We start from the raw sequence: 144,179 nt of genomic DNA, 5'->3' as shown, positions 1-144,179 counted from the left end.
GGGAGGATTTATGGAAAGGATGGGAATGGTTGACCCATGGAGGTTTAGGAAACGGGGGAGAGGGGGTATTCCTTCTTCTCGCACATGTACAAGGTATACTCCAGAATTGATTTTTTTTTTGTGGAGAGCCGAGAGGTGTTGGTGGGGGTGTAGGGGGCAGAGTATGTGGGAATCGTGATTTCTGATCATGCACCGCATTGGCTGGAGGTTAGACTTAACTCAAGGCAGGAACAGGGGCCAGGATGGAGATTAGACTCAGGGCTTTTAGTGGACAAGGTGCAGTCGGTGATTAAGGACGATGTGGAGCTGAACCAGAATGGGGACGTATCGGCGGCTACATTCTGCGAGGCATTGAAGACGGTAGCATGGGGGGAGATTATCTCTTTCAAGGTGCACAAAGAGGGAGACGTATGGATGGTTATTGGATGAGCTAGTCCAGGGAATATTTGAGGGTCCCCACCAAGGAGGGATTGGTGAAGAGAAAGCAGTCACAGGGCAGTTCGACAGGCTGACGATGGGAACAACTGTTGGGCAGCTACAGAGGGCGAGGGGGGTGCAGTACGAATATGGAGAGAAGGTGAGCTGCATGCTAGTCCATCAGCTACAGAGGCAGGCCACATCTAGAGAAATCTTGAGTGCGGACAGGGAAGGGTGAGTTCGTGTCGGAGCCAGGGAAGATAAATGAGGTGCTCAGGGATCACTATGAGAAATTTTACAGGGCCGATCTGGGGGCGAGGAAGGGGGCATGGGGCAGCTTTTGGACAGGCTGAAATTCCCATGGCTGGATGAGGAGAGGAGGCAGACGCTGGAGGAGCCCTTAGAGTTGAGTGAGGTGATGGAAAGCATAAAAGGGATGAATGCTGGGGAAGGCTTTGGGGCTGGACGGAACCCGGGGGAGTTCTAAAAGGAGTTGCGATGGAGTTGGCACCACATTTATTGGGAATATTTAGCGAGGCACTGGAGAAGGGGTCCAGCCCGAGTGCCATGGCGACGGCAGCACTGAGGATATATACTGAGAGCCCGGTCGTACAGTGCATGATTATGGTGTGGATCCAGCTGAGGAGACAGTTTAGGATAGAGGGGATATCAGTGTTAACACCACTGGGTGAGAACCATGGGTTTAAGCCAGGGGAGACGGATGGCATGTACAGGAGGTGGAGAGAGGTGGGGCTGGTGAGGGTGAGGCATTTGTATCTGGAGGAGAGGTTTGCAAGTCTGGAAGAGCTGCGGGAGAGGGTAGAGCGCCTCAAGGGAAAGTAATTCAGGTATATACAAGTGCGGGACTTTGCACGGAAGGCATGGAAAGGGTTTCCCAAGCTGCCGAAATATACCTTACTGGAATGGTTGCTGCTCGCGGACGTGGAAGGGGAGGATAGGATGAGGGACATATATAGGTGGCTGGGAGAACAGTGGGGAGCACAGGTGGTAACGATTAAGGAGAAATGGGAGGAGGAGTTGGGGGGGGGGGAGATAGGATAAGGAGTGTGGAGTGAGGCAATGCGCAGGCTGAATTCGACCACCTCATATGCGAGGATGAGTTTGATACAGTTTAAGGTAGTATACAGGGTGCACATGACTCGGCAAGGATGAGTGGATTGGTGTTAGATGAGTGTGAGAATTGTGGACGATGACCAGTGTGGTAGTATGCATTAGGGGTCATGTGGGACTGTGAAGCCGTGATGTCATTGGCTGACAGATCCCGGGTCCTGGTTGGCTGTTGACCTCTAGCTCCGCCCTGAAGGCGGAGTATAAGAACCTGGAGTTCTCCCCCGCAGGCCAGTCAGCTACTGAACTGCGGGGAACAAGTCACGCTTAATAAAGCCTCATCGACTTCATCTCTATTCGTCTCTCGTGAGTCTTTGTGCGCTACAATTTATTAAGCGTGCTTAAAAGAACTATGGAGCTCAGGATCATCCCGGAATGCCTGAGGATCAGCCCCAACGCAGTGAACTCAGCAGCAGTTTTCAAACACTGGCAGACTTGTTTCGAGGCCTACCTCAGAACGGCCCCCGGCCGGGTCACAGAAGACCAGAAACTACAGGTCCTGCACTCGAGGGTAAGCCCGGAAATTTTCCCTCTCATCGAAGACGCAGAGGATTACCAGACGGCGTTCGCAGCACTAAAAAGCATCTATGTTCGCCCAGTGAACCAGATCTACGCACGCTACCAACTCGCAATGAGACGGCAAAGTCCCGGAGAATCGATAGATGATTTCTACGCCGCGCTACTAATTTTGGGACGGGCCTGCAGCTGCCCGCCGATAAACGCGATGGAACACACGGACATGTTGATGCGTGATGCTTTTGTGGCTGGTATGAACTCTTCCCAAATCCGCCAAAGACTTTTAGAAAAAGAGTCGCTAGGACTCTCAGAGGCACGGGCCCTTGCAGCCTCACTAGATGTGGCCGCGCGAAACGCCCGCGCCTATGGCCCCGACCGCGCGGCAGCCCCTTGGGCTCCGTGGACCCCCGTCACGACAAACCCCCCCCTCCCCCCCACCCCACAGGCTTGCGCGGTTCAGACGCCAAGTCGTCCCGGAGGAGCCCTCTGCTATTTCTGCGGCCAGGCGAAACAACCCCGGCAGCGTGGCACGGCCCGCGCAGCGACTTGTAAGAGCTGCGGGAAAAAGGGCCATTTCGTGGCTGTGTGCCGGTCCCGGGAGGTCGCCGCGGTCCCCGGCGAACAAGGATTCCTGCGCGCTTCTAACGCTCCCCAACCCACCCAGCGCCCCATGTACGACCCGCAGGCGCAACCAGTTTGGGTCCCGGCCACCGCTGTCCAGCGCCCCATGTACGACCCGCAGGCACAACCAGTTTGGGTCCCGACTACCGCTGTCCCCAGAGAACAAGGCTATCTGCGCGTTTCTGACGCTCCCCAACCCCCCCAGCGCCCCATGTGCGACCCGCAGACGCCGCCATTTTGGGTCCCGGCCACCACGAGGGGAGGAAGGGCGCCGCCATCTTGGACCACCCCAGACCTGTACGACGCGTGGGGGCGGCCATTTTGTCCACCCCCGCCGCCATCTTGTGACCCCCCAGCCATGTGCGATGTATGGGGGCAGCCATTTTGTTCATCTCCGACGCCATCTTGGACGGCAACAACGGACCCCAGTGTCGACGGCTCCACGGGGTTCGAGGAAGACGCTCAAACACTACGATCACGTCTGGCCTCAATGACACTGGACCAAGCACGGCCCCGGACGCTCCAGACGACGACAACAACGGTGCTGATAAACGGGCACGAGACACCATGCCTGGTCGACTCCGGGAGCACGGAAAGCTTCATCCACCCCGACACGGTAAGACACTGTTTTTTGACCACCCGTCCCAGTGTGCAAAAGATTTCCCTAGCTGCAGGATCCCACTCCGTACAGATTAAAGGCTTCTGCATAGTGACCCTAACGGTGCAAGGGAGGGAGTTTAAAAACTACAGGCTCTACGTCCTTCCCCAACTCTGCACGCCCACATTACTGGGATTAGATTTCCAGTGCAACCTGCAGAGCCTAACGTTTCAATTCGGCGGCCCAATACCCCCACTCACTATCTGCGGCCTCGCAACCCTCAAGGTTGAGCCCCCATCCTTGTTTGCAAACCTCACCCCGGATTGCAAACCCGTCGCCACGAGGAGCAGACGGTACAGCGCCCAGGACCGGACATTCATTCGGTCCGAAGTCCAGCGGCTACTGAAGGAAGGCATAATCCAGGCCAGCAACAGTCCCTGGAGAGCACAAGTGGTAGTAGTAAAGACAGGGGAGAAGCAAAGGATGGTCATAGACTATAGCCAGACCATCAACAGGTACACACAACTAGATGCGTACCCTCTCCCCCGCATATCCGACATGGTCAATCGGATTGCCCAATATAAGGTCTTCTCCACCGTGGACCTCAAGTCCGCCTACCATCAGCTCCCCATCTGCCCAAGTGACCGCAAGTACACAGCCTTCGAGGCAGACGGGCGATTATACCATTTCCTAAGGGTCCCATTTGGCGTCACAAACGGGGTCTCGGTCTTCCAACGAGAGATGGGCCGAATGGTTGATCAACACGGGTTGCAGGCCACGTTCCCGTACCTCGACAACGTGACCATCTGCGGCCACGATCAGCAGGACCACGACGCCAACCTCCAAAAATTCCTCCAGACCGCTAAAGCCTTGAACCTCACATACAACGAGGACAAGTGCGTGTTTAGCACAAACCGGCCAGCCATCTTGGGATATGTAGTGCGCAATGGGATAATAGGCCCCGACCCCGAACACATGCGCCCCCTCATGGAATTTCCCCTCCCGCACTGCTCAAAAGCCCTAAAACGCTGCCTGGGTTTTTTTTCATATTACGCCCAGTGGGTCCCCCAGTACGCAGACAAGGCCCGCCCCCTAATATAGACCACGACCTTCCCTCTGTCGACAGAGGCTTGCCAGGCCTTCAGCCGCATCAAAGCGGATATCGCAAAGGCCACGATGCGCGCCATCGACGAGTCCCTCCCCTTGCAGGTCGAGAGCGACGCCTCCGATGTAGCTCTAGTGGCCACCCTTAACCAAGCGGGCAGGCCGTGGCCTTTTTCTCCCGAACCCTCCACGCTTCAGAAATCCGCCACTCCTCAGTGGAAAAGGAAGCCCAAGCCATAGTGGAAGCTGTGCGACATTGGAGGCATTACCTGGCCGGCAGGAGATTCACTCTCCTCACGGACCAACGGTCGGTAGCCTTCATGTTCGATAATGCACAGCGGGGCAAAATTAAGAACGACAAGATCTGAAGGTGGAGGATCGAGCTCTCCACCTTCAACTATGAGATCATGTACCGTCCCGGTAAGCTGAACGAGCCGTCCGACGCCTTATCCCGCGGCACATGTGCCACCGCACAAATTAACCGCCTCCAAACCCTCCACGAGGACCTCTGCCACCCGGGGGTCACTCGGTTCTACCACTTTATAAAGTCCCGCAACCTCCCCTACTCTGTGGAGGAGGTCCGTACAGTCACAAGGAACTGCCACATCTGCGCAGAGTGCAAACCGCACTTTTTCAGGCCGGATGGTGCGCACCTGATCAAGGCTTCCCGTCCCTTTGAACGCCTTTGTCTGGATTTCAAAGGGCCCCTCCCCTCCACCGACCGCAACATATACTTCCTGAACGTGGTGGATGAGTACTCCCGTTTCCCCTTCCCGCCATCCCCTGCCCTGACATGACAGCGGCCACAGTCATTAAAGCCCTTAACACCATATTCACACTGTTCGGTTGCCCCGCATACGTCCACAGCGACAGGGGGTCCACCTTTATGAGTGACGAGCTGCGCCAGTTCCTGCTCAGCAACGGTATAGCCTCGAGCAGGACGACCAGCTACAACCCCCGGGGGAACGGGCAAGAAGAGAGGGAGAACGGCACGGTCTGGAAGACCGTCCTACTGGCCCTACGGTCCAGGGACCTCCCAGTTTCACGGTGGCAGGAGGTCCTCCCGGACGCTCTCCACTCCATCCGGTCGCTACTGTGTACTAGCACTAACCAAACGCCTCATGAGCGCCTCCTTGTCTTCCCCAGGAAGTCCTCCTCTGGAACGTCGCTGCCGACCTGGCTGGCGGTCCCAGGACCCATCCTGCTCCGAAAACATGTGCGGGCGCACAAGTCGGACCCGTTGGTCGAGAGGGTTCGCCTCCTCCACGCGAACCCGCAGTACGCTTACGTGGAGTACCCCGACGGCCGACAGGACACGGTCTCCCTGCGAGATCTGGCGCCTGCCGGCAACACGCACACCCCCCCAACACCAATCACCCCCTCCCTGCCACCGGCGCATCCTGCGAGCGCTCCCTTCCCCGGGGGACCGGTCCTCCTCCCAGGTCCGACCAGAAGTGAAGCTGAAGCAGAAACCGTAAGGCTCCCGGAGACGACAACACGGGAACAAGCACCACCACCGGGGCCGAGGCGATCGACGAGGACGACCAGACCGCCCGACCGACTTGTGGCATCAATGTAACACTACTATATTGTGGACTGTAACGAGAACGTTTTCCCTTTCCCCCTTTTACTGTAAATAATTCAAAACAAAAAAAAAACCTCTGTACATGCTGTGATGACATGCAAAAGTTTTCCTCGCAGGACCAGCCTTGTAAACCCTTACCACCATACGAAGCACCACCCCGCCGGGTTCATTTGTAACAAGGGGTGAATGTGGTAGTATGCATTAGGGGTCATGTGGGACTGTGAAGCCGTGATGTCATTGGCTGACAGATCCCGGCTCCTGGTTGGCTGTTGACCTCTAGCTCCGCCCTGAAGGCGGAGTATAAGAACCTGGAGTTCTCCCCCGCAGGCCAGTCAGCTACTGAACTGCGGGGAACAAGTCACGCTTAATAAAGCCTCATCGACTTCATCTCTATTCGTCTCTCGTGAGTCTTTGTGCGCTACAACCAGCAAACCACACACATTTGTTTTGGGGCTGTGAGAAGTTGGCGAGGTACTGCGATTTCGGCGGCGTGAGAGCAGCTGGTTAGTCAGTTTCAGCGGGAGCATTGCGGAAGGAGGGTGCTGGGAGGTAAGTCAACCTTTAAAAGCACTTCTCTTTGCAGGGGCAGCCCAGTCGATTTCGGCGGCGTGAGAGCAGCTGGTTAGTCAGTTTCAGCGGGAGCATTGCGGAAGGAGGGTGCTGGGCGGTAAGTCAACCTTTAAAAGCACTTCTCTTTGCAGGGGCAGGCCAGTCGATTTCGGCGGCGTGAGAGCAGCTGGTTAGTCAGTTTCAGAGGGAGCATTGCGGAAGGAGGGTGCTGGGAGGTAAGTCAACCTTTAAAAGCACTTCTCTTTGCAGGGGCAGGCTAGTCGATTTCGGCGGCGTGAGAGCAGCTGGTTAGTCAGTTTCAGCGGGAGCACTGCGGAAGGAGGGTGCTGGGAGGTAAGTCAACCTTTAAAAGCACTTCTCTTTGCAGGGGCAGCCCAGTCGATTTCGGCGGCGTGAGAGCAGCTGGTTAGTCAGTTTCAGCGGGAGCATTGCGGAAGGAGGGTGCTGGGCGGTAAGTCAACCTTTAAAAGCACTTCTCTTTGCAGGGGCAGGCCAGTCGATTTCGGCGGCGTGAGAGCAGCTGGTTAGTCAGTTTCAGAGGGAGCATTGCGGAAGGAGGGTGCTGGGAGGTAAGTCAACCTTTAAAAGCACTTCTCTTTGCAGGGGCAGGCTAGTCGATTTCGGCGGCGTGAGAGCAGCTGGTTAGTCAGTTTCAGCGGGAGCACTGCGGAAGGAGGGTGCTGGGAGGTAAGTCAACCTTTAAAAGCACTTCTCTTTGCAGGGGCAGCCCAGTCGATTTCGGCGGCGTGAGAGCAGCTGGTTAGTCAGTTTCAGCGGGAGCATTGCGGAAGGAGGGTGCTGGGCGGTAAGTCAACCTTTAAAAGCACTTCTCTTTGCAGGGGCAGGCCAGTCGATTTCGGCGGCGTGAGAGCAGCTGGTTAGTCAGTTTCAGAGGGAGCATTGCGGAAGGAGGGTGCTGGGAGGTAAGTCAACCTTTAAAAGCACTTCTCTTTGCAGGGGCAGGCCAGTCGATTTCGGCGGCGTGAGAGCAGCTGGTTAGTCAGTTTCAGCGGGAGCATTGCGGAAGGAGGGTGCTGGGAGGTAAGTCAACCTTTAAAAGCACTTCTCTTTGCAGGGGCAGCCCAGTCGATTTCGGCGGCGTGAGAGCAGCTGGTTAGTCAGTTTCAGCGGGAGCATTGCGGAAGGAGGGTGCTGGGCGGTAAGTCAACCTTTAAAAGCACTTCTCTTTGCAGGGGCAGGCCAGTCGATTTCGGCGGCGTGAGAGCAGCTGGTTAGTCAGTTTCAGCGGGAGCATTGCGGAAGGAGGGTGCTGGGAGGTAAGTCAACCTTTAAAAGCACTTCTCTTTGCAGGGGCAGGCCAGTCGATTTCGGCGGCGTGAGAGCAGCTGGTTAGTCAGTTTCAGCGGGAGCATTGCGGAAGGAGGGTGCTGGGAGGTAAGTCAACCTTTAAAAGCACTTCTCTTTGCAGGGGCAGCCCAGTCGATTTCGGCGGCGTGAGAGCAGCTGGTTAGTCAGTTTCAGCGGGAGCATTGCGGAAGGAGGGTGCTGGGAGGTAAGTCAACCTTTAAAAGCACTTCTCTTTGCAGGGGCAGCCCAGTCGATTTCGGCGGCGTGAGAGCAGCTGGTGAGTGGTGAGTCAGTTTCAGCAGGAGCTGAGACTTTTTCTCTTTTCTTTAAATTAGTTTTTTAGGCGGGATCAGGAAGTCGACCCGCAGACGTCTGGGAAGACCCTCACCAATAAATTCTGGTGGAGAGGAAACCCGAGACACTACACGTGTAGTGTCTCCCACCCGCCCTCCTCCTCTAACCTAATAATAAAACCCATTGGTCTGAGGTAAGTACCATATTTTTATTATATTATTATTATTTTTTATAAAAATTTAATTTAGTTGTTAGCTAGATCTTGGTAGAAAGTTAGAGGAATGGCAGGGAAGGGAGTACAATGTTCCTCCTGCAGGATGTTTGAGGTGAGGGATGCAGTTAGTGTCCCTGCTGATTTTACCTGCAGGAAGTGCTGCCATCTCCAGCTCCTCCAAGACCGAGTTAGGGAACTGGAGCTGGAGTTGGAAGAACTTCGGATCATTCGGGAGGCAGAAGGGGTCATAGATAGCAGCTTCAGGGAATTAGTTACACCAAAGATTGGAGATAGGTGGGTAACTGTAAGAGGGACTGGGAAAAAACAGTCAGTGCAGGGATCCCCTGCGGTCGTTCCCCTGAGAAACAAGTATACCGCTTTGGATACTTGTGGGGGGGGACGACTTACCAGGGGTAAGCCATGGGGTACGGGCCTCTGGCACGGAGTCTGTCCCTGTTGCTCAGAAGGGAAGGGGGGAGAGGAGCAGAGCATTAGTAATTGGGGACTCTATAGTCAGGGGCACAGATAGGAGATTTTGTGGGAGCGTGAGAGACTCACGTTTGGTATGTTGCCTCCCAGGTGCAAGGGTACGTGATGTCTCGGATCGTGTTTTCCGGGTCCTTAGGGGGGAGGGGGAGCAGCCCCAAGTCGTGGTCCACATTGGCACCAACGACATAGGTAGGAAAGGGGACAAGGATGTCAGGCAGGCTTTCAGGGAGCTAGGATGGAAGCTCAGAACTAGAACAAACAGAGTTGTTATCTCTGGGTTGTTGCCCGTGCCACGTGATAGTGAGATGAGGAATAGGGAGAGAGAGCATTTAAACACGTGGCTACAGGGATGGTGCAGGCGGGAGGGTTTCAGATTTTTGGATAACTGGGGCTCTTTCTGGGGAAGGTGGGACCTCTACAGACAGGATGGTCTACATCTGAACCTGAGGGGCACAAATATCCTGGGGGGGAGATTTGTTAGTGCTCTTTGGGGAGGTTTAAACTAATGCAGCAGGGGCATGGGAACCTGGATTGTAGTTTTAGGGTAAGGGAGAATGAGAGTATAGAGGTCAGGAGCACAGATTTGACGTCGCAGGAGGGGGCCAGCGTTCAGGTAGGTGGTTTGAAGTGTGTCTACTTCAATGCCAGGAGTATACGAAACAAGGTAGGGGAACTGGCAGCGTGGGTTGGTACCTGGGACTTCGATGTTGTGGCCATTTCGGAGACATGGATAGAGCAGGGACAGGAATGGATGTTGCAGGTTCCGGGGTTTAGGTGTTTTAGTAAGCTCAGAGAAGGAGGCAAAAGAGGGGGAGGTGTGGCGCTGCTAGTCAAGAGCAGTATTACGGTGGCGGAGAGGATGGTAGATGGGGACTCTTCTTCCGAGGTAGTATTGGCTGAAGTTAGAAACAGGAAAGGAGAGGTCACCCTGTTGGGAGTTTTTTATAGGCCTCCTAATAGTTCTAGGGATGTAGAGGAAAGGATGGCGAAGATGATTCTGGATATGAGCGAAAGTAACAGGGTAGTTATTATGGGAGACTTTAACTTTCCAAATATTGACTGGAAAAGATATAGTTCGAGTACAATAGATGGGTCGTTTTTTGTACAGTGTGTGCAGGAGGGTTTCCTGAAACAATATGTTGACAGGCCAACAAGAGGCGAGGCCACGTTGGATTTGGTTTTGGGTAATGAACCAGGCCAGGTGTTGGATTTGGAGGTAGGAGAGCACTTTGGGGACAGTGACCACAATTCGGTGACGTTTACGTTAATGATGGAAAGGGATAAGTATACACCGCAGGGCAAGAGTTATAGCTGGGGGAAGGGCAATTATGATGCCATTAGACGTGACTTGGGGGGGATAAGGTGGAGAAGTAGGCTGCAAGTGTTGGGCACACTGGATAAGTGGGGCTTGTTCAAGGATCAGCTACTGCGTGTTCTTGATAAGTATGTACCGGTCAGACAGGGAAGAAGGCGTCGAGCGAGGGAACCGTGGTTTACCAGGGAAGTGGAATCTCTTGTTAAGAGGAAGAAGGAGGCCTATGTGAAGATGAAGTGTGAAGTTTCGGTTGGGGCGATGGATAGTTACAAGGTAGCGAGGAAGGATCTAAAGAGAGAGCTAAGACGAGCAAGGAGGGGACATGAGAAGTATTTGGCAGGAAGGATCAAGGAAAACCCAAAAGCTTTCTATAGGTATGTCAGGAATAAGCGAATGACTAGGGAAAGAGTAGGACCAGTCAAGGACAGGGATGGGAAATTGTGTGTGGAGTCTGAAGAGATAGGCGAGATACTAAATGAATATTTTTCGTCAGTATTCACTCAGGAAAAAGATAATGTTGTGGAGGAGAATGCTGAGCCCCAGGCTAATAGAATAGATGGCATTGAGGTACGTAGGGAAGAGGTGTTGGCAATTCTGGACAGGCTGAAAATAGATAAGTCCCCGGGACCTGATGGGATTTATCCTAGGATTCTATGGGAGGCCAGGGAAGAGATTGCTGGACCTTTGGCTTTGATTTTTATGTCATCATTGGCTACAGGAATAGTGCCAGAGGACTGGAGGACAGCAAATGTGGTCCCTTTGTTCAAAAAGGGGAGCAGAGACAACCCCGGCAACTATAGACCGGTGAGCCTCACGTCTGTAGTGGGTAAAGTCTTGGAGGGGATTATAAGGGACAAGATTTATAATCATCTAGATAGGAATGATATGATCAGGGATAGTCAGCATGGCTTTGTGAAGGGTAGGTCATGCCTCACAAACCTTATTGAGTTCTTTGAGAAGGTGACTGAACAGGTAGACGAGGGTAGAGCAGTTGATGTGGTGTATATGGATTTCAGCAAAGCGTTTGATAAGGTTCCCCACGGTAGGCTATTGCAAAAAATACGGAGGCTGGGGATTAAGGGTGATTTAGAGATGTGGATCAGAAATTGGCTAGCTGAAAGAAGACAGAGGGTGGTGGTTGATGGGAAATGTTCAGAATGGAGTACAGTCACAAGTGGAGTACCACAAGGATCTGTTCTGGGGCCGTTGCTGTTTGTCATTTTTATCAATGACCTAGAGGAAGGCACAGAAGGGTGGGTGAGTAAATTTGCAGATGATACTAAAGTCGGTGGTGTTGTCGATAGTGTGGAAGGATGTAGCAGGTTACAGAGGGATATAGATAAGCTGCAGAGCTGGGCTGAGAGGTGGCAAATGGAGTTTAATGTAGAGAAGTGTGAGGTGATTCACTTTGGAAGGAATAACAGGAATGCGGAATATTTGGCTAATGGTAAAGTTCTTGAAAGTGTGGCTGAGCAGAGGGATCTAGGTGTCCATGTACATAGATCCCTGAAAGTTGCCACCCAGGTTGATAGGGTTGTGAAGAAGGCCTATGGAGTGTTGGCCTTTATTGGTAGAGGGATTGAGTTCCGGAGTCGGGAGGTCATGTTGCAGCTGTACAGAACTCTGGTCCGGCCGCATTTGGAGTATTGCGTACAGTTCTGGTCACCGCATTATAGGAAGGACGTGGAGGCTTTGGAGCGGGTGCAGAGGAGATTTACCAGGATGTTGCCTGGTATGGAGGGAAAATCTTATGAGGAAAGGCTGACGGACTTGAGGTTGTTTTCGTTGGAGAGAAGAAGGTTAAGAGGAGACTTAATAGAGGCATACAAAATGATCAGGGCGTTGGATAGGGTGGACAGTGAGAGCCTTCTCCCGCGGATGGATATGGCTGGCACGAGGGGACATAACTTTAAACTGAGGGGTAATAGATATAGGACAGAGGTCAGAGGTAGGTTCTTTACGCAAAGAGTAGTGAGGCCGTGGAATGCCCTACCTGCTACAGTAGTGAACTCGCCAACATTGAGGGCATTTAAAAGTTTATTGGATAAACATATGGATGATAATGGCATAGTGTAGGCTAGATGGCTTTTGTTTTGGTGCAACATCGTGGGCCGAAGGGCCTGTACTGCGCTGTATTGTTCTATGTTCTATGTTCTACTGGGAGGGGGTGTTCGGGACGCTAGCAAAGATTGTGGAGGTATAGGCTGGGCCCGACCTTATGGCGGCAATTTAAAAAAAAAAGTATATTTATTAAAGCTTTTTAACACAATTTTTCTCCCTTACAACCAATAACCCCCCCCCCCGTAACAAAAAAAAACGAGAAATCGCGCAGAGCAAGATATATACATGGCAAAATTATATATTTCCACAGCTTTGTACACTGGCCCTCACCCGTACGTGCCAGTTTCCTCAACCCTTCATGTTATCTCTTGCTCATCCACCCTCCCAGGCATTCCCCCCTCTCCCCCCCCCTCCCAGGACGTCCACCCGCCTACCCCCCCCCCCCCCCCAAGGTTGCTGCTGCTGCTGACCGACCTTCCTCTAACACTCCGCGAGATAGTCTAGGAACGGTTGCCACCGCCTGTAGAACCCCTGCGCAGACCCTCTCAAGGCAAACCTAATCCTCTCCAACTTTATGAACCCAGCCATATCATTTATCCAGGCCTCCAGGCTGGGGGGCTTCGCCTCCTTCCACATTAGCAAGATCCTTCGCCGGGCTACTAGGGACGCAAAGGCCAGAATGCCGGACTCTTTCGCCTCCTGCACTCCCGGTTCGTCCACTACTCTGAATATTGCTTGCCCCCAGCTTGGCTTGACCAGGACTTTCACCACCTGAGATATTGCTCCCGCCACTCCTCTCCAGAACCCCTCCAGTGCCGGGCATGACCAAAACATATGGACATGGTTCGCCGGGCTCCCTGAGCACCTTCCACATCTGTCCTCTACCCCAAAGAACGTACTCAACCTCGCCCCCGTCAAGTGCGCTCTGTGGACCACCTTAAATTGTATCAGGCTGAGCCTGGCACACGAGGAGGAGGAATTAACCCTACCTAGGGCATCAGCCCACAGACCTTCCTCGATCTCCTCCCCCAGCTCCTCCTCCCATTTACACTTCAACTCTTCTACCAGCGCTTCCCCCTCTTCTTTCAACTCCTGGTGTATTTCCGACACCTTGCCCTCCCCGACCCATACACCCGAGATCACCCTATCTTGAACTTCTTGTGCCGGGAGCAACGGGAATTCCCTCACCTGTCGCCTCACAAAAGCCCTCACCTGCATATATCTGAAGGCATTTCCCGGGGGTAACTCGAACTTCTCCTCCAGTGCCCCTAGGCTCGCAAACGTCCCATCAATGAACAGGTCCCCCATTCTTCCAATCCCCGCCCGATGCAAGCTCTGGAACCCACCGTCCATCTTCCCGGGACAAACCGGTGGTTACCCATGATCGGGGACCACACCGATGCTCCCATTGCACCCCGGTGCCATCTCCACTGGCCCCAGATCCTAAGCGTTGCGGCCACCACCGGGCTCGTGGTATACTTTGTCGGCGAGAGCGGCAGCAGTGCCGTCACCAACGCCCCCAGGCTCGTTCCTTTACAGGACGCCATCTCCACCCTCTTCCATGCCGCCCCCTCTCCCTCCATAACCCACTTGCGGATCATCGCCACATTTGCTGCCCAGTTGTAGCTCCCCAGGTTTGTCAGCGCCAACCCTCCTCGGTCCCTATTGCATTCCAGGAACCCTCTCCTTACTCTCGGGGTCTTATTCGCCCACACAAACCCCATAATACTCCTGCCGACTCTCTTGAATAAGGCCTTAGTGATCACGATGGGAAGGCACTGAAATGCAAACAGAAACCTCGGAAGGACCACCATTTTGACCAACTGCACTCTACCCGCCAGCGAGAGCGGTAACATGTCCCATCTTTTGAAATCCTCCTCCATTTGCTCCACCAACCTCGTCAGATTCAGTTTATGTAGGGCCTCCCAACTCCTGGCTATCTGGAGCCCCAGATACCGAAAGCTCCCCTCTGCCCTCCTCAGCAGTAGGTCCCCTATCCCTCTTTCTTGGTCCCCCGCCTGTAATACAAAGAGCTCACTCTTCCCTACATTGAGCTTATAGCCCGAAAACTCCCCAAACTCCCTTAGCGTCTGCATGACCTCCACCATCCCCTCCATTGGATCCGCCACGTACAGCAACAGGTCATCCGCATATAGCGACACCCGATGCTCTTCTCCCCCTCGGACCACCCCCTTCCATTTATTAGACTCCCTCAATTACCAATGGTTCGATCGCCAATGCGAACAACAGGGGGGACAGGGGGCACCCCTGCCTCGTCCCTCGGTACAGTCGAAAGTCCTCCGACCTCCGCCGGTTCGTCACTACATTTGCCATCGGGGCTCTGTAAAGGAGCTTAACCCAATTGATAAACCCTACCCCGAACCCAAACCTGCGCAGCACCTCCCAGAGGTACTCCCACTCTACTCGGTCAAAGGCCTTCTCCGTGTCCACAGCTGCCACTATCTCCGCCTCTCCCTCCTCCGATGGCATCATTATCACGTTTAAGAGCCGCCGCACATTGGTGTTTAGTTGCCTGCCCTTTACAAATCCCGTCTGGTCCTCGTGGATTACCCCCGGGACACAGTCCTTGATCTTCGTGGCCAGCACTTTTGCCAGCAACTTTGCATCCACATTGAGGAGGGAGATCGGCCTGTACGATCCACATTGCAGTGGGTCCTTGTCCCGCTTTAGGATCAAAGAAATTGTCGCTTCCGACATTGTCGGGGGCAGGGTCCCCTCCTCTCTTGCCTCATTAAAGGTCCTCACCAGTAGCGGGGCCAACAGGTCTGCGTACTTCCTGTAGAACTCCACCGGGAATCCGTCCGGTCCCGGGGCCTTCCCCGCCTGCATGCTCCCCAAACCCTTGCTCAGCTCCTCCGACCCAATTGGTACCGCCAAACCAGCCACCTCTTGCTCCTCCACCCTCGGGAATCTCAGCTGATCTAGGAATCGTCTCATCCCTTCTTCCCCCGCTGGGGGCTGGGATCTGTACAGCTCTTCATAAAAGGCCTTGAATACCTCGTTTATTTTCGTCGCACTCCGAACCGTGGCTTCCCTTCCATCTTTGACTCCCCCTATTTCCCTCGCTGCCATCCTCTTACGGAGCTGGTGTGCCAGCATCCGACTAGCCTTTTCCCCATACTCGTAGGTCGCCCCCTGCGCTTTCCTCCACTGTGCCTCCGCCTTCCCTGTGGTCAACAGGTCAAATTCCGTCTGGAGCCGTCGTCTTTCCCCAAGTAATCTTTCCTCCGGGTCCTCTGCGTATCTCCTGTCCACTCTCAAAATCTCCTCCACTAACCTCTCCCTTTCCATACCCTCTGTCTTCTCCCTATGAGCCCTAATGGAAATGAGCTCTCCCCTGATCACCGCCTTCAACGCCTCCCATACCACCCCCACCCGCACCTCCCCGTTGTCGTTGGCCTCCAAGTACCTTTCGATACACCCCCTCACCTTCCCACACACCACCTCGTCCGCCAGCAGTCCCACATCCACCCGCCACAACGGACGTTGGTCCCTCTCCTCTCCCAGCTCCAGTTCCACCCAGTGCGGGGCATGGTCCGAAACGGCTATAGCCGAATACTCCGTCCCCTCCACCCTCGGGATGAGCGCCCTACACAGAACAAAGAAATCTATCCGGGAGTAGGCTTTGTGTCCATGGGAGAAGAAAGAAAATTCCCTGGCCTGCGGCCTTGCAAACCGCCATGGGTCCACTCCCCCCATCTGATCCATAAATCCCCTAAGTACCTTGGCCGCCGCCGGCCTCTTTCCAGTCCTTGATTTGGAGCGGTCTAGTGCTGGATCCAACACTGTATTGAAGTCCCCTCCCATTATCAAGCCTCCTATCTCCAGGTCCGGAATGCGCCCCAACATGCGCTTCATGAATCCTGCATCATCCCAGTTCGGGGCGTATACGTTTACCAACACCACCCACATCCCTTCCAGCCTACCGCTCACCATTACATATCGCCCTCCATTGTCCGCTACAATAGTCTTGGCCTCAAATGACACCCACTTTCCCACCAATATTGCCACCCCTCTATTCTTCGCGTCCAGTCCCGAGTGGAATACCTGTCCTACCCATCCCTTTCTTAGCCTGACCTGGTCCGCCACCTTCAGGAGTGTCTCTTGGAGCATGGCCACGTCCGCCTTCAGTCCCTTTAAGTGCGCGAACACTGGAGCCCTCTTCACCGGCCCATTCAGGCCCCTCACATTCCACGTTATCAGCCGGATTGGAGGGGCTCTCACCCCCCCCCCCCCCCCCACGCCCCGCCGACTAGCCATCTCCTTTTCTGGGCCAGTCCCGTGTCCACGCCTCCCTCACCCTCCAGTCCCCTGGCGGCAATTTTTGGGGTATCGGAAATGCCGCAGCTGATGGAGACAAGGAAGGCCGGTGTTGTGGCCTTCACCTCTCCAGTTGCCCGGCGAAGGATTTTGCTGGAATGACAATACTGCCAGTGGAAGCGGCCTGGCTAGGGGACCAGTATGACTTCCTCCGGCTGGAGAAGGTCAAGTTTGAATTGAAGCGATCAGCGGAGGGCCTTTAGACACGGTGGGGACTGTTCATGACCATGTTTGAGGAAATATTCGTTGCCCAGGGTTGCAGGGGGGGAACTTGGAACAAACTGTAAACCGTGAGGTGTGGAGAATGGTCTATGTTCTCCGATTTATTTATGTACCTTTGAATATGTTTGGAATAAAACACATTAAAAAATATAGTGCTTGCTGACTGAAATTTATTATGTCCTAATATTTTGCACCTAATACCCCAATGAAAAAGTATTGGAATCTAGCAGTTTTCAACTTCTGATTTTATTATTAACTGTGGGTGGAAAATGTTGATTTCTTTTTGTTAACCCAGCACATCTAAGGTACGGTGTGGTTCATTAAACAAAAATATGTACCTGCTCTATCTCCTACTCTGACACTATCCTTGGCATTAACTGGTTTAGAAAGCTTTTTCGTTGTTGTGCTTTCGTTCCTTACTCTTGACTTTACTAAAATGTCACGTCGAACTCTGGCATCACAAGTAATTCTAATTAAGATAGAATTAAAGGAGTGAAAGACCCTATTATAACTATTATAATTGTATCCATTATTCCATTTTTTGGATATTATGTATGGTTTCAACTTTATTGTTTATCTTTTGTAGAAATTTAAAAAACATATCTGAGCATCGAACCATTTGCACTGTCAGTTTCTAGTGTCTCATCAACGAGTTATTCAGCTGGCTATCATTCCATCAATAATCAGAAACATTTCACACAGAAGTGGTTCGGGTTTGGAAGTGTGGTGGAGGTAGGTTCAATCAAGTCATTCAAGAGATCATTAGATGATTACTTGAATAGAAACAATGTGCAGGAGAGTGGGGAAATGGCAGGGAACTGAGCCATAATGCTTGTTTAGAGACACGATGGGCCAAATGGCCTCTTTCTGCACCGTAACAATTCTGCAATTCACTGACTTTAAGGTCGGTCAAAAAACATTCGGGACTTATCCCGCCAGCAACCTCGCTGGGATGAGTTAACTCAACACAGACCATTGATCAAACCTGAAAGTATGGGAGATTTCTAATGGTGACAAGGTTTCCTCTCCTCCTCTGACACTATTATTTGCTCTACCTAATTTGTGTTTCAAATTACACAGTGCTATTTTATCCTATCCATCGACTATGTTCCAGTTTTCACCACTGACTCTTTTCAGCCGGTCATAACAAATCACAGTCCGCGGGAAAGAACTCAAGCATTATCGCATTGTCTGGCTTATGCAAGTTTATGTAAAATACCCACACACTTTCATGACAAATTTAAATGGAGATATTCTACCATACTCTTGTTATTTAACCCTTCCAGTAGCTTGGTCAGATTCCTGCTACTGAAAGGGCTTATGACCCCACCCTTCTCTCATAACACCAATCGAATAGAAGCCATTCTGGGCAACCAGAATCAAAATTGAGCACAATCAGGAGATGCTGAGGATAAAGTTCAGGTGGCTTGGCAGGTCCCAGGGTGGGGGGGGGCAGCACCTATAATATGCCACATGAAGAGTCTCCTGCATAGTTGTTGGGCTGGATTTTCCGCACCCCTACGATGAAATTGCGGCTGGCGCAGGGGTGGAGAATCCAGTTTGGCGTCGTAATGCCCGGCGCCGGTTCGGCCATTCTCCAGGCATCAAAAATCGGCGTCACCAGGGAGTACACCACGCCGTTGGGGGGCCATTGCCAGAGGCCCGCTCAGCAATCCTCCGCCCCCGACTGGCCGAGTTCTCAACGGCGTGGAACTAACCTGCTATTTCCGATTGGGACGCTGCGAACTCAGTCAGCGGCCACCCTGGCTGGGGGTGGGCGGATCGGAGACCAGGGGGGACTTTATAGGCGGCCGGGGAATTAATGTGTGGGGTATGAGAGTCAAGCGCACGGCCGTTCGGGGGATCTCCTTTGTGGGTCTACCTCCATGGAGCAGGGCGCGGCCGCTGGAGGCCACCGCCGTGCGCATACGCGGCCTCTGACCCGGAGGTGCGGGGGCCCATATCTGCAGCAAAAGCTGCAAGATTCACTCCGGGTCCCTGCTAGCCCTCTGCAGGACTATGAATTGATTTCACGTTCTTGCAGGTTTTGACACCGAGGTGTGGACAGTCTCAATAATGGAGAATCCAGCCCATTGTCTGCTGCATTCTTTACAACATAGACTTACAAAATGTTTGGAGAGTAAAGAGGAACAAGCCTCATCGAACAAGACAAACAGAAGAGTAGCATGGAACAGACAAAGCAGCACCACTGCAATGCAACGCCTTGCAGCAAAAGATAGAAGGGATCAGCTATGAGTCAGACAACTCCTATGTCAATTAAATACTGAGAATGCACAGTTCGTGAGCCGGGATTTCTTTTCTGCAGAGAAAGAAGAGTTAGGATGAGAATTGCACATTTTCAGGGATAGTCTTGAAAAAATAGTTTGCGGTTATGTATCTTGCTGCACCTTTGCTGAGATGAACGAATGTTGTAAATTAATGTAGTCACCCTGCTCTCGCATACTGCTAGCCTTGCCATTCCAGTGATTCCAGCAAATAACAGGTGTGGCCCCAGTTATTCCTTTATTTTTGTAAGGGATATGGATCATTCCTTGTTCCAGTCCTACTCAGACCTACCCCACAACTCTTTTCTTGGTTACATTTCATAGAATTTACAGTGCAGAAGGAGGCCATTCGGCCCATCGAGTCTGCACCGGCTCTTGGAAAGAGCACCCTACCCAAGGTCAACACCGCCACCCTATCCCCATAACCCAGCAACCCCACCCAACACTAAGGGCAATTTTGGACACTAAGGGCAATTTATCATGGCCAATCCACCTAACCTGCACATCTTTGGACTGTGGGAGGAAACCGGAGCACCCGGAGGAAACCCACTCACACACGGGGAGGATGTGCAGACTCCGCACAGACAGTGACCCAAGCTGGAATCGAACCTGGGACCCTGGAGCTGTGAAGCAATTGCGCTATCCACAAGGCTACCGTGCTGCCCCACATTGATAACTGTATTAGTGCCATGTTCTCGCCTGGACCTAGAAAAATCTATCAATTTTGCTTTCAATCTCCTCCCCTCGCTCACCTTCACATGGTCCATCTCCAACATTGCCCTTCCCAGATCTCTGTCCCCATTTCTGGTGATATCATGATCACCAATAATCATTACAAGCCCACCAACTCCGCAACTACCTCAAAACACCCTACTCCCTGTAAGGACTCCATCCCATTCTCCTAGTTTCTTCACCTTCGTCGCATCTGTTCCAATTATGCTACTTTGGGTGGGATTCTCCGGTCTCCGAATCCGAAATCACGTTCGGCGATCGGCCGGAGAATCCCCGTTTGCAATGAAATCGGGGGGGCGGCACCGCTTTCGCGATGCTCCGCCCCCTCCAAAGCAGCATACTCTAGGAGCACACCTTATCGACGGCCTCAGGACGTTCGTTACCTGAGGCCCACCCCCCGATGCTCCACCTCCGACCGGCCGAGTTCCCGAAAGCGTCGGTCGCGTGTGCTATTTTTTGCCGGGAACTCGGCGTGGTGGCTGCGGACAGTCGGGGGAGAGCCGATTCCCAGGCAAGGGGGACTTTGGCAGGGGCTGGGGGAAACTGTTGGGGGGGCAGTCCAGGGGTTGCAAGCCTGGCCAAAGGGGGGCACTATTTGGCAGGCTGGGTCTACGCGTGGCCGTCACCATGATGCACGCCGCCGAGCGCGGCAACGGTCCCGGCAATTCTCCGGTCGTAGCGACAGCTAGAGCCAAGTGCTCTCTACGCTGCCTGTCTGCTAGCCCCCCCCACCAAACGGAGGATCGGTGGCCGTTTTGCGCCAATTGTTCGTTTGTAAACTGTCGTTCCCACACTGGCGTCAAGTCACAACCTGAAAATCAGAGATTATATCCTTGTGTTTCTGACATGCCTGCCTTTTCTCATGACCGAAGTTTTCCTTCATTGTGATTGATAGGGTTCTCAATCATGTTTGACCCATCTCCTCCAGCATCTCTGCCCTTATCCCTTCTCTCTCCCAGAACTAAGGTGAGCTCCCCGATGTCCTCCCTTTTCATCCTACCAGACTCCGCATTCAAAGGATCGTCCACGCCATTTCTGTCAACTCCACCATGATGTCACCACGAAATACATCTTCTCTTCACTCACCCCTTGTCAGCAGTCCATAGGGTCCATTCCCTCTGTGATCCCCAGCCTGTCATCCCCTTCCCATGTAACTGCAGAAGGTGCAACACCTGCCCTTTTAGCTCCTCCCACGTCACTGCCCAACTCCCAAACATTCCTTTCAGGTGAAGCAGCGTTTCACTTACGCCTCCTTCAATTTGGTCTTCGGTATTCACAGCTCCTAATACAGTTGCCTCTACCTCGTGGAGATTAAACACAGACTGGGTGATTGTATTGTGGAACACCTTGACTTAGTCTGCAGGCAACCTTCCTGTCATTTGCCATTGCAACTCACCATTTCGCGCTCATGCCCACATGCCCATCATTGACCTGCTGCAGCGTGTGAAGCCCAACGCAAACTGGAGGACCTACACCTCGGCCATGATTCTCCATTACGGGTTCGCCCTGCTACCGCTGCTGGCAAGGATGGAGAATTTGGCGCATAGCTAAATCTTCCATTCACGACAGCGAGACCGGAGAATCCCGCAGACATGGACGGACAAAGAATTCCGCCCCTCATCTTCCAATTAGGCATGTTACAGCCTTCAGACTCAACACTTGAGTTCAAAAGCTTTAGACTGTGACCTTTCTTCTCCATATTGAACCTATTTTTAGAATCCAATTGTTTTTTTTGCCCCAAGGCAACCCCTCCCCTCACCCCTCCGTCTTGTGCCCTAAACATCCTTCTGCAATCTCTCCCAGCTCATACCTTTCACTGACCTATTTTGCTCCAACCCCTCTTAAACAGTATAATGTCCTTCACATTTCGCTGTCTCTAACTCTGAGGAAGCATCATACAGACTCAAAACGTTAAATCTGTTTCTCTCTCCACCGATGCTGCCAGACCTGGTGAATTTTTCCAGCATATTCTGCTTTTATTTCTGATGCTCCTCCTGGACTTCGGCTTCTTGGCAGAAACTGCAGTCCAATTAGAATCATAGAAATGTTAGGGCACAGAAAGACGCCATTCAGCCTATCGTGTCTTTGCTGGCCAAAAACCTAGCCGCCCATTGTAATACCATCTTCCAGCACCTAGTCCTATCATTGCAGGTTATAGCTCTTCAGGTGCAGATCTGGGTACCTTATAAACGAGTCGAGGGCTTCTGCCAACCCAAGCAGTGAATTTCAGACAGCCAACACCCTCTGGGTGGAGCAGTTTTTCTTCATGCCCCTTTAATCCTTCTACCAATTACAGAAAGTTTGTGCCCCTGGACAACTGACCTCTCTGCTCGAAGAAAAGGATCTTTCCAATCTACTCTATCTTAGCCTCTCATAACCTTGTAATCTTTCAGTCCCCTGTTCCAAGGAAAACAACCCTAGACTATCAAATCTTTCCTCATAGCTAGAATTTTCAAGCCCCAAGAACATTTCTGTGAATCTTCTCTGCACTCTGACCAGTGCAATCATGTCTTTCCTGTAATGCCAGCTGTGGTTTAACCAGTGTTTTATACAGTTCCAGTATTACATCCCAGCTTTTGTTTTCTATACTTTCTCCAATAAAGGAAAGCATTCCAAATGCTTTCTTTCCCCATATCCACCTGTCCTGCTACCTTCAGCGACCTGTGGACTCCAAGGTCTCTTACTTCCTCAACCCCTCTCAATGTCCTTCAGTTTACTGTGTATTCCCTAGCTTTATTTGTCCTCCCCCAAATGCATTACCTCACACTTCTCTGCCAAAATTTCCATTTGCCACTTTTCTGTCCACTCAACCAAACCACTAAATATCATTCTGGAGTCATTGATTTTTCTCTTCACCGTCAACTACACGACCAATTTTTCTGTTATCTGCAAATTTCCCAATCATACCTCCCACATCTAAGCCCAAATCATTAATATGTATAACACACAGGAAGGGGCCCAACATGGAGTCCTGTGGAATGCCACTGCAAACTGTTTTCCATTTGCAAAAATATCCATTGACCATTATCCGTTGTTTCCTGTCACTCAGTCAATTTCGGATCTAACTTGCCGCATTCCCTTGTATCCCAATTGCCCAGTCTGTGGATAAATAAACACAATAAGAAATAAATCTTGACTTGCAGAACTTTAATGCCTTAAAATTGCACTGCAACTATTGGTAACGAGCTTGTATGCAAGTCTGCTACTTTAATGCCAACATAAATCTCATTTGTGAAAGTAGTGAATATAATTTTGTATCAATAGTAAGGTGGTTTATGAATTCCAAACACAAATATTTAAAAATAAATCTTATGCACCAGATTTTCAAGAGACAAATTTTCATTTGCTTTGGACAGATGGTACATAAGGCACATGCTTCAATGAACAAAATCCAATAAAAACTTCATAATACTGAATTTTTGAAATGTACTTAATTACATTTTGTGAATATATTTGCACACTGTATTGCTCCTTGTATGTAAATATTTCATTAAGTTGCCATCAAAATGTAACGAATTTTATTAATGATAATTTTACAAATAATGTACCTAAAATTGATTCTCTATCAATTGGTACAAATCTTATGACACAATGTCTATTATAAAATTCGATTTATTGTTAGTCCTGCTTCATCGCTCATGATTTCTTCTACTCTTTTTCTCTGTAAAACAATAATGTACATAGAAATTGTCAAAAGCATTGTGAAAAAGGGTTACGTAGTTCTAAGAGTGATAAGCACATATAGATAGGTCAATGACAATGAAGAATTATGAAGCACGCTCCTTTTATCAATGATATCCAGACAGATGAGATAAAACATTTCTCACCATTGTAATGTATATTGCAGTCACAAAAGTATATTCATGGCTACAATTATAACATTAAACTAGAATTTTCACATGAAAAGGGGATAAAGCTGTATGTCATAAAGCACGGTGCATTTTCATACATTTAATCAGGGTACAATTTTTGTGGTTGAGTCTGATGACTTGTTTCACTGTAACAAGTAGTGATTTGATCAGTAGTCACAGACCAAGGCTCCCATCCTGCATTCCCACCATTACCGCATCAGCAACCCTCTCAGGCCACTGGATGGCAGGTTCTGGGGAATAATAGCCAAGTTCATCTACAAGCAAGGCGAAGTCGGGACAGGAAAAACATTGGAAATTGGAAGATTTCTTGAATGGCCTTGTGAATGATTCCATAGCACTGCATTACCGTTGCACCTTGATTTCTGTGAGAATCCTGCAGACTTCGGAAAGGTAGTCCACATCTGGATAAAAGTAAGCTAAGGGGAAAGGGAGGCATTGCAATTGCTATCACTAGGTCAATGAGAATGAAATATTTCCTCTCCCAAAGAATAATGGCCCTGATATTTCATCCACCCTCACTCTTCCCTTTCGGAATTACCGGCTTTTTCTCCTAGTATGCTGGAGGGAAGCCTATTGTCTCTCACTCATTGGGATTTTAAGCACACACTCTCCGCCCGTGAGAAACTCGATGCAGGCTCAAAGTCGGAGAGAGTCGAAAACGTGATTCTCACCTGTGTGATTGGGTTTTGAAATTTCCACCCCATGTGGGGTAGTGCGAATCGCACTGCGTGAGCCTGGTAACCTCATTTTAATACATTAGTGGTATGGTGGCACAGTGGCTAGCACTGCTGTCTCACAACAGCAGGCACCCGGGTTTGATTTTCGCCTTGGGTGACTGTCTCTGTGGAGTTTGCACGTTCTTCCCGTGTCGGTGTGGGTTTCCTCTGGGTGCTCCGGTTTCCTCCCACAGTCCAAAAGATGCGCAGGTTAGGTGGATTAGCCATGCTAAATTGCCTCCTTAGTGTCCAAAAGGTTAGGTCAGGTTACTAGGATAGGGTGGGGGCTTGGACGTAGGTAGGTGCTCTTTCAGAGGGTTGGTGCAGACTTGATGAGCCAGGTGGCCTCCTTCTGCACTGTAGTGATTCCATGATTAGTAATAGTAAGCACTCTCTTCAGACCGCTGCCACACATGGAATATTCACCGGGCTCCAGCTTCATTTACAGCAGGTTTGGCCAGGCGTGAGGCTGTCAAGGGGTTGCCGCTGGGGGCTGTGAGGCAAGTACAGACTCCTGGGGGAGGGTAGAGGGACATGCCTAGGCACTGCCCCTCTGGCACAGGTTGGCACTTCCAACCTGTGCCAGGAGTGGACCCTAATGGAGCCTGTGGGGGGGGGGGGGGGGGGGGGGGGGGGGGGGGGGGTGAGGGTGCTTATATGTGGAGAGCTCCAAGAGGCCCCGCCCCATCAGAATGACTGTGTAAAGCACACCCATACTTTTTTTGGGCAAATATTCCATGAGAAATCCTGTCAATGGCACTGTTTTTCTCACCGGAACTGACCCACTTTGCCGTGTTTTGGTAAGATTCCACCCAATGGGTTTATTTGTGAAGGAACTTACCTCCAGTTTCTCCAAAGGATCTTTGAGGTTAATTTTTTCATGCCATGGTGGAAGAAATGCCTCTAGTCGAATAGCCTTTCTGGCTGTTGGCTGAGATAATATTAAATGATTTATTTCTTCAGCCTAACAAGAGAAAACACAAGTGCTACTATCTTATCAAGGTACATCAATCTTTATAAGTTGTTGGGGTAAAATAAGAGGCAAGACTTAATTTTACATTAGTGATATACGAACCGCACTGAACACTATTTGGTGAAATCAGCACTGCGGAGATAAACTGCAAGCTGTTGGGAAAAGCGGGCAGCATAATCAAAGATCCCTCCCATCCGGCTTACTTACTCTTCCAACTTCTTCCATCGGGCAGGAGATGCACAAGTCTGACAAAACTGTCAAAAACAGTTTCTTCCCTGCTGTCACCAGCCTCCTAAACGGCCCTTCTATGAATTGATCTGATTAATACTACACTCCTGTATGCTTCACCCAATGCCGGTGTCTATGTATTTACATTGTGTATCTTGTGTTGCCCCATTACCTATTTTCTTTTCATGTACTAAGTGATCTTTTTGAGCTGCACGCAGAAAAACACTTTTCACTGGAGCTCGGTATACGTGACAATAAACAAATCCAATCCAATCTAAAGTATTCTGAAGATGCCCACAGGATACGGTATATTTTTGGGAGTTGATGTGTCGAAATATAAATGAAGAATATCCAGTAACAACCTGATGATATGGACTTAAATATTGCTTGACATTTGCATTCTACAAGGAATGCATCAGATCTAATCTCTGCAGTCCTGCCACATCCAGCCGTGAACGGTGGTGGACAATTAAACAACCTACTGGTTGGAGGAGGCTCCACAAATATCCCCTTCCTCAATGATGGAGGAGCCCAGCACATATGTGCAAAAGACAAGGCTGAGGCATTCACAATAATCTTCAGCCAGAACTGCCGAGTGGATGATCCATCTCAGACTCCTCTGAAGGTCGCCAGCATCACAGATGTCAGTCTTCAGCCAATATGATTCACACCATGTAATATCAAGAAACGGCTAAGGCACCAAATACTGCAAAGGCTATGGGTCCTGATAATATTCCGGCAATAGTACTGAAGACTGCTACAGAACTTGTCGCACTCCTAGCCAAGCTGTTCCAGCACAGCTACAACACTGGCATCTACTCAGCAATGTGGAAAATTGTCCAGGTGTGTCCTATACACGGACAAATCCAACCCAACCAATTACCGCCCCATCAGTCTACTCTCCATCATCAGCAAAGTGATGGAAGGAGTCATCAACAGTGCTGTCAAGCGCACTTATTCTGCAATAACCTGTTCACAGATGCTCAGTTTTGGTTCCGCCAGGGTCACTGAGCTCATGACAGCCTTCAAACATGGACAAAAGAGCTGAACGCCAGAAGTGATGTAAGAGTGCCTGCCCTTGACATCAAGGCAGCATTTGACTAAGTATGGCATCAAGGAGCCCTAGCTAAACTGGAGTCAATGGGAATCAGGGGCGAAACTCTCTGCTGGTTGGAGTCATACCTGGACATCACTGCAAGAGTTCCTCAGGCTAGTGTCCTAGGCCCAACCATCTTCAGCTGCTTCATTAATGACCTCCCTTCCATCATAAGGTCAGAGTAGGGATGTTTGGGGATGACTGCACAATGTTAAGCAACATCTGCAACTCTTCAGAAAATGAAGCAGTCCATATCCAAATGCAGCTAGACCTGGATTAAACCAGAAGAGGAAAATCACAGAATTGTTACGGCGCAGAAAAAGGCACCCATCATGTCTGCACTGGTTCTCCACTTGAGCAACACAACTAGCACCATTCCCCTGCCTTCTCTCCATAACTCTGCACATTCTTCCATTTAAGCTATCATGACAACGCAGAGGGTAGCCTTCAGGCAACTAGGACTTCCGTTGATGATGTGATTCATGACTTTGATGTCCAACTTACGCACACATACGCAGCTTGCATATAATGAAAGCCACACTGCCATGACTGAACAATGCTTCTGCTGCCAGGACCACTCTGGAGGCATGTAGTGAACTGCTGCATTCTGCGCAAATTCATCATCATGAGGGACTGGCCCACGTTAATTGTTATATGAGGTGCAGGAAGAGGAGCAAGAGGAGGAGGAAGGGAGAAGGCAATCTAGACAGCCCCTTTCTGACTGGGCTGTCTGTGAGTGATTCAATGGCTGCAATACCAGTAAACCTGAATTCACCATTCACCAAAAGCCCCCTTCACTTTGTTAATGATTATCACAGTATCCACTTGCAAGGCAAACATAAAAGCCAACACAAAATTAACATTCCAAACCAACTTTATACATTAAGTCGGCTGTGACAACACTCAAAAAAAAACCTAAGTGGTAGTTGACGGCTGGAAACTCCAGTTCCCAGTAGTCAGGGATTTTGTGCATGTGCCGACCAGAATATGGCCACACCTGAAACAGTTGGTTGATTCTCATGTCTTCAGGCTGGGAACCAGCCTTGTACACATGCAATATGTTTTGAATTTCTTCTTATCGGAAAGCAGATCCGCATGCCCGCGCAAAAGAGGCAAAAGAAGAACACAAGTGAAACAGCCCAAAAAGGAGGTCAGGTGACCTGGAAGAGTAGCACCATGACACGGTGTGAGACAGAAAGAGGTACCAGAGGGAAAGCAAAGTTAAAGGTAAGGAGTCAAGCAATTCGCTCCAAATTAAAGAGAGAAAGCAACAGGGAGCAGTCTTAAAGCAAAGTGAGCCTAAAAGAAACCAGAAAATCCAAGAGGTCACCAAAGGTTGGTGAATCCGTAACTGTAGATCTTTGGAGCAGTGGTGTTCTGCTACGCATAGCCAAATATTTGAGAGGGTGGCTGGATGGTGAAACTTGAGTGTATGCATGGATCCAGGGAAAAGGAATATCAAAAGCATAGACTGAATCCTTGGCGGTGGATCCTTGTTGAAAGTGTCAAAGTGGAAGTGACATTTAGGAGACAATTCTAAGTTCTTCAAGCGGGGAGATTGGAAGCCCAAATGAAAAGGACAGAGTTTTAGTGAGATCGGTTGGCTCATGGGCTTTTTGGGATGTGGTGTGTCTGATGACAGTTTGCCTATTAGTTTGCGAGTACCACATACTTGCCTTGAATATTAGAGTATAAGATGGATATTATAAATTGTGTTAACTTTGAGTTGTATGCATCCATAAATGTATAGCTGGAATCAAGCACTCATTTACTAGTGTTTGTATTGAAATTGTTCTGACATTTTTGTTTAGTATAATAAAGTTCATTTTCTTCCTCCACTTGCTTTCCAATCACTGTCTGGTCAGGTTGCAATTCTTGGAAATCTGGGAAGAGAAAGGCAAAAGGGTGGGTTATGAGAGGGAGACAGGGTGACAGCAAGAACTTCAGGTTTGCACCCGCCGCAGCTTCTAAATAAGAAGATTGTGGAATGATTGGGAAGTGGATACAAGAAGGAATATAAAGAACACAGGGTGGTATGGTGGCACAACAGTTGGCACTGCTACCTCACAGCACCAGGGACCCGGGTTCCTGTCTGTGTGGAGTTTGCACTGTTGCTCTTATTAGCCTTAGTTTTATTAGCTCTAATTCTGTCACCTTTGCTCACGAGTCACCAGGTATCTTTCTGATACCGCCACGTGGTTCAAGTCCAAGTAATGATTAATAATGCAGCATACCGCTTAGTAAAAGTTAAATCAACGATCATTTATTATATACAGCAATAAATACTTATACAATAATCCTACTTCTAGACTACTACCTACCACTAAAGGCCAATACTTAACTTTGGCGATGGCCCACCAGGTCAGGGAAACGAATGGTCTATCGAATTGGGTCTGGCCTGCGGGATTCAAAAAGGCTGGTACGAGTTGATAGTCTGGAGCACCTATCTGGTAGCGATCGCTGGAGTAAGACTTACTTGTTTTCTTTGTTGAAGGTTGCGAGCAGGAAGAGACGTGTCGATCTGAACTTGGCCCCTATTTTTCTAGTCCCTAGGGGCTTTCCGTCTCTCGGGGCGGACCTTGACCCTGGTTCCAAGTGATGGGGCTTGGTCCCACTCACTTGGTTCGATATGCTCCAATAATGGGACGATTCCTTGATCGGGGGGTGGTCGTCTACCTTCGTCACAGCCCCTGCTGGCGCCGAAAGGTCTGGATCGGCTTTATGTTGCTAATGTGTAGCAATTGTTCCCGGGGATGGCCAATTACTATGCAGATGGATGGGTTGTTGTGATGTTAATGGCTGCAGGTATCGGTCTGGGCCGACTTCCCCAGAGCCGAATACACTGTTTTGCCTGCAGCTGTCCGTTTGAGTCCTGTTAGCTGATTTTCCCATCAGCCTCTTTCGTTCGCCATTTTAGATCGGGGTTTGACCATTCTAATCGGGAATCAGCCATTTTAGGTGGCTACATTCCCTCCTTGTGATCCTAACGCGAAGCGTGAAGGATCACATAAATTTTGTTCTTTCCATTCCCTGACTGGGGGGGACACCTCCTACATGGCCTCTGCTCTGACCCTAGCTATGCACAAATTTTTTTAACCTATCAATTCTAAGGGCACGATGTCAGGCAGGGACATGCATTTACAAAATAACAAACTTGGAATCTCTAATTTAACCTAAATAACTATACTCACTAAACATTGCATTATCCTATCTTCCTAAAACAGATAACAACAATCACAACATTTAATATACTCTTTCCTGGCTTGGCAGTCAAGCTCAGGATCATACATTTTTTTTTTGTTCATGAAAAGTTTTGTACATCTCTTTATTTACAGTAATAACGCAAGTGAATGCTCTTTATGATTTTGTTATAGATCGCGGGGGTCGGGGGTCTGGTCGTAACCGAATATAGGGGATCTGATCCGATATACCGGGGTTCGAGCGCAGTACGCTCTCCTTCTCCACTTACGTAGGCGCATAGTCTGCACTACACAGCAGAGTATCGCCAACGCTAACAGTGCTTTGATCACGTAGGACAGGGAGTACCAGGTTATGAATCTGGCACACCAGGAAGATGCAGTGTCGCTGGTGACTGGGCTTTGGGTACTGCGGGGCAGTGAAACATTAACGGCAGTGAGGTTTGAAGTAATGGGGTCCGCGTTCCCGCGCAACCAAATGTCCACGAAAAGAGTGTTGAGCACGATGAAAGAAGTCCTCATGGCTGTCCTCTTTCCTTTTCCTTCTTGTGTTCTTTGTTTTCTCCGGTCCTGGAGCCTCTGGAGTTCTGTAAAAACAAGCATAGTATCTGTAACTACCTTGGTTTAATATCCGGTGTGTTAGTGTGTCTGTCCTTTGGGGCCAATTATACCCTTATAATTGGTCACTATGTGTGACTCCCTCATTTTTTTTTTCAAAACAAATGTTAGGACACGGCACACTTCCCAATGACGGACCAGTGCTTATTTACCATCCAAATGTTCCTGGATGTAAATAGCAGATGGCAGCAACCTAAAGGTCGCCTAAACAAATAAAAACTTTTTGAAATGAAAGAATGTCAAATGAGGTGCGTATGGGCCGCGACGGGTAAGACTTGGATGGAGTCCCCAGGTAGGACGGCTACCAATGCCGTATCTCCCCTACCCGAGCATGTTTGACCAACAGGGGGGTCCCCAGGCAGGGCGGGTCTCACGCCGTTTCTCCACTGCCTGAGCAACCGACAAGAACGGGCAAAAATGTAGTCATCGTGGTGGGGTTGCTACAGTGATTCTATCCTTGAATCACAAGAGCAGCTACCATCGGGCGTCTGATACCCGAACCAGTATCAGCTGAAAAGCTAGTTCCACTGAACAAGCGTGTGGTCTCTTGACCAGTGTCTGTAGACAAGCTAGTTCCGCTGAACAAGCGTCTGGTCTGTTGACCAGGTATCTGCAGATAAGTTGGTACCGCTGAACAAGCGGCTGGAAAAAAATTCTCCTGTCGGACGAACAACACAAAACAAACGTACGAACAACATAAAACATCCTACAGATTCCACCAGGAAGGACAACACTTCTCCCAAGCGTTTCCTTTGAACATCATGTGGACACCTCAGTTCTCTGTTGCAAACAGGATCGCAAAGGGGTTGGCGGCTTGGGAGTCAGACTCGAGGTCATCCCCTTCTCCCGGGTGCCAAACTCTGGAGTGAATTAGGGCTGAAAGGGCTGCTTGGTGTGAGTTGGGGTTGCTCTCGTCGTTGCGGACGAGTCTGTAGGAATTGTCGCGGTGCCAATGAGTTGTGTCGAGTTGTGTGGGGACAAAGTCGGGGTCGTCTGTGTGGTTCGGTGGTCGGTGGTGGGATTTATTTAGCAAAAAGTGATCAGGAAGGGATCACTGGGATCGTAGTCGGAGTCGCTGGGTGTGGGTCCGGTTGTATGGGGATAGTAGGGAGGCATGCTGTGGTCATTGTCTGAGTCACAGTCGCTGTCTCTGCTGCTACAGTCTCTGGGCGTTCCGGGGCGGAGTGAATATTTTGGGGGTGGAGTCGAGGTCGAGTCCGTGGCTGGGCTGGACGTGGTGGGGATTGGTCGGGCTACGTTGGTTGTGGGCGGGGTGTGTTCTGCTGTGTCACGCATGATGTGGTGGGCGTGGTTTGACTGTGTTCCATAAGCCTTTAACTGGTTTATATGAAACTACGCAGTCTTACCATTTGGGTATTTTATTTTGAATACTGATGGGCTTACTTTATCCGAAATGGAGTACGGACCCGAGTATTTTGGAGACAGGAATGTGCTGGGGTTATATACAGACAACATCACTTGCTGTCCTCTATCATACGCCGTTGCATGCACTGCCTTATAGAAACAGGCCTTGCTCTGTTTCTTTTTGGTGCCCAATTTAACTGCGGCTGCTAACTGAGCCGTTTTGACATTAGCAACTAATTGCTCCACGGCTTTCTCGTGGGTGAGGGCCGTTACTTCGGGGTTGGTCAGGTCTAAACCTAACAAGTATTCTGTCCCTTTCATGGGGCGTCCGGTCATGAGAGTGTGTGGGGTGTAACCTGTGGAGGTGGAAAGTGTTATGCAAAAACATCAGCGCAAAAGGGAGGACTGAGTCCCAAGTGGTGTTGTTCTGCTGGACCATTTTTCAGAGGGTGGTTTTTAGGGTCCGATTCATGCGCTCCACTATACCACTCGACTGTGGGTGGTACGCAATGTGGAATTTTTGGGTGATGCCAAATATCGTGAGGACGTTCTGCATGACCCGTCCCATAAAGTGAGAACCTTGGTCCGATTCAATACTGCGGGGGAGTCCCCATCTTGTAAAGATGTGGTGGGTTAGGATCTTGGCTGTGGTTTTCGCGGTGTTGGTGCGGGCTGGAAATGCTTCCACCCACTTTGTAAAAGTGTCTATGACCACCAGAACATATATTTATAGCCATTCCTGCAAGGGGGCAATGGACCTATAAAATCAATCTGGAGGTTAGTCCAGGGGCCGTTAACGGGTCGGGTGTGGCTGAGTTGGGCCTTTTTGGCATATCTATCGTGGTTGTTCTGCGCACAGATAAGGCAATTCTCAATGTAATGGCTTACATCTTCCTTGAGATTTGGCCACCAACAAAGCTGTTTGAGGTGGGCTGTAGTGGGATCGATTCCTTGGTGTCCATGACCATCATGGAATAAACAAATTAATTGGTTCCGATCCTGCTCAGGAGCTACATAAAGGGTGTCCTTTAACACCACACCGTCATGTGTGGTTAGTGTATTTCTGAACCTCTCGTAGGAGGCTGGAAACTTTCCTTTCACAATCTCAGTGAGAGCGCTATCCTGCTTCTGGGCCTCTACTAGATCCTCGATCCTAGTCTGCGTGACCTGAACTGCACTCACTGGCGCACTTTCGGGGGGTTTCCAAAAGTACGCATGCCTGGATCCTGCCTTAGCCAGTGCGTCGGCTTTTACATGTCCAGGGGAGGAGGAACGATGGTGGCTGCGGCCTTTTATGATTCCAAAAGTCCTGTTCTGGACTTTTTGTAAAATATGGCGGAGTAATGGGGCTGAGGGGAGGGGTTTCCCATCCGCGGAAACAAATCCTCTTGTTTCCCACAGGGGCAGAAATTCTGTAAGGCTGTTACAGACATAGAGGCTGTCTGAGTATATGTCTGCTGGGCTGGGGAAGGAATCTGGGTGGTCTACTATGTACGCGATGGCCGCAAGCTCTGCTGCCTGCGTGCCTAAGTGCCTGGGGAGTTTTAATGCTATCTTGAGGGCGCGTCCTCAACATAAATCCCACAACCTGTTATGCGTTTCCCATCTAAGACTGTGGAAGATCCATCCACATAAATCCTAATGGGTTCACACGTGTCCGGGTGAGGGAGGCTCTGAGATGGATTTCCTAATTTTCTGGGGGGTGTTTTTGCTATAAAGGGGCCTGTGTTGTGGTGTGGAGAGATGATTTCACATTCATGGGGGGTTCCGGGGTACTGCAAATTGTCCGCTAAGTAAGTGTGAGTCTTTGTCTGTTTTACTGTGATGTCCCGTCCTTGCAAGTGAAGGGTCCATCTAGCTGCGGATATTTGGCTGACGGTACCGTCCTTGAGTCGTCCATCCAGTAAAAGTTGGGTGGGGGTGTGATTGGTCAAAATGGTGATGGGGTTCAGTCCGGTAATGTAGGAAACGTACTGGACTGCCCAGAAAACTGCGAGCAGGTGCCTCTCACAGGCTGAAAATCCCTGCTCCACAGCATCCAAAAGTCGGGAAGCATAAGCTACGGGTCTTAACTGGTCGTGCCGTTCCTGCAGGAACACGGCTGAAAGGGTGCGGTCTGTGGTCGCTACCTCTATTGCGTAAGGGGAAAGCGGGTCTGGAACTTGTAGTGCGGGGGCGGCTATGAGCGCCTGTTTTAATGATTCCACAGCATCCGTATGCTGCGGAAGCCACTCCCAGGGGGCTCCTTTCTTTAGGAGGTCTGAGAGGGGCGCTGTCTTGCTGGCGAAACCGTCAATGTGGTTTCGGCAGTAGCCAACCAGTCTTAAAAATGACCGGAGGGCTGAAACCTTCTGGGGAAGGGGCAATTTAGCGATCGAGTCAATTCTTTTATGCTCGATCTCGCGTTTGCCGTGTGTGATAATTGTACCCAAATATACCACTTTTTCTTCCAATATCTGGGCCTTTTTGGGGTTGACTTGACAGCCAATGGAATGTAATAATTCCAGGAGTTCGGACAGAAGCTCAATGTGCTCTTCCTTAGTGTCTGTCTGCAGTAGTAGATCATCTACATACTGTACCAGACATTCGGGGCAAGAACATTTTGCAAGTCCATTTGCCAGCTGTCGGTGGAAAATGGAGGGGGAGTTGTGGAAGCCTTGTGGCAGGCATGTCCACGTGTACTGCTGTGCTTTAAAAGTGAAGGCAAATTTATACTGGCACGCCTTTGCCAATGGAATGGACCAGAATCCATTACTGACGTCCAAAACCGTGAAATAGCGGGAGTTGAGTCCCTGCTTGAGCATGGTCTCGGGACTTGTTGCTACGGTGGGGGCTGCTGCGGGGGTGACTTCATTGAGTTCCCGATAATCAATGGTCAGTCGCCATGATCCGTCGGGCTTTCTTACTGGCCAAATCGCGGCATTATTAGTAGAGGCTACTGATCTTAGTACGCCCTGCTCTAATAAGCTCTCTATAACTTTTAGGATTTTCCCTCTGCTTCTTGGGGGAATCCGTACTGTTTTGGGGGTCTAGGGTCCTGTCCTGTTACTTGTACGGAGCCAGTCATCCGTCCACAGTCGTGCTTGTGGGTCACGAATGCTGCCCTGTTCTTTTGCAGGACTGCCCTAACCTGCCTGTCCGTGCTAAGCATGGTGGGGTTGAACCAAAACTCACCTACTGCGCTACTTTTGTTCATATAGTCCCCTATGTTGAGCGTTGCGGGGGCTCTAGCGGATTTCGCCATCTTCCAGACACACTGGTTGACTGGATCGAAGGATAGGTGGTGGGAATTCATAAAATCAAACCCCAGAATGTGTTCTGCTGTGTAGGGCAGGTCTACTAAAACTACGGGGTGTTTTGTGGTTATGTTTCCTATTTGAATGGGTACAGGGGCCGTGATGTGTCCCTGCTGCGAGTGGCCTGTAAAGCCGCTGAGGGTGATAGTGGCTGTAGTGGGCCACGTGTCCTGAAAAAGGGTGGAGGAATTTATGGTGGTGCGGGACCCTCCTGTGTCCCAAATAAACTCTATAGGCTGTCCCCGAATCTTCGCTGCGACTACTGGTCGTCCTGACCTATCCCAAAGGGTATCGCAGACCCAACTGGGGGAGCCCGTACACAGTCAGTCTGTTTCGGACAAGTCCGTCTGATCCGAACGGGCACTAACCCTATGGATGGGCTCTGCCTTTTTCTTACTCAGAATGCCTGTTTATTGGGCGTTCTGTGGCCTTTTGGGGCCATTGCACTCTTTTGCAAAATGTCCCAACTGTCCGCAGTTGTAACATTCTTGTGATTTGGGTGGGGGGGGCTGTTCTTTCCCTCATTTACCCAGGCGGGGTTGTGAGGTGTGGCTTTTACTGCCTGCATGTCTGTGGCGGCTTGCTTTTCCTCGGTGGTTTTAGCGGCGAGTTTATTGTGAACAGACTGCTCCCAAACGCGGGACAATCTTTTAACCAGCCACTTCTCGTTATGAGCCTCCTCCAAGGGATCATAACTATTACAGGCATTCTGTCCTGGTTTAGGGGCTGGTTTAGCACACTGGGCTAAATCGCTGGCTTTTAAAGCAGACCAAGGCAGGCCAGCAGCACGGTTCAATTTCCGTACCAGCCTCCCCAAACAGGCGCCGGAATGTGGCGACGCGGGGCTTTTCACAGTAACTTCATTTGAAGCCTACTTGTGACAATAAGCGATTTTCATTTCATTTTCATTTCCTGCCTCCGTGGCATGGGAGATAAGGGTGCGGGTCCATTTGGCCATATTGTCTGTGGACAAATGGGCACGGTCTACGTCTCCAAAAACGGCTTCGAAGTGAATCCACAGGCGTCCTGCAAACGCTGTGGGGTGCTCAGACTTCTTCTGCCTACACTTATTTAGGCCACCTATGGGGTCACCCCGGTTATACCCGATCGCATCCAGGATCGCGGTATGCATTTCTGCAAGGGTGCCTCCTCCTACGTTCTGTGGGTCGGGAAGGGCTGCTGCTACCGATGGATCCAAACTTAGAACCATGAGCTTTACATGCTCTCTCTCATCCAGGCCGTACATGGTCGCCTGATGTTTGACGGGGCAAAGAAATGGTGTGGGTCTGAAGCGGGGAGGAAAGGTGTGATTTTTGCACACGCGTCCCATAATTGGGTCACTGTGAGGGGGGTGGAATATAGGAATTCCGCCTCGTCTGATGTGACTGTGCGGTGGGTTGTTACAGGGTTCATGGGAGCCTGAACTACCTGTGTGGGGGGTGGGAGTGCTTTTCTCCTTTGGGGCTTTCCCTGCGCACATGTTCCCTGAACATATCTCTGCGCTGTTTCCTGTAATTCTTCCCAATCAGGGTCGTCTTCCTGGTCTAACTTTTCCCCAAAGGTTTCTTGAAATCCCTTCTGGACAGAAAGCAGTGACTGCAGGTCTGCAATTTGCTTCCGGCACTTTGCATGGTCTATGGTGCTCTGTCTTTGTTCCGTGGTTGTAGCGCGGAGCGCTCTCAAGGCTGCCTTGAGATCACTACATTGTTTCTGTAGCGTCTCCACCTGCTTCTCTGTTTCTTTCCTTATCAGGACTGCACGCTGCGTGTCCTGATAAGCCTTTTCATACTGGGACTGGAAACTATTCAAATGCGCCAGACAAGACTGGTGACCCCGTTTGGCGTCAGCCACCTCTTCGTCCTTTGCTGCTAATTTCCTCCTTAATTCCAGATTTTCTTTCTCAACCTCGCATACATCGACTTTACTCATACGATGTATGCCCTCTACTTCTTTGCGGAGCATCTTGATGACCTCCTCTGTGCCTCGCAATTGTGCCAGACAGGACACAATTGCCATCGGCTTGCGAGCTTTTGCTAAGTTCTTTTTATGGATCTCACTCATGTTCTCAAACCAAGTATGCCCTGTACTTCCGGGACCTGAGTCTTCATTGTCGCAGAAATCATTCCACATGGGCCATCCTTTGCCCTTGAGGTATTTCCGGATTTCCTCTTCCCAAATGGGACACTGTCCCACTCTACTGCTGCTGGTCGCTGCGACCGCAAATTCCTCGGGGTTCATGAGGCGTTGCATTGCCTGCATGGCCATCTTTCCAATGCGCTTGCTTCATTTAAATTTGGAACAGAGGGCTAAGGTGGTGTCGTAGATGCGGGTACGGCTTGCGCTAATTTCCGAAAATACAGACTTCTGACAGTTTTGACGCAACAAAAATCTATCAGTTTTACCTTATAGCCCTGTTAGTTACGCATGCATACACACACTTCCGAATTATGAATTATTAATCAGAACTGCTTGAACACTTGTGGTTTTTGTTTCCAATTGGATTCTAACTCAAAATTTCTTGGGTTCTCCCGGGGTGGTTTTCCATTTCTAGATCGGGTCCCGTCAGGGTGTTGCCAAAATGTTGCTCTTATTAGCCTTAGTTTTATTAGCTCTAATTCTGTCACCTTTGCTCACGAGTCGCCAGGTATCTTTCTGATACCGCCACGTGGTTCAAGTCCAAGTAATGATTAATAATGCAGCATACCGCTTAGTAAAAGTTAAATCAACGATCATTTATTATATACAGCAATAAATACTTATACAATAATCCTACTTCTAGACTACTACCTACCACTAAAGGCCAATACTTAACTTTGGTGATGGCCCACCAGGTCAGGGAAACGAATGGTCTATCGAATTGGGTCTGACCTGCGGGATTCAAAAAGGCTGGTACGAGTCGATAGTCTGGAGCACCTATCTGGTAGCAATCGCTGGAGTAAGACTTACTTGTTTTCTTTGTCGAAGGGTCTCGAAGGTTGCGAGCAGGAAGAGAAGGGTCGATCTGAACTTGGCCCCTATTTTTATAGTCACTAGGGGCTTCCCGCCTCTCGGGGTGGACCTTGACCCTGGTTCCAAGTGATGGGACTTGGTCCCAATCACTTGGTTCGATATGCTCCAATAATGGGGCGATTCCTTGATCGGGGGGTGGTCGTCTACCTTCCTTTGTCACAGCCCCTGCTGGCGCCGAAAGGTCTGGATCGGCTTTATGTTGCTAATGTGTAGCAATTGTTCCCGGGCATGGCTGCTTACTATGCAGATGGCTGGGCTGTTGCGATGTTAATGGCTGCAGGTATCGGTCTGGGCTGACTTCCCCAGAGCCGAATCCACTGTTTTGCCTGCAGCTGTCCGTTTGAGTCCTGTTGGCTGATTTTCCCATCAGCCTCTTTCGTTCGCCATTTTAGGTCGGGGTTTGACCATTCTAATCGGGAATCAGCCATTTTAGGTGGCTACAGCACATTCTCCCCGGTGTCTGCGTGGGTTTCCTCTGCGTGTTCCGGTTTCCATCCACAATCCAAAGGTGTGCAGGTTAGGTGGATTAGCTATGCTAAATTGCCCCTTAGTTGCAAGGATAGGGCCGGGTTATGGGGATAGGCCCAGGTGACTGGGCCTAGGTAGGGTGTTCATTTGGAGGGTCAGTGTAGACCTGATGGGCTGAATGGCCTTCTGCACTGTAGGGAGTCTATGGAAAAGAATGCTGACATATTCAATGGTTTAAGCCCCACAACCTCAGCGGTAACCACTCCAATGATGATGACCAATATCGCCTCTATTAGGGTGACAAAATGCTGCTGTGTTTGTTCTGTGCTGATTAGCTCTGGTTGTTGTTTCAGCTTGTACTGTGGGAGAGAGGAAAGTGTATCATTGAGTGTAATGCAATTTGTTTGGATCATGTGCCTGTCATGACTGAATAACTGGCAGCACACACAAGCTGCGAGATGTGGCTGAGGTTTGCAGAAGCGTGAAGCATGCGAGGGTGAATTAACTAAAGCATCATAATCGATAGAGATTGTTGGTAGGTGAGTGATAAGAATGTTTTGCATTCAGAGGTGTGCCAAGGTAATTTAGTTGGTAGGATATGCATTTGAAAATAAATTCACCGACCGCGACCATTTGTGCAAAATCATTAAACCACTTGCAGCACTACATCCAGGTGCTCGGGACTGGACTGCTGGCATTGACCACCGTGGCTAACTGATCCCACTGCCTGTAAACAATTTGTCTTGAGGCCTCCTGACCCCATGTGAACAGAGAATTTCTCTCCTCCAATCCATTTCACCCACAAAGGCATCCAGTTCAGCATCAAGAGAACTTTAGAGCACACACTTTCTCTTGCTGCATCATAATGTACATTTCTTCCTGCTCAGAATCTCTTCCACTCTGCTCCAGATGAGTGCACCATGCCTGCAAGAGCCCTGCATGCAGAAATCCTGCAAATTAGCAGGTTACACGAAGTTTGTGTGCTGCTTGCATCGGAAGCAATGGGCACAGGTTAATCGCATATCCCCATGCTTGTTTTCAGGGACTATCGAGTTTTTTCACTTCATATGTTTAATTTGGAACTTTAACAATAAATATAGCTTTTCATCAATTAAATTGTTTTGATTTTCATCTTAATATCTGTTGCAATTTTCTGTGCTGCCCAATTCATTAATTGAAAGATAATATGAGATAAATCCTGTTATTTCTCAGCAGTTGTAACCATCATATTACGAACACAAGATCAAAAATTATTATTCAATTGCTTGATTACTATAAGGAATGTTGAAAATCTAACGTACTCTCATCTTTCGGTAACGTAATTTCATGCTGTGTATCTTGTTGTGCGATTCAGCAGCCTTTAATTGGCCAATAAGATTTTGTTGCTTTTTCCTTTCTAATTGTTGATTACAATCAAGAGGTGCATCTGGTCTAGATGTAATAAAATCTCCAATCTTTGGGTATTGCTGTGAATTTGGTGCATCTTTCTGGGAGCCCTTAGGAACTGGCTGCGGAGAAATGGTTGTGGTTTGGTCTTCTTCAACTTTAATCTCAATCTGTGACATTGTTTTGATTTTCTTCTCAGACATTTTATTTGGTACTTTTTTTCTAGATTCTGTAATAAAACAGAGACAAAAACGTTAAGCATGAGAGAGTTTGTAGGAGAAAAATAATCTAAAATTAGCCCGGGGGTACTTTGGTAATTCTGTTTCCTCCATAAAATTTGCAATTTGATGGATTCTTTGTAAGAAATGTGCTCTGAAGAAAATATCTTTAGATTTTATGAGCTAGTTTGCTACATGGTACGTGGTGTTGTAAATATGGGTACCATCGGGATCTTTTTGTACTTCCTTTTGTTCTGTGCAATTATACACCTTAGGATTGATGTTCCTCTTTTTAGCCCTTAGTACATTGTCATTATCATGGCTCAATGAAAAGGACAAAAGAAAGGTCACTCCTATTTGTATTCAACCAAGATTTTTCTGGGGCTTCCCTATGATGAGTATCACAGAGTCTGCTCGATCATAGTTTCAGGCCAAGTACTAACAATGTAATTAAGTTGAAAAAGTGTTTCTGTTCCCAAGTCAGAGCACTTGATGAAACCTCCATTACGACCCACATCGCTGCCCACTTTCAATCACTGGAGTGCAGCATAAGAATTGCTTAAAAGTACAACCAGTGTCTCTGAAATTTCTTGATACTCTATCCTATGCTGATATTGTGCCTACTTTGCTCACCAGCATGGACCCAATTGAACATTGCAGGTTCAGGGGAAGGACCACGTAGCACAGTGGTTAGCATTGTTTCTTCACAGCGCCAGGGTACCAGGTTCGATTCCTTGCTTGGGTCACTGTCTGTGTGGAGTCTGCACCTTCTCCCAGTGTCTGCGTGGGTTTCCTCCGGGTGCTCCGGTTTCCTCCCACAAGTTGTTAGGTAATTGGACATTCTGAATTCTTCGTCTGTGTACCCGAACAGGCGCCAGAATGTGGCGACTAGGGGCTTTTAACAGTAACTTCATTGCAGTGTTAATGTAAGCCTACTTGTGACAATAAAGATTATTATTAATGCTACTTTAGGCACATGTCTTGTGCCCATGTGTCCCAGACAGCTTTCCTGTCCATCTGCCATTGGATTGGTGTAATTGCACAAACCACAAGCCCCCTCACTTCAATCATATCCCCCTTGACTCCCTGTGTTAAGAGTGCTAATCAAAATATTACTTTTAAAAATATTGCATTTCTTCAAGGATCCAGGCTACATACTAGTCCAGGCCCCCTGATGAGGCTAACTCACCTAATGGGTGCGAGTATCTCACAGCTCAATTGGCAGGCCAGCCATCAGTGTTATGCTGGGTCTCAAATGAAAAAGGGCAGTGGGAACTCCTGATATAGGGGCGGAAACTTAACTCCCAAAAATGGATGGGTTGGCATTGGGTCAGATGTCAAATACAAGAAATTTGAAACAAGACTCAAAGCTGGCTTAAATCTGCGCATTTTATAAGTGATGCGAATAAGGGAATAAGCACCTTTACAATACTCCTCATGCACCAGAAGGAGCAGGAATACTTCCTTCCTCCGGCCATCCCACAGCCCTCTCTGCAAGTGGTCTGCTTTCCTTTGACCATTCCCTTCCCTGCAACCAGGGCCGCCTGGACCATCATAGGCTCCCAGACAGCCATAGGCTCTCTCCACACTGACCTCAGGTTCCCAGATGGAGATCTCTCTCATTTCCAAAAAGCTCAATGGACCTACATGCTGCTCAGGCTTTGGTCCCAAGATGCAGCTTTCTCACCCAATCAGGCTAGCTTTTGTTTAGATGGGGTGGGGGAGGGAGAGGGGGATCAAATTTAGAGGATCCATGTAATTAAATTCCACAGGGTATTTGGAAAACCCAGAAGAACAAGTTTCCCATCATCACAACAGTCCCCACACACAGAATCAGCATCCAGATTAAAATCCAGACCGGAGTGTCTCTGAGCACTGAATTTATCCTCAATGACATTTGCCTCATAAAAAGGTGTGTGGGTGAGAATCTGGTTACAAGGCAGATCAGAAAATCCCAGAAATAGTAATGACCTGGTGTAACCCACCCGTTGCTATTTGCACCTGGATTCTACCTGTGTCGCAGTGGAGTTATGACAGGAAACACGTGGAGACACTAAGGACTTTCAGGGTGATAAATTTATTATATAAACATTCAATATTAAATTATTATAGTCCATTACCAAATTAACAGCTCTTATTAGTGCTAAGTATTAAAGTGGCTTTAAGCCTTTTTAACTTACTTTTCATGTTAGTGTAGGTAATATTTTGCAAACAATACAGCACATTCTCTGACTTCTTGGCCCATGTGTTATGGTGTCAAGTTATCAGTGCTCGCCATTATTGAACAGCAAATTGGACAGCAACTTCCAGAGACAACACATCCGTGGTTAAACACGGAAATCCGAAATTTGCTGTCCGTCGCTCAGCTCTGCTCAAAGCATCACCATAATGGTATCTTACTGAGAGACTCAGCACTTAAACTTCATGCAACAGATGAAGTTGCTCCACTAATAGTACCCAAACAACCATTCTAGCACTGAAAACTAAATTTTACAAGTGTATAGTACCTTTCAGACTTTAATCATTGTTGGCGATGAAAAAATTAAAAGAACTTTTATTTTTGTATTTTTTCTTTTTCTTAGCCCCATCTTCCTCACCCACTTTTTGTTTGCTTTCCGCACATGATTTGGCATTCAATTCACAATTTAACTCCTATTTCCTGATTCAGACTCTGTGTGCCTCAGTAAAGATTATTCAATCTGATTTAATGAGTTGGTTGTCCTGCTTGCACAGGTGCCAGAACCTCAGATCCTAAACTGTACAAAATGGGCTAGATTCTCCGTCCCGCTGCATCAGGTTTCTGGTTCAGCACGCTGGCGGGGTGCTCAGTTTTGCCGGCTGTACAATGGGGTTTCCCATTGTGGGGCAACCCCATGCCGTCGGGAAACCCCTGGGCTGCCGGCAAAAAGGAGCATCAGACGGCGGAGAATCCAGCCCAATGACTTTCTAATCTTCGTGCTGTTTTATAAAGTCCATAGAAAATCTGTGGACAGGTGTAAGAGCTGTTGTCATTCATTTGCCACTGACTGCAAAATCCACATTATTGTGAACAATACCACACAAGATCTACTAATAATATTTTTAAAGCCCTGTGACTATTTTCAGTTCTTTAGTGCATCATGCTTGATGTCATCACCCAGGAGTTCCTTTGGTGCAGTGGTAGAGTCCTTATCTCGGGGTTAGAGCTCTAGGTTCGAGCCCCATTCTGCGACTTGATAGCCATAGAATGTGTGTTCATAACGTGACTAAACAAGGTGATTACCAATCCTTCCAATGCTCCTGTGGCAGATTGTGATGAACGGTTACTGCCTTATCATCATGTAAGGTGATGTCCCCTTTAAGACCAGGCTTGGAACCCTGGGGACTCCGCCTCTGGCTCCGCCCATCTGGGAGCCATGCATAAAGGGCTGCCTCATGGTCTGTGTAACAGTCAGCTCTCGTCTCTAGCTCTAGCATAGTTATTAGTCTAATAAAGCCTTCTTTACAGTTTAATCTCTAAGCGTCATTATTGAGGGTACCTCAATTTATTAGACTAAACTAGATTCAGGATGGACGCAGGCCTAAAACCATAGAATCTCAATCTGGAAGCAGGAACGCCGGAGGCGAAGGAAATTTTTAAATACTGGCTGCGGTGCTTCGAGGCGTACCTGGACTCCGCAGAGACTCCCATCCTGGGGCCACGCAAGCTGCATCTACTCCACGCCCGGGTGAGTCACAGAATCTCCGCCACGCTTGAAAAGGTGACGTCTTATGATGAGGCGATCGAGTTGCTCCGCAAGCGGTTTGTCAAACCCATCAATGAGGTGCAAGCCCGGGATCTGCTCTCTACCTGCCGGCAGCGCTCGGGGGAAATCGCTCGACGAGTTACAGGCCTGCGCCACGCGGCGACCCGCTCACCATGGGGGCACACCATGCTACTTCTGCGGGCAGGGCCAGCACCCACGCTGCCCAGCCCGCTCCGCGATCTGCAGGAAGAAAGGGCACTTTGCGAGGGTCTGCCTGGCCAGACCCAGGGGCCAGAAAATCAAAGAACAGCCGACCTGAAAATCAGGCTCTCGGGCCCGCAGGCCTCGCAATGCTGCTGCGCACCGACCCGACACGCCCTCTTCTGACGCGTCATCAGCCTTGTGCGAATCATGGGAGCGGCCATCTTGTCGGCGGCCATCTTCTCGACCCGACACGCGCAGCCGGCGGCGGCGGCCATTTTACAAGTCCGACTCGGCTGAGGACTCCGACTACCCGCGACTGGGTGCGATCACCCTCGATCAAACTCGGCCAAAACACCTGCAGAACTCCATGATGCAGGTCCAGGTCAACGGGCACGACACTGCATGCCTCTTTGACTCCGGGAGCACGGAGAGCTTTATCCACCCTGAAACGGTAAGGCGCTGCTCCCTACGCACCCATCCCGCATCCCAAACGATAGCCCTCGGCATCTGGGTCCCATTCAGTACAAATCACGGGGTACTGTATTGTGGATCTCTCGATCCAGGGCGCCAAATACACCCGTTTCAAATTTTATATCCTCCCTCACCTCTGTGCCCCACTGCTGCTCGGACTGGATTTCCAGTGCAGCCACCGAAGCCTGACACTGAAGTTCGGCGGACCCTTGCCCCCCGTCACGGTGTTCTGCCTTGCGACACTGAAAGTCGCACCACCCTCGCTATTCGCAAACCTCACTCCTGACTGTAAGCCCATCGCCACCAGGAGCCGGTGCTACAGTGTCCAAGATATGGCTTTTATCAAGTCAGAGGTCCAGCGTTTACTGGGAGAGGGGGTCATCGAGGCTAGCAACAGCCCTTGGAGAGCGCAAGTGGTGGAAGTCCGGTCTGGGGAGAAGAACCGGATGGTCGTGGATTATAGCCAGACCATAAACCGATTCACGCAGCTTGATGCATACCCCCTTCCTCGCATTGCGGAAATGGTATATCGGATCGCCCAATACAGAGTCTTTTCCACGGTCGACCTCAAATCCGCCTACCACCAGCTCCCCATCCGACGAAAAGACCGCCCCTATACTGCCTTCGAAGCAGCAGGCCGGCTCTTCCACTTCCTCAGGGTCCCCTTTGGTGTCACAAATGGGGTCCCCGCCTTTCAAAGGGCGATGGCCCAAATGGTGGACCAGTACGGATCGTGGGCTACATACCCGTACTTGGACAATGTCACCATCTGCGGCCATGATCAGCAGGACCATGACGCTAACCTCAAAAAGTTCCTCCAGACCGCCCGAGCCCTTAACCTGACCTATAACGAGGGCAAATGCGTTTTCCACACCACCCGGCTGGCCATCCTCGGCTATGTCATGGCAGACGGGATCCTAGGTCCCGACCCCGACCGCATGCGCCCCCTTAAGGAACTCCCTCTCCCCCGCAGCCTCAAGGCCCTCAAACGGTGGTTGGGGCTTTTCTCCTATTACGCCCAGTGGGTCCCCAAGTATGCGGACAAAGCCCGCCCACTCCTAAGACCACCACTTTCCCCTCTCGGCTGAGGCTCAATTGGCCTTCAACCGCATCAAGGCCGACATCATCAAGGCCGCCATGCACGCGGTGGACGAAACCATCTCTTTCCAGGTAGAGAGCGATGCATCAGACATCGCCCTGGCTGCTACCCTCAATCAAGGAGGCAGACCAGTAGCATTCTTCTCCCAAACCCTCACCTCCGAGGTTCGACACTCTGCAGTCGAAAAGGAGGCACAAGCCATTGTGGAGGCTGTACGGCGCTGGAGACACTACCTAGCCGGTAGGAGGTTTACCCTCGTCACCGACCAACGGTCGGTCGCCTATATGTTCGATAACACGCAACGGGGCAAAATAAAAAACAATAAAATTTTGAGGTGGAGGATCGAACTCTCCACCTACTCATACGATATCAAGTATCGTCCAGGGGAGCTCAACGAGCCCCCAGATGCCCTGTCCCGCGGCACATGCGCCAACGCGCAGGAGGACCGCCTGCAAGCCATCCACAATGACCTCTGCCACCCGGGGGTTACCCGGCTCGTCCATTTCATCAAGTCCCGCAACCTACCTTACTCAACCAAGGAGGTCAAGGCCATGGTCAGGGCCTGCCAAGTCTGTGCAGAGTGCAAACCGCACTTCTATCGGCCAGACAAGGATCGGCTCGTGAAGGCCTCAGGCCCCTTTGAGCGACTGAGCGTGGACTTCAAGGGGCCCCTCCCATCCAACCGTTATGCCTATTTCCTCACCGTGATCGATGAGTTCTCCCGTTTCTCATTCGCCGTTCCCTGCCCCGACATGACCTCAGCCACGGTAATTAAGGCACTGCACAGCATCTTCACCCTGTTCGGTTTCCCCGCTTATATCCACAGCGACCGGGGTACATCGTTCATGAGCGATGAACTGCGTCAGTATCTGCTCAGCAAAGGCATCGCCTCGAGCAGAACGACCAGTTATAACCCGCAGGGAAACGGGCAGGTGGAAGGCTGTCCTTCTGGCCCTATGGTCGAGAAATCTCCCAACCACCCACTGGCAGGAAGTCCTACCCGATGCCCTACACTCCATTAGGTCACTCCTCTGCACGGCCACGAATGAGACCCCTCACAACCGATTGTTTCTCTTCCCCAGGAAGTCTACCTCCGGGGTCTCGCTTCCACCTTGGCTGATGGCTCCGGGACCTGTTCTTCTCCGGAGGCACGCGAGGAGCCATAAAATGGACCCCCTAGTTGAAAAGGTCCGACTGCTCCATGCCAACCCCAGTTACGCCTACGTGGAGTACTCCGACGGCAGGCAAGATACGGTTTCCGTCCGGGATCTGGCACCCGCTGGATCCTCCACCACAGACGCCCCTTCCCGCGCCGCTCCCCTGCAGGACCCGTCGCCCCTACAACACACCCCCTTCTGGCCCTACCACCCGTTGGTGAGCCCCTACCGTGCGCCCCCCCTTGCGCCCCCCCCTTTACACACCCCGCTGGCGCCGGCACCGCTACCCCCGGCCCTGCCTACTTCCCCTGCCCCGACCCGGACCAAAGCTCCGACCGCTGTGCTCCCGGATGTGCCCTCAACCGGGACGTCCGTGCCCGCCACACCACTGCCCGAATTGAGGAGGTCGAGGAGGACGATCCGGCCACCGAGACGGATGGACCTATGATGGCACTTCACCCCCGCCGGACTCTTTTTTAAACAGAGGGTAAATCTGATGAACGGTTACTGCCTTATCGTCATGTAAGGTGATGTCCCCTTTAAGACTGGGCTTGGAACCCTGGGGACTCTGGCTCCGCCCATCTGGGAGCCATACATAAAGGGCTGCCTCATGGTCTGTGTAACAGCCAGCTCTCGTCTCTAGCTCTAGCACAGTTATTAGTCTAATAAAGCCTTCTTTACAGTTTAATCTCTAAGCGTCATTATTGAGGGTACCTCACAGATTGTAAAAAGGGAATCTACTGGTCAGCCAGAACCTGCAGAGGGCAATGGCAAACAACTGCTGTACCTTGCCAAGCATAACCATGATATGGCGGCACGGTAGCACAATGGTTCGCACTATGGATTCACAGCGCCAGGGAACCGGGTTCAATTCCCGGCTTGGGTCACTGACTGTGCGGAGTCTGCACGTTCTCCCCATGTCTACGTGGGTTTCCTATGGGTGCTCCGGTTTCCTCCCACAAGTCCCGAAAGACGTGATGTTAGGTGAATTGGACATTCTGAATTCTCCCTCGATGTACCCGAACAGGCGCCGGAGTGTGGTGACTCGGGGATTTTCACAGTAACTTCATTACAGTGTAATGAAAGTCTACTTGTGACACTAATAAAGATTATTATTTTGGATCAACAGAGGAAAGTCCATGATCACCAATGTCCTCTTAGGGCATTGTACTTGGGGAGAGCGAGAGAATGCGCGCGCGAGAGAGTTCAGAGTTAAGTGCTGGCTCAGTTGGTAAAAATGTTGTTCTCTAAAGACTTCAACACAGAATTAAAGGGGGCATTTCAAGCAATACTGAGGGATGTTGTCCTTCAGAGGAAACGTTAAACTAAAGCCTTTCTGCTATATCAGGTGAACATAAGTACTTTTCCCAATGAGCTGCCCAATGTTTCTTCTTTCAATCAACAAGACTAAAATCGATTATTTAGCCATTCATTTACATAACTGTGAACCATTGGTGTGCAAATAGGCTACTACATTTGCTGAGATAACAATAGTTACACTGCAAAATTAACCAATTATTTGTTAAGTACTGTGATACCTCCCGAGATCTGATAAGAAGTTATGTAAAGGCAAGTTATTTTCCTTATTAAATGCTTTACCACTACCTAACTGCAGTGCTGTGCTCCCAACAGTAGGTGGTGCTGTTGCATCTCTGCTCTACATTTCCTAGTTGACCTGGCATCGGATAATGGCCTTGACGTGCACTTTTCTTTGAGCCTTGCCGTTCAATCTTGACAACGACCCTTGCCTACTGCCCTTCCATACTCCACCTTTAAATTTTTAATTCTAGATCCATTGAGAGAGGTTGGTTTGACCACCAAGGTCTCCTGTTCTCCCTGGCACCACCTGCCTACCACCTCAAAACTCCCCTGCCTCCTGTCTTCTATCCTCAGCTCTATTAACAATTTAACACTTTCCTCCTGCCTGCCCTGGTTAGCCATGGTGTCTGCTCCCACCTTCCATTGAACCAATCCCACACTTGCCGATCTTCTTTGGGTGTATTGGCTTTCTTTCAGGGCATTTATTTTCCCTTTCAGACATTCCAGCCTGCTCATCCTGGCAATTTCAGATGAGACATAAAGCGAGGTGGAGAGAGAACAGTAGGGGAACGGTGACACAGAGCAAGGGAGAGGAAAGAGATAAAAGTGATGGGGAGAAAGATTTATAGCACGAGATAGAGGGAGGATCTTTAGAGAACAATGGTGTAGAGCTGGGAAGACATTTGTTACAGGGATGGCAAAAAAGCTTGTTGGAGAGAGTTGAGGGAAAGAAATTTCGAGAGAGAAATTACATTTCTAGATTTCTGAAGAGAGATGAGTAAAGAGAACTTGGGGAGAGATCTGCGAAAATACAGGCAGAAACACAGTGGCACGAACGAAAGCGAGATCACAATGAGAGTAATATTGGGCACCAGAGTAGACATCAAAGGAAAGAGAAAGGGGAAAAGAGAAAAGGGAAAGATTGGGAAAGGAGAAATACTGAGGTAGAGATATCAGGTCAGAGAGAGATACTGGAAGAGAGAAACCCCGTAACTTACTTTCCAATACTCCCACCTCCCCAAACTACTTCCACAGCTTTCAGATCCAATAAGCCCATAGTGCTTCTTTCAAGCCAGGCCCACTTAATAATAACATAATAATATTATAATAATCTTTCTTAGTGTCACAAGTAGGCTTACATTAACACTGCAATGAAGTTAGTGAAAATCCCCCAGTCGCCACACTCCGGCACCTGTTCGGGTACACGGAGGGAGAATTTAGAATGTCCAATTCACCTAACATCACGTCTTTCGGGACTTGTGGGAGGAAACCAAAGCACCCGGAGGAAACAAACCCAGACACGGGGAGAACATGCAGACTCCGCACAGACAAGAAATAGGAGCAGCAGTGGACCATACAGCCCCTGAGCCTACTCCACTGTTCAACACAGGTCATGCTCGTAACCCCACTCTCTCACTCACTCCACATATCCCTCGATTCTCTGAGAGGCCAAAAATCTAACTCAACCTTAAATATACTCAACGCTGGATCATCCACAACCCTCTAGGGTAGAGAATTCCAAAGATTCACCCTTTGAGTGAAGACATTTCTCCTCATCCTAGGCCTAAATAATTTGCTCCTTATCACGAGTCTGTGCTCCAATGATCTAGATTCCCCAACCAGGAGAAACAACCTTTGTGTCTACACTGTCAAGCCCTTTCAGAATCTTGTATGTTTCACTGTGATCATTCTTTTAAACTCCAGTACAGTTCCAATTTCCTCAGCCTCTCAGCAGAGAACAACTCTCTCATTTCAGGAACCAAGGTGAACATTTGCTGCATCACCTCCAATGCAAATATATCCTTCCTTAGACCAGAACTGTGTGGTCTCACCAAAGCCCTGTTAACTGTGGCAGGATTTCCTCATCGTTATATGCAGAGGCTCTTATAATAAAGACTCACATGGCTGTTAATACCTATTGTCCTACCTTATAAAGAAAATAATGTAGCTGAGAGTATACCTGGAGCAATGGCGTATACTCTCGGAACACAAATTGGAATTCTGGCTTTCTTGGATGGAAAATCAGCAGCTATTGTTTCACATCAATACAAATGCATACAAAGACAACAAACAATTCCCGGAAATATTCCAGTAGCAAGAAAATTTTGCCGATGCCACCCGAATCATATTCTTTCAGTATTTTCAATATGTTAACCATTTTACATTAAAACCAGAGTAGGCTTCTGAGTGTCAACGTTGCAATCTGGTACTTCCAGCATTCTGAAATACTGAAATCTATAAACTGGCTGATCATCAGAGAATGTGGTTATTCTGTCATGACAATACTTCCTCATTTTCACATTTCCCTCATTTTCACATTTCCTTGTCATACTTTCTCATATCTAGGAAGTCACTTCGATTTTTATTATAGTCCCAAGTTTAAAAGGAACTTAAAATTATGTCTCCTTTGTAACGTTGAATGTGTATATAGCATTACATAGGAGAGACAGGCCACTCAGCTCTACTAGCCCATGCTGGTGTTTATACCCCACTTGAGCCTCCTCACATCTTTTCTCATCTAAATCTCCCATCAAAACCATCTATTCCCCTTTTCCCACAAATCCATCTATATTATTTGCTTTAACCAGTCCCTGTGATAGTGAGTCCCACAGTCTTACAACTCTGGGTAAAGAAGATTCTTATGAATTCCCAACTGGATTTCTTGGCAGCTATCTTAGATTGAATGTCTCTCGCTATGCTCTTCCCTACAAGTGGAAACATTCTCTCTGCATTCACACTCTCAAAACCATTCATAATTTTAAAGACCTTTCAAGAGAAAATATACCAATCCTGTCAATCATTCATGATATGTATACCCACAACACATTTCTGGTAGCATTCTTGTAAATCTTCTTTGTAACCTCTCCTGTGTGTTGGTAGTTTCTTAATGAAAAGTTTTAGTGGATGCAATTCTCCCAAAATATTTGTGTGTGTGGTCTCCTGCGGGAAACGCGGTGCAATTTCCGTTGGGTGGGTCGGTACGATCAAGGTCGCCAACCACCAACACTTGGACATTTTTCTGGAGGTGGGGGTGATTTGCACCGTGAATGAGGTATGCGGGACCTAAAGACCTCAGAGATCAGAGCGTCTTTTATAAAGGGCGTCCCGATCTTAAGACAACCCCACAGAAGCCCCCCCCCCCCCCCCCCCCCCACAAATAAGCAACACCCCTCCATTGGGCCGACAAAGGTCCCACCCCTTTCAGCCTCCCTTCAGGCCCCACCCTTTGGAAGTGCGAACTTGGCAGTGCCAGGGCACTTTCCAGCCATATCTCTGACCACCCAGGAGCTTTAATGGCCTCTGAATCACCCGGCATCGTCATTATGGGTAGCACGGTAGCACAGTGGTTCGTGTTAGAACATAGAACATAATCGAGTCTGCACCAACCCACTTAAGTCCTCACTTCCACCCTATCCCCATGACCCAATAACCCCTCCTAACATTTTTGGACACTAAGGGCAATTTAGCATGGTCAATCCACCTAACCTGCACATCTTTGGACTGTGGGAGGAAACCGGAGCAACCGGAGGAATCCCAAGCAGACACAGGGAGAACGCGCAGACTCCGACAGTGACCCAGTGGGAATTGAACCTGGGACCCTGGTGCTGTGAAGCCGCAGTGTTATCCACTTGTACTACCGTGCTGCCCGTTCTCGCTCTTAATATATTTATAAAAACTTTCACTTTCTTTTAATGCTTTCTTGCACCTCATTACTTTTTGTATCCTTTTATTGCTTTTTATCGCTCTAAGTCAATTGTTTCGCTGTTTTTCTTTGTATCAATTCATAGTCTGGTTGCTTGATGATATGTTGCACCATAATGAGATAATCCATTGGATGGAGGTGGGAAATGGTCAGCTCATTATAAATGCACATACTGGTGGTTAATGATACAGTGACCCTGTCAGCAGTCATTCAACAGCGGTTGATGTGCAGAAGTAACAGGAAAAATAAAATGAAAATCATCTAGAAGATATAAATTCAGGAACTTTATACCACAACTTGGTGATCTGAAAACAAGTTCCTTTCTTGATTGAGGTTAATCTTCAACTTTGGCCGGTCAACTGTGTTGTCTGACCATCATTGGCACTGATGGGATCAGTGAAGGTGTTGTGACATGGATCAGACAATCCCAATTCTTGGGAGAATGAAGGATAGTGTGAATAAATGGAATTAACATTTGTCGGAAGGGAAGAAAGTAATAAGGGATAACCACAAAATAAGTGCTGTCAAATCTTTGATAGGTAGGACTTTCAGGTTTGATTCCCACCATGGGTCACTGTCTGTGCGCAGTCTGCATATTCTCCCCTTGTCTGTGGGAGTTTGTTCCGGGTGCTCCGGTTTCCTCCCACAAGTCCCGAAAGACGTGCTTGTTAGGTGAATTGGACATTCTGAATTCTCCCTCAGTGTACCGGAGTGTGGCGACAAGGAGATTTTCGCAGTAACTTCACTGCACTGTTAATGTAAGCCTACTTGTGACACTAATAAAGATTATCATGTCTGGTCTCTATTTTTGGAGACCAGTAGGGATTCCCGGCAGATTCACGTTGTGCTGGCGGGTGGTGAATATGGCTCAAAGCAGAATCTGAATATGTTAATGAAGATTTGAATATGCTAGTCAGGCCCACCAGATTACATCAGCAACCGGGGGCAGGGAGAATCTCACAATGCCTTCTCCCCAGCACAAATTGCATTATGGCTCTCTCACGAGATTCTCCGGCCATAAGGCGATTTGTGCCTGCATGAGCAGGACTGGGGAATCACCCAGTGTGACTAACATTTTGTAATCTGAATTAATACGTGGTTCAGCACTTTGTATAACAATAGACAGTATAAAAAAAAAATAAACCTGCTATCTTGGAAACCAGTCAGATTAGTTGAATAGACAGTCTTAATTGTGAGACAGTTAAAGAATAAGTAATTCATGAATCGACAGATGTATTTGTAAGGCTAATGTAATTAGTAACACAAAAAGTTCATAACTTTTATAATTATAAACGCTTAACACTTGGTTTTAATAAGTTCTTAGATGTCCTAAAAATGTGGTACGATGCTACCTTCCCAGGCATATTGAAAAGATAACATGAATCTTTCGTCAATCTTGGCTGAAGGAATGAATAGGCATTTATTCAAGATGTTTCAATTATAAATTGACTAAGATGGGCTTTCAACATCTTTAAGGTGTATAAATAAAAAAAAGAGGTGCTGACATGCTGTATTGGGTGCTGCTTTAACATGTTATCCATGTTCTTGGAGCCTTCACTTCACGTCCTGGTCTGAAAAAGGTGGTGAGAAGTCTGTTCAATTGTTACAGTTAAGAGGTGGGATGCTTCGTTGGCTGACACCGAATTCACCATTTAAAGTATACTTTCTCTTAATTTGGTAAAGTTTGTAGAACTTGATGTGATTTACAATTGGGGAGTTATTGCAATTAAGTGAACACCATCAATCTTAGTTCAAATAAATCATTTGTGTAGCACATGCCACTCTATCCTTTTTATAATATGGCGAGCAAATTTGTCCCCTATAAACAGATCAGCAAAGCGCTCAATCAGTGCCTGCTGCCAAACCGGAAGCCTTGCGTCCAGCCCCGCCGGTGCAAACCTATGGTTATTACAGATCAGCGCACATTCTGAGGCATGCTCTAGCCCCAGATGCTGCCGCCACTGCCCCCACACCCTTAGGGCTGACACCACCACTGGGCTCACGAAGTACCTGGCTGGCAAGAACGGCAAAGACACCCAAAACAAAGCCCTTAAATACATATCCTGACACAATGCCGCCTCAATCTGTCCCCACACCGCCTCATCCCTCACGGTCCATTTCCTAACCATAGCAATATTCGCCACCCAGTCGTAATTCATCATATTTGGCAGCGCCAGCCTCGCCCCCTCTCCAAGAAAGCCCTCTTAATCCATGAGGTCTTCCCCGCCCACACAAATCCAGAGATCAGCCCACTGACCTTCCTATAAAAACAACTTGGGGATGAAGTTTGGGAAGTTCTGAAACACAAACAGAAACCTTGGCAGCACCGTCATTTTTACTGCCTGCACCTGCCCTGCCAGAAACAGCACACCCCACCTCTTAAAGTCCGCATTCATCTACTCCACCAACCAAGTCAGGTTCAGCTTGTGCAACTGCGCCCAACTCGTGCCACCTGGATACCCAAATAGCTAAAACTCGCCCCACCACCTTAAATGGCAATTCTCCCTCGTCTCCTTTCCTGCCCTCTAGTCACAAATCGGGAACACCTCGCTTTTTCCCCATATTCAACTTGTATCCTGAGAACTGGCCAAACTCCCCCAGGATCCCCCGTTGCCATCCACCGGGTCCGAAATATACAGTAGCAGATTGTGCCCCCCCGCCCCCTGCCGCTCAATCCCTCTCCAATCCTGGCATATTGAAATAATACTCCCGCTTCAGGAAAGTCACTCCAGGTGGGCGGGTACAAAACCTCAAAATTCACTCCCTTTTTGAAGAGGGCAGCCTTAATCCAGTTAAACCAGGCCCTCCTCTTCGCCAGCTCCGCACCCCAATCCACTTACGCCCACAGCTCATTCCCTTCCCAGGTACATTTCCTGGTCTGCCTCCCCCATCGAAGAATGTTCTCTTTGTCCAGAAAGCGGTGCAACCGCACCACCATCCCCCTCAGTGGCCCGCCCGCCCGCGGCCTCCTACTCAATGCCATATGAGCTCGGTCCACATCCAGGGGCCGATCAAAAGCCTCCTTCCCCATAAATTTCTCCAGCATCCTTACCCCATGGACCGCGGCCTCTGCACCTTCAATGTCTTCAGGCATCCCAACAATCCTTAGATTTTGCCTTCTGGAGCGATTCACCAGATCCTGCACCTTCTCCTTCAGCTTTTTCAGGCTCTCCTGCATCACTCCCACCTCAGCCATCAATGAGGTCAACTGTTCCTTGTGTTCCCCCACCGCCTCTACTTTCTGGATTGCCAGGCTCTGGGACTCCAGCCTCTACTCCGCTCGCTCAATCCCAGATTTCAGCGGTTCCACCACCTTGGCTTGGTCTCCCAGATCCTCTTTCGTCTGCTGCTGAAATTTATCATTAAAGAACTCCACCAACCACTCCGTCGACCACTGGAAAGACTTGCTGCTCCTGCAGCTCTTTCTTCCTTGTATCACTCCTTGTCCGTGGATCCATCCACCAGCCATACCAGAGGAGTATTACCTTCCCCAAGCACTCCTGTACCTTTGGTCCTCAAATGCTTTGCCCTTCGGGCAGGGAACCAGCCAAAGAAAATCCGCCTTGAGCAGGAGCCACCAAATGTGCGACCACTCACTCCATAGCCACCACTGGAAGTCCAGAAAATCAAAGTTAAAGGTGATGGTAGGAGTGCAGGTTAGTGATGAGGTGGATTGTTACTAGAAAATACAAGAGGCATAACGTGTGAATGTCATATTGCACCAAGGATTCAGACAAGAGTAGGGAAATTTGATAATACAACAAACTTAGATTTGTGCCTGAATGTACGAAGCATTTGGAACAAAATTAATGAGTTAACAGTGAAAATCAAGACAAAGGGGTATGATTTGGTGGTGATTACTGAGACATGGTTACAAGGAGATAAGGTCTGGGAGTTTAATATCCAAGGGTACTCAATATTTCAGAAGGATAGACAGAAAGGAAAAGGAGGTGGTGTAGGTTTGCTGGTAAAGGAAGGGATCAGTGCTGCTGCGAGAAATTATGTAGGCACTGGCAATCAAGGTGTGGAATCAGAAATAGCAAAGGAAAGTCGTCCCTGGAGTAAACCATAGGTCCCCAAACAGTAGGGTCCAGTATAAACCAGGAAATACTGGAGGTTTAAGAAAGGTATGACAATAATCATGAGTGATTTTAACATGCATATAGAGTGAATTAATCAAATGGCAAGGGTAGCCTCAAGGAAGAGTTCATTGAATGTATTAGAGATTATTTATTGGAGCAATATGTTGTGGAACCAACCAGGGAGCAGGCTATTCTGGATTTTTTATTATGTAATGAGGAGGTATTAATGACCTCATAGTTACGGATCATCTGGGAAGAGTGATCTTGGCTTGAGAATTTCAGATTGTGTTCGGATACTGTTGTAAAACCTTTGTCTATTCTGTGTTTCCTTTTTAATTCCTGTCTTGCTGACTGTCTTTAATCTACAGCCTTCTTGTTGGCTGCTGCAACATTGTGATTTTTGCTTAAACCGCAGGTGGGTCAGGGGCAGCTTTCAGGAGGGTTGCGGCGCTCAGTGCGCATTCCTGATTGTGGAAGGAATGCCCAGCGGACGCGACCAGCTTTTAAAAATGCTGGCCTCAACGGACTTTTGAGATTGCTGGCCATCTCGCGCATGCATGCCAGATCAAACATTGCACAGGCCTGGAGCCCAACGGTGTGGACTGCCTCCTCCTGACATCAGCACTGTCCAGGGACAGCTTTTTTCAGCAAACGATGGAGTCTTCCCACCGGAAGCGACAGCTGAGAGCAGGTCACGCACCCTGTACGCTGACATCACATGTTCTGGGCCCGAGAGAGATTCCTACATTTTGCAGCTGTCAGCAGTGGTGTGAACCCCTGGGTCTCTGGGTTATTCGTGTGCCACTGCAAATCAGGATTCAAAATTCATGTGTGTTATATGCAGGGAAGCACTGGCAAATGAAAGTTTAAAACCCTCAAAAATTCAAAGACATTTGAAGATTAAATGTAGCGTGTTCGAGGACAAACCTTTTTATTGTTTTCAACAGATGCAGTGAGATTTTAAATCATCAGCTCAAGTCATTATCAGAAATGTAACATTGAATAACAAAGTGGTCATGAGGACCAAGGAAGCTCACCTGTCACATTGAAGGTAAGTGGAAATGGTGGTTCGCAAAGGTTGCCAAAAATGGGCCCCGGGCAAAAATGTTTGAAAAACACCGGCTTAAACTACAGACTTTAGGCAAACTAAAACACTCCTGGTCAGATGAACTAGCCCAGGACTTCCCCTTAAGTTCTGTGGCAAAGCCCATGCTGTCAGTTTGAGAGACTCGGCAAGTAGCCAATTGGTGAATCTGGAATTCTGAGCCATCTCGTGGTGTTGCGTGCAATGTTTAGAGCCAGTCAGAATCTTCCAGAAGAAAGGCGGGCCATGTGAAGAGCTCCATTTTGTCCTGTGTTCTGTGAAAATACAGAGTCAGGAAGAGTTGGAAGATGCGCTCTCTCTCTCTGCCAGGTGATTTAAAAGACATCCAGCCAGACCTATGAAGACATTCCCATTTAAAAAACATAGGCAGCAGTTAGATCTGTAAAGGGAACTTCTGGAGTGAAAGGCTTCAAACAGTTTCTCACCAGGTCTGTAACACTTTAATCCACTCCGTAGCACAGTGGTTAGCACTGTGCTTCACAGCTCCAGACTCCCAGGTTCCAGGGAAGAGAGATACGGACCCCGGAGGTGCAGAAGATTTTAGTTTAGACGGTCAGAATGGTTGGCACAAGCTTGGATGGCCGAAGGGCCTGTTCCTGTGCTGTACTTTTCTTTGTTCTTTGTTCGATTCCCAGCTTGGGTCACTGTCTGTGCGGAGTCGCCACATTCTCCCCATGTCTGCGTGGGTTTCCTCCAGGTGCTCCAGTTTCCTCCCACAGTCCAAAGGTGTGTAGGTTAGACAATTGGCAATGCTAAACTGCCCTTAATGTCCAAAAAGGTTAGGTGGGGTTACTGGGTTACGGGGATGAGGTGGGGGCATGGGCTTAAGTGGGGTGCTCTTTCCAAGGGCCGGTGCAGACTCAATGTGCCGAATGGCCTCCTTCTGCACTGTGATTCTATGATTCTCTGTCTCAATGGCTGGGAAAAGCACAAACTGAGGACTCTCTTCATATTACAGCAGGAGTCTCCAAACGGAGATCAGGCGAATGGAAAAGACTGGAAAATTCTCAGCTATAAAGCTCAATATCTCATGGGGACAGAGGCGCCATCTGGTGGTTGAAGGACAGAATCGATTCCCCAGAGGGTCACATTCAGAGAAGACCTTCGCCTACAGAAGGAGAAGTGGAGATTCAGCTCCAACCTTTTCCTTCAATTCCTGTTACTTTACTTCTTCACTGCCCCCTTTTGTATCCTTGTGGAGGATGGGGTGGGGTTTTGGGAATTGGTAGACCAGTATTTCCTTTATGTGTTCATCTTTTAGTCGTATTATAAATAAAACGTTTGCTAATGTTTTACTTATAAATCTGGTGCCTGTAACACATTGGAGCAGTCAAGGGTTAAAGATCTCAGGAAAATAAATAAATTAACCAATAAGTTGTGTATTTTGGGACTCCAGGGTCTGTAGGGCTGGAACTGACCACGCACTCGCCCAAGGTGTCGTAGCAATTCAGTTTGGAGGGCGAGAATCTGGAGTCCCACACTAGCATTCTGGAGTTAAAGCAAATGTAATTATGTCGGCATGTGGACAGGTTTGGCCCTAGTGGACTGGGCATGAAGACTAAAAGATAGAACTGTTGATGAGCAGTAACAGTCTTTCAAGGAGATATTCAATTTCACCCAACTAAAATATATCCCAGAGAGGAAGAAAGATTGTAAGAGGGGAAAAAAATGTCCATGGCTAAGCAAGGAATTAAAGATAACTTAAAGACAAAAAGGCAAACCATATTGCAAAGGAAATGGAAAGCTGAAAGATTGGGAAACTTTCAAGGATCAACAAAGGGTGACCAACGAAGTAATAAAAAGAGCAAACGTAAATTATTAAAGAAAACTAGTACAAAATATAAAAAAGGATAGCAAAAACTTCTATAACTATATAAAAGGAAAGAGAGTAGCTAAAGTGAATGTTGGCCCCTTGGAGGATGGGACCAGGGAGTTAGTAGTGGGGAATACAGAAATGGCAGAGATGCTAGATAAATATTTTGCCTCACTTTTCAGTGGAGGACACTAGTACCATCCTAATAGTAACAGGTAATGCAGACGTAATAGAAAGTGAGGAACTTAAAACAATCATCATCAATAGGGAAAAGGTATATGGGATTGAAGGCAGGGAAGTCCCAGGCCCTGATGGCTTATATCCCAGGGTCTTAAGAGAGTGGCAACGGAGATAGTGGATCCATTGGTTGTAATATTCCAAAATGCCCCGGATACAGGGAAGGTTCCAGTGGATTGGAAAAATGCCAATGCCAAATACCCTTATTCAAAAAGTGAGGCAGAAAGTAGTAAACTCTAGACCAGTTTAGTTTAACATCAGTCATTGGGAACTTCTTAAAATCCACTATAAAGGAAGTTATACCAGGACATTTAAAGTCAAAATGCAATCCATGCGAGTTGGCATATGAAAGATAAATCATGTTTGACTAAGTTCTTCGAAGATGTAACAAGCCAAGTAGATAATGAGAATCCTGTAGATGTAGTATATCAGGACTTCTTGAAGGCATTTGTTAAGGTGCCACACAAGGTTGATACACAAGGTAAGATCGCATGGGATTGTGGGTAATTTGGTAGCTTGGATAGAAGACTGTGTAACCGACAGAAGGCAGAGTGTCGTGATAAATGGGTCTTTTTCTGGTTGGCAAGATGTAACTAGTGGGGTGTTACAGGGCCCCAACTATTTGCAATACATATTAATGACTTGGATGTAGGGACAGAAGTCACAAAAGTAAAATTTGCATATGATACCAAAATAGATGGGACAGTAGGTTACAATAATATCAGAAATTTACAAATGGATATAGATAGGTTAGGTGAATGGGCCAAAATAGAGTTCAAGGTAGAGTTTAATGTGGATAAGTGTACGATTATCCATTTTGGTCCTCAAAATAGAAGGACAACTTATTATCTAAATGGAGAGAAGCTTCGGTGCAGATGGATCTGGTTGCCCTTGTGCATGAATTGCAGAAATCTAGCATACAGGTACAGCGGGTAATAAAGGCGACAAATTGAATTTTGGCCTTACTAGCGAAAGGAATAGAGTATAAAAGTAGTGAAATGTTGCTGCAACTGTACAAGGAATTGGTGAGACTGCATCTGGAGTACTCTGTACAGTTCTGGTCCCCTTATTTGAGGAGGGATGTAGTTGCATTCGACGCAGTTCAGAGGAAGTTCACTAGATTGATTCCAGAGATGAGGGGTTTGCCTTAGAAAGAAAGATTGAGCCGTTTAGGCCTATAGTCTTAAGTTTAGAAGAATGAGAGGAGGTCTAATTGAGGTACATAAGATGCTCATCTCTTCTTATCCCATTACTCATTAGCTGCATTTGAAATAACAAAAGGGAATGCACTGAACATAAAATAAACTCAGAGGACAACGGCACTCATCTAGGTTAATTCCATACAGGTATTTTAAAATAATCTAGGGAAAAGATAGCAGTTAATCTTCGGCTCCACATAAGCAATTCTTGAGACTATTGCATGTACTATTGGGTGGGTGTGGAATGCCGAAAGTATATACTTAACATATTTGCAGAGAATCCAGTCTGTTACTTCAAACTGGTGGCAGGGAGTTGCCGAGGGGGGGGGTTTGTGGGGGTAGGAATGCCAAAAATATATACTGAACATATTTGCAGAGAATCCAGTCTGTTCCTTCAAACAGTGCCGCCTATAAACCGAAGATGTAGAACACAGACTATAATGACTGACAAAATTCGATTCTATTTTTTCATTTGAGGCATCCAAGTGGGGAGGCCATCAGGAATTCTATTCCTGTTCTACCTTAGTAATTCCACTTTTTAAATCATTCAATATATTTTGCGGGATGGCCTCCTGATTGGGCTTCCTTTGGTCCACCGAGTGCCCCACCCCACAATGACCCCTTCTCCCGCCCGCCAACTTTATCCTTAGTGGAAAAAGCTGCCCCTGCTGAAAGAGCCCCCCTATTCTCATGAATAAACTACCACTATTTGTCAGAACCTGCCTGAATGGCACTGGCAAGCTGTTTAATCTGTGGCTGCCTCCATGTGACTGCAAGGACCTGTTGCAGTTTCAGCAGTGACCACAGCTCCCAGGGGTGGGATCCCTCATTCATTAAAGGGGCAGAAACCCCAGCTACGGGCAATTAAGTGTACTCTGCATGAAAATTGTAGTTGGAGTTTCCATGAGTGGCCGCTGCGGTGGGGTTGCCCCCCAACTTTTCAGCAAGTGCACAGAACCACTTCAGCCCAGTAAATTCCGGGCCAATAAGTTTCCAATTTTACTTATTCAATCTGTGAGTAGAGCCAAGTATAATTAAGACACATTAAAGAAACCAAGAAAAAGTGGAAAAATTTCATTGGTAGATGATAGGAAATAGTAAGCTAAATTGGAATCTTGTGCCTGAAAGAAAGAATATGCATACAGTGCCACCACTTGCACCATCCATTTTTGTCACGGGGTCCACCTACAAGCATTATTATTTGTCATTGGAGTCAATTACAAATGCATAGTTTATAATGCATTAAGCACATCAAGTTTTTTGAGCATACTTTATCATGGAATCCTTCTTCGTGTTTCAACAACTGCGGATTTTCAACCCACACCAATTTGTTTTCCAGCTGGTTCCTGAGCTTGCTTTTTTTCTTCACTTGCATCCCTTCCTTCGATGCTCCTTTCACACATTTGAGTGGATAAAGGGCCAGTGCCACAATTCCCACAACCTCCAGGTAGCTTGATTAAGCATGATGACTGAATCACCATGATGACTGAATCACCATGATGACTGAATCATAAATGAAACTTTTAGTTACTGCAGTAATGCAAAGATGAATTGTAGGTCATGATTAATGGCATCATGCATATATATTGTATTTTATATTTATAAGCGTGCCTTGAAACTAAATTTCCTTCTCACTAAAATGACAAACTAGTTTAATAATTAAAGTATTAATTAAGTTGAGATAAAAGTTTGATGAGACACATTAGTATTATATTTCTACTCTAATACCTCAGAAAAAGGCGGCAGTCTCCTGAAGTGGTGGTGGTGGGTTTTCTCCTTGAACAACTGCAGTCCTGTCCTGTTGAACTACCCACAATGGGGTTAGGAGGATATTACAGAGTTTAAAGCGAATGCCAGTGAAGGGATGATATTTAACTACAAGTTGGAAAGTTGAACTTGTAAGATGATGGATTTTCCACAACATCGCTGTTCTTCCTTTTTGGGGGGATTGATTATGGTAGCTGTACAGAGTTGCTGCAGTACATCCTGGAGTTAGTACCCTGCATCCACACTGTCATTGATGGAGTTAGATACTGAATTCAACTGAGTGAATTTGTTGTTTCTAGGGGCGGCACAGCAGTTAGCGCCACACAGTGCAAATGTTACGTCACTTGCCAGCCTGTGACTGAAAGCTTTCCCAAAAGGGTGCTACATTATTGGAGAAGTTGTGAATGGATCTCCGTGAGAAATCAGTTCCACACTGACTTCCTGATAAGGCGCAAGTCATTGATAAAGTTGTACCAAAGACCGGGTCCTGAAGGGGTAATGCAGCAATACCACATAGTGGTAATGATAAACCTTCCACAACTATGTACATCTTCCTTTAATAGAATAATTCCCTTTGGTCCTTAATCTTTGTTCTGTCCAATGTCTACAGCTATTTAATGTCACATGGATTGAACAGAATTAGCTGAGCACAATCGTGGTGAGATCCTCAAAAGGCGGACAAGTAGAATCATTCACTTAGCAGACAAGGGAAGTGAGGCTAGGGGATCTTCAGGCAGGGAGTGACTGCAATCTGGATGGTCTTTTAATAGGAGGGAGGTAAGGGGAGAGAAAAAGAGTAGCATTTCTGCTCTTTGTGGTTCCATATTCAATAATTATTTTACTTTTTCAATGGTGGCTGGGTGGTTTCCCTGGATGTAGCCAGTGTCAAGTGGGTTAAAATTCAATTGGGATCCTATTTACATCACATGATCTTTATTAATGAGGATCCGGTTATAGTCTGGACGTATTCTTATCTGTTACCAACACCAGCTGTGTTAAAATTGTGCTTTGGCAGGAATTAAGTGGAAAATGCAGCTCCCCCATTTCAACTGCACCCCAGCACCTTTTTAAAAAATTCATTCTTTGGGATGTGGGTGTCGCTGGCTGGGCCAGCATTTGTTGCCCATCCCTAAATGCCCTTGAACTGTGTGGCTTGCTGGGCCATTTAAATGGGGGGGGGGGGGGGGGGGGGGGAGGGGACAGTTAAGAGTCAACCACATCACTGTGGGGGGCCTGGAGTCACATGTATGCCTGACCGGGTAAAAACAGCAGATTTCCTTTCCTGAAGGACATTAGTGAATTAGATGGGTTTTAAACGACAATCGGCAATGGTTTCATGGTCATCATTACTTATAATTACAGATTTTTATTGAATTCAAATTTCACCATCTGCCAGGGTGGGATTCAAACCTGGAACCCCAGAGCATTACCCTGGGTCTTGGGATTATTAGTCCGGTGACAATACCACTATGCCACTACCTCCCTTTCATCCTTGCCAATCGTTCAATCAACATCACAAAAATGGATTATTTGATCATTACCACTTTTGCTGTTTGGGGAGCTTGCTGGACACAAATTGACTCTCATGTTCCTACATTGCAACAGTGGCTTTACGTCAAGAATACCTCATTTTCTGTACAGTGCCTAAAGAAGTCCAGTAATTGTGAAAAGCACTATATAAATACAAATCTTAGTAATTTTTAAAAAACCTTTTGGTATATTTCAACATAATATTGAAGAATTTAAAAAGGACTTTGGACTTCTAATCGTAATGCCAAATTTAAAAAACAAAAACTTTATCAGTGGCCTGTCTTTAATGGTAATTCCAGTTATAAACTAAACTGATTTTATTTTACACATCTTTATCTGCATAATTTATTATTGTACTGTAGGTGGCACTGTGAAACATTCAAGCTTGACTAAATGTGATCCTTCAAACCAATATGCAAGAAATCTAAGGTATTAACTAATTAAATGCAAATAAATACATTAATCTCTGTTCAACTGCTTCTCAAAGATAAAGAAATGCAATAAATTCAGAATTAAGCGAGTTCTCTCAAATAAATAAATTAAAGGTGACATCAGAAACAATCAACTAGTCAGAAATAAATAAATAGCAATCAGAAACATTTCCTGAGACCCCCCCACCCAACACACAATCTCATTCTCCCTGTGATTTAAGGCTGCCTGACCACGACCCCCCCCCCCACCACATGCAATTTCAGGCTCTCTTCCCAATGCCAGGTTCCTGAACTTTGCGAACCACTGCCTCTTCTGGTCCATGAGGTCGGGGAGGAGAAAGAGGAAAGAGGAGGGAGAGCGCGCGAGAGCAAGCATTCAGTCAGCACCACTATTTCAAATTTGCATGTAAGTAATTCAAAGACTAGGCTCCAGGACCACAGGAAGGAAGCTGGCAGCGAGTGGCGGAACAATGGTATAAAGACAGGAGGGAGTTGCCATGGGAGTCCTCAACATCGACTCTGGACCCCATGAAGTCGCATGGCTTCAGGTTAAACATGGGCAAGGAAATTTCCTGTTGATTACCATGTACAGCCACCATCAGCTGATGAATCAGTACTCCTCCATGTTGAATACCACTTGGAGGAAGCATTGAGGGTGGCAATGGTACAAAATATGCTCTGGATGGGGGACTTCAATGTCCATCATCAGGAGTGGCATGGTAGAGGGGCAGCATGTGGCACAGTGGTTAGCACGGCAGCCTCTGGCACTGAGGACCCAGGTTTGAATCCTGGCCCCGGGTCACTGTCCGTGTGAAGTTTGCACATTTTCCCCGTGTCTGCGTGGGTTTCACCCCCACAACCCAAAGATGTGCAGGTTAGGTGGATTGGCCCTTAATTGGAAAATAATTGGGTACTCTAAATTTAAAAAGAAAAAGGTGTGGCTTGGTAGTACCACCACAGAATGAACTGGCTGGGACCTAAAGAACATAGCTGCTAGACTAGGACTGCAGCAGGTGGGGAGGGAATCAACAAGAAGGAAAAATATCCTCACCAATCTGCCTGCTGCACCTGTCCATGCCAGTATCAATAGAAGTGACCATTGCACGGTCCTTGTGGAAACAAAGTGCTGTCTTCACATTGAGGACACCCTCCATCGTGTTTATGTGGCACTACCACCGTAGTGACAGATCTAGCAACTCAAGACTGGGCATCCATGAGGTGCTGTGGGCCATCAGCAGCAGCAGAATTGTACTCAACCACAATCTGCAACGTCATGGCCTGGCATATCCAACACTCCTGCCATTACCACCAAGCCAGGGGATCAACCCTGGTTCAATGAAGAGTGCAGGAGAGCATACCAGGAGCAACACCTGCCATATCTAAAAATGAGGTGTCAACCTGGCGAAGTTACAATACAGGACTTGTGTGCCAAACAGCATAAGCATCAAGTAATAGACAGAGCCAAGCGATTTCACAACCAACATATCAGATCTAAGCTCGGAGTCCTGTCACATCCAGCTGTGAATGGTGGTGGACAATTACATTCACTGGAGGATGTTTCACAATATCCCCATTCCCAATGATGGAGGAGCCCAGCAAGCTTGTGCAAAAGACAAGGCTGAGGCATTTGCAACAATCTTCAGCCAGAAGTACAACTCTTCAGCCATAAGTGCAGAGTGGATAACCCTCTGGAGTTCCAGAGCATCACAGATGTCAGTCTTCAGCCAATGTGATTCACTCCATGTGATATCAAGAAACGACTGAAGGCACTGGATACTGCAGAGGAGGTGCTGACAACATTCTGGAAATAGCACTGAACACTTGTGCTGCAGAACTTGCCGCACTCCTAGCCAAGCTGTTCCAGTACAGCTACAACACTGGCATCTACCCGGCAATGTATAAAATTGCCCAGGTGTGTCCTGTGCACACGAAACAGGACAAATCCAACCCAGCCAATTATCGTCCTATCAGTCTACTCTCCATCATCAGCAAAGTGATGGAAGGAATTATCAACTGTGCTATCAAGTGGCACTTACTAAGCAATAACCTGCTCATGGAGACTCAGTTGGGTTCCACCAGAGTTAGTCAGCTCCTGACCTCATTATAGCCTTGGTTCAAACATGGACAAAAGAGCTGAACACCAGAGACGACAGTGACTGCCCTTGGCATCAAGGTAGCATTTGATCGAGTATGGCATCAAGAAGCCCTAGCTAAACTGGAGTCAATGGGAATCAGGGGGAAAACTCTCCGCTGGTTGGAGTCAGACCTGGCAAAAAGGAAGATGGTTGTGGTGGTTGGAGGTTAATCCAACCAGTGGAGAACTTACCCCCGATGCCCATTGACTCCAGTTTTACTAGGGCCCCTTGATGTCATACTCGATCAAATGCTGCCTTGATGTCAAGGGCAATCACTCTCACCTCATCTCTGGTGTTCATCTCTGATGTTCAGCTCTTTTGTCCATGTTTGAACCAAGGCTGTAATGAGGTCAGGAGCTGACAGACCCGGTCGGAACCCAAACTGAGCATCCGTGAGCAGCTCCAAGACATCACTGCAGAGTTCCTCAGGGTAGTGGCCTGGGCCCATCCAGCTTCAGCTGTTTCATCAAAGTCAAAAGTGCACAATGTTCCGCACCATTCGTGACTCATCAGATAAAGAAGCAATCCATGTCAAAATGCAGCAAGACATAGATTACATAGAATTTACAGTGCAGAAAGAGGCCATTCGGCCCATCGAGTCTGCACCGGCTCTTGGAAAGAGCATCCTACCCAAGGTCCACACCTCCACCCTATCCCCACCTAATCTCCATAACCCAGTAACCCCACCCAACACTAAGGGCAATTTTGGACACTAAGGGCAATTTATCAGGGCCAATCCACCTAACCCGCACATCTTTGGATTGTGGGAGGAAACCGGAGCACCCGGAGGAAACCCACGTACACACGGGGAGAATGTGCAGACTCCGCACAGACAGTGAGCCAAGCCGGGAATCGAACCTGGGACCCTGGAGCTGTGAAGCAACTGTGCTATCCACAATGCTACCGTGCTGCCCGTATCCAGGCTTGGGCTAACAAATGGCAAGTTTCATTCATGCCAGTCAATGACCAGCTCCGATAAGAGAGGATCTAACCACTGCCCCTTGACATTCAATGGCATTACCATTGCTGAATCTCCCACAATCAAAACATCTTGGGGGCTATCATTGATCAGAAACTGAACTGGACTAGCCATATGACACTGTGGCTACCAGAGCAGGTCAAAGGCTAGGAATCCTATGGCAAGTAACTCGCATCCTGACCCCCAAAAGCCTGTCCACCATTTACAAGGCACAGGTCAGGAGTGTAATGAAATGCTCTCCAATTGCGTGGATGAGTGCAGCTGCAACAACACTTGAAGCTCGACACCATCCAGGACAAAGCAGCCTGCTTGATTTCTCCTCCTTCCAAAAATATTCATCCCTCCACCACTGTCGAACAGTGGCAACCGCGTGTACCATCTACAAGATGCACTGCAGAAATTCGGCAAGGTTCCTTAGGCAGCACCTTCCAAACCCACGGCCATTGAGAAGGACAAAAGCAGCAGATACCTGGGAACCCCACCACCTGGAGGTTCCCCTCCAAGTCACCCCAAATTGGAAATATATTGTTGTTGTGTCACTGGGTCAAAATCCTGCAACTCCTTCCCTCACAGCACTGTGGGTATACTTACACCCAAAGGACTGCAGCGGTTCAAGAAGGCAACTCAACTCCACCTTCTTAAGGGCAACTAGGGATGGGCAATAAATGCTGGCCTAACCAGTGACATCCACATTCCATAAAATAATTTTTAAAAAAAGAATAAACCTCCATACCAGGATCACAGGGAAGAGAAATTTTAAAAGCCAGCACAATGCTCTCAGCAGCAAGAAAAGCAGTCTGCTGTCACTATTCACATGTGCATTTTGGCTATTGCTGTAGATCCCAGCCCATTACTTCGGTCTCTTAGCCCCTTCCTGTCTTCCAAGTATGTCCCTTTTTTTCCCCATCACCTCTTGGATACTTGCCTTCTCCAAACCATTGCTACTTTTTTGGCTTCCATGCTGCCATCATGCCAAGCATTTATCCTCCTTGGAAGGAGTATTCCTCATCGGAAGGGGTATTGAGAACAAGAGTTGGCAGGTCATGTTACAGTTGTATAAGACTTTGATTCAGCCATATTTGGAATACTGCATACAGTTCTGGTCACCACATTACCAAAAGGATGTGGATGCTTTGGACAAGGTGCAGAGGAGGTTCACCGCGATGTTGCCTGGTATGGAGGGCGCTAGCTATGAAGAAAGGTTGAGTAGATTAGGATTATTTTCATTAGAAAGACGGAGGTTGAGGGGGGACCTCATTGAGGTCTACAAAATCATGAGAGGTATAAACAGGGTTGATAGCAAGAAGCTTTTTCCCAGAGTGGGGGACTCAATTACTAGGGGTCACGAGTTCAAGGTGAGAGGGGAAAAGTTTGAGGGAGATATGCGTGGAAAGTTCTTTACGCAGAGGATGGTGGGTGCCTGGAATGCATTGCCGGCGGAGGCGGTAGAGACGGGCACGATAGCGTCATTTAAGATGTATCTAGACAGATACATGAATGGGCAGGGAGCAGAGGGATACAGATCCTTAGAAAATAGGCGACAGTTTTAGATATAAGATCTGGATCGGTGCAGGCTTGGAGGGCCGAAGGGCCTGTTCCTGTACTGTAAATTTTTCTTTGTTCTTTGGATGAGGACATAGCTACCCTCTGTGCCATATTTGGCATTATTTGAAAGGCCCATCTATTTAATTGTCAATTGTCTCCTTTCAAACAGAAACCACAACTGCACCATCCTCCTCTTTCACTAACTTTCCCACACAAGGTACCAAGGGGTTCAGCCGATCAGTCACTGCTGCCAATGGATCAACATAAGAGCTCCTTCCACAATTCAATCAAAAACAATCTCTTTGTCTTCCATGATTTGGCTTTGACTGAAAATCAGGCCACAGTTGGTGATATCTAGTCCTTGACTGAAGCCTACGATTAGTTTCCACCTGTTCTAAAGAAGAGTCATATTGGCTTGAAACATTTAACTCTATTTCGCTCTCCATAGATGCTGCCAGACCTGCTGAGTTTATTCAGTGTTTTTTGTTTTTATTTCAGATTTCCAGCATCCATGGTATTTTGCTTTTATATAGTTTCCACCATCCATCTAACCGGCCACGGTGATTTCACCAAATCACAACCTCGTCTCCCCCCCCACTCGCACAAATATGGTAATCTCTCAACACTTCTTTGTATTTCTTATTCACATCCCCCACACTCCTTTTGAAACTCACTTCATGAAAACCCCGCAAATCATCCTCAAACATTCTTTCTAATTCCCAACTGATTAACTGTTTTGTTCACATACATCTGAAGTTATCAATCTGCTCAATCACACCCTCGCTTCAACTTTTAGCCCTTGTCCACAAAGCTTTGCTCCCTCTCAATCCTCCTGGTATAACATTACCTTCGCTCTAAAGTCCTGGCACAGACTTAAGCATATCTGGTTCAGCTTGGACCACACAAAGCACTATTGTGCCACATGCTGCACTAAGATCATCCTGGAGAGCAAAGATAATTCTGGCTTCTTTGCCAAGCACATGAGCACATAAAAAAATGAAGATGAGATGAATAGTGGATAAAAGGGCAAAGGCAAAATTATGTAGGAAAGGAGAAACTAAAGTAGAGGCACAGAAGAGATGCAGGCAGCACGAGACAAAAAGGCAAACTTAATGTCGGAGGAGACAGAGATTCTTGTTTATGTTTATACCAGAATTAATTCTTAATTAAAGTGGAATGGGAGGTAGATTGTTTCAGCAAGAGAGTTTGAGAATTGCTGGATTAGATATTCTTTATTGATGCTGTTTTGGACCAGGAGAGGAACATTTTCAGGAAGAGCAGAGGGCACAAAAACAATTAGGGAATTAGTGAGAAGATTGCAGGAAAATAATTGTAATTTTATTTGTGAACAATGCCAGATAAATTAACTGATGTCATAATGCTCTTAGTGGGGAGCTGCACTTGTAGGCAGCACAGCTTGGGAGAATTGGAACCAAAATATAGTATCCCTATCAGAAAATCTAAGGGTGTGATTCTCCGATCGCGGGACAGAGTGTCCGCGCCGTTGTGAACGCCGTCGCGTTTCACAAGGGCGTGAAACGGGCGCGAGTACTAGCAATTCTGTCCCCCACAGGGGGCCAGCACGGCGCTGGAGTGGTTCATGCCACTCCAGCCTCACTTCCTGGCGCGCACTGGGGGCAGCGTCAACTCGCGCGTGTGCAGTGGCGATGCGTCAACCCGCGCATGCATGGTGGCTTTACGGAACGCGTCGGCCCCGACACAATATGGCGTGGGGATTCTGGGGCCGGTCGTGCAACAAAGTAGGCCCGGGGGGGGGGGGGGGAAGAGGCCGGCCCACCGATCGGTGGACGTTAATTTTTTAACGTCCCGATGATTTGTCTCCAGGATTGCACACAACCGTGGCCTGGAGATTGATCTTTAACAACTGGAGAATCCAGGCCACTACTGAAGGGGTTGGCAACACCACTGCGCTCTCCTGCAGCACGGTTCCTTTGCTTGGTCTGCAGAACTGCTGAATTTACTATAGCGCGATACAATGATTATAACATTCCCCTGCCGTTGTAAAAATCAGTTAATCGTGCACAACGTGCCGCGGGTGAGACGCCAATTGGGCATGGCCTTTCTTTGATGTACGCTCACTCTTTTAAAAGGCACAGACTCCGTGCAAAGCTGAGCTGGGTTGCAATACATGGTGCTCTTCTGTTTAGCCCGGGTCCGCTCACACAGGCGAATATCACTGTCCCAACAGCACCTCTTGCACCGACTCGGACTGCACTCGCTTCTCCTGCAAACACCCGGTTAACTTGGCCAAATAATTATCAGCAATATACATTGTAAACAATGACCGTATAAACGCACCTTTCTAGTAAAGATTCGTAAAACTTGCAGTGGGAGTGCAGCAACGTGGGCTGTTTTCGTGAAGAGCAATTTTCAAAGCACCGAAGAGGAAACCAAACAACTGTCGCCATGGCGACCGCCCACAGTTTTCCTTCCGGGTCACCGGGTGGTTACCTGTTGCGGATTGAGTGACGTCACAAGGCACTTGGGTGGGTCACCTGAAGAGTGGGCTGGTTATGTCTCAAATCAATTAATGTTCTGGGAACATCACTCCTCTTTTACATTCCTGCCACACTTTTCTAAGGCAGGGGTTATGTTTAAACCATATGTGACTAAAAGTCAGAGGCACAATACTGGGGATCCACGCAGAGAATCATTTTTCTTTCACCATCCTGCCGTCCAGGGATGCTGCTGCCAAATATAGCGAGATCAGCTCATTTGGTACAAATCGGGATCGAACTGGGGAGGTGAGGGTGTAGTGATATTGCCACCGGATTAGTAATCCAGATACCCAGGGTCATGTTCTGGGGATCTAGATTTGCATCCCACCCCGACAGATGGTGACATTCAAATTCAATAAAAATAAGGAATTAAAAACAGGTCGTGAAAAAACATCTGGTTTACTATGTACCCCCCCCCCCGCTTTCCATCCTTACCTGGTCTGGTATACATGTGACTCCAGATCCACAGCAATGTGGTTGACATTTAAGTGCCTTCTGAAATGGCCTAGCATGCCACTCAGTTCAAGGGCAATTAGGGGAAATGAATGCTGGCCCAGTCCTATGCCAACTATGAATAAAAAGAAATTGCAAGCAGTAAAGTAGAATAGTTCAGGGTGTCAAACCTCATATTCATTTTGAAGGATCTCTGTTCACAGATTCAAGTGGTTTTCACACAACCTCAGCAGTATGAATGCATTTTAACTGGCACAAGACTCTGTCTTTTCCTCCTGATTGAATATCTGGTTCATCATTTGAATGTCAACTTTTCTACTCAGAGATAGGTTGTGATGGGATGCTATATTTGAGGGAAAATTTCCTAGGACAAACTCTATGGGAATATTTTCTAGAAATAGGATTTACTTGCCCTTTGAGTTGATTGTTGGTAGTCCGACATGACAGTAATCGGAATGCCATGTCGAGCGAAGGTGTTTTTGCATGCCCTTATGACAGCGGACGATGTTAAATCGTGCAGGCGTATGACCTCTGGATAATTTGAAAAGTAATCTATGATGATTACGTAGTCCCTGCCAAGCGCATGAAAGAGGTCCACACCCACCTTCGCCCAGGGGGACGTCACCAACTCATGGGGCTGAAGCATCTCGGGGGGTTGCGCCGGCTGAAACCTTTGGTAGGTGGGGCAGTTGAGCACCATGTTGGCAATGTCATCGCTGATACCTGGCCAGTATACAGCTTCTCGGGCCCGCCATCTGCACTTATCAATCCCGAGATGGCCTTCGTGCAGTTGGTCGAGGACCAGCTTGTGCATGCTGTGTGAAATCACAATCCGGTCCAGCTTTAGGAGGACACCGTCAATGACGGTCAAGTCATCCCGGACATTGTAGAATTGTGGGCACTGTCCTTTGAGCCACCCTCCCATCATGTGGCGCATCACACGTTGTAGAAGGGGGTCCGCTGCAGTCTCCCGACGAATACGGGCCAGACTTGAATCATCAGCTGGCAGATTGGCCGATGTGAAGGCCACATATGCTTCGACTTGACAGATGAACCCCTCCGAATCAGGCGGTGTGCTTACTGCTCTGGATAGGGCATCCGCAATGATGAAGTCCTTACCCGGGGTGTAGACCAGTTGGAAGTCGTACCTCCGGAGCTTGAGCAGGATGCGCTGGAGGCGAGAGGTCATCTCGTTCAAGTCTTTATGTATGATGCTGACCAGGGGACGATGGTCGGTTTCCACGGTAAACTGAGGGTGACCATACACGTCTATTCCGGTCAACAAACCCAGGCACTCCTTCTCGATCTGCGCATAGCGCTGTTCTGTGGGGGTCATGGCCCGCGAGGCATAGGCGACCGGGGCCCATGATGCAGTGTCGTCCCGTTCCAGGAGTACCGCCCCAATGCCGGACTGGCTGACATCAGTCGAGATCTTCATATCCCGAGAGGTGTCGAAGAACGCCAGTACCTGGGCTGTGGTGAGCTTAATTTTGAGCTCCTCCCATTCCTTCTGGTGTACGGGCAGCCACTGGAACTCCATGGACTTCTTAACTAGGTGGCGAAGAGCCGTTGTGTGGGAGGCAAGGTTGGGAATGAACTTCCCCAGGAAGTTGACCATGCCGAGAAAGCGTAGCACTGCTTTCTTGTCTGCCGGCTGCGGCATGGCTGTAATGGCGCTCACTTTGTCTGCATCCGGACCCACTCCCGACCCGGATATGTGGTCCCCCAGAAACTTTAGCTCAGTTTGGCCAAAGGAGCACTTTGCTCGGTTGAGGCGCAGGCCGTGTTCCCGTATCCGCGCGAAGACACACTGGAGACGATTCATGTGCTCCTGTGGTGTGGTGGACCAGATGATGATGTCGTCAACATAGACGCGCACCCCTTCGATGCCCTCCATCATCTGTTCCATGATTCTGTGGAATACCTCGGATGCCGGGATGATGCCAAACGGCATTCTGTTATAGCAGAACCTGCCGAAACGAGTGTTGAAGGAGCACAGCTTTCGGCTGGACTGATCCAGTTGGATCTGCCAAAAACCCTTCGAGGCATCAAGCTTTGTGAAAATGTTTGCCCGGGCCATTTCGCTCGTGATCTCCTCCCGTTTGGGTATGGGGTAGTGTTCCCTCATGATGTTGTTGTTCAGGTCTTTCGGGTCGATGCAGATCCAGAGTTCGCCAGAGGGCTTTTTTACTCACACCATGGAGCTGACCCATGGCGTGGGCTCCGTGACCCGGGATAGCACTCCTTGGTCCTGGAGATCCTGCAGCTGCTGCTTGAGGTGGTCTTTGAGTGGTGCTGGGACTCTACGAGGTGCGTGAATGACCGGGGTGGCATCCGGTTTGAGCCGTATTCTGTAGGTATAGGGCAGTGTGCCCATGCCTTCGAATGCCTCCTGGTTGTGGGCGAGGAGCGACTGGAGCTGTGCCCTAAATTCAGCATCCGGGAAGTCTGACGTGCCTTCTGGAGACAGAGCGTGGACCCGCTGAACGAGGTGGAGAACCTTGCACGCCTGTGCACCTAGCAGGGAGTCCTTTGATGAACCAACAATCTCGAAGGACAGTGTGGCCTTATACACATTGTGCGTCACCTGGAGCTGGCAGGATCCCATGGCCGGGATAACGTTTCAGTTATAGTCGACCATCTTACAACGGGATGGCCGAATTGGTGGTCTGACCTTCAAGGCGTAGAAGGCTGACCATGTCATCAGGTTGGCGGAGGCACCAGTGTCCAGACGGAATGTGATTGGTGATCGGTTGACTGTTAGGGTGGCACACCATTCATCACCCGGATTGACACTGTTCACTGGCATCGGCTGGTGGGTCCTGCTTGGAGACATCCGGTTCCTGTTGATGACTGCAACGCGGAAGGCTTCCCGGTCGTCTGTATCGCCGGTCTGTATATCGTCCGGGTATGATTCGGAGTATGGAGGCTGAATGGTCCGCACGTCCCTGCGAGGCTGTCGGAATTGGGGAGCGTTGGCAGGTTGAGCTGCTCGGCAGCAGGCAGCGTAATGGCCCATCTTGCCACAGTGGAGGCATTGTCGGTTCTTTGCTGGACATTGCCGCTTTAAATGTGCGGATGGCATGACGTCATGGCGTTCGTTGCGCCATCGCGCATGCGCAGTTCGGTCCTGCGTAGAGCGCGCCTGCGCGTCACGTCCCTCTGCGTCGACGTCTCTTTTGGCGCGTACAAGCGCGGGAGGCCGCAAAAAGCGAGCGAAATGGCCGCCCTCGTCCAGGAGGAACTCGATGGACTGGACTCGCTCGGCCTCGTAGGACCCCTGCTCTGCCGATTCGGCCGCGTAGGACCCCTGCCGTGCCGATTCGGAATTGGGAGTAGCGGCTGGTCGCGTCTTCATGGAGGATGTAGGCTTCGATGGCGGTGGCTAGGGTGAGACTTTTTATCTTGAGGAGCTGCTGGCGTAGGGTGCCCGAGGTGACCCCAAAAACTATCTGGTCCTGAATCATGGAATCAGAGGTGGCCTCGTAACCGCAGGACTGTGCAAGGATATGGAGGTGTGTAAGGAAAGATTGAAAAGGCTCATCCTTACCCTGCAGGCGCTGCTGGAAGAGGTACCTCTCGAAACTCTCATTTACCTCGATGCTGCAGTGTTGCTCGAGTTTGAGAAAGACCGTCTTGTGCTTCGTCTTATCCTCACCTTCCGCGAACACCAGGGAGTTGTAGATGTGGATGGCGTGTTGCCCTGCCATGGAGAGGAGGAGGGCAATTTTCCTGGTGTCCAAAGCATTCTCCCTTTCTGTGGCTTCTAGGAAGAACTGGAAGCGCTGTTTGAACAACTTACAGTTAACGCCGAGGTTTCCAGTGATTTGGAGCGGCTGCGGCGGGCTGATGGTGTCCATGGCGCAGGATGGCGGATTCCTGAGGATGCGTAGGTAGATCTCACAGGTACTGGGTTCCAATCCTGGTACTATGTCGTGTTGGGTGCTCTGCTACACAGACAAACCAACACGGTTGCGGAAGGTACAACTCAGTGTTATTAAGAACAATTATTGACATTTGTAAACCGGTTGCTGTGGTTCGTTCATTACCCTCTAACCTGTGGACCCAGCACTAACACTATCTTGGAGAGGCACTCAGCACATGGTGACTGTCTGAGTGGCTTGCTGTGAGCTCTGTGGCCTGAGCTGTCTCCTGCTGGAATGAATCGGAAGTGTCGTGTTCCCCATTTTATAGTGTGTCTGCTTTTGCTTGTGATTGGCTGTGATGTTGCATGTGTATTGATTGGTCCGTTGATCTGTACATCAGTGTGTATGTGTGTTTGCACCATGATGTTTATCTGAATATCATGACAAGGAGAAAGATACATATTTTAAAAGGGACTAAGTAAACGTAAGTAATTTAGATGTTTATAATGCTTTGTATTATATCTACTACGTGAGGGACAGTAGGAACAGGAGTAGGCCATTCAGCCCATTGAGCCTGTTCTGCCATGGCTGATCTTCCAGCTCAATACCATTTGAGGGGCTGGTTTAGCACACTGGGCTAAATCGCTGGCTTTTAAAGCAGACCAAGGCAGGCCAGCAGCACAGTTCAATTCCCGTACCAGCCTCCCCGAACAGGCGCTGGAATGTGGCGACTAGGGGCTTTTCGCAGTTACTTCATTGAAACCTACTCGTGACAATAAGTGATTTTCATTTCATTTAATTCATTTATCTGCGCTATATCCATATCCCTTGATGTCATTTATCTCCAAAAATCTATCGATTTCTGTCCGTTCATGCTCAATGATTGAGCTTCCACAGTCCTCTGGGATATGTTTTTTGTATTAATCTAATATATGAAGTTAATATTTTTTCTGACACTAAAAATGCATATTTTGCAATATTTTCAATGCATGTTTTGCAATATTTTGTATCAATATTATTTTAATTCTGGTTTTCACTTTTTGCTTTTCTTTTACATACAATGAATTTGGATGGCAGCCTATTCTGGGGCATTTACCAATGCCCTTTTAGCAACTGACAAGTGATGAATTAGAGAACTGAAGACTTGCAATCCAATTTTTGGAAAGCATTCAATGAATATTGTATTTATTCTTTTTCTTCTTTTTAATAAATTTAGAGTTGGCATGTGAGAGTACCTTTAAGAAATGGGTGTTTATAAATGGGTGTGTATATAAATACCTGTAATAAGAATACCTTTAAGAAATGGGTGTTTATTACTGCAGTGATGTCAGAGAGGGGGTGGAGCTGGGCTGTCTGTCAGCTTTTTACTTTTGTTTTAGGCTGTTTGCTGCAGGGTGTGTTTTAGTTTCGTTTTCAGAGCTGGATAGCTGCCGTCACAGCCAGAAGGTGTATTAGAGTCTCTCTCTGTAATCTAAAGACTGTAAATCGATCCTGGTGATTTACAACTAATAACAGTAGTGACTTTAACCTGATGTGCTTCTGGTTAAAGGTGTTTTAAGTCTTTTAGATGTTAAAAGGAAAACTTAAAGGGTTACTTAGTGTTGTATTCTTTGGGGGTTGTATTTGAATTAATGGTTGCTAAGATGTTCACTGTTTGTTTTAAAAAGGTGAACTTGAGTTCATAGAATAAACATTGTTTTGCTTTAAAGAATACTTTTCCATTTCTGCTGCACCACACCTGTAGAGTGGGTCGTGTGCTCCCCATACCACAATCTAGTAAAAGTTGTGGGTCAGGTGAACTCCATGATACACTTTGGGGTTCTCTAAACCCTGGCCCATAACAAATCGGGGGTTCATCCGGGATAAAAATCTATCTATTGGATTGGCTTAGTGAACTTAAAGACAGTGAGGGGTGAGCATATTGTGGTTGCTTTTCAGGTGTGGTATTTTAGTTTAAGTAGGGAGTGTGTTGTGGACAATGGCTCTTTCAGAGGTTCTGAAGTTTTTGGGGGTGGAGACGGTACCTTACGGAGAGAGACTAAAAACAGACTCTTAGATTTGGCAAAAACATTGCAGTTAACATTACCTGACAAAATGCGAAAAGATGAGATAATTATGGCAGTGGCTAAGCATTTAAAGTTGCCTGAGATAAAGTTTGACTCATTGGAAATGGCAAAAATTCAGTTACAAATTAAACAAATGGAACATGAGAAAGAATTAAGGCAGCTTGAATACGAAAGAGAGAGAGAGGAAAAAGAGAGAGAAGAAAGGAAAACAGAAATAGCCCTAGCAGAACAAAAAGAAAGAGAAAGGGAGACGCAGATCAGGGGAAAAGATAAAGAGAGAGGGCGCGATTCTCCGCTCCAGCGCCGGTTGGGAGAATCCCCGGCGCGCCATTTTTCCCCGCGACGCCAGTCCGACGCCCTCCTGCGATTCACCCAAGTGGCGAGAACGGCCCCATCCAGTTCTGCGCGGTACAGGCCAGAGAATTGCCTGGGACACCCAAAATGGCGACTCTCCGCTACACCCGCTATTCTCCGGCCTGCCCAAAACGACGACTTCCCGCCGGCGCCATCCACACCTGGTCGATGCCGGCGGGAACAGCACGGGAACGCTGGGGCGGCGGCCTGTGGGAGGTCGAGGGGGGTTCTTTCACCGGGGTAGGACTCAAAAGGGGACTGGCCCGTGATCGGTGCCCACCGATCGGCGGGTCGGCCTCTCTGAAGGAAGACCTCCTTTCCTCCACGCCCCGCAAGATCCATCCGACATTTTCTTGCGGGGCGGCCTCGGAGAGGACGGCAACCAGTTACGCCAGTTATGCAGCACCAGCCGCCTCATTTACGCGGCACCAATGCCCGGCGCGCGCTGACGACGCTGCTTTTGCGACACGCCCCCCCGAGTTTCTCGCGGCCCCGATCCTAGCCCATTTTCGGTCCCTGAATCGGTCGAGATCGGAGCCGTTTCACGCCGTCGTGAACCTCGATGGCGTTCACGGCGGCATGGGCACTTAGTCACGGGAGCGGAGAATCGCGCCCAGAGAGTTTGAACTTCAGAAAATGGCCATGAAACATGATAGTCAGTTAAAATTGGCAGACGTAAACGGAAAAATACAGTTGGTGGATAGTGATGAGGATAGTGAGAAAAAGTGTCATAGTCGAAGGCTTAGTGGGAATCTATTTAAATATGTCCAAGCATTGCCAAGGTTTGACGAGAAGGAGGTCAAAGCCTTTTTCATTTCTTTTGAGGAGGTAGCTAAACAAATGAAATGGCCACAGGATATGTGGGTATTACTGATTCAAACAAAGCTGGTAGGTAGGGCGACTGAAGTGTTTGCATCACTACTGGAGGAGTTATCTGGGACGTATGAGGAGGTGAAAAAAATCCATCTTAGGTGCATATGAACTAGTGCCTGAAGCCTACAGACAAAGGTTTAGAAATTTAAGGAAAGAATTTGGTTAAACATACATGGAGTTTGAAAGGATCAAACAGAGTAGTTTTGATAGGTGGATAAGGGCTTTGAAAGTAGACCAAATGTATGAAGCTCTCAGAGAAATTATACTTTTGGAGGAGTTTAAAAATTCAATTCCTGATGTAGTGAGAACTCATGTGGAAGAACAGAGGGTTAAAACTGCAAGGTTAGCAGCAGAAATGGCAGATGATTATGAATTAGTTCATAAATCAAAGCTTGGTTTCTGACATCAGTTTCAGCCTGTGAGGGATAGAAACTGGGGACATGAGAAATACTCAAGTGGTAAAGGTAAAGGTGATCTGATGGGAGATTATAAGGAGAGTGTACCTCAGATTAAAAAATAAATCCAGGTGGGTGGAAAAGAAATGAAAAGTTTCAAATGTTTTCACTGTAATAAACTAGGCCAAGTAAAGTCACAGTGTTGGTGGTTGAAGAAAAGCACTGGGAAGGCTGATGTGGTAAAACAGGATAAGACAGTGGGGTTTGTGAAAGTGGTAAAGAAAAGCCCAAGTGAAGCGAAGGAGGTGCAAACGATTGTACAGCTTGATCAAGAGGTGATTGATAAGAAGGTGCCAGATCTCTTTAAAGAATTTACTTGTGTGGGTAAAGTTTACTCATGTGTATCAGGAGGAGCAGGTAAAGAAGTCTCTATTTTAAGAGATACGGGACCTAGTCAATCTTTAATGGTAAGAGATGAGGAGTTATGTAGTTTGGGAAAATGTTGCCAGAAAAGGTGGTAATGTGTGGAATTCAGGGTGAGAGGAGTAGCGTTCAATTATATAAGGTAAGGTTGGAAAGTCCAGTGAAGAGTGGTGAAGTGAAAGTAGGAGTAATAGAGAAACTATCTTGTCCAGGAATACAGGTTATCTTGGGTAATGAAAGAGAAAATGCTGGAAAATCTCAGCAAGTCTGGCAGCATCTGTAGGGAGAGAAAAGAGCTAACGTTTCAACCCAAAGCTTTGACAAAGAGTCATCGGACTTGAAACGTTAGTTCTTTTCTCTCCCTACAGATGCTACCAGACCTGCTGAGATTTTCCAGCATTTTCTCTTTCGTTTCAGATTCCAGCATCCGCAGTAATTTGCTTTTACCTTGGGTAATGATATAGCTGGATCGCAGATGGTAGTGATGCCTACTGTGGTTGATAAGCCAGTGGAAAATTAGAAAACTGAAGTGTTGAAGGACGAATATCCTGGGATTTTTCCGGATTGTGTAGTAACAAGGTCGCAAAGTCACAGGTTAAAACAAGAGGAGAAATCAAAGATTGAAGATGACATTGAAGTGCAATTATCAGAAACGATTTTTGATCAGATGGTTGAAAAAGAACAAGAACAGGTGGAGGATGAGGCAGATATTTTTAGTTCAGGAAAATTGGCGGAGTTACAACAGAAAGATATAGAAATAAAATGGATGTATCAGAAAGCATACACGGAAGAGGAATCTGAGTGTATACCAGAGTGTTATTACCGTAAAAGTGATGTCTTGATGAGAAAATGGAGACCTTTACATATGTAGGCGGATAAAAAGTGGGCAGAAGTTCATCAAGCAGTATTGCTGGTAGGGTATAGAAAGGAGGTGTTGCGAGTTGCACATGAGGTACCATTTGGGAATAAGGAAAACTCAAGCTAAAATCCAAAAACATGTTTATTGGCCTGGACTACATAAAGATGTCGTTACATTTTGTAAAACATGTCACACATGTCAAGTGATAGGGAAACCTCAAGCAGTGATAAAACCAGTGCCCTTAATACCCATTCCTGCATTTGAGGAACCTTTTACAAGGGTCCTAATTGATTGCGTAGGACCGCTTCCTAAAACAAAAAGTGGGAATCAACATCTTTTGACTAGCAAGGATGTGTCCACTAGGTTTCCAGAGGCCATTCCAGTACGTAATATTGCAGCTAAAAAGATTGTGGAGGAGTTACTTAAATTGTTTACTCGATATGGACTACCCACAGAAATACAATCGGACCAAGGATCGAATTTTACCTCTAGATTATTCAAAGAAGTTATGGATAGCTTAGGAATAAAACAATTTAAATCAACTGCGTACCATCCAGAATCGCAGGGAGCATTAGAAAGGTGGCATCAGACATTAAAGACAATGTCGAGGGCTTATTGTCAAGATTATCCAGAGGATTGGGATAAAGGAATTCCATTTGTACTGTTTGCAATTAGGGATGCACCTAATGAGTCAACCAAATTTAGTCCTTTTGAACTAATTTTTGGTCATGGGGTAAGAGGACCACTTAAATTAAGGAAAAATTGGTGAGTGAGAAATCGGAAATTACATTATTGGATTACGTGTCAAATTTTAGGGAACGATTAAATAGAGCAGGTGAATTGGCCAGACAACATTTAAAAGTTGCACAAAATGTGATGAAAAGGGTAGCAGACAAGAAATCCAAAGTTCGTAGTTTTGCCAGTGGGGATAAAGTTTTAGTGTTGTTACCAGTAGTAGGTGAACCTTTAAAAGCAAGGTTTTGTGGACCTTATCAGATTGAAAGGAAATTAAGTGAGGTGAATTATGTGGTAAAAACACCAGATAGAAGGAAGACCCACCGAGTGTGTCATGTGAATATGCTTAAAAGGCACTTTGAAAGGAAGGAGATTAAAAGGAGGAGGGTTTAATGATTCTAACTCAAAGTGATGAACCAAATCCAGATGACTGTGAATTTGACATACCTCAAATTAAATTTGAGAATGAAGATGTTCTTAAAAATTGGGATAAATTGTTGAGTTACCTTCCAGAGGAAAAACGGACTGACCTGAAAGAGTTATTGATATCACATGGGCATATTTGTGGAGATAAACTGGGGAGTTCTAAAATGGCCATTCATGATGTAGATGTGGGAAATGCTGTTCCAATCAAACATCCATACAGACTTAACCCTTTAAAATTGGCACAGGTTAACAAAGAGATTGAGAGTATGCTTAAAAATGGCATAATTGAAGTGGGCTACAGCCAATGGAGCTCACCCATAGTGATAGTACCAAAACCAGATGGTACCCAATGGTTGTGTGTGGCTCATAGAAAGGTTAATGCAGTTACAAGAACGGACTCTTATCCTATCCCACGTTTGGAGGATTGCATTGAGAAAGTGGGACAATCAGTTTTTATTTCCAAACTGGATTTACTTAAAGGTTACTGGCAGGTACCTTTATCCGAAAGGGCGAAGGAGATTTCAGCTTTTGTTACTTCAGATGGTATATACCAATTCAAAGTTATGCCATTTGGCATGAAAAACGCCCCAGCCACATTTCAACGGTTAACTGACAAAATTGTTTCAGGCTTACCCAATTGTGCTGTGTACATCGGCGATCTGGTAATCTTCCGCCAGCCATGGAAAGAACATTTAAAATGTCTGATGGAGTTATTCGATCGACTTCAGGAGCCGGGTTTGGTGATAAACCTAGCCAAAAGTGAATTTGGAAAAGCCCAAGTCACTTTTCTTGGCCATAAAATCGGACAGGTTCGAATGGTCACATGGGATGTGAAACCAACAGTTATTGAGGGGTTTTCAATACCCTCAAGACAAAGGGAAATATTGTGAGTTCTTGGCATGAGTGGATTTGATCGAACATTTGTGCAAAATTTTGGAGCGCGATTGCTCCACTGATGGACATACTGAAGAGACGTCAAAATTTTCAGTGGACAGCGGAGTTTCAACAGGCATTTGACTGGCTGAAAGCTGTGATAACCAATGCTCCTGTGTTGGAGAATTTCAAGGGACTCTGTGATCAGATTGAACTAAAGTATCTAACTTTAAAGAGAAATGCTGAGGCGTAGAGAAATGGATGGATCATGCAGAGACCTTCTTGTTCAAAGAGACTGTCAATCGAGAAGGATTTCAGTTGGAGGAAGAAAAATGAAAAAAAATGGACTATATTATTATACCTGTTTGCATGTGTTGTTTTTTGAAACAAAAAAGTATATTTACTGCGTGTATTTGTTAAAGGATAGTGAAAAGGTGAAAAATGAAACCACCTTGAAGTTGATGGTTTGTTTTTTGTTTCTTGGGGGGGGGGGTGTCATGTGAGAGTACCTTTAAGAAATGGGTGTTTATAAATAGATGTGTATATAAATATCTGTAGTGAGAGTACCTTTAAGAAATGGGTGTTTATTACTGCAGTGATGTCAGAGAGGGGGTGGAGCTGGATGTCTGTCAGCTTTTTACTTTCGTTTTAGGCTGTTTGCTGCAGGGTGTGTTTTAGTTTTGTTTTCAGAGCTGGGTAGCTGCAGTCACAGCCAGAAGGTGTATTAGAATCTCTCTCTGTAATCTAAAGACTGTAAGTCGATTCTGATGATTTAAAACTAATAACAGTCGTGACTTTAACCTGATGTGCTTCTGGTAAACGGTGTTTTAAGTCTTATGGATGTTAAAAGGAAAGCTTAAAGGATTACTTCGTATTGTATTCTTTGGGGGTTATATTTGAATTAATGGTTGCTAAGATGTTCATTGTTTGTTTTAAAAAGGTTAACTTGAGATCATAGAATAAACATTGTTTTGCTGTAAAAAATACTTTTCCATTTCTGCTGTACCACATCTGTAGAGTGGGCCGTGTGCTCCCCGTACCATAATCTAGTAAAAGTTGTGGGTAGGGTGAACTCCATGATACACTTTGGGGTTCTCTAAACCCTGGCCCACAACAGAGTACTCAATTATTTTTTTTCCAATTAAGGGGCAATTTAGCTTGGCCAATCCACCTAACCTGCACATCTTTTGGGTTGTGGGAGTGAAACCCACGCAGACACGGGGAGAAGGTGCAAACTCCACACAGAGAGTGACCCAGGGCTGGGATTCGAACCCGAGTCCTCAGCGCCGCAGTCCCAGTGCTAACCAGTGCACCACCGTGCTGCCCTGAATATTGTATTTATGATACTAATTCACAATGTGAAACAAATGTCATCTAATAAGCATATCAAATATTTATTATACAAAATACTTTCTAAGTAAAGTTGTCCACCATTATTTGAAAGGAATACTTAAATTTAAGTCAGTGAATAACAAAATAGTGCACTATATACCGGGGAAGCGGTGGCGTAGTGGTATTGTCACTGGACAAATAAACCAGAGATCCAGAGTAATGTTCTGGGCACCCAAGTTCAAATCCCGCCACTGCAAATGGTGAATTTGGAATTCAATAAAAATCTGTAATTAAAAGTCGAATGATGACTATGAAACCATTGTCAATTGTTGTAAAAACCCATCTGGCTCACTAATGTCCTTAGGGAAGGAAATCTGTCATTCTTACCTGGTCTAGCCTACATGTGACTTCAGGCCCACAGCAATGGGTCTTAACTGCCCCCTTAAGGGCAATTAGGGATGAGCAATGAAATCTAGCTTTAATGTAATTTCATACTTTGCCAGGTTATTCAACTTTCAGCTCAGGAAATTCTTACATTCAGTCTGAGGCTGCCATGGACTTGCTGTACTTGAAGTTGCTATCTTGGATGTGATGAACCCTGTTTTACACTGCCACTGCAGTCTATTGAAGAATGCAGTAGTGGTGAGTTCCTTGGGGGGCAGAATCTTCTGCTTTAACTGGTGACGGGGTTGGAGGCAGGATGGCGGTGTACCAGAATCTGGCGGCTTCCTGCCTCGGCCAGAATTAAGTTCCAGGAAGTCCCATGGTTAATTTGCCTGCCCCAAGACCTTCCTGCCCCACCACCAATACTCAATCCGTTAGCCATGTTATGAAGGCACATTCCTTCGGCCATCAAGTCCTGGGATGGGCCTGGAACCTGAAGTTCTTCTGGCTTGTAGAAGGCTGCACTACATTGAAGAACATAGCAGCCTGTAATGCAAACATATCATAAATAGTCACTTGAGGCAGTGACTTTGCCTTGCCACATCACAGCATTGGCCACCTAGGCCTAGAAATTCCAGTTAATTTAGTTATAATTGGTGCACTGAGAATGAAGGTACAGGAAATTGGAGTGTGATTCCCCTTTGCACACTCCTACAAGGCAATATGATGGGAGAGAGGGGTGTAGTTTGGTGGACAGACACAAAAGACCTTTCATAGAATATCTTCGTTTGTATATTTATATACAGCTCATATTAAATTGACTAATCCTATGTGCCTGTGTAGAGAGAATTTGCTGTGCTGATCATATACCAATTATCAAACAAAACCTAATCAATAGCATTTATAATTTCCTGCTTCTTTCACTTTGTCGTCAAATGCACAGAGCAAAGCTATCCATGTGTCTAAATATAGCCAAAGAAATAAATCTAAATCATAGGAAATAGCTGATTCTGACTTTCTCACCAATTGCAATGAAAAATAGAGGGTGTTGAGATTGTTTTATAGTTCAGTATCTGAAACTAATGAGCTGGATGAAACAGGCTCCTTTGGGAACAATGTACTTTTCTTTAAATGACAAATTTGTGTATAATTAGAACAAATGAAATAAGCTAGTATGATGTAAAAAATATAACACTCAACACATTCCTAAATGTTTTAATGCAAAACGCTGAAAACGTCATGCACACTTAAAAGCTCGAAGGCTACATAATCATTGTAATTAATGCAAAACCAAGCTTCCGGTATGATGTTTCAACTCTCTTAATACTTACCTCAGAGTTGTGTAACAATTAAACAATGCATTTTCATTTCTTAAATCAGCCAAGCTTATTGCTACCTTGAGTGAGATTCCTAATATTTGTATATCTATTTGAGACAATATATGTGCATTTATTTAGAACTTTTTATTCCATCCTGTGTCTCCATCTCGGAGTCAGAGTCTGCTGCCTCTGTCATGTCAGAGTCTCTATCTCCTTTCGGTTCTGTAACGACCTGCGCAGGCTTTGAGTGAGGCACCAGTGGAAGATTGTGAGGACTACCTTCCCTTGTATCTGGTCTCTGCGGCTGTAGAAATGAGCTCTGGGGGCGGGGAATCTTTGGAGGGGATAGTCTTCTGGACCGAACGTGGTCTACATGTTTGCGCTGGAGACGACCCTGGGCTTGCACCTGGTAAGATGTAGGGTCCGTTTGGCGAAAGATTACGCCAGGAACCCACTGGGCACCACCAGCAAAATTCCGAACGAACACTGGGTCACCGGGCGCAAACTGCCGAATCGGCCGATGCCGAGAAAATCCCTGTCCCTGCCGTCCTTGTGTGCGGCGTACTTTTGCGCCAATGTCCGGGAAAACCATACTAAGGCGGGTGCGAAGTCTCCGGCCCATTAGGAGTTCTGCGGGAGCTACCCCAGTCACCGCATGGGGGGTGGTCCTGTACGTAAACAAAAAGCGAGCCAGTCTCGTGTCCATTGATCCGGAAGACTGCTTCTTTAGGCCTCTTTTGAATGTCTGCACTGCACGCTCTGCCAACCCATTTGAAGCCGGGTGGTAAGGGGCAGTGCGGATATGGCGTATGTCGTTCATCTTTATGAACCTCGCAAACTCCTCACTCGTGAATGGAGTGCCGTTATACGTGACCAGCACCTCGGGGAGGCCATGCGTACTAAAAGACAAACGCATCTTTTCAATTGTTGCGCAGGACGTTGTCCCCTGCATCTTATGCATCTCTAGTCATTTAGACTGGGCGTTGATTAATAGAAGCAACATGGATCCTTGAAAAGGGCCTGCAAAATCTGCATGCAAGCGCGCCCAAGGTCGCCCTGGCCATTCCCAGTGATGTAGGGGCGCGGCCGGCGGAAGCTTCTGATACTCCTGGCAAATGGAGCAGTTTTGGGCCACCTTCTCAATTTCGGTGTCGAGGCCTGGCCACCAGACATAACTCCGGGCTAACATTTTCACTTTGGTCACACATGGATGCCCATTGTGCAAGTCTCTTAGTATCAGCTCCTGTCCTTTTTCCGGGACAATCACACGCATCCCCCACAAGAGGATGCCGTTTTCCACGCTGAATTCTGACAGCTTGGAGGAAAATGCCCGCATCTCGCCTGGGAGCTGTCTATGCTGCCCACCATACAAGACTATGTGCCGAACCTTTGACAGGACTGGCTCCGTCTGGGTCCACTCACGGATCTGTGATGCCGTGACAGGCAAGCTGTCCATAAAAGTTAGGGTTGCAACCACCTAACCGGTCGTGGGGGTCGACATGGGGCCGGTCGATAAAGGCAATCGGCTCAGTGCGTCGGCATTTGCTATCTGCGTTCCTGGTTTGTGCTCCAGAGAATACTCGTATGCAGCGAGCAACAAAGCCCAGCGTTGGATCCGTGCGGAAGCAATGGGCGGTATTGGCTTATCCTCTCGGAAAAGTCCCAACAGAGGCTTATGATCAGTCACGATAGTGAAATGGCGGCCATACACATACTGGTGGAAGCGTTTCACCGCAAAAACCACTGCCAGGCCCTCCTTCTCGATCTGCGCGTTATTTTTCTCCGCTGTAGTCAATGTGCGGGAGGCGAAAGCTATCGGTCGCTTGGCCCCGTTCTCCATCTTGTGGGACAGGACGGCCCCAATACCATACGGGGATGCATCACATGTGACGAGCAAAGGCTTTCCAGGATCATAGTGGGTTAGTAACCCAGACGACGACAATTGTTGCTTTACCTGCCGGAAAGCGGTTTCTTGCGGCTGACCCCAAACCCAGGTGTGATTTTTCTTGAGCAGAAGGTGCAACGGGGCCAGCGTAGTTGCCAGATTGGGGAGGAACTTCCCGTAATAGTTTACGAGACCGAGAAAAGAACGAAGATGCGAAGTGTCAGTCGGGGCGGAGGCCTGTTGAATCGCACGGACCTTCTCTGCGTCGGGGTGCAAACCTTCGCGGTCCACCCGATAACCTCGGTAGACGACTTCCTTTGCCTGAAATACGCACTTTGTGCGACATAAACGGACTCTAGCCTCCGAAAAGCGTCTAAGGACAGCCTCCAGATTTTCCAAATGTTCCTGCTCTGACGTCCCTGTAATCAAAACATCATCTAAGTAGACAGCGACACGTGGTAAACCTCTCAAAATGCCCTCCATAACACCTTGAAAAATAGGGCAGGCAAAGGATACTCCAAAGGGCAACAGTGTATATTCATACAGGCCCCGGTGTGTATTAATCGTTACATATGGTCGCGATGCAGGGTCCAGCTCCAACTGCAGGTAGGTGTGACTCATATCTAATTTTGTGAACGTGAGTCCACCTGCAAGCTTCGCGTAGAGATCCTCTATGCAAGGCATTGGATATCGGTCGAGTCGGGAAGCCGTATTCACTGTAAGTTTATAGTCGCCACACAAGCGAACTGTGGCATCTGGCTTCATTACAGGTACAATTGGTGCTGCCCAGTCAGCAAAACGGACGGGCCTGATAATACCCAAACTCTCCAAATGAGTGAGCTCCCCTTCTACCTTCTCGAGCAAGGCGTAAGGCACCGGGCGCTCCTGGAAATAGCGCGCGTGGCTCCTGGTTCGACTTGGATACGGGCTACGGCCCCTTTTATTTTCCCCAAACCAGGCTGGAATATATCTGGGTATCGTCCTAGCACCTCAGTCAACCCTCCAGAAACTGTTTGGAAGATGTGCTGCCCTTGCAACCGCAAATGGCGCAACCAGTCCCGACCCAACAGTCTGGGCCCCTGGCCGCGCACCACGATAAGTGGGAAACGCCCCTCCTGGCGTCCATAAACAACAGGGGTCATTGTAGTTCCTGCAATGTCCAGTGGTTCCCCCGTGTAGGTGGCCAACCTGGCCTGTGAGTCAGTTAATGTAAGGGTCTGTGTACCCTGCTTGATGCGGTCGAATGTCCTCTGGGCGATCACGGAGACCGCTGCGCCAGTGTCCAACTCCATCTCAAGCGGGTGACCATTGACCCGTACTGTCACCTTAATGGGGGCCACATGGGGAGTTGCCACACAATGCAGCTGCAGACAGTCAGCCTCCATCTCCACGTCCTCAGGAGTAGTTGCCGCAGGTTCATCCACATGGAAGGTACCGCACCTGGGCTGGTCCCAGTTTCGGTTGGAACCACGGGACCTCTGGCGCCCCCAGGACCGGCGTCCGCGACGGGGTCAGCGCCTACAAGTCTGACACGGACATGGCTCCTCATCCATTGGTTCTGGAGAAGGCTCCCTTCGGGGAGGAATGTCCGACGGCCACTGGCGTCGGTCCGGACGTCGCCTCGCCCAAGGTACCGCAGGAGTGCGGGGGGACATTTTTGAACGGAAGGGGTTGCGCCCCAAGGCATGCACTTCCATTCCCTGTAGCTCCTGCACTCCTCGTTCTGCGCTCTCTCGGGACAATACTATTTGAATGGCCTGTTGAAAAGTCAATGTTGGCTCAGCTAACAACTTTCTCTGGGTGGCCGCATTGTTAATACCGCAAACCAAACGGTCGCGTAACATTTCTGACAAGGTCTCACCATCGTCACAGTACTCCGCAATCCTGCGTAGCCTGGTTAGAAAGTCGTCAAGGGATTCTCCAGGGGTCCTCTCAGCGGTATTAAACCGGTAACGCTGGACTATCGTGGACGGGGTTGGGTTAAAATGTTGCCCCACTATATTCACAAGTTCATCAAAGGTTTTGGTGTCCGGCGTAGCTGGGTACGTAAGGCTCCTAATCACCCCAAACGTATGCGGGCGGCAGGCGGTGAGCAATATGACCACCTGGCGCTCATTTTTGGTGATATTGTTTGCCCGGAAATAGTAACGCATCCGTTGTGCGTACTGGTTCCAGCTTTCCAGCGCAGCATCAAAAACATCCAAACGTCCGTACAGAGGCATGGTATAATAGAAAACAACTTCCAACCTGTATCCAACAAAAATCCAGGGAGGTGGCGTCAGCAGTGTAGACAGCTATTCACTTTAACCCTTGTTGCCAGTTTTGTGAGGGCCACGAAGAATCCAGCACGAGTTTTAAGGATACAAAGTAATAACATTTATTTACAATAACATATATATATAACAGCAGCAGCAACTTCCCTTGCTGCACACTCCTTCCTGCTGGTTCCAAACTGGCCAGCTTTATTTATACATGGAGTTTACTAATGGTTTCTCCGCCCCCCTCATTGGGGAAGCTCATACTCCCACAGGATTGTGGGATTGTCATTAGTCCCCAGCAAATGGTAAGCAGGCAGGTTATAACACTCTTGTTTGTTTGTAGTTCCGTGGTCCGCAAGCCTGTATTTTAAAAATACCACACCGCCTAATTCTGAAAATTATCCTCATCAAGTACCAAATGGCTTTTTGAAAGTTCCTGTGGAATCTGATTCAGTGCATTTCAGATATTAAATATGTGTAAAACGTTCTCCCAACTTCCTCTCTACTTCTTTTGCCAGTTATTTTAAATCTGTGGCAGGCCATTCCACTTGCCAGAGGAAATGGTCTCTTTCAGACCTTCATAATCTTGACTCATTCATTCGGTCTTCCCTTAATCTTTGCTGCTGTAAGGAGAATGGTGCCAGCTTTTCACATTGCTTCACTTGAGTGAACCATCTCTGGCATCATCTGGTAAGTCTGTATCCTCTCCCAGACCTCACCATCTTTCCTAAAGTGTGGTGCTCAGAGTTGTACACAATACTCCAGCTGAGGCCAAACGAGAGATTTGTAAAGGCTTGCCATTGTTTTTGCATTTAATACAAAGCTAAGTATCCTGTTCACTTTCTTAACCACCTTATCATCCTCCCCTTTTCACCCTCAACTATGCACCCTGCCTCCCCCAGTCCCTCAACTGGGACCCTCTGCTCTTAAAATGGTATCACTTAGATCTTCTGATTGGCATGTCACCAAATTTTCTCTTTGCCACTCTTCCATGCAGGCACTGGGTCAAAAATTGAAGATCTCTCAATATTATTTCTCCCAAAATACATCACTTTACACAAATAAATTTCAACAATCTGTTTGCTGTTGTAAAGTCTGCTGTTACCGTGGTCATTATTTACTACAGTATTTGTATCACCCACACACTTCAAAATTGTACTCCCCTCGCTAAGTCCAAGAAAAAGTACTGCATACTTTTCTTCTGTGAGAAAAACATCCATTCTTCACTGCACTCTGCCATGTATCCCTCAGCTAATTATTTACTCAGGTTACCATTGTCCCTTCACTAACATATGCTTCCATTTTTCAGATAAATCTGTTATAGGGTGCATCATATCAAATACCTTGGAAAGTCCATGTATGCATTGACTAGACTACCTTCATCAATCTTCTCTGATTGTTATATACTGGGCTCACACAAGTTCATTCATTTTCCATTTTTGCTCTCTGTACCTTTGAGGTGAGGCTGGTCACCAATTCCATCAGCTCTCCCTCTGGTGACACTGTGGACCTCAAGGGTTCAGCTCATGAAGGAAGCCATAGGATCAGGAGAGGGTAAACGTTTCCCGCTGCATTGCTATATGACATGACCCTGGTCATTGAGAGTAAATGAGCTGCCATCAGACGGACATCAAACATTCTTCTAAGATCTGTGAGGATGTAGGAACTGTCCCCATAAAAATCGGAATGTAGGGACTATGGGCATCGGCTGTGTCTCTATAATAGGATCCTTACCACGCAGGGTATCTGCACTGCCATCAGTCAGGCAAGAGTGAAATGCTCATAGATGCCATGTGAAGATTATGGAGTGTCCTCGCTGGATGTCATCATCACCGCCCATGAATCTACTGGCAATGAGTGCGTCCCGAGCTCATCTGTCTCATCTAGACATCACCATGGCCTCATGGGCGGCATCCTTGCCTCGAGGACATCCTCAGTGTTATCCACTTCAATATTCTCCTCATTGGAGGAGACGTGCCGCTCCTCCATCACTTTCTCAGGCAGTCCCCCCCCATTGTAGTGCCAGAGTGTGTAGGGTGCAACAGATGATGATAATGCATGAGACCTCCTGTAGATTGTTTTTCAGGGCTCCACCAGACCAGCCCAGGCACTGGAATCTTCAATATCCCTAAGGTTTTCTCGTTGCAGCATGAGCTTTATTATAATTGTCTCTGCTGCACTCGCTGGCCTTCACACAGGCACCATTAGTCAGTGGGTGATCCATGTCCCTGAAGAGCCAAACGTACAGCCTATGTGTACCCTGAAAGATGTCAGGAATGTGAACATGGCTCAGAATGTAGAAGTCATGCACACTTCTTTGCAATCGAACACACACCTGAATTTGATGTGGTTGGAGACCGGCTGAATATTCAGTGAGTGGAAGCCATTGCAATGAACATCGTTGTCAGCTTGATACTACGGAACTCTTGAGTGTCACCTAAGTGCAGTTGATGGCACCCTGCACCTGTGGAAAACCAGAGATCAGGAAAAATCCAATTACTCCTGCTTCCTGGCTTGCCTGGTCCTGGTTGAAATGCACAAAGGTGTGTGCCTTTGCAAAGATTGTGTCCATGAGCCACTAGAGACATTTGTGTGCGGACGATTGCAAAATCCCACAGAGGTCTCCTGTGAAACCATGGAAGGAGCCACTGGAAAAAACTGAGTGCTGCAGTCACTTTCAATGACACTGGCAGTGGATGACGTCCAAGTTGCCATGGCACAACATCTTACGCAGGTGACAAAAGTGACAAACCAGATCCCTGGACGTTCTCAGACACCTGCAAGTATGTCAAGTGCCACCTGGGTCCAGCAAGTAGACTATGAGCAATGGCTCTCTGGGGTTTATCCTCCACATCTGGAGCCAGCCCTGCCATTCCTCCCTCCTGCTCCTGCCTTTGACGAGCCAAGCATTGCAGGTGTCTTCTTCTTCCTCGTCTCTCCTGCCTATGAGTGAGAAGAATGGCAGTGAGATCACCAAGCTTCATCTTCCTGACAATCTTCTCACTGCAGTCTCAAAGAGACAGACCTGATGGTTAATATTTGTCTGCTAAGGACCACTCTTCGTCTATTCATTGTCTGCAGCTGCCACTTGTGAAATGGCCATTGATGCCCAGTGCTTAGTTGACATGCTGGTTGGGTACGACTCCAAAACACTTTTGCCCCACACCACATGTCCAAGTGACAACAGCTTTGGTCACCCTACTGCATTCTGAGCTATCATCTCAGGCAAAGGCATTATCCTAACCTTCCAGGGATCAGGAGTGCTCTCCTTGGGCTGTGTGCCATGGGCACCTTTCTAAGAGGATATAGTTTATTGCCCACTTAGGCAATGGTACAGCCACACTATGGCATCATTGAATTTGGAAGTCTGCACACCGAGGGTTAAATGCGGAGTAGCAATCATAGGCACTCTCACACATAAGTGCTACTTGAGCGGGCACAATTACATGACTAGTCTGACTCCAAGCATGTCAATTGAGCTCCAGCCGAATGGTCTCAGCTGCAATGGGTACTGATCATTGACATGTTTGCACATTAGCTTTTCCCCTGTCTACATCCGGTCTCCTTGGCAACCCCCAACCCTGTAATTTGCATGGAACCTTCAGTCTGGCTGACTTCTACCCACCCACCCCCTACTTCCCCCTACTAACTCCCGTGCCCCAGGCTTCCTTTCACTTCCCACTCTCCAGCCCTTCAAAGAGGCCCGTGTCTTCGCACCAGAATGAAGCCTTAAATATGCCGATCTTCAGATTTGCCTGTGACCCCAATCCTCACCACTTACCCCCCATGGAGTCACTCCACGAGCACTGTTCCATAAAGCCTCCTCTGAGCTCCCCTCGGATTCTGCTCGCCAGCCATATATTGCACCGTTCTGACATCACACCACAGTGGACGCTCAATTTGACACGGTAGTTATGATTCCAGTATATGCTAATGCAATATAATGATGCTCCCGAGGTTGAAAATGATGGGTGAAGAGGGCGATCGTATCTTGCATTTATGCTGTTGGGAAACACATCCCTTCTTCCGATATTTTCTGCATATGCTGCCAAACCCACCAAACACAAACGGGGCCAGAAAATTCTGGCCCTTGTCTTCCAAAAATTCTATCAATCATGTCTATTTTCTACACATTTTATGGTATTTATCTGTGCTGATCTCCATTTTTGAATTTATGTTTATTTTTGATTACTATCAGTATGGAAAATGTTGCTAAAATTGCAATTGGAATACCTGCACAGCTGTTAACTACCCTTAATCCTTACTATCTATAAAAAATTGGAGCCAAAAACAAACATGTAGCTGATACCATGAATGATGAGGGGTATAATATAATGTCTATGGACTGTTGCGAATTGAGTTTCGCATGACACTTCAATGATTGGCTGCAACACTTACTGACCTGGATCCAACAGGACACCTTTACACAGCCCTGTAGTTCATCCTTGTGAAATTATTTGATATATAACATTTGTGAATGCACTTACATTTCTGATCACCTTACGCTAGCCTTATACCTGAGTTAGCATTTTTAGTTTCTTCTCAGACTATGGAGAATTGTTGGACTAGGATTAGGAACAGATTTTGGTTCACTGGGTGAAAGGTTTCAGGAAATAGCAATAGAGCTATCAGCTAAAGAAAAAAAGCATTTGTTGCAATTAACTGGCAATTAATTTAGTTCCACAAACAAACCTGGCTAACCATTTACATGTTTTGAAAAGTTGCAACCTTAAGCCATGTTTTAAACTCATTTATTAAGTCATAATACAATAATAAAGTTGTGATTAATTCACGAAGGAATGAAATCATCGTAAATCTACCAGCCAAAGCAATTTCCTACAATTTTATTTGAAAAATACCAAATTGAATAGTTGATGGATTCTTTAAATCTATACTTCAGGCCACTCTCAGGTCATCAAGCAGCCAGCAGTGGTGTTATTGGATATTTAAGTGTGGCAACAGTGAAACAAGCGGTAATTTAGGAAATTCATCAAGTTATGATAATAGCTATTTTATTGTTTCAATTGGCACACAAAAGGAACTTAGAATTGTCATAAGTCACTGATGCCATATTCCCCTTTCATTCGGAGCCATAAATAAGGCACTATGATGTCAAGTTTCCAGAAATAATTCTGGGCCAATCTAGTTACTAGTATGTAATGTTGTCCATTATAAGCAATATTGCATTTCCTGAAAATCTTCACTTCCATAAAATTTATCGTAAATAAATATGAATAAGTCTTCCAAAAAATAATCTGTGTTTGATATCAACGAATTCAAACAATATGTAATGTGTGCAATGTTAATATCCCTTGATCCAGAAACAGATTATTTCTGTTAAGGTAATTATTAGCCTTTGGAGCATGAACTTCTTCCAAAGAGGGGTCATAGAAATGGTTACAACCTAGAAGAAGGCCATTCAGCCCTTGGTGCCCACACTGGCTCTCTGAAAGAGGAGTTCCACTTTCACACTTTTGTGAGGGCCACGAAGAATCCAGCATGAGTTTTAAGGATACAAAGTAATAACATTTATTTACAATAACAGATATATATATAACAGCAGCAGCAACTGCCCTTGCTGCACACTCCTTCCTGCTGGTTCCAAACTGGCCAGCGTTATTTATACTTGGAGTTTACTAATGGTTTCTCCACCCACCTCATTGGGGAAGCTCATACTCCCATAGGATTGTGGGATTGTCATTAGTCCCCAGCCAATGGTAAGCAAGCAGGTTATAACATCCCTCCCCCCCAAAGTCCAAGGAATCCACCGAAGACCCTGGCGAAGGAGGGCGCCGGACTCGTTTTGCCGCAGGCCGGACACCATTTGCACACGGCGCTGGATCAGGTGGCGTGTAACGAGACGGAGACCGGCGCTTACGTGATGAACGGCGTAACGGTTGTACATCCACAGCCCGTGGACCTGAGGATTCCCCCTCTGATGCGTCCTGTGTCTCCATCTCGGAGTCAGAGTCTGCTGCCTCCGTCATGTCAGCGTCTCTATCTCCTTTCGGTTCTGTAAGGACCTGCGCAGGCTTTGGGTGAGGCACCAGTGGAAGATTGTGAGGACTACCTTCCCTTGTCTCTGGTCTCTGCGGCTGTAGAAATGAGCTCCGGGGGCAGGGAATCTTTGGAGGGGATAGTCTTCTGGACCGAATGTGGTCTACATGTTTGCGCTGGAGACGACCCTGGGCTTGCACCTGGTAAGATATAGGGCCCGTTTGGCGAAAGATTACGCCAGGAACCCACTGGGCACCACCAGCAAAATTCCGAACAAACACTGGGTCACCGGGCGCAAACTGCCGAATCGGCCGATGCCGAGAAAATCCCTGTCCCTGCCGTTCCTGTGTGCGGCGTACTTTTACGCCAATGTCCGGGAAAACCATACTAAGGCGGGTGCGAAGTCTCCGGCCCATTAGGAGTTCTGCGGGAGCTACCCCAGTCACCGCATGGGGGGTGGTCCTATACGTAAACAAAAAGCGAGCCAGTCTCGTGTCCATTGATCCGGAAGACTGCTTCTTTAGGCCTCTTTTGAATGTCTGCACTGCGCGCTCTGCCAACCCATTTGAAGCCGGGTGGTAAGGGGCAGTGCGGATATGGCATATGTCGTTCATCTTCATGAACCTCGCAAACTCCTCACTTGTGAATGGAGTGCCGTTATCCGTGACCAGCACCTCGGGGAGGCCATGCGTACTAAAAGACAAACGCATCTTTTCAATTGTTGCGCAGGACGTTGTCCCCTGCATCTTATGCACCTCCAGCCATTTGGACTGGGCGTCAATTAATAGAAGGAACATGGATCCTTGAAAAGCGCCTGCGAAATCTGCATGCAAGCGTGCCCAAGGCCGCCCTGGCCATTCCCAGTGATGTAGGGGCGCGGCCGGCAGAAGCTTCTGATGCTCCTGACAACTGGAGCAGTTTTGGGTCATCTTCTCAATGTCGGTGTCGAGGCCTGGTCACAAGACGTAACTCCGGGCCAACATTTTCATTTTGGTCGCACCTGGATGCCCATTGTGCAAGTATCAGCTCCTGGCCTTTTTCTGGGACAATCACACGCGTCCCTCACAAGAGGATGCCGTCTTCCACGCTGAATTCTGACAGCTTGGAGGAAAATGCCCGCAACTCGCCTGGGAGCTGTCCATGCTGCCCACCATACAGGACTATGTGCCAAACCTTTGACAGGACTGGTTCCGTCTGGGTCCACTCACGGATCTGTGATGCCGTGACAGGCAAGGTGTCCATAAAAGTTAGGGTTGCAACCACCTCACCGGTCGTGGGGGTCGACATGGGGCCGGTCGATAAAGGCAATCGGCATTTGCTATCTGCGTTCCTGGTTTGTGCTCCAGAGAATACTCATGTGCAGCAAGAAACAAAGCCCAGCGCTGGATCCGTGCGGAAGCAATGGGCGGTATTGGCTTATCCTCTCTGAAAAGTCCCAGCAGAGGCTTATGATCAGTCACGATAGTGAAATGGCGGCAATACACGTACTGGTGGAAGCGTTTCACCGCAAAAACCACTGCCATCTGCGCGTACTTTTTCTCCGCTGCAGTCAATGTGCGGGAGGCGAAAGCTATCGGTCGCTCGGCCCCGTTCTCCATCTTGTGGGACAGGACGGCCCCAATACCATACGGGGATGCATCACATGTGACGAGCAAAGGCTTTCCAGGATCATAGTGGGTTAGTAACCCAGACGACGACAATTGTTGCTTTACCTGCCGGAAAGCGGTTTCTTGCGGCTGACCCCAAACCCAGGTGTGATTTTTCTTTAGCAGAAGGTGCAACGGGGCCAGCGTAGTTGCCAGATTGGGGAGGAACTTCCCGTAATAGTTTACGAGACCGAGAAAAGAACGAAGATGCAAAGTGTCAGTCGGGGCGGGGGCCTGTTGAATCGCACGCACCTTCTCTGCGATGGGGTGCAAACCTTCGCGGTCCACCCGATAACCCAGGTAGACTACTTCCTTTGCCTGAAATACGCACTTTGTGCGACATAAACGGACTCCAGCCTCCGAAAAGCATCTAAGGACAGCCTCCAGATTTTCCAAATGTTCCTGCTCCGACGTCCCTGTAATCAAAACGTCATCTAAGTAGACAGCAACACATGGTAAACCTCTCCAAATGCCCTCCATAACACGTTGAAAAATAGCGCAGGCAGAGGATACTCCAAAGGGCAACCGTGTATATTCATACAGGCCCCGGTGTGTATTAATCGTTACATATGGTCGGGAGGCAAGGTCCAGCTCCATCTGTAGTTAGGCGTGACTCATATCTAATTTTGTGAAGGAGAGTCCACTTGCAAGCTTCGCATAGAGATCCTCTATGCGAGGCATTGGATATCGATCGAGTCGGGAAGCCGTATTCACTGTAAGTTTATAGTCGCCACACAAGCGAGCTGTGGCATCTGGCTTCATTACAGGTACAATTGGTGCTGCCCAGTCAGCAAAACGGACGGGCCTGATAATACCCAAACTCTCCAAACGAGTGAGCTCCCCTTCTACCTTCTCGAGCAAGACGTAAGGCACCGGGTGCGCCCTGAAATAGCGCGGCGTGGCTCGTGGTTCGACTTGGATATGGGCTACAGCCCCTTTTATTTTCCGCAAACCAGGCTGGAATACATCTGGGTATCGTCCTAGCACCTCAGTTAACCCTTCAGAAACTGTTTGGAGGATGTGCTGCCATTGCAACCGCAAACTGCGCAACCAGTCCCGACCCAACAGGCTGGACCCATGGCCGCGCACCACGATAAATGGGACACGCCCCTCCTGGCATCCATAAACAACAGTGGTTATTGTAGTTCCTGCAATGTTCAGTGGTTCCCCCGTGTAGGTGGCCAACCTTGCCTGTGATACGGTTACTGTAAGGGACTGTGTACCCTGCTTGATGCGGTCGAATCTCCTCTGGGCGATCACGGAGACCGCTGCGCCAGTGTCCAACTCCATCTCAAGCGGGTGACCATTGACCCGTACTGTCACCTTAATGGGGGCCACACGGGGAGCGGCCACACAATGCAGCTGCAGGCAGTCGTCCTCTGTCTCCACGTCCTCAGGAGTAGTCGCCGCAGGTTCATCCACATGGAAGGTACGGCCCCTGGGCTGGTCCCAGTTTCGGTCGGAACGACGGTGCCTCTGGCACCCCCAGGACCGGCGTCCGCGACGGGGCCAGCGCCTACAAGTCTGACACGGACATGGCTCCTCATCCATTGGTCCTGGAGAAGGCTCCCTTCAGGGAGGAATGTCCGACGGCCACTGGCGTCAGTCCGGACATCGCCTCGCCCAAGTTACCACAGGGGTGCGGGGGGATGTTTTCGGACGGAAAGGGTTGCGCCCCAAGGCATGCACTTCTATTCCCTGCAGCTCCTGCACTCCTCGTTCTGCGATCTCACGGGACAATACTATTTGAATGGCCTGTTGAAAAGTCAATGTTGGCTCAGCTAACAACTTTCTCTGGGTGGCTGCATTGTTAATACCGCAAACCAAACGGTCACGTAACATTTCTGACAAGGTCTCACCATAGTCACAGTACTCCGCAATCCTGCGTAGCCTGGGTAGAAAATCGGCAAGGGATTCTCCAGGGGTCCTCTCAGCGGGTTTAAACCGGTAACGCTGGACTATCGTGGACGGGGTTGGGTTAAAATTATGCCCCACTATATTCACAAGTTCATCAAACGTTTTGGTGTCCGGCGCAGCTGGGTACGTAAGGCTCCTAATCACCCCAAACGTATGCGGGCCGCAGGCGGTGAGAAATATGACAACCTGGCACTCGTTTTCGGTGATATTGTTTGCCCGGAAATAGTAACGCATCCGTTGTGCGTACTGGTTCCAGCTTTCAAGCACAGCAACAAAAACATCCAAACGTCCGTACAGGGGCATGGTATAATAGAAAACAACTTCCAACCTGTATCCAACAAAAATACGGTGAGGTGGCTTCAGCAGTGTAGACAGCTATTCACTTTAACCCTCGTCGCCAGTTTTGTGAGGGCCACGAAGAGTCCAGCACGAGTTTTAAGGATACAAAGTAATAACATTTATTTACAATAACATATATAATATAGCAGCAGCAGCAACTGCCTCCTTCCTGCTGGTTCCAAACTGGCCAGCTTTATTTATACTTGGAGTTTACTAATGGTTTCTCCGCCCCCCTCATTGGGGAAGCTCATACTCCCACAGGATTGTGGGATTGTCATTGGTCCCCAGCCATTGGGAAGCAGGCAGGTTATAACACACACCCATTCCCTGTAACATTGAAAAAAAAATATCTTTAGATAATGATCCAGTTCCCTTTGAAAAAAGCTATTATTGAATCTACCTCAACCAAACTCTCAGGCAGTGAATTCCAGATCCTAACCACTTGCACCATTGAAAAAAAGTTTCTTCATGTCAGCTTTGGTTCTTTTGCCATTCAGCTTAAATTGATGTCCTCAGTTTCTCATTTCTCAACTCTTCTGCCAATGGGAACAGTTTCACCCTATCCACTTTGCCCAGAGACCTCATGATTTTCAACACATCTATCAAATCACCTCTCAAACTTCTTTACGGAGAGCAGCCTCAGCTTCCCCAATCTATTCATATAACTGAAGTCTTTTCAGCCTGTAATCATTCTTCTAAATGTTTTCCATACTCTCCAACATTTTCACATCTCTGAGTGTAAAGTGTGGTGCCCAGAATTGGACACAGTGCTCCAGTTAAGGATAATGCAGTGCTTTATAAAGATTCAGCATAACCTCCTTGCTTTTGTAATCCATGCCACTATTTAAAAAGTCCAACTTCACATATGTATTTTTAATAATTTCTCAACCTGTTCTGCCACCTTCAACAATTTGCGTACATAACCCCTAGACCCCTCAGCTCTCGCATGCTGTGTTTTTAATTGATTCAAGGGATGTGGGCGTTTCTGGCTAGACCAGCATTTATTGCCCATCCCTAATTTCCCATGAGAAACTTCTAAACAATAAAAAAAACTTTGCAATTAACTTTTTTGTTATATGATGACTGAAATACTATAAATTTGCTCTTTGAGAGATACTCTGATGTACTAACCAATGGTGGCATTTATAATCTCTAGGGCATGATTCTCTGTTTTAGCGGCCGAGTGTAGACGCCGTCGTAAACGGCAGAGCGTTTTACGACAGCGTCACCTGGCCGCTAGGAGCAGCGATCCACCAACCCACAGGGGGCCAGCAGGGCACTGGAGCACTTCACGCAGCTCCAGCTGCCGATACAGGCCCCAGCACGGCTGGCGCAGGTCTACGCATGCGCGCCATGGCCGGCACGGGTCCGCGCATGCGAGTGGGTTGCCGTCTCCGCGCCGGTCCACACACAACATGGCGGAGCCCTACAGGGGCCCGGCGCGGAGGAACATAGGCCCCCCCCCCAGAGTTAGCTCACCAGCCGATCAGTAGCCCCCGATCGCGGGCCTGGCCACCGTGGAGGCCTCCCCGGAGTCTGATCCCCCCTCCCCCCCACCAGGACAGCCCCCACAGCAGAACCGAGGTCCCGCTGGGTAGGACCACACGCGAACGATGTCGGTGGGACTCGGCGGAACTCAGCGGGCACTCGGCCCGTCGAACGCGGAGAATCGGCGGGGGGATTTTCCCCATGTCAGGGATCGGGCCTGCGGCTCCCCTGCCTTTATTATATGGGGTCTAGGGGCTCCCCTTATAAGTGAGTTGTGGAAGGGTCATGTTAGGGTGTCTTGAGATCCCAATCTCTTCCTGCCCTGGTGAACGGAGCTCCTCAGTGCAGGAAATGGGACTAAGTGCGGCCTCGGTGGGGATGTTCCCCAAGCGCCGGGAAACACCTGGCTAAACGCGATCGACACAGGACTCTGTTTCATTTCCGGTAAATCATGCCCTGTGATAGCAAAGAATCTTGAAGCTCGAATATCAATAAAGAAAAATGTCCACTGCATCACCTGCCAGAAAATGAATATATACTGGTTGCCATGCATGCCACAAAATTTAATGAAGTTGTTAAGCTAGATTGTCATTTAATAGGAGATCCCAAAATGTTGTATCAGACTTGCCAAGAATATTAGCGCTACAAGAAGACAACAACTACTCAAAACATCATCTTTGATGTTATAATTTTAAAAATATCGCTGTTCAGTTGCTAGACTTTGATTTCTTGTCAAAATCTTAATTTGAAATATTTGTATTTCACTTCTGTATGTGTCATGAAATACAGTAGCATTTGCCTCCATTGTGCTAATTTATCCCAACTCTTCACCAACCCCCACCCCTCCATCCCACAGAGATAAAACACAAATTTCCCAATGGAGTTTAACAACGGAAATACATAAATCGCCAATTCAGGAGAGTTTAAAACTCTAATTATCAGAGTATTGTATGCAATTTGCTTTGTGCTCATCAAAATCCAGCTGGCTTTCAGTTCCGTTTTTTAAGAAAATCGACAGTTTGGGGCTAGCCCCCCCAAACTTTGCCGCCCTAGGCGACAGCCTAGTTCCCCTGGTGGACACACTGGCCCTGGAGAGTTCACATGGGAGGGGGGGTTGTTTAAGCAGGGGTGCACAATCCTCTCCCACTTCCCCTCAGCTGAGCACAGATGTTGATCCCCGACAGTTATTGGTGCAAAGAAAATTGCTGGAGGTGTATCAGCGACTTAGTCTGGTACTGACAGATGTGCCATGCACACTCTACAATAATAGAGAGGGTGAAGGAGTTCAATCTGATTGCTGGTGGATTGAGCAGGCATGGGAATTTGAGTCTGCCATGGAAAGAATGGCCACCCTCGTGGAATTTCAAGCCTGGCTCTCAAATATTTCCATGGAATCAATGACCACAACCTGGCAGGAGCTGCCTGCCGCCTTAAACAGGATGGAAGATACTTTATTCTGAGCCATACGTTGTGTCTCTGATCCCTACAAAGCTGGCCAGCAGCATAGTCATTGAATGATGTGGCACTGGCCAAGGAGAGGGAGGATGGTGAGAGGGGCATTGAAAATAGAAATTCCACTCATACCCTGCCAACTTCTCCCTTATTGCTGCTCACCCCTATCACCCAATGCCGGATAGCTCACCTCCTCATTTTGGTGCCTATGTAGGGGCTAGTGGAGCTCTCAGGGCCTCTAAAATCCAGAAGTCACGAGTCAAAATCGTCTGAGTATCTGCATATACCAAGTGTTAACCACAAGGATTTCACGACAGTAGGAAACTCAAGTTAAATAAATTGTAATTCACCATGGGTATGTGCATGGGTATTTGACAAAATGCTATGTTGTCATGTTTCCTTTTGTTTATAATGTTACATAAGGTTTATTTTCACCAATTCCACATAGAATCATAAAATGTACAGTGCAGAAAGAGGCCATTTGACCCATCGAGTCTGCACCGGCCCTTACAAAGAGCACCCTACTCAAGCCCACGTCTCTACCCTATCCCTGTAACCCAGTAACCCCCACTTAACCTTTTTGGACACTAAGGCAATTTATCATGGCCAATCCACCTAACCCGCACATCTTTGGACTGTGGAGGAAACCAGTGCACCCGGAGGAAACCCACGCAGGCACGGGGAGAACATGCAGACTCCGCACAGACAGTAACCCAAGCCGGGAATCGAACCTGGGACACTGGAGCTGTGAAGCAACTGTGCCATCCACTATGCTACCATGCTGCCCCATGTTGTCCATTATTCTTGTCTAAATCCTAACTCGCCCTTTTGCATGATTAATATTGTGATACCTAATGGGATCTATTGGGCAGATATGCAATGTAAGGTTGAAAGGCTGTTTAGTGCAGCCTTGGTGGCAGTGGACTTCAGAGTTTCATTTCTAATGCTATCCTGTGTGTGTCAACAACAGACAAATCTTTGAAATATTAGGACATGCTTGCAATGAAGCAGCAAGCCTGGCATTGTGTGCCCAATTCTTCTCCTCCTCCTCTGTGTTTGCCTTATCCAAAGGTGAAAGATTCATCCTCCTCCACCTGCAGTCCTGTCTGCTGTGCAGGCCTCATCATTATCATTCTGGACACCATCACTGGCAAGAACATTTTTGTGCCTTGTTCCTATCTTGTCTGAAGTGTATCTTCAACATCCTGATAGCTTGCTGTACAACAAGGCTGCTGGTCATGTGGCTTTCATTGTCACGCTCCTGCACCTCATTGATGGGGTTCCTCACAGCCGTCATGAACCAATTCTGAGGAAGGAACATCCGTTGGCTCCAAAGAGAGTCAGCTGGGAACAAAACGTACTGAAATATTAGACTGCCACACTATGAATGCTTTTTAATAGCTCTCCGGGGATCTGGCACACCGCTTCATGAACCTCTCATTGTGCTTTTGCATTAGTTGTGCATTAAATAACTCCCAGTTGCTGTGATAATGTTTGGATTCCAAAGTATGTGCAACTGATGACACCTTGTACCTATGGAAACCAGCCACAGAGATGAATCTGAGTGCCAATTTAATTTGGTTGCTGTCAGCATCGGAAAAGTGTACATCATTCCCAGTTTTCGAAAACAATCCATCCACCACCTGACTTATGCCTTTGTATGTAGCAGGCTGAGAGACTATTATGCATATGTCGGCTTTTTGAAAAAGCTATCTAATTAGTTCCACGTTGCTTTGCTTTCCACATAGCTCTACAAATATTTCCTTGATATAATTTCCCATTCTGAAATCCTTTCATACAAGGCATTCCAAATCTTAAATCCCTGCGACAGAAATCTTTATGAAGGGGACTGATTCCTTTGTTATTTATTGATTGCCTGGATTCTCTGCTCTGGAGCCTAAGTGCTCCTGCCTTCAGAGAATTTGCTGTTGGTTTCCACTGGCATTAGGAGCAGGGCCAGCCATTTAAATCTCTCCCCTTTACAATGTTAGTTTATGCATGGAGGAGAACTCTCCGGATCCCGGTATCGGGCCGCTATTTTGAACGGGCGAGATCTGGCGGTAATCCCCCCCCCCCCTCATAACACAAATCCTGGCCCACCCCGCTGACAAATAGGGGCATCCTCCCCCACCCCGTCCCCCATCACGGGAATAACAGGTCAACCCCACAAGTGGGTGAACCGACTCCCCCATCGGACCCACCCCATTAGAGACCTCCCCATCAGTCACTACTGCCTGAAAGCTGAAGAGCAGTAGAGTGGAAAATCGTTGCATTTTCACTTACCCTTCCCTAACATCTGCTGCCTCAGACACAAGTGTTTAAAGCAGCAGCAGTGACAAGTGTCAGAGGCTTCCTTGAAAACCAAGTAAATGTCAAAGGTCTTCAAATCCCTTGGAAGCCTTTGATGTACAAACCTTCCATTCAATTTCACACAGCAATACATTTCACTAGCCACTGACTGACAGTTTTATTGGTCCCAGCACAGCTGCTTAAGCGGTTTGTGTATTTATCTTTCCCTTCATGTTTGAAGGCATCTCAAGTGCCTCCGTTGATGCTAACCGCAATGGTTATAAACACTCTTGCTATGATTGACAGTGCCTCACCATATCAAAAGAAGCTAAGTGCTTTCATTTCCTCTTTTTCTCATCATAAAGCTGAGGGGCGGGAGGCATCAGGTCACCCTCATGCATGCGTGCTATGGGATGACATGTTATTCCCATGGTGAGGGGGGGTGGATGACCCTATTTATCAGCATGGGAACAGGATTTGTGGTCTTCTGATGTACTTTGGAAGGCACCTCAGTTATGCTCTGACCCTCTTGACTCACCTTGGGGTCCATCGTGGCAAGTCCACGTTTGGACAAACTTGCACAAAAGCCGTCTGGTGGATTTCCCACTGTGGGTGTCGGAGCATAATGGGGGGGGGGGGTAAACTCGTGCTTGGAACCCATTATTCACATTGCAATTTATTTAAATACTTAATTTGCACCCTCCTGCCAACGTGGGACGTGTAGCACCATGAGGACACTGGCGAGGGGTGGAAGCATTGCAATGGGTTTGGCGCCCCAATCCCAATCAGGCAGAGAATGGATGGAGAATCCAGCCCCTTAATTCTGTTTCACCTGGTTACTCTGCTTTCTGTTGCTGAAAACAGTTTGTCCTTATTTACCTCATATAAACCTTTCATAATTTTGAACACTTGTAATAAATCTTCCCCTTAAATTTCTCTACTTTAAGGAGAATAATCCCACTTTCTCCAGGTAGAGCTTACCTCAATTTTAAGTACCTAATACTCATCTTCAAATCCCTCCGTAGTTTCCCTAACTCTGTAATCTTCTCCAGCCCGACAACTCTCTGCAATATCTGCGCTCCTTCAATTCGAGCACAATTTTGAGTACAATTTTGAGTACAACCCCTGTAATATTTTCCGGATATGCAAGCTATTTCTTTAAAAATTCATGCAACCCCATTTAATTACTTTATGTGACTGTGCATACACAGTGTTTAAAAGGAGTTGACCTGTGCAATGACTGCAAAGGAACTTCCAGGTTTCAGCACAGTGTGTGGCTTTTCAATCTTTTTTTTAGAGGATGTGGGCGTTGTTAGCTAGGCCAGCATTTATTGCCCATCCCAAGATGCACAGTTAAGTTGCTTGAGCATCCAGGATTTTAATCAGTCCTCCATTTGTATTGTACCTTCAGTTGCCAAGGCCCTATGTTCTGTAATTCCCTTTGCAAATCCCTCCTCCTCCCTTCCTCTCTTTCCTTCTTTAGGATGCCGCTTAAAAGCAACCTCTTTGTGCCAGCTTTTATCCACCTGCTCTGATATCTTATGTGGCTCAGTGTCAATGTTTCATAATGCTCTTGTGAAGCATTTGGAGTCATTTTATCATGTTAAAGGCATTATTTGAGTACAAGCTGATGTGTTGGGTACTCTGGATCTGTGGAGACTGTGTTTACCTTAGCAGTAACATAGACAGACTACCAACAACTCTATTTTATTTAACTAAGAGCTGTTAAACATACTTGCACTGTGGGTCGACACTATGTTAGATTGATTGAAGACCTATGCCTAACCTGACCAGCCTATACTGCCAGCACATGGTGGATGTTTGTGCTACTGACTGCGGGCTCTGTCTGTCTCAGAGGCTGCATCCCGAATGAGCGGGAAAACTAGTGCCCTCTGTCTTTATAGTGACCGTGCCCTAACTAGTGATTGGCTGCTGTGTTTTGTGTGTTGATTGGTCTTGCAGTATGTCAGTCAGTGTGTGTCTCTGCACCATCATATACTGATGTGTATATTATGACATCCCCCCTTTTCTAAAAAAAATGTGTGTTTGTGGCAATAAATAATGTAGTATGCGAATGTTCCTAACTATGTGTGGCACATGTGAGCATATTTACAGGACTATGTACAGAAACTCTAAGATATTTATATTGGAAGGTGTCTAGTGCAGACGGACAGTATGTAACACAAAATATAACTCGAACAACAGTATGTACAAACCAGTGAGTTAATCAAACAGGGTAACAAAACAACCAGTTCATGAGTTCAAAGAGTCCATGAATTCAGGCAGTTCATAAATTCAGTCTCTGAGGTGGGCGACGAATTCTGGTTGACCGCCTCAAGGGTGGGTCGGGGCCGCCTGTTCTGGAATGGGCGGGACTGCGTCAGACTCAGAGAGTGGCAGAGCGAAAGGGAGATCTGCAAAGTCTGTGACGGGTTTGTCGTGACGGCGGGGCAGGACATGATGACATGGTGGCGAGCGAGGAAGGAGTTGCAGTGCCCGCCTATTTCGGCGAAGAAGAGAGTCGTCTTGTAGACGAACCAAAAAAAGGGTAATGGGGACTGGACGTGAACATGTGTGAAGTTGTATCGTTTGGCAAAATTGGACCACTCCTGACTGGCAAAACACGGGCCATTGTCGGACATGACCGTGAGCGGGATGCCATGGCGAGCGAATGTTTCCTTGCACGCCTGAATGACCGCAGTTGAGATGAGGTCGTGTAGCCTAACTACCTCCGGGTAGTTTGAGAAATAGTCCACTATGAGGACGTAGTCCCAGCCAAGTAAATGGAACAGGTCGATGCCCACTTTGACCCAGGGGGACGTGACCAACTCATGGGGTTGCAAGGTCTTCCTTGGCTGAGCAGGCTGGAAACGCTGGCATGTTGGGCAGTTAAGAACGGCGTTGGCAATGTCCTCATTGATTCCAGGCCAGTACACTGCCTCACGGGCCCGTCGGCAGCATTTCTCCACTCCCAGGTGGCCCTCATGGAGCTGCTCAAGGACGAGGTTCCGCATGCTGTGCGGAATGACGATCCTGTCCAGCTTTAGTAGAATTCCATCTACCACCGCCAGGTCATCTTTAATGTTATAGAATTGAGGGCATTGGACCTTGAGCCACCCGTCTGTCAGGTGGCGCATGACACGTTGGAGCAGGGGATCGTTGGCCGTCTCACGACGAATATGGATGAGTCGTTCGTCCGTGGCGGGCAGATTGGATGCAGCGAATGCCACCTGAGCATCAATTTGGCACACGAAGCCCGCTGGGTCGCAGGGTGTGGTGACAGATCGGGAGAGTGCATCGGCGACGATGAGCTCCTTACTCGGAGTGTAGACGAGTTGGAAGTCGTACCGCCTGAGTTTAAGGAGAATGCGCTGCAGGCGCGGCGTCATGTCGTTAAGGTCTTTTTGAATGATATTGACCAGTGGCCTGTGGTCTGTCTCGACTGTGAACTTTGGGAGTCCATAGACATAGTCATGGAATTTGACGACTCCGGTAAGAAGGCAAGGCACTCTTTTTCAATTTGCGCAATGCGCTGTTTGGTGGGCTTCATTGCACGTGACGTGTATGCGACAGGAGCCCATGAAGAGGCGTCGTCACGTTGAAGGAGCACTGCTCCAATGCCGGACTGACTGGCATCCGTGGAGATCTTTGTTTCTTTGGCCGGATCGAAAAATGCCAACACCGGGGCCTTGGTCAGGTTCGCCCTGAGTTCCCGCCATTCTTGTTCATGGGTGGGGAGCCATTGGAACTCGGTTGTCTTCTTAACTAGGTTCCTGAGAGCCGTGGCGAGGTTAGGGATGAATTTCCCCAGGAGATTGACCATGCCCAGGAAGCGGAGGACTGCCTTCTTGTCCTCCGGTGTCTTCATGGCCTTAATGGCAGATACCTTGTCAGCATCCGGCTGCAAGCCAAACTGTGAAATGTGGTCTCCGAGGAATTTAAGTTCTGTTTGACCAAAGGAGCATTTGGCCCTGTTGAGGCGGAGGCCATGCTCATGGATTCGTCGGAAGGCGCATTGGAGGCGATCAGTGTGCTCCTGCGGGGTGGTAGACCAGACGATGATGTCGTCCACATATACGCGAACCCCTTTGATACCTTCCATCATCTGCTTCATTATTCTGTGGAGCACTTCCGATGCAGAGATGATGCCAAACGACATCCGGTTGTAGCAATACTGGCCAAATGGGGTGGTAAAGGTGCAGAGCTTCTGACTGGATGCGTCGAGTTGGATCTGCCAAAACCCCTTGGATGCGTCTAGCTTGGTGAAAAATTTGGCGCGAGCCATCTCGCAGGTGAGTTCTTCGCGCTTTGGAATGGGATAGTGTTCTCTCATAATATTGCGGTTGAGGTCCTTGGGATCAATACATATGCGTAATTCGCCGGATGGTTTTTTCATGCACACTATAGAGCTGCCCCAGTTCGTCGGTTCTGTAACTTTCAAAATTGTGCCCTGGTCCTGGAGGTCCTGCAGCTGTTGCTTGAGGCGGTCCTTGAGGGGTTCTGGTACCCTGCGAGGTGCGTCCGAAAGTCAGCGTCCTGAGATGCAGAAGCGTCAGCGGGTGACAGGGAGTGGACCCTTTGGACAAGGTTTAGAAGTTTGCACGCCTGAGCACCAAGCAGGGAGGCTTTAGTGGATCCCACTATTTCGAATGGCAGGTTAGCCTTTAATGACCGGTGCAACACTTCAAGCTGGCAAGAGCCACTGACCGCAATGGCATTACCGTTATAGTCCAGAAGCTGGCAGGTGGATGGCAGGATGGAAGGCTTGACATGGAGGCTTTCGAGGTCAGACCGCGTAATGAGGTTGGCTGAAGCGCCGGTGTCCAGGCGGAATCGGATGCGGGATCGGTTGACCGTGAGGGTGGCACACCACTCGTCGTCTGGATCAATGCGGAATATTGGGAGAGGCTTGGCTTTTGTCTTCTGGAGCATCTTGTGTTTGGTGATGATGCCCACCCGAAATTTTGCTTTAGGGTCCTCGGAGTCAAGGTCCGGAATCAAGTCGGAGTCGGAATCGGTGACCGGCGGCTGGATGGTTCGGACATCCTGCGTGGCTGGTTGGAGCGATGAGAGGTAGTAGGTTGAGCAGACCTGCATAGGGCTGCATAATGGCCAAGCTTGCCACATTGGAGACACCGTCGGGATTTTGCAGGTCATTGCCGCTTTAAGTGGGCGGAGCCACAGTTGCCGTACGTCGTGATGTCAGAACGTTCGGTACGCCACCGCGCATGCGTGGTGCGGTCGTACATTGTGCGTGCCTGCGCTGTGCGGTTTTCGGCCTCGCCGTCCCCACGGTCAGTGCGCACATGCGCGTGAGCCCGCGAAAAGAGCACGAAATGGCCGCCCTCATCCAGGCTTAGAACCTGGAGTTGTTTAATGGCTTGCACCCGCTCTGCCTCGTGGGGATCTTGCCGCGACGTTTCAGCCGCTTGAATGTGCGAGTATCGGTTAGTGGCGTGTTCATGCAGAACGCAGGTCTCGATGGCTATCGCAAGGGTGAGCTGTTTAATCTTGAGGAGCTGCTGGGGTAGGGGGTCCGATTGCACACTGAAAATGATCTGGTCACGGATGATCGAGTCGGAGGTGGAGCCGCAATTACAGGACTGCGCGAGGATGCGAAGGTGGTTGAGGAAAGATTGAAAAGGTTCATCCTTACCCTGCAGACGTTGTTGGAAGACATAGCGCTCAAAACTTTCATTTACCTCGATGTCACAGTGACTGTTGAATTTGAGCAGGACTGTCGTGAACTTGGACTTGTCTTCACCTTCAGCGAAAGTGAGAGAGTTGAAGATATGGATGTCGTGGTCCCCGGCCGTGGAAAGAAAGAGAGCAACTTCCTGGCATCTGAGGCAGGTTCCAGGTCTGTAGCTTCGAGGTATAGCTGGAATCGTTGCTTAAAGATTTGCCAGTTTGCACCGAGGTTGCCGGTGATGCGGAGTGGCGGGGGACGACGGACGCTATCTATACTACCGGATGGCTGATTGCTGGTTGGAGACAGATCACTTGAAGTAGGTCTATTAAACTCTAACATCACATACTGATACCATAGACAGGCTACCAACACTTGTAATAGTACAACTCTATTTTATTTAACTAAGAGCTGTTAAACTGTGGGTTGACACTATGTTAGATTGACTGAAGACCTATGCCTAACCTGACCAGCCTACCCTGCTAGCACATGGTGGATGTTTGTACTACTGACTGCAGGCTCTGTCTGTCTCAGAGGCTGCATCCCGAATGAGTGGGAAAACTAGTGCCCTCTGTCTTTATAGTGACCGTGCCCTAACTGGTGATTGGCTGCTGTGTTGTGTGTGTTGATTGGTCTTGCAGTGTGTCAGTCAGTGTGTGTCTCTGCACCATCATATACTGATGTGTATATTATGACACAAGCTATTGTTGCTGCAACTTACTAGTATGGCAGGGGGGTGGGCACGGGAGCAATAGGTCAGAAGGTGAGAGCATTGAGGGAGAACTAGGGAATAGGGACAGTGTGGCTCTGAGGCAGAGCAGACGGGGAGAAGTTGCTGAACACAGCGGGTCTGGTGGCCTGAAGTGCATATGTTTTAATGCAAGGAGCATTACGGGTAAGGCAGATGAACTTAAAGCTTGGATTACTACTTGGAACTATGATGTTGTTGCCATTACAGAGACCTGGTTGAGGGAAGGGCAGGATTGGCAGCTAAACGTTCCAGGATTTAGATGTTTCAGGCGGGATAGAGGGGGATGTAAAAGGGGAGGTGGAGTTGCGCTACTTGTTCGGGAGAATATCACAGCTATACTGCGAGAGGACACCTCAGAGGGCAGTGAGGCTATATGGGTAGAGATCAGGAATAAGAAGGGTGCAGTCACAATGTTGGGGGTATACTACAGGCCTCCCAACAGCCAGCGGGAGATAGAGGAGCAGATAGGTAGACAGATTTTGGAAAAGAGTAAAAACAACAGGGTTGTGGTGATGGGAGACTTCAACTTCCCCAATATTGACTGGGACTCACTTAGTGCCAGGGGCTTAGACGGGGCGGAGTTTGTAAGGAGCATCCAGGAGGGCTTCTTAAAACAATATGTAAACAGTCCAACTAGGGAAGGGGCGGTACTGGACCTGGTATTGGGGAATGAGCCCGGCCAGGTGGTAGATGTTTCAGTAGGGGAGCATTTCGGTAACAGTGAACACAATTCAGTAAGTTTTAAAGTACTGGTGGACAAGGATAAGAGTGGTCCGAGGATGAATGTGCTAAATTGGGGGAAGGCTAATTATAACAATATTAGGCGGGAACTGAAGAACATAGATTGGGGGCGGATGTTTGAGGGCAAATCAACATCTGACATGTGGGAGGCTTTCAAGTGTCAGTTGAAAGGAATACAGGACCGGCATGTTCCTGTGAGGAAGAAAGATAAATACGGCAATTTTCGGGAACCTTGGATGACGAGTGATATTGTAGGCCTCGTCAAAAAGAAAAAGGAGGCATTTGTCAGGGCTAAAAGGCTGGGAACAGACGAAGCCTGTGTGGCATATAAGGAAAGTAGGAAGGAACTTAAGCAAGGAGTCAGGAGGGCTAGAAGGGGTCACGAAAAGTCATTGGCAAATAGGGTTAAGGAAAATCCCAAGGCTTTTTACACGTACATAAAAAGCAAGAGGGTAGCCAGGGAAAGGGTTGGCCCACTGAAGGATAGGCAAGGGAATCTATGTGTGGAGCCAGAGGAAATGGGCGAGGTACTAAATGAATACTTTGCATCAGTATTCACCAAAGAGAAGGAATTGGTAGATGTTGAGTCTGGAGAAGGGGGTGTAGATAGCCTGGGTCACATTGTGATCCAAAAAGACGAGGTGTTGGGTGTCTTAAAAAATATTAAGGTAGATAAGTCCCCAGGGCCTGATGGGATCTACCCCAGAATACTGAAGGAGGCTGGAGAGGAAATTGCTGAGGCCTGGACAGAAATCTTTGGATCCTCGCTGTCTTCAGGGGATGTCCCGGAGGACTGGAGAATAGCCAATGTTGTTCCTCTGTTTAAGAAGGGTAGCAAGGATAATCCCGGGAACTACAGGCCGGTGAGCCTTACTTCAGTGGTAGGGAAATTACTGGAGAGAATTCTTAGAGACAGGATCTACTCCCATTTGGAAGCAAATGGACGTATTAGTGAGAGGCAGCATGGTTTTGTGAAGGGGAGGTCGTGTCTCACTAACTTGATAGAGTTTTTCGAGGAGGTCACTAAGATGATTGATGCAAGTAGGGCAGTAGATGTTGTCTATATGGACTTCAGTAAGGCCTTTGACAAGGTCCCTCATGGTAGACTAGTACAAAACGTGAAGTCACACGGGATCAGGGGTGAACTGGCAAGGTGGAATCAGAACTGGCTAGGCCATAGAAGGCAGAGGGTAGCAATGGAGGGATGCTTTTCTAATTGGAGAGCTGTGACCAGTGGTGTTCCACAGGGATCAGTGCTGGGACCTTTGCTCTTTGTAGTATATATAAATGATTTGGAGGAAAATGTAACTGGTCTGATTAGTAAGTTTGCAGACGACACAAAGGTTGGTGGAATTGCGGATAGCGATGAGGACTGTCTGAGGATACAGCAGGATTTAGATTGTCTGGAGACTTGGGCGGAGAGATGGCAGATGGAGTTTAATCCGGACAAATATATGAATAGGATGGGAATAGAAGGATACGGACCCAGGAAGTGTAGAAGATTGTAGTTTAGTCGGGAAGTATGGTCGGCACGGGCTTGGAGGGCCGAAGGGCCTGTTCCTGTGCTGTACATTTCTTTGTTCTTTGTTCTTTGTACGACCCTTGCCCCCGGCAGTAAAGCTCTGCATCCTTTTCCAAGGCCTTGCCAATCCCCCTAAAGTGTGCAGCCAAAACTGGGCACAGTACACCAGCTGAGGTGCACCTGTGATATAATTTAATTCCTTTGCTCTACCCCTGGATTCTGCATGCTTTTTTAACAGCTTCAAAAATTTGTTTTGCTGGCTTTGTAGTATTTTGTAACAAATTAACATGAGTGAAAGTGCTGAAAACCTTTCAAACACCAAATCCGGTGGCAATTTGGAACAATTTCCTTGCAATTTACCTCTGCACAGAATCAGCCAAATGGATTCCTTTTTTGTTCCTTATGATGCATTGCTTAATTGGCCTACTTCTAAAAAAATGAAAATCATATGAACAGAATGGATATGAAAATATAGATTTTAAAAAATGATTATAGCCACAGATGTTCGGCCCACTGTAGAAACACATTTCTAAACCACTTTTCTGAGTAGCACTTAAGTGTACATAATGTACATCCATGTAAAGTTTATTATTTGGGAGTATTATCTTTAATCATGCGAATCATACTGCACTAGATAAATGAAAAAACGTGTGAACTATTACCGTGAATTACATTATATCTCAGATGTGTCAAGTGCACAATCGCGCAATCAAAGAACAAGAACAAAGAACAAAGAAATGTACAGCACAGGAACAGGCCCTTCAGCCCTCCAAGCCCGTGCCGACCATGCTGCCCGACTAAACTACAATCTTCTACACTTCCTGGGTCCGTATCCCTCTATTCCCATCCTATTCATGTATTTGTCAAGATGCCCCTTAAATGTCACTATCGTCCCTGCTTCCACCACCTCCTCCGGTAGTGAGTTCCAGGCACCCACTACCCTCTGCGTAAAAAACTTGCCTCGTACATCTAATCTAAACCTTGCCCCTCTCACCTTAAACCTATGCCCCCTAGTAATTGACCCCTCTACCCTGGGGAAAAGCCTCTGACTATCCACTCTGTCTATGCCCCTCATAATTTTGTAGACCTCTATCAGGTCTCCCCTCAACCTCCTTCGTTCCAGTGAGAACAAACCGAGTTTATTCAACCGCTCCTCATAGCTAATGCCCTCCATACCAGGCAACATTCTGGTAAATCTCTTCTGCACCCTCTCTAAAGCCTCCACATCCTTCTGGTAGTGTGGCGACCAGAATTGAACACTATACTCCAAGTGTGGCCTAACTAAGGTTCTAATGTGGCCTAACTAAGGTTCTAAGTGTGGCCTAACTAAGGTTCTAGTGTGGCCTAACTAAGGTTCTAGTGTGGCCTAACTAAGGTTCTAAGTGTGGCCTAACTAAGGTTCTTTTGTTTTTCCTCTATGAAAGGGGACAGAGCAATTGATCATGGTCAGAGAATACTAGCTCTGTATCCAGATTTATCTGCACATTGCAGATTCCTTTTATACATCACCATTGCTCACATCCATGTTTCTGTGACTGCAAGATCACCACAACTATCAGTCCTGACTATCCTGCCACTTCCTGCCAATAAAATCCAACCCATAGCCACCATATATTAATGAATGGATAGTTTTTAAAATTCACTCAAGAGATGTTTGCCTCACTGTTTGAGCCAGCATTTATTGCCCATCTCTAAGTGCCCTTGAACTAAATGGGTTTCTAGGCCTTTTCAGAAGCTATTTAAGAGTCAACCACATTGCTGTGGACCTGGAGTAAAAATGTAGGCCAGACCAGGAGAGGATGGCAGATTTCCTTCCCTCAAGGGAATAAGCGAATCAGATGTGTTTTGCAACACAACAATGGAATGGTTTCATGATCATCATTAGGCTTTAAATTTTTTAATTGAATTCAAATTTCTACATCTGCTGTGGTGGGAATTGAACCCGGATCCCCAGTGCATTAACCTTGATTACTAGTCCAGTGACATTACCACTACTCCACTGTCTCTTTAAGTCTGCGCGGTTTTATTCTTATTTAACTTTCCTGTAGCAGTTTGATATAACTGAGGGTTTTGCTGGGCCATTTCAAGAGTCAACTGCAGTACAAAAAGTTAATACTGTGTATGCAACTATATAGTCCACATTATTAGTGACATAATGTCACATGATAAAAGAGCAAGGAGCGAGTGTTCCATGTCGAGCAGTGTGTATAGATTACCTTTCAAATAGCAAATGTTAACTAAAACATAGGTTTGCTGACAGTATCGCCTCCAGCCTTGACTATAAGTCCTGGGCCATGACTACTACATGCCAGATCAAAGACAACTGTAAAATATAGTGGCAACGTGTGATAAAGCCAGGGGAGTCTAACGAGTTTCTTAAAAATCCTTCATTTCAGCAACAACATCATACAAGCACAGGGCCCGGTTACCTTTCACTGGGTCCTCATTCCTTTTTAGCTGGCTCTACAGCTGCCGGCTCAGTCCAACTGAGCACAGCGAACAATCATCCCCAGCTGGTTGAGTCCTGTGCAGGTTACTACAGGTTATTACACAACGATCAAACACGTGCAAGCAGCAACAAAGTGAATGAACTGCAGGACAAGGATAGTGCGGAAATATCTTCGGCTGAACTCCAGACGAAGCAACATTAAAAGGAAGAGATAGAAAAGTCCGACCTCTTTTGGAGTGATTTGACCAAATGGGAGGACCTACCCTGGCTAAGAAATGGCAGAACTGGGTTTGCAGCTTCACCACATATAGAACAGCATCCGGTCTAGCAGAAAAGATGAGCAAAGAGCAGGTTAGTACCTTACCAAATGGCATTGGCAGTAATGCAGACAATGTTACGGTCAGAGAGCATAAAAAAGATATGGGGCGAGATTCTCCGACCCCCCACCAGGTCGGAGAATCGCCGTGGGCCGTCGTGAATGCCGCCCCCGCTGCCCGCCGAATTCTCCGAAGGGAGAAAAGTCGGCAGGGCGCCAATCGCACCGCACACCTCGGAGAATGGCACGGGTGGGCGCAAGGCAATGGACTTCGGGGCTGCCGATATTCTCCCATCCAGATGGGCCGAAGTCCTGCCAACGTGATGACGGGTCACGTCGGCGTAAATCAAACCACCTATTAATTGGCGTCAACCAGTGCTCATGGTTGACGCCGACCAGCGTGGAGGTGGGTGACGGCCTGGGGGGTTGGCCGCTGGAGAGGCGATGGTGTGGCCGCAGTCTGTATGTGTGGGGGAGAGGTGTGTCTCGGGTTGTGAGTGTGTGTGTGTGTGCGGCGGGGGGGGGGGGTGGTTAGAGTGGGCTGGGCTCCGGAGAGTGCCGGGAGGGGGGGTGAGTGCCGGGGACGGGAGGATGACTGCCAGGGAGGGGGACGGGGGGACGGGGGGTCCGTGCCGGGGAGGGGGATGGGGGGGGGGGACCGTGCCGGGGAGGGGGACGGGGGACGGGTCCGTGCCGGGGGGGGGGTCCGTGCCGGGGAGGGAGATGGGGGGGTCCACGCCGGGGAGGGGGATAGGGGACGGGGTCCGTGCCGGGGAGGGAGACGGGGGGGACGGGGTCCGTGCCGGGGAGGGGGGGGTCCGTGCCGGGGAGGGGGACGGGGGACGGGGTCCGTGCCGGGGAGGGGGGGGTCCGTGCCGGGGAGGGGGACAGGGGTCCGTGCCGGGGAGGGGGACGGGGGGTCCATGCCGGGGAGGGGGATGGGGGACGGGGTCCGTGCCGGGGAGGGGGACGGGGGGGACGGGGTCCGTGCTGGGGAGGGGGACGGGGGGTCCGTGCCGGGGAGGGGGACGGGGGACGGGTCCGTGCCGGGGGGGGTGTCCGTGCCGGGGAGGGGGATGGAGGGGTCCACGCCGGGGAGGGGGATGGGGGACGGGGTCCGTGCCGGGGAGGGAGACGGGGGGGACGGGGTCCGTGACGGGGAGGGGGGGGGTCCGTGCCGGGGAGGGGGACGGGGGACGGGGTCCGTGCCGGGGAGGGGGGGGTCCGTGCCGGGGAGGGGGACAGGGGTCCGTGCCGGGGAGGGGGATGGGGGGGTCCATGCCGGGGAGGGGGATGGGGGACGGGGTCCGTGCCGGGGAGGGGGACGGGGGGGACGGGGTCCGTGCTGGGGAGGGGGACGGGGGGGGTCCGTGCCGGGGAGGGGGACGGGGGACGGGGTCTGTGCCGGGGAGGGGGACGGGGGACAGGGGTCCGTGCCGGGGAGGGGGACGGGGGACAGGTCCGTGCCGGGGAGGGGGACTGTGCCGGGGAGGGGGATGGGGGGGTCCACGCCGGGTAGGGGGACGGTGGACGGAGTCCGTGCCGGGGAGGAAGACGGGGGGGACGGGGTCCGTGCCGGGGAGGGGGGGGTTCGTGCCGGGGAGGGGGACGGGGGGCGGGGTCCGTGCCGGGGAGGGGGACGGGGGACAGGGGTCCGTGCCGGGGAGGGGGACGGGGGGGTCCGTGCCGGTGGGGGGTCCGTGCCGGGGAGGGGGATGGGGGATGGGGTCCGTGCCGGGAAGGGGGACGGGGGGGACGTGGTCCGTGCTGGGGAGGGGGATGGGGGGGGGGGTCCGTGCCGGGGAGGGGGATGGGGGACGGGGTCTGTGCCGGGGAGGGGGATGGGGGACGGGGTCTGTGCCGGGGAGGGGGGGTGCGAGGGCAAGTGAGTTGGTCCACCTGGCCAGGTGCCAGCCTCCAACAGTTGGACCCATGAGGTCCATGCCACCTGGCTGGGGGGGAGGAGGGGGTATGGGCAATGATGACATGTCGCCCCCCCCAACCTCCCCCCCTCCCCCCGCACAGGCCATCATGTTTTCCGGTCAGCCAGTGATGTTGGCCGCCGTGGCAGCAGCCGCTAATGTCCATGTTGCCCTGGATGAGGAGGAGGAGGAGCGTGCCAGAGAGGCGGCGCAGGCTGCCACAGAGGGGCAGGCGGCAGCCGACCAGGCTGGAGGGACACCTGACCGACAGGACGAGGAGGGGGAGGAGGACGTCGCGGCCCCACGGCAACGAAGGCACCCGAGGGCGCCCCGTGTGTACCGGCCCCGGCAGTCATACCAGGACCTCACGGACCGGGAATGCAGGAGGAGACTCCGGATGAGCCGGGAAACTGTGGCACACATCTGCCACCTGCTGGCGCACCTGTCACCGCGTGGCACTGGCGGGGGACACCCTCTCCCCGTGTCCGTCAAGGTTACGGTGGCCCTGAACTTTTATGCAACGGGGTCATTCCAGGCACCGAGTGGGGATCTGTCTGGCAGATCGCAGACATCGGTGCACCGGTGCATCCGGGCACTGACAGACGCCCTATATGCCATTGCGCACCACTACATCCGCTTCCCTGTGGACGGGCCAGCCAAGATGCCTAGGCCGTGGGCTTCTCTGCCGTGGCCGGGTTCCCCATGGTCCAGGGCGCGATTGATGGGATGCACGTCGCCGTGCGGCCACCTGCAGATAACAGGGCCGTGTTCACCAATAGGAAGGGGACCCATTCGATGAACATACAGGTGGTCTGCGACCACCGCATGATGATCCTGCACGTCTGCGCCCGTTACCCGGGCAGTGTACACGACTCATACGTGTTGTCGCGGTCATACATCCCCGGCATGCACGAGGGACGCCATCCCCGGCTGAGGGGCTGGTTGCTGGGCGACAGGGGCTACCCATTGCGATCGTGGCTGATGACGCCTATACGGAGGCCACGCAATGAGTCGGAGAACCGCTACAATGATGCCCATGTAGCGACAAGGGGAGTGATAGAGAGGCGCTTTGGCATGCTGAAGATGCGTTTCAGGTGCCTGGACCTCTCTGGGGGCGCCCTCCAGTATCGGTCAGATAGGGTCGGCCGCATCATTGTGGTGTGCTGCGTCCTGCACAACATAGCCCAGCAGAGGGGCGATGTGCCGCAGGCAGAGGAGGGCGGACTGGAGGAGCAGCAGGAAGAGGCGCAGTCCTCCCCAGATGAGGGGGATGGGGGCAATGGTCAGGGAAGACGGGCTAGACACAGGCGGGTGGCTGTCCACCGTTACCGGCTGGGCCAGCGGGCACGGGACAAGCTGATAGCCGCCCGCTTCACTGACTAGATGGGCATGGGAATCGGGTAGTATGGCCACAGACCGCACACCATGGCAACAGCCGACCACCCACACCCCCCACCCATCCACCCACCCAGAACCCTCACCCCCCTCCCCAACCCCACCCGCATGCACACCACCCCCTCATTGCTGATCCACCTGCGGCACAACGGCCGGGCTCACACAGTTGCCGGTGGACACGTGTCTATTGCAGGCCATGGAGGATGATGACAACCCGCCCTGCGATGAGCTACTGGCTCCACATCGTTGGACTATGTCTGACCCATGGCCACAGTACCACCATCCACCCGGACCATCCCTGCATGCGGCTGTGACACTGCAGCACACGGTCCCATCCTCTGTCCGGGGGGATGTTGATGGCTGCCCAGGGGGAAGGGGGCAGACTCACCTGGGGCTGAGGTAAGACCACCCCTCACACACACACTTGCGCTCAATGTACATGACACCCCCGCACGCTTTGGACAGAGCACAAAGGCAGCTTCTGTAGGTGTAACATTGACTTTAATAACGAAAGGAGTTCATGCACGTGCCCTAGCCCCTAAAACTCATCTGTGCCCTGCACCCGTGCCAACTTACTCAGTGTCTAATTTTTGGCCTTACGGGCCCTTTGACTACGCCTAGGTGGTTCCCCAGACGGTACAGCAGAACTGGAGGTGGACTCCTGTGATTCCTGCCCTCTGACACGGGATCCCTTTGGCGGCCGTTTCCTGGGGCATCCTGGCCTAGATGGGCCAGGCTGCGGCCTGGGCGACTGGGATGGCGAGCTGCCAGCATGTCCTGCCTGTTGCCCACCCGATGCACCTGGGACGGAAGGGGGGGAGCCCGAGGTGTTGAGGTGTTCCGGGACCTCCCCTACAATGGGACCCGGAACAGGCCCCAGCACCTCCTCCTCCCTCAGGGTGCCCGATGGCCCCCAGGCCTCTACATGGGTGGGGGATGCGAACAGACTGGCCATCCGACGCTCCCCCGACATCTGGCGCCGCCAGTCCTAGAGGCCCGTGTTGGTATCGACAAGGGTCTGCGGGTTTGCAGCCATGGAGCTCAGGGAGTTGGCAATCCCTGTCTGTGACTGTGCGACGCCGGCTAGCACATGGGCAATGATGCCGATGCCCTCAGCAATGGCCTGCAGAGACTGGGCTATGGCCTGCTGAGACTGTGCCACCGAGTTGAGCCCCTCTGCCATCTGCCACTGGCGCTGGCTCATGGCCTCCTGTGAGAGGGCAGCCATGTCCTGGGCCACAGACGCCGCCTGCACGGAAAGCCCCAGGCCTCGCAAACCGCTCCCCATGTCTGACACCGTCGCACCCATTGCCTCCACCGCGGACGCCACCCGTGCGGTGTCGGCCTGGGTGGCACGCATGACCGGCACCACTGCCAGCTTTTGGACGCGGGTGGACTCCTCCACCTGCAACTGCAGCCGCCGCAAGCCACCCGTCACCCTCTTCGCTCGTCTCAGGTTCGGTGGTTGCATCGGATCAATGTTTGGGTGTGCTAACTCCAGGAACCCGGGATCCATCTGGGTGGCAGATGTTCGCTTGCGTCGGGCTGCCCTCCGACCGCCCGGCCCCTCTGCTGCTCCTACCTCCACCTGCTGTACCGGGACGGCTGTGTTGTGCGCACCAGTGAGTGTACCAGACGCCTCATCACTAAAGTGCCCAACCGAGGTGAGCGTCTCTGCGATGATGGAGGGTGTTGGTGACAGCAGTGGCGTTGTGTCGTGCGCATCGTCCAACTCTGAGTCTATGGCACGTTGGGGTGGCGGTTTGTCTCCGCCCATCCAATCTGTGTCCTGGGTAGGGGTGTCCTGGGTTGTGGTTTCGTGGCTCGGCTGTGACGGGGGCCTGTGGCTGCCCCTCTCGTCACTGGGTGGCACATGCCTGCATCGCCGCACCCGCATGAGACGGGGGCACCGTCTCCCTGTTCCTCCAGGTCTCTCCGTCTCCCGTGGTCTCCGAGGGGCATCGTGCGGGCGTCGCATGCCAGAGGGTCCAGGTCTCTCCGTCTCCAGTGGTCTCCGAGGGGCATCGTGCGGGCGTCGCATGCCAGAGGGTCCGGGTCTCTCCGTCTCCTGTGGCCTCCGAGGGGCATCCTGCGGGCGGTCTGCATCTGCGGGGATGGGTGCCTCGACGTTTGCTCCTGCGATACACAATGAAGTATGCATGGTTAGACACGCAGGCAGTGATCAGGTGATATGGGGGAGGGGGATATGGGGGAGGGGGGATAGGGGGGAGGGGGATATGGGGACGGGCTGTCAGTGGCTCACTTGCTGGTGGGCCCCCGACCTCTGCATCAGCAACCTCCCGGTCCTCAGGTCCGCCAGCCAGCTCCAGGGCCCTTCCCTCATGTTCGGTCAGTGGCCTCTCATGAGCTGGGCCTCCTCCAGTCCTCACATGCTCCCTGGTGTTGTGTGCGCGCTTCTCCTGTGGGGGGTGGTGGCAGGGGTAAAAGGCAACAGTGTTAGACAGGTATATGAATGCACGCCATCGGTTGCGCGTGCATTGCAGAGGTTAAGGTTCGGGCTGGATTCACTTGGGGAAATGGGGGAAGGCGGATATAGGGGATATGGGGGAGGGGGGATATGGGGGATATGGGGGAGGGGGGATATGGGGAGGGGGATATGGGGGAGGGGGGATATGGGGGATATGGGGGAGAGGGGATATGGGAGATATGGGGGAAGGGGGGATATGGGGGAGGGGGATATGGAAGAGGGAGGATCTGGGGATCTGGGGAGGGGGATATGGGGGAGGGGGGATATGGGGGAGGGGGGATATAGGGGAGGAAGGATATGGGGGAGGGGGGATATGGGGAGGGGGATATGGGGAGAGGGGATATGGGGGAGGGGGGACATGGGGGATATGGATATCGGGCAAGTGGGGGGGGGGGCTCACCCTGGCTGCCCTGACGAGGTTTGTTCACCTTCTTGTGGCACTGGGTGCCTGTCCGTGGTGTCACGGCCACAGCGCAGACGGCCTCTGCCACCTCCCTCCACAGATGCCGGCTGTGGCGACTCTGCGGCCGTGTCCGGGATACAGGGCCTCCCTCCTCTGCTCCACTGCGTCCAGGAGCACCTCAATGTCGCGGGACTGGAACCTCGGGGCTGAGAAGCAGGTGGCCATCCGGTCGGGTCTTCTGGTCGGGTGGGGGGAGCAGCGCGTCTTTTGAGCTGTCACGCCGTGCGGCGTGCATGACGCCGCACGACGTGAACCACGAGAGCCAGCGCGGATAGCGTTACGTCGCTGCTAGCCCATTCCGGGCCGGAGACGTAGCGACGTTTGGGGCGGCGTGATGCAGGAGGGATTTGCGCCATTTTTGGCGCCGTTCGGCGGACATCGCGCCGATAACGGAGAATTTCGCCCATGGTATCAGATGAGGAAGTCGTTAAAGCTTTTGATACTTACTTTAACATTAGCACAAACACTATTATAGAGCAAGCAAAATTTAACAGGTTCATCCAAAGACTTCGAGAGAGTATAGATTCCTGTATTGATGAGGTATATTGATTAGCAGAAAATTGTGAATATGGATTCCGAAAGACTGAATGAATTGGAGATCGCATTGTCATGGGAGTCTTCGTTGAAACCTTTTCCAATTTTTCGACTTCATGCAAAGACTTGACACTACTGAAAGTGATACAGATAGCAAGGCAGGCAATAGAGAAAATGCAAAACAGAAGTTTTATTCAAGGCAAAAAGAAATATCATGGAGGAAACAGGCTGATACAGTCCAGTTTACAGCACAGAGGATTTGCAGCACACCTAACCCCAAACAGAGAAAAAGAGAAGAGGGCACAGTGACTCTCATTATTCAATGATCTCAATGTCGTAGGAAAAAGCTGCATTGGTGCGAAGAATGCGCCGCCAAAAATGCAGATTGCCTTCCTGCAAGAAAAGAGATCATTTTAAATCAGTTTGTCACAGCGAACAGCTTTTAACAAAACAATCAAAGTAGAAGCAGCTAAGATCATGCACTATGCAAGAAAGCCACAGATTTACAACTCATCTACAAAGTTAATGAAGTTGGAATCTCAGAAAAATCAACAGGATTCAGGGCAGAATTCACAAAGCTATTCAGAAGTCTAGGGATTTATCACATCACTTTGAGACCAGTTACCCATGTGCTTGTTTGCCCGAAGGAAGGTTTCATACCCACTTTTAAAGAAGGTGTCAGGGACCCGGGTTCAATTCTGGCCTTGGGTGACTGACTGTGTGGAGTGAAAAAAATTGCAGATGTAACACTTACCTGGAAGCTTCATGTGTTCATTCCTGGAAGGAGAACAGCAGTGACCCGTGGTTCAAACCCTCAGATAAATGAGCTGCTCACCTTGATTCATTCATCTCCCTTCATGGATGAGTGACTCTAAGTGCGGAAACTACAATGTTTACAAACATCAACCACATCAAAGAGAGATAAATGCATTCCAATCACTCAAGCTATTTAGTCAGGAGGCACCTTTGGGGGTCCCTTCAGTCAGAGGGCCCCTGTGGGTGTTATTTATTTAGGGGGTCTCTGTGGGGGTTCCTCTTTTCTTTATTCATTTTATGGGCCAGCATTTATTGCCCATCCCTGAAGGCATTTAAGAGTCAGCCACATTGCAGTGGTTCTTGAGTCACATGCAGGCCAGACCAGGTAAGGATAACAGATTTCCTTCTTAAAGGCCATTTGTAAGCCAGATGGGTTTTTACTACAATTGACAATGGTTTCAGATTTTTTTTATTGAATTCATATACCAGCATCTGCCCTGGGGGATTCGAACCCAGATCACCAGAGCATTACCCTGGGTCTCCAGATCACTGGTCGAGTGACAATACCACTACACCACTGCATCCCCTACGTAGGGGCTCTCTGTGAGGGGGAGGGGGTGGTCCCTTGAGTCAGGGGGTCTCTGTGGGGGTGCCTTAAGTTAGGGGGTCAGTGTGGGGGTACCTCTAGTTAGGGAGTCTCTGTGGAGAGTTTTTTCAGTTAGGGTGTTCTGGGGGGTTTCGCTATTCAGGGGTACCTAGGAGGGGTCTCCCTATTAAACCTTTGGGTGTTGGCTGTTGCGTGAGTGGTGTTGCTTCCCACAGTATTCAGACACAGTGTCCAGGCATTGCGGTTTGATTGGGATGCTACACAATGACTCCCACATGCTATATGGCCCGTCCACCCACGGGAATCCACTTGGGTTATGTGAAGTTGTCACTTAACCATGATTGCCAATTCCCCATTAGCCATAGCCTTCAGCCGCACGGCCAGAGGCCTTGGCAGTTGGTGGGGGCAATGGATAGTCGATGGGGCAGATGGGCATGGACAAGGGTTGCCCACGGAATATACACGATCCAGGGATTGGCATGGTGGTGCCGCGTGCGGTGTGGCCCTCCCCCCCCCCCAAGCGCCTCCTCCCACCCTCCCATGGGTGACCCACCCCTGCTGAGGGTCCCCCACACCCGTCGAGCACTGGGGTGGCATGTGGCATGCCCAGCACCCCTGAGCCCTTTGCCTGTAAGCAAAGCTGGCTACTGCCTCCTTGGCTCCCCGCCGAAGCCCTTCTGGCAGGTTCACAATTTCAAAACAAGTATTAATCAATGCCAGCCTGATCACTTGCTGATGAGGCCAATGAATCGCGGGAGGCCGTTGGATATGGGGTCGCTCCCGTTAATTGTATGGAAATAGGGCCTAAATGGTGATAATTGGTTTCTCGCCACGCTATGGTGAGATCCCGATTTCACCTATGGGAGCAGGCAGGTTGCATCGCAAACGGTTTGGCGCCCAGCGCGGTTCTCGTTTACGGCCTCTGCCGCTATTCACCGGCCTCGTTCTGCTCGAGCGAAAGCGGAACGGGGCCTGCGAATCTTGTCCAATAAGTTTGGGTTTTCACAACTAACTGAATTTCTTGGGACGCATGCATCAGCCATCAGGTGTGATGCCCAACAAACCAGCGCCATAAAGAATTTCCCTGTTCTTCTATTCTGCCCCACCTCCTCCAACCACCTCTCCTACTATATAATTCATTATGTTTCTACTTTTCTTCAGTTCATTTGGACATGAAACGTCAACTCTGTTTCTCTCTCCACAGATGCTGCCTGACCTGCTGAATTTATGCTGCGTTTTCTGTTTATATATCAGATTTCCAGCATCTGCAGTATTTTGCTTTAATCAAGGATTTTCAATCACTCTGCAATGTTATGGAGCTCCAAATCTCCATGGGGACGTCAGTCAGGTCGGGAAGATCATCAATTACTTGTCACTCTGAATAAACCAGAAAGACAACTGCTCAAACCAGGAATGGTCCTGGGGAGAACATCAACAAATCTCATTACAGAAAATCAAGAGCTTATTTCACCAGACATACTGGCACATTTTGATGCAGAACTGCCCACTGTAGTTTCTGCAGATGCATCAGTGACTGGGCTGGGAGCAATGCACATCCGAATTCGGGGCAGCACGGTAGCATTGTGGATAGCACAATTGCTTCACAGCTCCAGGGTCCCAGGTTCGATTCCGGCTTGGGTCACTGTGCGGAGTCGACACATCTTCCCCGTGTGTACGTGGGTTTCCTCCGGATGCTCCGGTTTCCTCCCACAGTCCAAAGATGTGCTGGTTAGGTGGATTGGCCATGATAAATTGCCCTTAGTGTCCAAAATTGCCCTTAGTGTTGGGTGGGATGACTGGGTTATGGGGATCGGGTGGAGGTGTTGACCTTGGGTAGGGTGCTCTTTCCAAGAGCCGGTGCAATCTCGATGGGCCGAATGGCCTCCTTCTGCACTGTAAATTCTATGTTAAAAATTCAGGATGGAATTATACATCTAGGGCATTGACCAAAAGTGACTTTGATCAAAAACGAGGCATCGGTGGCCACAACGGTCTATGATTTGTTTGCCGATTATGTCCTAGACCTCCAGTTTACAAAAGAAATGGGCCATAAGCCAAGGGACGAGCCGAGATGCCACCTAGAGTTCAGAGTTTCTAGGTTTGATGCCAAGACTGAATATGTACAAGTCAGCAGTAAATAACAGCAAATTCATTACCATGCATTCCTGTCGGGAAACCAGAAGAGCATAACAAATATCTTATTGAGGAGGTAGTGTCATATAGCTCAATCAGAACAAATCATTTACCAACAATCACAAGGAACCTACACCACATGGACTGTCGTGGTTCAAGAAACGTGTCCTTGATATGTATGTCCTTGTCGGGAAGGGAAGAGATGGTCGAGGGAGGGAACCATGGTTGAAAAGAGAGGTTGAATGTCTTGTTAAGAAGAAGAAGGATACTTATGTAAGGCTGAGGAAACAAGGTTCAGACAGGGCGTGGAGTGATACAAGATAGCCAGGAGGGAACTGAAGAAAGGGATCAGGAGAGCTAAGAGAGGGCATGAAAAATCTTTGGCGGGTAGGATCAAGGAAAACCCCAAGGCCTTTAACATATATGTGAGAAATATGAGAATCACTAGGGCAAGGGTAGATCCGATCAAGGACAGTAGCGGGAGATTGTGTATTGAGTCTGAAGAGATAGGAGAGGTCTTGAACGAGTACTTTTCTTCAGTATTTATGAGTGAGAGGGGCCATATTGTTGGAAAGGACAGTGTGAAACAGACTGGTAAGCTCGAGAAGATACTTGTTCGGAAGGAAGATGTGTTGGGCATTTTAAAAAACTTGAGGATAGACATGTACACCGGGCCTGACGGGATATATCCAAGGATTCTATAGGAAGCAAGAGATGAAATTGCAGAGCAGTTGGCAATGATCTTTTTGTCCTCACTGTCAACAGGGGTGGTACCAGGGGATTGGAGAGTGGCGAATGTCGTGCCCCTGTTCAAAAAAGGGAATAGGGATAACCCTGGGAATTACAGGCCAGTTAGTCTTACTTCGGTGGTAGGCAAAGTAATGGAAAGGGTACTGAAGGATAGGATTTCTGAGCATCTGGAAAGATACTGCTTGATTAGGGATAGTCAGCACGGATTTGGAGGAGTAGGTCTTGCCTCACAGGTCTTATTGAATTCTTTGAGGAGGTGACCAAGCACGTAGATGAAGATAAAGCAGTGGATGTAGTGTACATGGATTTTAGTAAGGCATTTAATAAGGTTCCCCATGGTAGGCTTATGCAGAAAGAAAGGAGGCATGGGATAGTGGGAAATTTGGCCAGTTGGATAACGAACTGGCTAACCGATAGAAGTCAGAGAGTGGTGGTGGATGGCAAATATTTAGCCTGGAGCCCAGTTACTAGTGGCGTACCACAGGGATCAGTTCTGGGTCTCTGCGGTTTGTGATTTTTATCACTGACTTGGATGAGGGAGTTGAAGGGTGGGTCAGTAAATTTGCAGATGATACAAAGATTAGTGGAGTTGCGGATAGTGAGGAGGGCTGTTGTTGGCTGCAAAAAGACATAGATAGGATGCAGAGCTGGGCTGAGAAGTGGCAGAAGGAGTTTAACCCTGAAAAATGTGAGGTTGTCCATTTTGGAAGGACAAATATGAATGCGGAATACAGGGTTAACGGTAGGGTTCTTGGCAATGTGGAGGAGCAGAGAGATCTTGGGGTCTATGTTCATACATCTTTGAAAGTTGCCACTCAAGTGGATAGAGCTGTGAAGAAGGCCTATGGTGTGCTAGCGTTCATTAACAGAGGGATTGAATTTAAGAGCCGTGAGGTGATGATGCAGCTGTACAAAACCTTGGTAAGGCCACATTTGGAGTACTGTGTGCAGTTCTGGTCGCCTCATTTTAGGAAGGATGTGGAAGCTTTGGAAAAGGTGCAAAGGAGATTTACCAGGATGTTGCCTGGAATGGAGAGTAGGTCTTACGAGGAAAGGTTGAGGGTGCTCGGCCTTTTCTCATTAGAACGGAGAAGGATGAGGGGCGACTTGATAGAGGTTTATAAGATGATCAGGGGAATAGATAGAGTAGACAGTCAGAGACTTTTCCACCGGGTGGATGAAACCATTACAAGGGGACATAAATTTAAGGTGAATGGTGGAAGATATAAGGGGGATGTCAGAGGTATAGGGTGGGATTCTCCCCTACCCGGCGGGGTGGGGGGTCCCGGCGGGACGGAGTGGCGTGAACCACTCTGGCGTCGGGCCGCCCCAAAGGTGCGGAATCCTCCGCACCTTCAGGGGCTAGGCCCGCGTCAGAGTTGTTGGTGCTCCGCCGGCCTGTGGGAAATGGGCTTGGCGCCACGCCAATCAGCGCCGAAGGGCCTCTCCCAGCCGGCGCGAGTCGCCACATGCGCTGGAGCGCCAGCGCTGCTGGCATCATCCCTGTGCATGCGCAGAGGGATTTGCTTCCTCACCGGGAATGGCGGAAGACCCAGCCTCCGGTGCGGAACAATAGAGTGCCCCCACGGCACAGGCCCGCCCACGGATCGGTGGGCCCCGTCCGCAGGCCAGGCCACCGTGGGGGCACCTCCCGGGGCCAGATCCCCCCGCGACCCCCCAAGAACCCTGGAGCCTGCCCGCACCCCAGGTCCCGCCGGTAAGGGACCTACTCTAATTTACGCCGGCGGGACCGGCAAAGAACGGGCGGGACTTCGGCCCATCATGGGCCGGGGAATTCGGTCAGCCCCGGGGCCCATTGAGTCGCGCCGGACCCCGCCATTCTCCGAGGCATGCGGCGCGACTCATGCCTGAGCAATTATTGCGGGGCGGGAGAATTAGGAGGACGGTGGGGGCAGGATTCACGCTGACCCCCGGTGATTCTCCCACCCAGCGGGGGGGGTCAGTGAATCCCGCCCAGGTTCTTTACCCAGAGAGTAGTGGGGGCATGGAATGCACTGCCTGTGGAAGTAGTTGAGCCGGAAACATTAGGGATCTTCAAGCAGCTATTGGATAGGTACATGGATTATGGTAGAATGATGGGGTGTAGATTAATGTGTTCTTAATCTAGGACAAAAGTTCGGCACAATATCGTGGCCGAAGGGCCTGTTCTGTGCTGTATTTTTCTATGTTCTATGTTCTACCACTACCTTTCAAGTGCAATTAGGGATGGGCAACAAATGCTGGCCTAGAAGGTGCCACCTACATGCTATGAACGCATGAAAAGAACTGATACCTTTAAAAGCCTTGCTAAAGCAATAATCAGGCATTCTCAAATACACTTCAGTTTTGATTAAATGCATCAACCCCCCAATGAGTCTGACTTTATTACCAGTTCCTGGAGAAGAAACTGCAAGGGTATAAGGCTATAAGTATCCAAATGGTTGTTGCATGCACAGTTGGCATTAGAATCAGGCTAACATCTAAATTGCCAAGTGTCTAAAGTAGTTACAGTTCCATTTAGCTCTCGAAATTAGTTTTTTCCAATCTGCCTATCTGGTAGTAATGTATGATGTAATCATCTTGGCATTAGAGGGCAACAAAGTCCCCCCCCCCCCAATCACCACAAAAGTCATACACCATCCTAACTTGGAACTACATCATTGTTCCTTCGCTGTCACTGGGCCAAAGTCCTAGAACTCCCTTCCTATCAGCACTGTGGGTGTACCTAGACCAGGTGGGCTACAGTGGTTTATGAAGGCAGCTCATCATCACCTTCTCAGTGCAACTAGGGATAAGCAATAATATGGGCCTTGCCAGCATCACTCCCATCCCTTGAAAGAATTGTAAAAAAAATAATTGGCTGGAATTCTCCAGTCGTTGCGATTCACCTTTCCTGATGGCAGCACACACCCTCCCGTGGATTTACCAGCGGCACGGGGTGGTTACAATGGGAAATCCCATTGACAATCAGTGGGAATATAGAATCCGGCCACCAACAAACGGTGCGCGGCCAAGTAACACGCAGTGGTGGACTGGAGAATCTGTTTCTTCTCCCAAAGAACCACACTTTTCTTTTTGATAGTTTCATCAAAAGGTTGCCTTGCCAACTTTATGATATTGGGTATCTTGTTTTGTATGCAAAATACTATTTTCCTCTAAAATTATTGTTGGGTGGAATTTCGTCGCTCACTGATGAAGTTTGCATTATCTGTTGAAATAAAATCTCAATTACAATTGTCTAATTGATAGGCTGTCAAATGATCACCATTAGAAATGTGTAAAGAGCAGGAGAACAGACTGGTTCATGTGTTCTGAGGTACGTATGAGTTGCCATATTTTAGAGAGAGCCACAGAGAGGACAAAGCATGGCAAAGTAATCAATGTTCTCCACAGTTTTATACCAGTTATAGCAGTTTATTAAGCATGATGGTTAGTAGCACTTGCCTTATGTTTTGTACAAAATGTGATTTACAAGGTGCCGGGACTCTAAGGAGGAGGACTACTTTGAAGTGCAGGACAAAGCCCACTTTAATGTGTGAAGTATGGGCAATTGCAACATGATAATGTAACTGTGGAAGAAATCAGAATAAATTTAAAGATGTAGACAAACACACCATAAAGATGATAAATAGGAAGGAGAGGAATTAATTCATTTGGAGTTGATATGATTCCGTAGGTTAAACTCTAAAAGCAGAACAAGTTAAGAAACATAAGTACATGCTTCACTAAATATTTGTATGATATCAGTTTTTGTAATATGTCTTTTGGATATTATCAATTACAATTGTGATTTCATATTAATATATTCATTCTCAGGAATTAGGCGTCACTGGTAAGGCCAACATTTATTACCCATCCCTAGTTTCCATTAAGAAATTGACACAGACCCTTCTTTTAGATCATGCAATGGTTCTTTGACTTGCCTTGGGGCACTTGCTTTATCAATCAAGGCATAGATTACAAAAGCACACAGGTCTCAGAGGAGTTTTATAGAACTTTGGTGAGGCCACAGCTGGAGTACTGTGTGCAATTCTGGTCACCATATTATAGGAAAGATGTGATTGCACTGGAGGGGGTGCAGAGGCGATTCATCCGGATCTTGCCTGGGATGGAAAATTTAAATTATGAAGAGAGGTTTGATAGGCTTGGGTTGTTTTCGCTGGAGCAGAGAAGATTAAGGGGAGATTTGATCGAGTTGTACAAGATTATGAAGGCCATGGACACACTGTGGCCTCACGGCGCTGAGGTCCCAGGTTCGATCCCGGCTCTGTGTCACTGTCCATGTGGAGTTTGCACATTCTCCCCATGTCTGCGTGTGTTTCGCCCCCACAACCCAAAAATGTGCTGGTTAGGTGGATTGGCCATGCTAAATTGCCCTTTAATTGGACAAAGTTAATTGGGTACTCTAAATTTTTATTTTAAAAGAAAATGAAGGCCATGGACAGGGTGGATAGAGAGCAGCTGCCTCCCTTAGTTGAAGGGTCAGTTATGAGGGGACACAAGTTCAAAGTCAGGGGCAGGAGATTTAGGGCAGATTTGAGGAAAACCAGACGGTGATGATGGTCTGGAATGCACTGCCTGGGAGGGTGGTGGAGGCGGGTTGCCTCGCATCCTTTAAAAACCTGGATGAGCACTTGACATGCCATAACATTCAAGGCTATGGGCCAAGTGCTGGCAAATGGGTTTAGGTAGACAGGTCAGGTTTTTCATGCGTTGGTGCAGACTCGATGGGCTGAAGAGCCTCTTTTGTGCTATATTATTCTGTGATTCTGTGACTACTCATTTACGCAGTACTAAAGTATAATATATTGTTTGAAGAAATTATAGCTTACTGCATAAATTTGATTTGTTTCATGTACTAATTAATCAATTCAGTTGGCCGAAACCGATGAATTCTTAATAAGTTTACCAACGTTGATCTGCTACAAGTCCATTTTGAATTCAAATTAAAATAAAACTCATAAATTACTAAATTCAGACTTTCTTGTATTCCAATGAAATTATAATTTCACATAAAGGTGCAAAAGATGTTTTGGTATTGTCCACTTTAATCTTGGAGCTATGAGTTAACATAACAGCATTAATGCAACCCATTCATAAACGGATAAATCTGTTTGCCTAAGGGAAATGTTCTTATTGAATGAAAACATTTAAATCATACTCCAGCCTTCTATCCCCAAAGCATTGATAATGATTCTGCAAAGCCTCATAACCCTATCAATTGAATCAAATCAGTGGAGCATACCTTGCAGTTCCCATGGTGAAAATGATTGTGGTAAAACTGGGGATCTTTCTGCTTTGTGACAGCTTAAAACTTTGTAATGATGCTTCAATTTCTTCAGAATCAATTATCAAGCAGTTAGTTTGGATAGTCCTGATGTAAATCATGGAACATGTGTAAGTACATGTGCAAAATAATATGTTATTTCCAAGAGCATCCAAGGGTGGGGGTAGCACAGTAGCCTTGTGGTTAGCACAATTGCTTCACAGCTCCAGGTCCCAGGTTCGATTCCGGCTTGGGTCACTGTCTGTGCGGAGTCTGCACATCCTCCCCGTGTGTGCGTGGGTTTCCTCCGGGTGCTCCGGTTTCCTCCCACAGTCCAAAGATGTGCAGGTTAGGTAGATTGGCCATGATAAATTGCCCTTAGTGTCCAAAATTGCCCTTAGTGTTGGGTGGGGTTACTGGGTTATGGGGGTAGGGTGGCGGTGTTGACCTTGGGTAGGGTGCTCTTTCCAAGAGCCTGAGCAGATTCGATGGGCCGAATGGCCTCCTTCTGCACTGTAAATTCTATGATTCTATGATAGAGTAAGGATTGTGATTGTTCACTTGATTCCTAACCTACTGCGCTGACATGTAATACTTTCATTGCAACATTACATGGCAAATTAAAGGCAATGGTAATCAACTTCACCATGCAACATGCCAAACACCCCTTCAAACAATTCTCAAATAATCAATAACTGAGATGTTCTGAGATGCTGACAGCAAAAACATTTTTCAAAAAAACCTGTGAAAATACCAAAAAAGCATGGCACCCCAGAGAAACGAATCCTATGTAGAGACTGAAGTGAGATGACAGTGGGAACAGAGGCAAATTGAGATTGCTCAATCAGAAAACTGAAAGGATTCTCAGAACAAAGTGCTGAATAGCAAATGTGGCAACACGGAGAGCCATTAAAGTAGAAAAATACTGATGGACAGCACAAACACGCTGAGTAGTAACACCTCTTCCTGAGCTCCTCTGCTGAGGAAGTCATCAAAGCCTTCTTCGCCAAACTGCTAACCAGTTATTACATTCCTTCAACACCCCTCCCTGAAGGTAACAGATCACATTAGTCTCACCCCCTATCCTTGTGTGTCCCCCCAAACACAATCACCTCACAAAATTGATGAGGAGCAAAACAAATACAATCCAATGATGGAAGGCAATGGGGGGAATTTTTTGCCTGACCAGCGGCATGCAAAATAGGATGGGTGACTAGCCTACCACCTTCCTGCCCACCCCCAAGTTGTCCCCCATAACTTGGTGGGCAAGTAAGCCATCAGCCTGTCAGTCTGCCCTTAGGCCTATTGAGGCCCTTAACTGGCCAATCGACAGCCTATTAAGGGCCTTTTTCTGCTCCCGCTGCAATAAAGAGTGCGGCTGCAGAAGGTGGAATGAAGAGGACCAGCCTGCTAATTCACAATCTCAGGTGAAGACGAAGATTCATCACCTGTGGGGGGTTCGCCTGTACCGATCGGGCACACTCCCCACCCCTTTGTGACTCACCCCTGGCATCCAAAACAAGAACCCATGCCCTTTACCCCCAATGTCCTCCCCACCGATCAAGGTACCTGGACTTATCTCTAAGTCTGGGTGCCATAGATCTTCTCCTCATTACTGCTTGTAGTCCCAGCAGTGGCCACTATTGAGTTCTGGCATTATTGGAAAGACTTCACTGCCAGCCAATCAGATTCGCTCGCAGCCATCAAAGACGGGTCTTTCTTTCCCTAAGGTGAGGAGGTCCCACAATCATCTCATTAAGGCTGCCCTCAATCATACTTTTTTAAAGTCAGTTGCCTGGCGATCAATCTTTCTCCAGGGTGCAGGGGGAGGAAGGGCAGGCAAGGCCCACCTCGGCCAATCCGTAAAGCTTAGCTCAGTAAGTCCAAATCCAGAATCACTGAATCAATAATTGAATTACAAAATTATGCAAGAAATGGAATTCAAAGGTACCCTTCTCTATTCAATGAAAATGTATCCCATATCACACATCTGAAGTAAAATCACCATCCCACCTCCCTGATGAATAAAAATCATAAATCTCCCCATAGCATGCAATAGTTGGCAAAGTTCTTGAAATAAAATCGACAGGAAAGACTGTTATTGATCTAAAGTCTGAAATTTGCATGCAGTTGCAACTGCCCCTTGGCTTGACCTCAACTACATTAGTTGAATTTGTGTATTTAGAATGAAGGCCTTAAAGTCACAGTTTAGGTTAACAGCTGATAGAGGTATGGGTCTAGCTGCGACTAATTCCACAGATGATCTGCCAGAACATACAAAATGCTTGCAGTTACTATGTACATCACACTTCAGACATTGTGTTTAGTGCAGCTATTGTTGCTCTTATTAGCCTTAGTTTTATTAGCTCTAATTCTGTCACCTTTGCTCACAAGTCGCCAGGTATCTTTCTGATACCACCATTTTGTTCAAGCTCAAGTAATGATTAATAATGAAGCTCACCGCTTAGTAAAAGTTAAATTAACGATCATTTATTATATACAGCAATAAATACTTAGACAATAATCCTACTTCGAGACTATTACCTACCACTAAAGGCCAATACTTAACTTTGGTGATAGCCCACCAGGTCAGGGAAACGAATGGTCTATTGAATTGGGTCTGGCCTGCGGGATTCAAAAAGGCTGGTACGAGTCGATAGTCTGGAACACCTATCTGGTAGCGATCGCTGGAGTAACACTTACTTGTTCTTTCGTCGAAGGGTCTCGAAGGTTGCGAGTAGGAGAAGAAGGGTCGATCTGAACTTGGCCCCTATTTTTATAGTCCCTAGGGGCTTCCCACCTCTCGGGGCGGACCTTGACCCTGTTTCCAAGTGATTGGACTTGGTCCCAATCACTGGGTTCGATAATGGGGTGATTTCTTGACCGGGGTGTGGTAGTCCACCTTTCTTTGTCTCAGCCACTGCTGGCGCCGAAAAGTCTGGATCGGCTTTATGTTGCTAATGTGTAGCAATTGTTCCCGGGGATGGCTGCTTACTATGCAGATGGCTGGGTTGATGTGCTGTTAATGGTTGCAGGTATCGGTCTGGGCTGACTTCCCCAGAGCCGAATACACCGTTTTGCCTGCAGCTGTCCGTTTGAGTCCTGTTGGCTGATTTTCCCATCAGCCTCTTTCGGTCGCCATTTTAGATCGGGGTTTGACCAAATACTCGGGAATCAGCCATTTTAGGTGGCTACACTATGATTAGCTGAATTTCATAAAGTCTTTAAGATGTGTGAAAAAGTTTATTGTTCCCTGAATTTTAAGGCCTTCAGGTAATCAGCCTCTGCACTGGAGAGAAAAAAGAACAGTTACTTATGTAGCAAGTAAGTGCGTCCATGAATCTGGATATGGAAGAGAAGTAATGGAGCTGGATGGCAAGGTCATCAGTGACAAATGCTGCAAGGGAGGACAAAAAGGACAAGGAAAGATAATACTTGATGGTTACAGACATTGTGAATGCCATTTGTGATTTCAGCTCAGACCATTTCAGTGTTGTGAGAAAGGTAGGAAGCTGGACTGGAAGAATTTAGTCACAGCGTTATGAGAGAGATTGGCACAGAGCTAAGGAAAGGATTTGTTTTGCGATCTTAGGAATGAAAGGGAAGATATAAATATAGGAAGAGTGAAAGAGGTTGGAGAGATTTAAGGATGGATTTTTTTAACATCCTGGAGCATTGTTGATAGCTTTGAATAGGAGTGGGCCATAGAGTCATAGAGTTTTACAGCACAGCGAGAGGCTCCTCGGCTTATCGTGTTTGCAGTGACCATCAAGCACCCATCTATTCTAATCACATTTTACAGCCCTTGGTCTGTAGCTTTGTATGCTATGGCATTTCAAGAGCTCATCTAAATGCTTCATAAATGTTGTGAGGGTTCCTTGGTAATGCCAATCTGGCACCTTGCAGTCTGAAGGATGCCAAATTGCTACCAGGATGCCAGAGAGTATCCTTCATGTGAGTTGGAGGTCAGGGGCTTGTGCTGGGCTGGAGAGGCTCAGGCTCCGGCCGGGTGTCTTTCCTGGGATGGGGGCATTTGGCTGTTCTTCCCATCTTCAGCCTTTAACCCTATAAACAGTCTGTCAGTATGTCAAAAATACAGTTTTTAAAAATTCATTCTTGGGATGTGGGCATCGCTGACTGGGCCACCATTTGTTACCCATCCCTAATTTCCCCTGAGCTGAGTAGCTTGCGCGGTGATTTCAGAGGGGGAAGTTAAGAGTCAACCACTTTGCTGTGTGGGCCAGGCTGGGTAAAGGTGGAAGATTTCCTTCCCTGAAGGATACTAGTGAACCAAATGGGTTTTTACAACAATTGGCAATGGTTTCATGATCATTATTATACTTTTTAATTCCAGATTTCATTTTGATTGAATTCATAGGTTTCCACCACATTAAAGGGAATACTTTTACCTTTATTTCACAGATCATTGAACTTTTAAAAAATAAATTTAGAGTAACCGATTCTTTATTTTCCCAATTAAGGAGCAATTTATCACGGCCAATCCATCTTTGGTTTGTGGGGTGAGACCTACGCAACACGGGGAGAATGTACAACCCACACGGACAGTGATCCGGGGCTGGGATCAAACCCAGGTCCTCAGCACCTGCAGCAGTGCTAACTACTGTGCCACCATGCTGCCAATACATATCATTGACTTGACATACTGACAGACTGTTTAAAGGGTTTAGGAGTACAGACAGGAACACTTGCACTTTATTATGAGAGAACTGTGTTTTTGAGACACTGACAGACTGTTTAAAGAGTTTAACGGTGTGGTGAATGTATTTCACCTAATGCATGAGCTGTCTGTACTGTCTGTATAATGATGTGACCCATGACCTGGAAGTGATGATACGGGCTACTTCCAGGTACTGTACTCACCGGGGCCATATATAGTCCGGCCACCTGTGGGTGGCACTCATTTGTACAGCCAACTCTGGCAGGCGAGTTCATGGATATTAAAGTCTAATGTTCGATCGTTCTCACGGTCTCACAGTGAATTGACGGTATAACAATTTATTATCCATCGACAGCATCATGGAAGCCGCTCTAAAGCCAGATAAGCTCGAACTCGACGCATGCGCGTCAGAAGCCAAGGAGATCTTGGAACATTGGGTTCGCTGCTTCGAGGCCTCCCTCGACTCCTCCACAATGCCTCCCACTGAAACCCTCAAGCTGCGACTCTTCAACGCTCGGGTGAGCCACCGAATCTCCGTGATGATCGAGAAAGCGGCCACGTACGAGGCGCCGTCGTAACCCTCAAGGTGCATTTCGTGAAGCCTGTAAATGAGGTGTACGCCCGACATCTCCTCACCACTCGCCGTCAACGCGCTGGGGAATCGCTAGATGAGTACTTGGAAAAACTGACCATACTTGCGAGGAACTGCAGCTACCGGGAAGTTTCAGCGGAGGAACACATGAACCTACAGATCTGGGACACTTATGTGGCTGGGGTCCGATCGAACTACATCAGGCAGCACTTGCTGGAAAACGGGACCACCGACCTGCGGGACACGGTAAAGCTAGCTACCTCGTTAGAGGTGACCTACCAGAACCTCAGTGCGTTCCCCGCGGACCCGGCGAACCCCTCGTGGACGCCATCGTCGCGACCCCCATTGGACCCTACTATGTCGCGGGACTGTGCCGCGCGGCTACCAGTCCAGCCCGGGGAGCTGCAGTGCTACTTCTGCGGTCAGGGTCAACACCCCTGGCAGCATTGCCCAGCCCGCACAGCGACGTGCAGCGACTGTGGGAAAAAGGGACACTTCGCCAGAGTCTGTCTGGGCCGACCTAAAGCCCAGAAATCAAACACTCACCAGGCCCGGCCCGTGGACTCACAGGCCCGCAGATCCCGTAACGTGGCTGCGTACCTGCCCGGAACGCTCCCTTCACACGCGTCATCAGCCTCGTGTGACTCGTGGGGGCCACCATCTTGCCCGCCAGCTCCAACACCAACCGACACATGCGACCGATGGGGGCGGTCATCTTTGTCACCATCTTCGACCCAGCCTGACATGTGCAACTCGTGGGGGCGGCCATCCTGGTCGCCATCTTCGACCCAGCCCGACACGTGCGAGTCATGGGGCCGCCATTTTGTGACCACGACACTGCCGACCACGCTGGCTACCCGCAGCTGGGCGCAGTCACCCTCGACCAGTTGCAGCTGAAGCACTTGAAAAACTCAATGATGGTCGTCCAGGTCAACGGGCACGAGACCCCCTGCCTTTTTGACTCCGGGAGCACGGAGAGCTTTGTTCTCGCTTCCACCTTGGCTGACAACTCCGGGACCCGTCCTTCTCCGGAGGCACATGAGGAGCCATGAGACCAACCCCCTGATCGAGAGTGTCCAGCTGCTGCACGCCAACCCCCCAGTACGCCTACATCGCGCACCAGGATGGACGGCACGATACGGTCTCCCTACGAGATCTGGCACCAGCTGGTTCCCCTGCCAACGCGCCCCCCTCCCCGCTGCCTACAGCCACCCCTTGCGCCCCTTACAGGGTCTCCTGTCTTGGCCCACGCTGGCACTGCCGCCACCCGCCACCCTGTTGCCTACCCCCACCCCCCAACCGTCTCCGACAAGCCGGACTGAGGCTCAAGCTCCAGACACGATGCCCCCGGAGTCACCATCGGCAACGACCGTGCCCGCCACATCGTCAGAGCTGAGGAGGTCTAAAAGAACGATCTGGCCTCCAGACAGACTGAACCTCTAATGACCCCACGTCACCCCCGCTGGACTTGATTTTTTTAACAGGGGGTGAATGTGGCGAATGTATTTCACCTAATGCATGAGCTGTCTGTACTGTCTGTATAATGATGTGACCCATGACCTGGAAGTGATGGTACGGGCTACCTCCAGGTACTGTACTGGAACAGTACACTGGGGTCATATATAGTCCGGCCACTTGTGGGTGGCACTCATTTGTACAGCCGGCTCTGGCAGGCGAGTTCATGGATATTAAAGCCCAATGTTCGCTCGTTCTCACGGTCTCAAAGTGAATTGACGGTATAACAAGCGGTACAGATGGGAATACTTGCACTTTATTATGAGCGAACTTTATTATGAGTGAACTTTAATTTTTAGATACTGACTGGCTGTTTAAAGGTTTGAAGGCTGCAGACGGGAAGAGCAGCCAAATGGCCTACATCACAGGAAAGACCTCCGACTTGAGCCCCTCCTGCCCAGCACAAGTCCCCCTGAGCCACACCTCCCATGACGGACCCTCCTCAGCAATCCCATCAAACTCTACTAAACCGATCTCCTTCAGTTCCTCTCTCTCACTAAACCCTGTGTTCCCCAGCGTTTCTGGTATGCTATTTGTTCCCTCATTTGTGAAGATAGAACCAAAGTATGTATTTAATTGGTCAACCATCTCTTTGTTCACCATTATAAATTCCCCCGTTTCTGACTGTAAGGGACCAACTTCAACAATCTTTTTCTCTTCGCATGCCGATAGAAGCCTTTAGAGTCAGTTTTTATGTTTTCCACAAGCTAACTCTCGTACTCTATTTTCCCCTTCTTACTCAATCCCTTGGTCCTCCTTTGCTGAATTCAGACCTGTTGCTTTTCTTGGCCAGTTTGTGTGCTTCTCCCTTCGATCTGATACTATCTAATAGCTCTAATGAGCTATTTTCATGTTTCCGCCGGGTCTGGGCGGAAACCTTGTTGGGGACGTCAGTAACCTGGCCATGGCCAGCAAGGCGGGCTGGGAGACTCACATCTGGCACAAATTCCGGTTTTGGCCTGGGGCCCCATTCAGCGGGCCAAAAGGATTCCTTCCGCTGGGGGGAGGCCCTGGAGAATCTTGGCTTCAGTTGTTATGGTCCAGAACCTCATTGCCCACCATCATTCCTCTTATAATCCTGTCATCATGCCGTCCTTATACCATGTCTAGTTAAAGAAAACATTGAAAACGAAACATAAATATATTAGGTTCAGGAGATTTTTTTTAAACAATTGCCCCTGTTTTTTCAGCTGTCTCCTTGCTTTTCTTTCAAGACATGCATCTCAATAATGGTGTGAATGCAGAAGGTTTGGGAAATGCAGCCCTAAAATGATATCATAATAGTGAGGACAGACAGCTTTTACACAAAGGATTGTTTACCAGCTGGAGACACACCATTATTTTGTTCCTAGCTGTCATGCATTCAGAATTATCTAGGGTGGTAAAGATCAATTGAACTAAGAATGAGCAATGTAACCATTGTCTAACTTATATGTGCAGTGACTTGACCTTCACAGCCTTTTGTGATAGAGTTGCACAGGTTCACCGCCCTCTGAGTTAAGAGGTTCCTTCTCATCTAAATGGCCTATCCTGTATCCTGAGACAGTGACTCCTTGTTCTAGGTCCTCCAGCCAGAGGAAACATCATCCTTGCATCCAGTCACATCAGAATTATTTACGTTTCAATGAGAGCCCCTCTCATTCTTTTAAATTCCAGTCAATTCATGCTTAGTTGACTCAATGTTACCTCTTACGACAATCCTGCCACCCCAGGAATCAGTCTGGTGAATCTTCGCTGCACTCCCTCGCTTTGCAAGTGTATCTTTTCTTTGGTAAGGAGACAAAAACTGCACACAATACTTTAGGTGTGGCCTCACCAAGCCCCTGTCCAGCTGCAGTAAGACATCCTTCCTCGTGTACTCAAAACCTCTTACAATGAAGGCCAACATAGCATTTGTTTTTCTTTCAAAATGTCATTAGCCCAATTCCAACCTCCATTTTCAATTCAGAGCATTCCACAATTTACATCACATAGAACCTGACATTAATACCTATATATTAGACATAATAGTTGATCTGCCATAAGACCAGTTTAGAACAAACATACCTGGGACTTGTTACTGAGCAATCTGGAGATCCATAGTGTAACAGGCAGAGGTGAATTATTTGTTTTTACCTGAATTGTGCTGAATCCCAATTCTGTCTTTATTTACTATCTGCTTGCTAGTAGGTACTTCATGATAATTTTTGAAAATAAATCACGGACATTGATTTCCTATAATACATTATCATTGCAATACTAATGATGTGAGTCAACAGGGATTCTACCAATTTTATGTCGGGGCATTTCTGAAGATGATTTGGAACAGAACTTTCAGTGGACTCAGCCACAAGTTGACAAGAAGGAAAATGAAACACTCATACTGCATTTTAAAGGGATTTATTTGATATATTTTATTTGTTGCCCTCAAACTGGGCTATCAAATGACATGGTGGACAAATAAACATTTACACCATATATTTTGTACAAATCACTCTTTATTAATGTTTTTAAGCACTTGATAAACTCTGAACTGCTCTTTACTTCACTTAAATCAGTTGTTAAAACACTGATTACCTGTTGCAATAAATCACAAGGCTCCTTGCAGATCGGATGCCATTTTGGAAGGCTTCCCCCGATCTTCCCCCGCCCCTTCTCCTTTCAGATCCCCCCTCCCCGATTTCGCCCCCAGCCCCCCAATCTTGGGTAGGCGCATGGGAATGCTGCATCACCCCCCTCTACCTGGGAAGGAACCCCCCGGCCCGATTCCTGACAGTGACAATCTGGCACTCCCAGGCTGTCAGTACCATAGTACCCAGGTGTCAGACCGAGTGCCAGAGTGCCACCCTGCCCTGTCACCGACCACCTGGGAGTCTCTAATAACCTAGGAGACCCCCTCCCCCAGGTGCCATTACGCCTGGTCCACATTTGTGTGGACCAGTACTGTGCAGCGCCCTGGCGATGTCTCGCTGGCGCGGCTGCTGAATTACCGGGTGCCAGTGTTGCTCATTTAAATATGTTGATCTGGATCATGGTCAGTTCGGGCGAGATCCAGATTGCGGTGTGTCACGAGGGTCTATTGGATCTAGTTTCGAGCGCTGCATCAATTTGGTCGTGACGAGGCAGCTGAATTGCATCCAACACCTCAGCCAACAGGTGGCACATGGTTCAGTACAACACTCCAGTAGCAGTAGGTCAAATATCTCTCGGCCTATCTCATAACTATGGTTTCCCATTTGTGCATCACTTTTCTAAACCTAAACTGCACACTCTCTGTGGTTTTAATGTCCTTTCCATAACTGGATGCCCCCAAATCACATACGGTTTGAAGCATTGCCTAATTGTTGTGACATATAAATTCATAATTAATATGATTTTGCTCTGTTCCCACCTTTATGAAAGTTCTACTAACTATTTTATGGCCTTATTTCCTTGCATTTGAAATGTCGCAGGATTATATGTCATATCCCCGAGGCCTATTCATCACCATCCTTCAATGCATTTCCATCAAGTGCATGTTCCTAGCCTTTTTTTTTTCACCCTAAATTACATCATGCTTATCCACTAAATTGTACCAGTGGCTTGTCTGCCTGATCTACAAAATGATCTTTCTAAAGTTTTTTGTAGTCCTTATTTTAAAATTGTAATATAAAACAAAAAAGGATGGCTAAGGTAAATATTGGTCCTTTAGAGGATGAGAAGGGAGATTTAATAATGGGAGATGAGGAAATGGCTGAGGAACTGAACAGGTTTTTTGGGTCGGTCTTCACAGTGGAAGACACAAATAACATGCCAGTGACTGATGGAAACGAGGCTATGACAAGTGAGGAACTTGAGCTGATTGTTATCACTAAGTTGGTAGTGATGGGCAAGCTAATGGGGCTAAAGGTAGACAAGTCTCCTGGCCCTGATGGAATGCATCCCAGAGTGCTAAAAGAGATGGCGAGGGAAATTGCAAATGCACTCGTGATTGATGTGTTGGGTGCTCTGGATCCGTGGAACACATACAGGCCACCAACATTTAAAATAGTACAACAATATTTTATTCAGCTAGAAACTGTTGAACATACTTTCACTGTGGGTTAACACGATGTTAGATTCAACTAAAGACCTATGCCTGTCCTAACCAGTCTATGCACTCAGCACATGGTGAAGATCTGTGCTCTAAGCTCTGTCCTTCTAGGAGGCTGCGTCCCGAATGAGCGGGAACTCTGATGCCCTCTGTCTTTATAGTGAGTGTGCTCTAACTGATGATTGGCTGCGGTGTTGTGTGTGTTGATTGGTCTTGCTGTGTGTCCATCAGTGTGTGTGTCTGCACCATGATATACTGGTGTATATTATGACAGTGATAATTTACCAAAATTCACTAGACTCTGGGGTGGTCCCGGCGGATTGGAAATTAGCAAATGTGACACCACTGTTTAAAAAAGGAGGTAGGCAGAAAGCGGGTAATTATAGGCCAGTTAGCTTACGTTTGGTAGTGGGGAAGATGCTGGAATCTATCATCAAGGAAGAAATAGCG

At 48.5% G+C, this 144,179-nt stretch overlaps 1 protein-coding gene across 3 annotated transcripts; it reads right to left on the bottom strand.

Moving 5' to 3' along the window:
* Nucleotides 1–23,121: 23,121 nt before the first annotated feature.
* On the bottom strand, nt 23,122–71,411 carry LOC140428461 (protein LKAAEAR1-like). 3 transcript variants are annotated; one of them, XM_072514951.1, is made up of 4 exons: nt 71,283–71,411; nt 39,940–40,253; nt 25,230–25,352; nt 23,122–23,461 (listed from the first exon to the last, which is right to left on the bottom strand). In XM_072514951.1, exons 2-4 carry the CDS (start codon nt 40,225–40,227, stop codon nt 23,399–23,401), a joined length of 474 nt encoding a protein of 157 aa, XP_072371052.1. In that variant the 5' UTR covers nt 40,228–40,253; nt 71,283–71,411; the 3' UTR covers nt 23,122–23,398. The 3 variants fall into 3 exon arrangements, with proteins under 3 accessions (XP_072371052.1, XP_072371054.1, XP_072371053.1); XM_072514953.1 differs by having other exon boundaries at nt 25,230–25,319; XM_072514952.1 differs by lacking the exon at nt 71,283–71,411 and adding an exon at nt 55,193–55,315.
* Between the last annotated feature and the right edge of the window lie 72,768 nt (nt 71,412–144,179).

The sequence above is a fragment of the Scyliorhinus torazame genome, chromosome 8 (genome assembly GCF_047496885.1).
Source record: "Scyliorhinus torazame isolate Kashiwa2021f chromosome 8, sScyTor2.1, whole genome shotgun sequence".
Classification (NCBI taxonomy): Eukaryota; Metazoa; Chordata; class Chondrichthyes; order Carcharhiniformes; family Scyliorhinidae; genus Scyliorhinus; species Scyliorhinus torazame.
Note: the sequence above shows the minus strand (reverse complement) of the source record. Positions and strands in the feature narration are given on the sequence as shown.

Coding starts and splice junctions, on each gene's coding strand:
- LOC140428461 (XM_072514951.1), bottom strand. CDS start 40,227: ATGTCTGAGAAGAAAATCAAAACAATGTCACAGATTGAGATTAAAGTT. Junction 25,353..39,939: donor TACGTTACCGAAAGATGAGA/GTACGTTAGATT, acceptor TTCTCTTGTTAG/GCTGAAGAAATAAATCATTT. Junction 23,462..25,229: donor ATCCTTTGGAGAAACTGGAG/GTAAGTTCCTTC, acceptor ATTGTTTTACAG/AGAAAAAGAGTAGAAGAAAT.